At 51.8% G+C, this 121,893-nt stretch overlaps 2 protein-coding genes across 4 annotated transcripts; one reads left to right on the forward strand and one right to left on the reverse strand.

Annotated features, from left to right (window-relative positions):
* The first annotated feature begins 12,418 nt into the window (after window positions 1–12,418).
* MAMDC4 (MAM domain containing 4) lies at window positions 12,419–55,076 on the forward strand. Its single transcript, XM_078849130.1, has 29 exons — window positions 12,419–12,431; window positions 12,597–12,710; window positions 13,386–13,559; window positions 16,264–16,389; window positions 19,291–19,436; window positions 20,316–20,445; window positions 21,128–21,256; window positions 22,616–22,762; window positions 25,605–25,705; window positions 26,523–26,681; window positions 29,565–29,655; window positions 31,380–31,535; window positions 32,574–32,702; window positions 33,198–33,329; window positions 33,846–33,976; window positions 34,529–34,640; window positions 35,960–36,076; window positions 36,635–36,769; window positions 37,591–37,721; window positions 38,198–38,417; window positions 44,833–44,970; window positions 45,683–45,804; window positions 46,380–46,470; window positions 48,014–48,148; window positions 50,020–50,154; window positions 50,909–51,036; window positions 53,539–53,653; window positions 54,632–54,810; window positions 55,071–55,076. The coding sequence occupies exons 1-29, from the start codon at window positions 12,419–12,421 to the stop codon at window positions 55,074–55,076; spliced, it is 3,642 nt and encodes a 1,213-aa protein (XP_078705256.1).
* Window positions 55,077–63,855: 8,779 nt separating this feature from the next.
* EDF1 (endothelial differentiation related factor 1) lies at window positions 63,856–85,855 on the reverse strand. 3 transcript variants are annotated; one of them, XM_073314651.2, is made up of 5 exons: window positions 85,702–85,842; window positions 76,701–76,752; window positions 67,450–67,610; window positions 66,732–66,825; window positions 63,856–64,163 (listed from the first exon to the last, which is right to left on the reverse strand). In XM_073314651.2, the coding sequence occupies exons 1-5, from the start codon at window positions 85,777–85,779 to the stop codon at window positions 64,102–64,104; spliced, it is 447 nt and encodes a 148-aa protein (XP_073170752.1). In that variant the 5' UTR covers window positions 85,780–85,842; the 3' UTR covers window positions 63,856–64,101. The 3 variants fall into 3 exon arrangements, with proteins under 3 accessions (XP_073170752.1, XP_073170753.1, XP_073170751.1); XM_073314652.2 differs by lacking the exon at window positions 85,702–85,842 and adding an exon at window positions 80,405–80,621; XM_073314650.1 differs by lacking the exon at window positions 76,701–76,752 and having other exon boundaries at window positions 85,702–85,855.
* Window positions 85,856–121,893: the final 36,038 nt, after the last annotated feature.

Here is a 121,893-nt window from a genome sequence, read left to right on the forward strand (position 1 = left end):
AAGGGGGAGACGTTTATGGCGGGGTGGGAGGTTGAGGCAAATCGCCTGGCTGCTGGTTACGCGCAGCCAGACACCAGGGCGGTTAGAAGAGCACAGGAGGGCGCGGTACGCATCAGAGAAGCTTTAAAAACCAGTTTCATGACTGGCCAGGCTACGGTGTGAAAGTTCTGTTTGTTTCTCCTTGATGAAACCCCCCGCCCCTTGGTTCACTCTACTTCCCTGTAAGCTAACCACCCGCCCCTCCTCCCTTCAATCACCACTTGCAGAGGCAATAAAGTCATTGTTGCTTCACATTCATGCATTCTTTATTCATTCATCACACAAATAGGGGGATGACTACCAAGGTAGCCCAGGAGGGGTGGTGGAGGAGGGAAGGAAAATGCCACACAGCACTTTAAGCACAGCACTTTAAAAGTTTACAACTTTAAAATTTATTGAATGACAGCCTTCTTTTTTTTGGGCAATCCTCTGTGGTGGAGTGGCTGGTTGGCCGGAGGCCCCCCCACCGCGTTCTTGGGCGTCTGGGTGTGGAGGCTATGGAACTTGGGGAGGAGGGCGGTTGGTTACAGAGGGGCTGCAGTGGCAGTCTGTGCTCCAGCTGCCTTTGCTGCAGCGCAACCATACACTGGAGCATACTGGTTTTGTCCTGCAGCAGCCTCAGCATTGAATCCTGCCTCCTCTCATCACGCTGCCGCCACATTTGAGCTTCAGCCGTCTTCAGCCCGCCACTTACTCTCTTCAGCCCGCCACCTCTCCTCCCGGTCATTTTGTGCTTTCCTGCACTCTGACATTATTTGCCTCCACGCATTCGTCTGTGCTCTGTCAGTGTGGGAGGACAGCATGAGCTCGGAGAACATTTCATCGCGAGTGCGTTTTTTTTTCTTTCTAAGCTTCACTAGCCTCTGGGAAGGAGAAGATCCTGTGATCATTGAAACACATGCAGCTGGTGGAGAAAAAAAAGGGACAGCGGTATTTAAAAAGACACATTTTATAAAACAGTGGCTACACTCTTTCAGGGTAAACCTTGCTGTTAACATTACATACATAGCACATGTGCTTTCGTTACAAGGTCGCATTTTGCCTCCTCCCACCGCGTGACTACCCCCTCAACCTTCCCCCCTCCCTGTGGCTAACAGCGGGGAACATTTCTGTTTAGCCACAGGCAAACAGCCCAGCAGGAATGGGCTCCTCTGAGTGTCCCCTGAAGAAAAGCACTCTATTTCAACCAGGTGACCATGAATTAGATCTCACCCTCCTGAGGATAACACAGAGAGATAAAGAACGGATGTTGTTTGAATGCCAGCAAACATACACTGCAATGCTTTGTTCTACAATGATTCCCGAGTACGTGTTACTGGCCTGGAGTGGTAAAGTGTCCTACCATGAAGGACGCAATAAGGCTGCCCTCCCCAGAAACCTTTTGCAAAGGCTTTAGGACTACATCTAGGAGAACCGCAAATGCCAGGGCAAAGTAATCCTTTCACATGCTTGCTTTTAAACCATGTATAGTATTTTAAAAGGTACACTCACCAGAGGTCCCTTCTCCGCCTGCTGGGTCCAGGAGGCAGCCTTGGGTGGGTTCGGGGGGTACTGGCTCCAGGTCTAGGGTGAGAAACAGTTCCTGGCTGTCGGGAAAACCGGTTTCTCCGCTTGCTTGCTGTGAGCTATCTACAACCTCCTCATCATCATCATCTTCTTCGTCCCCAAAACCTGCTTCCATATTGCCTCCATCTCCATTGAAGGAGTCAAACAACACGGCTGGGGTAGTGGTGGCTGAACCCCCTAAAATGGCATGCAGCTCATCATAGAAGCGGCATGTTTGGGGCTCTGACCCAGAGTGGCTGTTTGCCTCTCTGGTTTTCTGGTAGGCTTGCCTCAGCTCCTTCAGTTTCACGCGGCACTGCTTCGGGTCTCTGTTATGGCCTCTGTGCTTCATGCCCTGGGAGATTTTGACAAACGTTTTGGCATTTCGAAAACTGGAACGGAGTTCTAATAGCACGGATTCCTCTCCCCAAACAGCGATCAGATCCCATACCTCCCGTTCGGTCCATGCTGGAGCTCTTTTGCGATTCTGGGACTCCATCATGGTCACCTCTGCTGATGAGCTCTGCATGGTCACCTGCAGCTTGCCACGCTGGCCAAACAGGAAATGAGATTCAAAAGTTCGCGGTTCTTTTCCTGTCTACCTGGCCAGTGCATCTGAGTTGAGAGTGCTGTCCAGAGCGGTCAGAATGGAGCACTCTGGGATAGCTCCCGGAGGCCAATACCATCGAATTGTGTCCACAGTACCCCAAATTCGAGCCGGCAATGTCGATTTAAGCGCTAATCCACTTGTCAGGGGTGGAGTAAGGAAATCGATTTTAAGAGCCCTTTAAGTCGAAATAAAGGGCTTCATCGTGTGGACGGGTGCAGGTTTACATCGATTTAACGCTGCTAAATTCGACCTAAAGTCCTAGTGTAGACCAGGGCATAGACCGTTCGGCTGTGTCTCATTTAAATGCACAGCACTGCACTGAAACAATTCCAGCTGAAGCGCTGGGAGCTTGCCTCTCCGCTGTGTACTCCCCCAGTGCCAGTGTTTACCAGACTCACCGTTCACAGGTAGTGACTGTGGTTCCTTTTCAGCTATTTTCTGTTTGTCAGAAACATTTAGCAAACAAATGGGGATCAGTGCCAGCTTCAGAGCCACAAGAACTTAAACAGCTAAGATTCCCCAGGACCCTGGATCTCAAATCAGGGCCCAACCACTCCCCATCGTTCCTTGCTGGGAAGATACCGCAGCATGTAGCGGTTATCATGATTTCTGCCCCTGGAGGCAGGACAGCTCATTCACTGCAAACCAATTACCTACAAACTTGTCTCACCCGGGCCACATCCGTAAAGGGAATTTGCACAGACAGCATTTGTAAGACACCTTCCCTGACCCTGACTATACAGTCCTTAGCCATCATGAAAGCCAAATTAATTATTAGCTCATCTGCATCTCAGCTACCCTGATGTCTTGCTTGAATTCCAGTCTTCATTCCCAATTTCCCCATTGTGCGGGGATGCCCATTCCCCAGTCATGGCTCCAGCTGAGCCCAAGGGGGCAGCTGGTAAAGGGTCTGGAGGATGACCCCGTGGCTGGGGTGGTCCAAAAGTCCTGCTGTTGATCACATGGGTTGCTGGAGCTGCTCGGTTAGAGGGGAGTAGGCAGGCTCTGACCGTGCCTGAGGCCAGCAGCTACTACCCAGCTGTGGGCACACACACAGCCAGGGCATGCCACAAGCACCGGGTGTGCCTCAGCAGCAGTCCCCTGGCAGCTCAGCATTGAGGGCCTCCAGAGTCCCCTCCCTGGAAAGACAGTGGATAGCATGGAGTCTCACTCTCAAGGGTGGGGTGAGGGGAAAGTGAGGACAAGTGAGGGCTCCTCAGGGGCTGGAGGGGGATACCTAGGAGTCCTCTATCATGGATCTTCTGAGAGACCCCTACTATCCCCCCTGCCCCACACTCCTCCTGGGAGTGAGATGGATCCATGGTCACTACTCCCCAGGATGTGTGATACTGGAGCAGCCAAACTGCTGCCATTCTGCTCCACCCCTGCATGTCCCTGGCTACAGTGTCAGTTCCGTAGGGAAATGCCCTGCTGATAAAACCTGCTCCCCTGGGACTGATTGCACTGGGATCAAGAGCTCTGCAGTGCAGGTAAGAGCTGGGGCTGAAGTCCAGAGCTTGTCAAGTCCTTGGGAGCTGGTTCCAGCCTTCGCTCTGCAGCACAGCCCCTCCAGCAGCTGTGTCAGCTCCCAGCTGCACACCTGCCCCGGGGCAGAGGCTCAGGAGATGCCTGCGCGGCTGCTCCTCTTGGTTCTGGTGCTCTCTGGTAAGTTCCCCTTGCGGACGCAGCACTTCCCAGCTGGACATTGCTGGGAGAGGGCAGGGAACAACCCATCACTTGCTAGTTCAGATTCAACCTCCACGTCTAACTTCTCTGTGTCCCATTTTGGGGGACTGTAAACTCCTGCCGTGCCAGGGCTTTAAGGAGACATTTTGCCCTTAAACAAGAAGCTGAGGCAAGATTGGCTTTGATCATGCCACATGTTAGTTCCCTTGGACTGAGTTGCCAGAGAGCAGAAAGTATGTTGAGCCTTGGATGACTCCACACTAAAGGAAGGAGAGTTCTCTAGTGGTTAGAGCATGAGGGTGGCACACTGCGAACCTAACTTCTATTCCCAGCTTTGCCACTGATTCCCTGGATGACCTTGGGCAAGTCACTGCTTCGCGCTGTGCCTCAGTTTCCCCTTTGTCATGTCTCTTTAGATTGGGCTCTTCAGCACAGGGTCTAGTTTCTCACTCGGTGTTTGTACAGTATCTAGCACAATGGGACCCTGAGCTCAGGTGGCGCCTCCAGGCACTACTGAAATACAAACACTAGAGCTGAGTGAACAGGAACAGACTGATTTAATCAGAATGTTCCTGGGAGATTACTGATCTGGTTTCTTTCAGCTGTATCGTGTGGACATGTTTAATATAATAGATCAGTTCCTGTTGTTCTGTTATTAGTTAGGTGCATTTCCCTAGCACCTAGGAGCCTTCGTCCTGGGCCAGGAACCCTTTGTGCAAGGTGCTGTGCAAACACAGACCCAAAAGATTTTCCCCACTCTAAAGAGCTTCACACCAAATCGAACAGAGAACATGCAGCTGGATGATAAAGTCTAAAGGAAAAAAAATGATCAAATCAAAACAAAACCAGACTCCTGGCAACTCTAGGTGGAGGGTCCAGGGCTCCCCACAGCAGCCTTGGCTCCCTGGGCAGCTCTTACCATGGCCCTGCTGGCTCCAGCTTCTGGCTTGGCCAGGGGGTGGGGCCTTGGGTGGGAAGGGGAGGAGCAGAGGCAGGGTACAATGGTGATGGAGGTGTGAGGGGCTCAAATGTTCTTTGTGCCCAGGGCCCCAATAAATCTTAATGTGCCTCTGTCAAGGGAAGTGGATTTCAAACCTGAGTGTTAGGTCCATCTTTTCCAGGTTTGGATGTGAATGCTGATTGGAAGCCAGTGATGCCATTCAAACATCTGTAATATCAGCATTGCTCAGGCTCTGACTTTTCCTTGGGTGCATGTTCATTTTATGACAAGAGCAAGCCCCCGGGGCATTGATACAGAGGTTATTGGACACCTGAGTGATCACTAACTATTAGAGCTATCCCGAGGCCAGAAATGCCCATTCACAAAGGATTCTAAAATATGGCTTAATTCAGAATTGGAATGAAACTGCACAATATTGAAATTCTCCATGAAGGAAAATTCTAAAAAAAAAATTGTTTCAATTTTAACTTTTTTCAAGTTTGGTATTCTATTATTATGAATTACAGATAGTGTATTGACCTATAGTATATAACTAAATAGAAAATCAAACTGAAACAAAAAGTTATTTCAAAATGAAAAATGGAAATGGTTCATTCTGACAACTTCACCTAAAGTTAATGCCCAGAAAGATACAGGAACAAATGATTAAACAATCGATTTGTAAGGATAACAGGGTTATAAGGAACAGTCAGCATGGATTTGTCAAGAACAAATCATGCCAAACTAACTCAATTTCCTTCTTCGACAGGGTTACTGGATGTGGATGGAGGGGGAGGGGAAGCAGTAGACATGCTATAGCTTGATTTTAGTAAGGCTTTTGATACAGTCCCACATGACATTCTCATAAGCAAATTTGGGAATCATAGAGTCATAGAATCATAGAATACCAGGATTGGAAGGGACCTCAGGAGGTCATCTAGTCCAACCCCCTGCTCAAAGCAGGACCAATCCCCAACTAAATCATCCCAGCCAGGGCTTTGTCAAGCCTGACCTTAAAAACTTCTAAGGAAGGAGCTTCCACCACCTCCCTAGGTAACTCATTCCAGTGTTTCACCACCCTCCTAATGAAAAAGTTTTTCCTAATATCCAACCTAAACCTTCCCCACTGCAACTTGAGACCATTACTCCTCGTTCTGTCATCTGCTACCACTGAGAACAGTTTAGATCCATCTTCTTTGGAACCCCCTTTCAGGTAGTTGAAAGCAGCTATCAAATCCCCCTTCATTCTTCTCTTCCTCACACTACACAATCCCAGTTCCCTCAGCCTTTCCTCATAAGTCATGTGTTCCAGCCCCCTAATCATTTTTGTTGCCCTCCACTGGACTCTTTCCAATTTTTCCACATCCTTCTTGAAGTGTGGGTATCCAAAACTGGATACAGTACTCCAGATGAGGCCTCACCAATGTCGAATAGAGGGGAACGATCACGTCCCTTGATCTGCTGGCAACGCCCCTACTTATACAGCCCAAAATGCCATTAGCCTTCTTGGCAACAGGGGCACACTCATATCCAGCTTCTCGTCCACTGAAACCCCGAGGTCCTTTTCTGCAGAACTGCTGCCAAGCCACTCGGTCCGTAGTCTGTAGCGGTGGATGGGATTCTTTTGACCTAAGTGCAGGACTCTGCACTTGTCCTTGTTGAACCTCATCAGATTTCTTTTGGCCCAATCCTCTATTTTGTCTAGGGCCCTCTGTATCCTATCCCTACCCTCCAGCGTAACTACCTCTTCTCCCAGTTTAGTGTCATCTGCAAACTTACTGAGGGTGCAATCCACGCCATCCTCCAGATCATTAATGAAGATATTGAACAAAACCGGCCCCAGGACCAACCCTTGGGGCACTCCGCTTGATACTGTCTGCCAACTAGACATGGAGCCATTGATCACTACCCGTTGAGCCCGACAGTCTAGCCAGCTTTCTATCCAAATTGAGATGTGGTCCAGATGAAATTACTATAATGTAGATGCAAGACTGGTTGAAAAACCACATTCAAAGAGTAGTTATCAGTAGTTCACTATCAAACTGGAATGAAGTAACTAGTGGAATCAGTCCTGGGTCTGATACTATTCAATATTTTAGTTAATGATTAGGATAATGGATTGGAAAGTGTGCTTATGACATCTGTGGATGACACCAAGCTAGGAGGGGTTGCAAACACTTTGAAGGACAGGGTTAGAATTCAGAACTGGAGAATTGGTCTGAAAACAACCGGAAGAAATTCAGTGAAGACAAGTGCAAAAGTACTTCAGTTAGGAAGGAAAACTCAAATGCAGAACTACAAAATGGGGAAGAGCTGTCAAAGTGGTAGCATTGTTGAAAAGGCTCTGGGGATTATAGTTTATCACAAATGGAATGAGAGTCACCAATGTGATGCCATTGTGAAAAGGACTAACATAATTCTGGGTGTATTAACAGGAGTGTCGTATGTAAGGCACAGGCAATAACTGTGCCACTCTACTTGGGCCTGGCGAGGCCTCAGCTGGATTCTGTGTCTAATTCTGGGCGCTGCACTAAGAATATGTAGACAAATGGAGGGAGTCCAGAGGAGAGCAATAAAAAAGATAAAAGGTTTAGAAAACCTGCTCTGTGAGGAAATGTTACAAAAACTGGGCCTGTTTAGTCTTGAGAAGACTGAGGGCTTGTCTACACTTTCCGGGGGATCGACACGGCGATTGATGCGTTGGCGGTCGATTTAACAGATCTAGTGAAGACCCGCTAAATTGACCGCAGATCGCTCTCCAGTCGACTCCTGTACTCCATCAGATCGAGAAGAGTAAGACGCTCTCCCATCGACATCACGTAGTGTGGACCCTGCAGTAAGTAGATCTAAGCTACATCGCTAGTCATGTCACTCAAATTGCATCGCTTCGATCGACTTTTCCCTTTAGTGTAGACAAGGCCTGAGAGGGGACCTGATAGCAGTCTTCAGGTATGGTAAAGGCTTTTATAAAGAGGCTAGTGATCAATTGTTCTCCATGTGCACCAAGGCAGGTTGTGGAAGCCCCGTCACTGGAGGTTTATAAGAACAGACTGGACAAACATCTGTCAGGGATGGTCCAGGTTTCCTTGCTTCTGTCTCAGTGCAGGGGGCTGGACTAGATGGCCTCTCTAGATCCCTTCCAGCCGGACATGTCTATGATTCTATGACAATGTCAAAATGGGACATTTCAACAGTGTTAGGACTTTTTTTTCTGGTTGTCTTCCAAGGTGAAATTCCAGAGCACTCAATGAGTGGAGTGTTCCACTGTTAACAGACTCCCATTCCGATGGAATATGGTTCTGTCAAAGCTCTTCTGAACAGCTCTATTAGCTACGGCGCTGTAGGAGCCATCCAAGGTGTGGACTATATTGCCCAGCACTGCATGGCCTCTTAGGCCGCATGGTTCTATATGGCTCTGCCAGGGACATTTCTTCACCTGGAGAAACCTATCAGACAGAGATGTGAGCTCTGCCCCCCACAGACGGTGCCAGCTGTCACTGAGACAGGCCTAGTGGAAGGGATTATGGGATAAAGCACATTCTGAATCAGGTTTGAAAGAATTCAGGGAGGGGAAATTGTTACATTCCATTTCTGGCACATTCCCATAAACATGTTGGTTCAATTGCCTAGGATTTGGTTAAAATACAATAATATTGTGATGCTGGCAGACCAGGTGCCAGTTCATGTCAAAGCCCCAGGCCTCACTGCATGCTCACAAATGCATGGCTGGAAGCCAGGCCCATTCACTTGTGTATTAGTATAGATCAAAGTGATTGTTAAAGGTATAAGAGTGCATTTAAACTTCATAGAAAATGAATGGGACATTAAATGCATTGTTTTCACTTATCTGTATCCCGTTATAATGTAATAGCAAACATCTACATTGTGTACACCTCTGTAACTAAGTAACCCCTCAAACGAGAAAGAGGCCTTGTGGAATGCAAATGAAGAACTCTAACAGAAAAGTGCTAATTTCAAATCAGGTTGTCATTCTGTGTGATGATCAGAGATCAAAGACTTAAAATGCATTCCTCACTCTCTGTCCTCAGAGAAAGAGCCCACCAGGGTAGTGACCCTGTCAGCTTGTTTTCTGTCAGAAAAAGCTATAAGAATGGATTCAGGGAAAGATCTTTCATGTCTGGACTGTTTGGACTCTTACAGGGAAGTGTACGGGATGCAAAGCAGAGATTCCCCAGAGACAACCTAGGTACCCTGAAAGACTTTTGGGAAACTGGCAGTTTATTACATCACTGACACCTTTTGGAGTTACAAACTGTGACTCACCTGTGCATATATTTTACCTGCTTTAACCTCAATAACTCTCATTTCCTTTTTTTAGCTAATAAACCTATAGTTAGTTTACTATAGAATTGGGTGCCAGCCTTGTCTTTGGTGTAAGATCTGGAGTACCAGCTGATCTGGAGTGACTGGTCTCTGGAGACTGGGAGCAACCTGATGTTGGTGTGATTTTTGACATGACCATTTATTACAAAGTCCAGTTTGTCTGGGTGACAGGATAGACTGGTAGGGTTACCAACTTTCTGATTGCAGAAAACCGAACACCCTTGCCCTGCCTGCTACCCCATTCCTTCCACGAGGCCCCACCCCTTGCTCACTCGATCTCCCCTCCCTCCATCTCTTGCTGTCCCCCACCCTCACTCACTACTTTCGCCAGGCTGGGGCAGAGGGTTGGGGTGTGGGAGAGGGTGAGGGCTCCGGCTGGGGGTGTGGGCTCTGGGATGGGGCCAGAGATGAGGGGTTTGGGGTGCAGGAGGGGGCTCCAGGCTGGGGCCAAGGGGTTCGGAGTGTGGGAGGGGATGCGGGGTGCAAGCTCTGGGAGGCTGTGGGAGGGGATTCCGACCTGGGGTTGGGGTGTGGGAGGGAGTGCAGGGTGCAGGCTCCGGCTGGGCGGTGCTTACCTCAGGCGGCTCCGGAAGTGGTGACATGTCTCTCTGACTCATAGGTGTAGGGGTGGCTACAGGGGCTCCACGTGCTGCCCCCACTCGCAGGCCCTTTCCCCGCAGCTCCCATTGGCCATGGTTCCTGGCCAATGGGTGCTGCGGAGTTGGCGCTCGGGGTGGGGCAGGAGCTCCCGGCAACCCCTGTGCCTAGGTGCTGGACATGCCGGACACTTCCGGGAGCCACACGGAGCCAGGGCAGGCAGGGACTAGTCTTTTAGCGGCCCAGTTAGCAGTGCTGACTGGAGCCGCCAGGGTCCCTCTTTGACCGGGAGTTCCGGTCAAAAACCGGATGCTTGGCAACCCTATAGAGTGGAGAGTCCAAAGGGACTGTCTGTGACTCCATGGTAAGACTGGTAGAGTGATCGAGGAGTTCACATTTGTTAGAATTATAGGCCACATCACCAGCTTGGGGAGTCTTGCGTTTTCTGACAGTCTGCCCTGAGGTGGGCACTCATGGTCATGAGCCACTCCAGACAGCATGACAAATATTCAATTAAATAACATCACTATTTTGTGATGCTCACAAAGGTTTTGCAGGAGTGTGAGCGCCAACCTCAGGACTGACTCAGGGCACCAACCCCAAAAGTTGGGAGTTCTAAACTTAGATTTCACCAACCAAATGCACCAAGTGAACACTTCTCAGGCACCCAAACCAGGCCTTCCCCCCCGCACCGCCCCTTCCCTCACTGCCTGACCCCTACCCCCGAGGCCTCCTCCCCCACGGCACCCCTTTTCCCTGAGGCCCTGCTCCTTCCTCCAAGGCCCCACCCCTGCGCCTCCTCTTCCCCTCAAAACCCCACCCCCTGCTCTCTCCTCTCCGCCCCGCCAACACTCACCCTTACAGATGGTAAAAAGTGATGGGGCCATGGGCCCCCTGGCCCCCCCCCGTTCTGGCGCCCCTGGTCACAAACAGCCCCTTGGGTTTGCCAATCTGTCTTGCCACACAGGTGATCATAGCTCTGTGGTAGATGGCCCCTTACACCAAGAATCACAGCAACGTTCAGGTTATTTCTGATCCCAAAGAACCAGTCAATTATCCCAGTCAGTTGTGCTTTAGGTCTCACCCCAAAGACAAAGCTTGTAGTCAATCCTGTAGTAAACTATATGGAGATGTATTAAACAGGAAAAGGAAATTAGAGAGTTATTTGCAAGCCAGCAAATATAGACACACAGGTGACACAAATGAATTACAGTCTTAGATTTCAAAAGATAATGTAGGCTTCTGTCATCAGCAAGCTCTGTATGTTCTTTAGGGCTAACCCAGGCTAAGCAGGCAAGGATCTCTTGGTTACGCCTAAAAACAGCTTGTGTCCCCCTGTGCCTGAGTCCAAGCAGCACAGAGACCTTAGTTCCTTTGGTCTGAGGTTTTTATCCCTCTCCTGCCATACGCTCTGAGCTGCAAACTCAGCAGAGGGGCAGCGGCCACTCAGGTGACTCACCCTCACAGGGAGGGAGGGAGCAGCAAACCAGCTATAGGAGTCCTTTTGTTAACAGTTTGTCAGTCCAGATGTGGGGAGTTTCCAGTTGTAAGAACGAACCAGAGCCCACCTGGTATTGCCAGGTCTCCTCTTTGTGGGGGGGAGGGGCATAATTTCTGTAGAAGAGCAGCTCCCACACTAATTAATGTCCCTCTCCTCTCTGGCAATTCAGTCCCAGAGGGTCCCAATACTCCTGCTCCAACATTATCTTCCAGTCTGGAGCACAGATATTATAGGTAAGATGAACACAGGTGACAACTCACAAGTATTCAACAGAGTCTAGACACTAAAAACTTTCTTATAATTCTAATACCTATTTTATCACTATTAACCCACATGTGTCCAGTCAGGGTGACCAGATGTCCTGGTTTTATAGGGACAGTCCCGATTTTTGGGTCTTTTTCTTATATAGGCTCCTATTACCCCCCACCCCCGTCCTGATTTCTCACACTTGCTGTCTGGTGACCCTGCGTCCAGTTGAGACATGGAACCCTGGCATGAGCTGGTGCCTGGTCTGCTGGCGTTACATATTTATCTCCAGATCTCAAGGCCCTTTACAAGGCTGGGTCAGCACCATTATCTTCATTTTACAATGGGGAAACTGAGGCATGGAGCGGGGAAGTGACTTCCCAAGATGTCACAGAGAGCTGGGAATAGATCTCAAGCCCCATTTCCCACTGGAACCTGCTCTCTCCCAGAGCTGGCAATATACCCCCAGCATCCTGAGCACTAATCATGCGACCAGGCTCGTGCCCACCCCCGACATCAGAAGTATTTTATGGTGTATTTGAGACATGCCACTGTAAGGCAGGAGAATCCAGAGCTCAAATGTAGCCTGTGGGTCTTCAAATCCAGATCCCAAGAGGCAAATGAGTTCCCACCCTCCTAGCCCCAAATGCTGACGGGGCAGATGTCTTAGCTCTTTTTCACCACATGGTGACTTTCACTGGGATTTTGCCTCCATTCATGTTTAACTCTCCAGCCCATGAATCATGGTAAATGACCTCCCCAAAAGCCACCATCTTCCTCCTGCAGCCACAGGCTGATGTGAATGAGAACCAAGCCAAACTACAGCCTAGCTGGAAAGGGCAGCTCTGCAATCTCCCCCGGCAGAATCCCCAGCCTAGCTCTGCAGGTGCTGGAGTGTTCAAAGGGGCATATGAACATCGCAGGTACAGAGGCTCCCCGCCTGTCAGGCCCCCAAGCCTCAGGATTCACAACCTAGTGTCATGCTCTGGCTGTAACCCCCTGCAGAGATGGCAGCCAGTGGCCAGGGACAGGCCTCAGTGCTGCCTGGGGCTGGCCCTCCTGATGCTGGCTTTTACCCTCTCTGGTAGCTTGGCCTCACCCTGGCATCCAGTCCATCTTCATCAACAGATGCAGCAGTCCTGCCCCGGGGGTGTGTGACTTTGTGTGCGACTGCAGGGACTGCTCCGATGAGAACCAGTGTGGTGAGTGCTGCCTCTGACTTCTGCTCTTTGGCTTCTGGCTGCTCTTTCCTGCATAGCAGTTTTCCTGGGATTAGCAATCTGCAGCCCAAGAGGCTCGGGTTCCCAGGGGTCCTTGACCCTGAACCTGCTCCAAGAGAAGAGTAGGGAACCAGGTAGGGTTGCCAATCCTCCAGGATTGGCCTGGAGTCTCCTGGAATCAGTATCCATCTCCCGGCGACTATTGAAAGGAATCCAGGAGATTTTAATAAGCTATTTTAAGAAAATTACATTATGTCATGTTGGGGAAAAAAAACCCCCCGGAATAGCTTCAGTCAGAGTTGGGAATCCTAGAACCAGGGCCCCACTGCATCACACAAGGATGGGCCAAAGGCCCTGAATGAGCGAAATGCGCTGCAGAGCTACGCAACTGTCGCTTTCCTGCTAGCTCTGCCTGGCACACAGGCCCCATGAGAGCCACCTCAAGCTATCCACATGCCACTTACCCACCCACCTAAGTACCCACTCTCCTCACCCATTCCACTCATCCCCCACCCCCTACCCACTCCCCCAGGAATCCCTAAATGTCCGATGCTGCTGATTTATCACCAACAGAAACATCCTGGAATTTGCTACTCTCAGGAATGAGTGCTGCCCAGCCCTCATAAGCACTAATCACTCTCCTCTGCTTCCCGGCAGGTTATCACAAAGAATCAGTCACGCTGGGAACTCCCTTCACCTGCGATTTTGAAGAGGGTAACTGTGGATGGAAGGATGTGAGCACCTCTGCCTACAGATGGGTCACAGGCCGAGCCAGCATCGCCATGTTGGGGACAGGACCCAGCGCCGATCACACCCGGGGCACTGATCTGGGTAACCGCACCACATTCCACTGGGTACATAAGAACATAAGAACAGCCAGACTGGGTCAGACCAAAGGTCCATCCAGCCCAGTGTCCTGTCTGCCAACAGTGGCCAATGCCAGGTGCCCCAGAGGGAGTGAACCTAACAGGCAATGATCTAGTGATCTCTCTTCTGCCATCCATCTCCACCCTCTGACAAACAGAGGCTAGGGACACCATTCCTTACCCATCCTGGCTAATAGCCATTAATGGACTTAACCTCCATGAATTTATCCAGTTCTCTTTTAAACCCTGTTATAGTCCTAGCCTTCACAACCTCCTCAGGCAAGGAGTTCCACAGGTTGACTGCGCTGAGTGAACAAGAACTTCCTTTTATTTGTTTTAAACTGGCTGCCCATTAATTTCATTTGGTGGCCCCTAGTTCTTATATTATGGGAACAAGTAAATAGCTTGGGTAGCCAGTGGCTGCTCTCCTTACCGCTGCACTGGGGTATCAGAGCTGAAAAAATCTCCCTCCCTGCAGCAGCTGTACCTGACGAGTGTTTAGGGGTAGGGTGCACTGTGGTCTTCAGAACAGATCCACCTGTGATCAGCACACGGTGGCTCTTTGGGAATCCTTAGCCCTGTTGCTTTAATGCTGGGATTATAAATGCACAAAAGCCAGGGTGTTACCTGCACCATACACTCTAGGGCACCCACCTTTACCATTCTGTGGGCTCAAGGTATAACCTGATTAATTTAGGCACCCCCACCCTTACCCAGTTCCTAATGCTCTGGGCGAAAGGCACCTACCCTTACCCAGTTCCTAGGGCTCAGGATGTAATCTTTTGTGGGTTTGCAGAGTCTTTTACCAGTGAAGGAGCCTTGCACAGTAATATTCTCTATTTATTAACAGTTACCAAAACAGAACACACAGGCTAAGCAGACAATGCTCCTCACTCCCAATAAGGCAGATGAACTTTTCCTGGTGGCCAGGCAGGATCAGGTCATTTGGAGCAACAGCTTCTGCACAGTATGATTGGCAGGTGTTGAGGTCTGGCAGCTCTGATCCTGGGCTGTGTCCTGGAGTTGGGTGCTAAAGAACTTCCTTTTGGATCCCAGTTTATATAGTGAAACTTGAGTCCTGCTTAGCTCTACCGTCACCAACCACTGTAAACTGAAGTGTTACAAGACAGTATTTTTACCCATCTTAGCCCATTGTGAAACCATTCTTTACCCAATCAGACCCCAGCACCTGAGTTGATTTAAATCTTGCAAAATTAGTTATGCCACAGACAGAAACAATCAAAGAACCAGACAGAGACCCTACAGATAAACAATAGAGAAGTGGGGCCCGTAAAGGCAAAACAATAGAAGTAGAGATTTCACAATCACAACTGTTGAGAAAGGAACAGGGGTACTTGTGGCACCTTAGAGACGAACAAATTTATTTGAGCATAAGCTTGCTTGGGCTACAGCTCACTTCATTGGATGCATCCACTGTTGAGAAGTGGTTCCTTGCCAGGCAGAACGCTGTCAAACAAAGTTTTCTTTAAACTTTTTAAGCTCTGTTTCTTGGTTGGTGGTGGTGGGCACTGTTAGGACAGAAGCACATTCTTCACAGCCGGATATGACATTGTTTTGATGTAATTTAGAGGGAATGTGAGGATGTGACTCTCTGCTTCTTAGCTCATGGCTGCGACTGTCCTACTGTGGCTGCTGCACCTTCCTGCAGAAAAAGGCCTCAGACCTCGCAAGGGAATTTGGGAGCCAGTTTCTTTATTAGCCAGTGCAAAGCTGCTGTGAACTACCCAAATGGGGGGCTTTTCCCATTCTCGGCCGGAGTAAAGGGCTACCCAGGATGTAGGGCACTGGGAAGTCTGGCCCTTGGAGTCCTGAAAGGCCCATCCAGTCACATGACTTCATGGCACTTAGACAGAATTTGGTATTTCTGTAGCTGGGCTTTGCCTTTATTCTTTAAGACACATGCTGGCTTTGTGTCTGTCTATGCTGCAATTAAACACCTGGGGCTGGCCCATGTCCACTGACTTGGGGTTGTGGGGCTATAAAATTGCAGCGTAGACATCCAGGCTTGGGCTGAAGCCCTGTCTCTGGGACCCTCCCCATTCACACCCCTGAGCGGCACAGCTTGGTTGATCTACATTTTAAGTGTAGACCAGGCCTGAGAAAAGGACGAGGCATGATGGAGGTAGTCAGAAATAAGGAGGCCTGTGCAAGGAGCTGGCGTAAGTGGAGACGCAGAGAAGAAAGGGTGGGGGAAGGCTGCTCCAGGTGCCATGAGCTGCAGAGGAGACGGCTCTTTGCACAGCTAACAGTGACTCAGTTCTCAGGAGTATATGGAATCATGCAGTCAGATAAAGCGGGGTAAATGCTGCCTCACGCACTGGTAGTGCTGCACAGGAATGAGAACTGTTTTCACAGCTTGCATCCGATGAAGTGGGCTGTAGCTCACGAAAGCTTCTGCTCAAACAAATGGGTTAGTCTCTAAGGTGCCACAATCCTCCTGTTCTTTCTCCTGGGGGGGCATTCCTCCTGGTGGTCTGTGTTAGAGCCTAAGAACTAGAGCCCGGTTTGAGACTCCTGGTGAGAACACGCGTGGTGTGGCAGTCGCGGTGGGTCTGTTTCCCGTGAAGTGGATCAGGGAAGGGAATGTGTCTGCTTCTCTGCCTTGCCCTTGCAATGTGAATACCCCTCCTGATGTATGCTCTCCCCAGGCTGGTACATGGCTGCAGAGATGCGCAGAAACACGTTTGCTGCCATCGCTAGGTTAAGGTCCCCTGTGATGCGACAAGCAGCAGCCACCTGTGAGATCAGAGCATGGTATCGCCTGTGGGAAACAGGTAAAGGTGCACCCACTGCACTGTCTGCTACAGCAGTGCTGCACTGCTGGGGGATGTCACAGCCTCTCCTGCCCCTGACACAAGCACAGGGACAAGAGCTGTGCCTAGTGGTCAAAGGAGCACTGGAGGGGCCAGGGCAGCTGCAGAGGGTGGAGGCTGGGATGGGATCAGCTGGCCAGGACAATTGACGGGGCGGGGTTGCTCCCAGCAGGTTGATGTGCTATTGTCTGGTATAGGGAGGTGTCCAAGACAGCTGGTACGGGACTCTTCTGGAGACAGGATCTGGGCTTGATGGAGCCCTATCTGATCCGATCTGGCAGTGCTTATATTCCTTGTATAAATTGAATTGTCAATGTTTTAGCAGCTACTGAGCACCAGATACCATTGGTATTACTACTAAATAGCCCCTTGCCTTCCACTTGCCCATTTCCTTCTGAGGGTCCATAAGCATTTTACAGACATTTCTGAATCCTCTCAGTCTCCCTGTGATGTGGGGAATAATATAATCCCCATGTTATGGCTGGAGAAACCGAGGCACCGAAGCGGAAGGGATTTGCCCAACTTTACCCAGTGAGTCAATGGCAGAGCCAGGGACAGGGTCAGAATCTATCATACTCTGTCTGGGTCTCTAGAGGGCCACTGGACCGAGAGAGACCCTTCCAGCTTCCAGGCCACCAGAACTTGGTCCTTCTGGTGGAATTAAAGCAGAACCTTACTGAACTCAGGAGTCCTAGTTCCCAGTTGCCTAGAAAGTGTAAAGCACAAGCCAGGCTGGCCTCGCATCCTGAGCAGCAACATTCTGTGCTGCTGTGCAGAAGACTTGAGTGGGGGGCACCATTGTGCCCTAGCTAGGATGAGAGGATGGCACTGGTTGATGCTAGAAGAACATAAGAATGGCCCTACTGGGTCAGACCAAAGGTCCATCTAGCCCAGTATCCTGTCTGCCGACAGTGGTCAATGCCAAGTGCCCCAGAGGGAATGAACAAAACAGGGAGTCATCAAGTGATCCATCCCCTGTCACTCATTCCCAGATTCTGGCAAACAGAGGCTAGGGACACCATCTCTGTCCATCCTGGCTAATAGCCATTGATGGACCTATTCTCCATGAATTTATCTAGTTCTTTTTTGAACCCTGTTATAGTCTTGGCCTTCAGAACATCTTCTGACAAGGAGTTCCACAGGTTGATTGTGTGTTGTGTGAAAAAATACTTCCTTTTGTTTGTTTTAAACCTGGTGCCTATTAATTTCATTTTGTGGCCCCTAGTTCTTGTGTTATGAGAAGGAGTAAATAACATTTCGTTATTTATTTTCTCCACCCCAGTCATGATTTTATAGACCTCAATCATATCTCCCCTTAGTCGTCTCTTTTCCAAGATGAAAAGTCCCAGTCTTATTAATCTCTCCTCATATGGAAGCTGTTCCATACCCCTGATAATTTTTGTTGCCCTTTTCTGAACCTTTTCCAAGTCCAATAGATCTTTTTGAGACGGGGCAACCACATCTGCATGCAGTATTCAGGTTATAGGCATAGCATGGATTTATATAGAGGCAACATGATATTTTCTGTCTTATTATCTGTCCCTTTCTTAATGATTCCCAACATTCTGCCGCAGCACATTGAGTGGATGTTTTCAGAGAACTATCCACAGTGACTCCAAAATCTCTTTGTTGAGTGGTAACAGCTATTTTAGACCCCATCATTTTGTATGTATGGTTAGGATTATGTTTTCCAATGTGAATTACTTTGCATTTACCAACACTGAATTTCACCTGCCATTTTGTTGCCCAGTCACCCCGTTTTGAGAGAATTGGTGACTAGAGACTGGCATGTCATGCTGGGGCCAGTGGTGAGCTGGAGCCGGTTCGCACCGGCACCTGGAGTACCCAAGGGGAAAATTTGGTGGGTGCAGAGCACCCACTGGCAGCTCCCCGCCCCACCCCCAGCCCCAACTCACCTCACCTCTGCTCCGCCTCCTCCCCTGAACGCGCCACCCAGCTCTGCTTCTCCACCCCCCCCCCCCCGCCAGCTTCCCGCGAATCAGCTGTTCGCGCAGAAAGCCGGGGCAGGCTGAGAAGCAGGTGCCGGCTTCCCGCTCAGGCCCAGGGAGGCAGAGCGGAGGTGAGCTCAGGTGGGGGGGGGCACAAGGAGGGCCGCCCACGCCGCAGCAGGTAACCCGGGGGGGGGCCACAGGGAACCACTCCCCGCCCCAGCTCACCTCCACCACCCTCGGCCTGAGCGGGAAGCCGCAGCCTGCTTCTCAGCCCTCCCTGGCTTCCCGCCGAACAGCTGATTTGCGGGAAGCCAGCGCGGGGTGGGGGGGCACGGAGAAGCAGAGCGGGGCGGTGGGTTCAGGGGAGGAGGCGGAGCGGAGGTGAGCTGGGGCCGGGTGCAGGGAGCTGCCGGTGTGTGCTCTGCACCCACCAAAATTTCCCCGTGGGTGCTCCAGCCCCGGAGCACCCAGGGAGTCGGCGCCTAAGGCACCACTTTTGATGTGATCGGTGGGGGGAGCGGCCACTCCCCCTGCTCCCCCCCAGCTACACTCCCCCGCCCCTAGGAGCCAGAGGGACCTGCTGGATGCTTCCTGGGAGCCGCCCCAGGTAAGCACCGCCGGGACTCCCCACCTTGCCCCCTGACAGGTGCCTCTGGCTCTTAGGGGTGGGGTGGGCACCCACTCCGGTGGCCCACAAGATCCTCCTGCCCGGTTCTGGGGACAGTCAGGGGACAGGGGAGGGGGGTGGATGGGGCAGGGGTCCTGGGTGGGGGTGGGCAACGACCCCCTCATGGGGTGAGGAGGGAACCCATTGTTAAGATTTTGGCAGCTCATCACTGGCTGGAGCACTCTTGGGGTGTCCAAGGCTGGAGGAGAGACCATGTGATCATGTATCCTGGCTTGCTTGTAGGGCTTAACAAGACAGTGCAGCCGGCTCTGTGGGTGGAGCTGACGTATGACAGTGAGACCATAACGCTGTGGCAGAGCCCTGAAAGCAGCATTTCTGCCTGGCAGGAGCTGGTTGCATACACAGGCCGGGTGCCAGGGGAGTTCCAGGTGAGAAACCAACCCTCAGCCTGCTCTGCGCCCCCTGGCAACAGCCTGAGCCAAGTTGGCAGAGCCTGAGCACATGCAGGCCTCCCATGCTAGCTAGGCGTGATGTGCTGATACATGGCCCTCCAATGTGTGGGGCGTGGGACACTGGCCTGTGGGGCAGCCCCACTCCTACCTCCCAGGGAAGCGCAGAGTTGCAAAGGCTGGGAAAGGGCTGGGTAGACATTGCAGCTCACATGGGAATCAGCCGGCTCTGGAGATCAGGGCACCGGTTCAATATTGGCCCACAGCATTAGCATAGAACCAGGCCAGTGACCGGACAGGCTCTAGACCGTCCACATGTGACAGGCTTGTGTCTACAGACCCCCTTTGAGAGGGGCTAGTGCTCATGTGTGATGGGCCCTGGACAGGGGGCATGCCCAGCAAATGCAAAACTCTGCAACACCTGCTGCGGGGCTCTTGTCAGCCCTGGCTGGGGGAAAACAACCTCACAGTGGCTACTTGCCCCACCTGCGGGGGAAGAGCAGGCAGAATCATAGAATATCAGGGTTGGAAGGGACCACAGGAGATCATCTAGTCCAACCCCCTGCTCAAAGCAGGACCAATCCCCAATTTTTGCCCCAGATCCCTAAATGGTCCTCTCAAGGATTGAACTCACAACCCTGGGTTTAGCAGGCCAATGCTCCAACCCCTGAGCTATCCCTCCCGCCCAGAAGTCTCTCCCCCTCCCCATTCTCACAGGAGGGGAGGGGGAAGAGGGAGCAGAAGGAACCCAGAGGCTGTGGGTGGTCAGGCTGTGCCAGTCATGCCCACTCCTTGGGCCGTGTCAGTTGTCCTGGTGCCTAGGCTGTGCCCACACCGGGGTTTCTCTTCTCTTGGCAGATAACCCTCTCCTCGCAGCAGAGCTCCTTGCAGCTGGACGACGTGGAGTTCAGGAGCTGTGGCTTGCCACGTAAGGCAGCATGCCCCCCCCGCACCTGCCTCTACCCGGGGTGCTGCGCTTGGCTGTGGAGTCAGGAGGGAGCCAGTGCAAAGCCCCCAGATGCTTCCCTTATTCCTTTAGCTTCCCCCAACTCCCCTCGGCATGCCCAGGGCAGGACAGAGCCCCAATCCAGAGCACATGACCCCCTCTGAGGGGCTGCTGCTGCGTGGGAAAGCGGGCACTCTCGCTGCACTGTGGCCAGCTACTTCCACCCCCCTGGCTGGCTGTTGATGTTGTGGATTCTCTGGGACCCCTGAGCTGGGCAAAGGGGTCAGAGGAAGTGAGCGCGCCACTGGCTGGAGAGGGCCCACTGCGGCTCAGTGGGCCCAAGCCTGTGCCCAGAGCTTACGTGTGGCCAGAGCCAACAGTGTCCCTGGGGCTGCACATTGTGCCCGCTCCGACACCCGTAATGCACTTGAGCCAGAGCCCCAGTCACCTACACTGTGCTGGCTACACAGTCCCACTGCCCCTCTTCTCAGCCAGCTGGGCCCAGCTGCCCCGGCCACGGACCCGCAGCAAGGGTTAAGTCCAGCTAGCAGCGTTCAGCTCTTCCCAACCCTCACAGCCTCATGCCCCCTCAACTCCCCGGGAGGCCCCAAGCACTACCAACCTGCCACGCCCAGGCCATCTCTGGGGAGTGGGCACCAGCCCTGCAAAGCTGGGATTTGCCCTATCTCTCTGAGCGACTTAACCCTTTCCTGCCTGCACTCAGCGCCCCTGAGCCTAGTGTGTGGCTGGGAGGAGAGGAACTGCAGCCGTGGATCATGTGTGCAGCTGGAGCAGCTCTGTGATGGCACCGACAACTGCGGGGATCTGTCAGACGAATCCACCGCAGAGTGCAGTGAGTGTTCCCGGGCAGGAGAGAGCTCAGCACCAGCTGTCGGGGCAGGACAGCGGGCAGCATTCCTGGGCTGGAGAGCACTGGCCACCAGAGTTTGTAGAGTTGGCAGCATTCCCAGGCTGGAGACCAGCAGCCATCAGGGGCCCTAGAGCAGGCAGCGTTCCCAGGCCAGAGAGCGCTGAGCACCAGCTGCCAGGGCTGGAGAGTGGGCAGCGTTGGTGGGCCGGGGAGCACTGGCCTCCAGGGGCCCGAGAGCCGTGATGCTGTTAAATCCAGACAGGAACCACAGAGTGTATGTGTGTTGGAGTCAGAGGTGGATGGGACCCAGTGGGTCTTTCCCAGTCCACCCTGGGGAGCAGGCTAGGATTGCTGGGGGGCTCCATGCCTGAATGGCTCCCAAGAGCTCAGAGTTTGGCCAAATGTTGCCATGTGCCACCCTGCTGCATGAGCTGGGCTTGGGGGAGGTTTAGGTTGGATATTAGGAAAAACTTTTTCACTAGGAGGGTGGTGAAGCACTGGAATGCGTTACCTAAGGAGGTGGTGGAATCTCCTTCCTTTGAGGTTTTTAAGGTCAGGCTTGAGAAAGCCCCGGCTGGGATGATTTAGGTGGACTGGTCCTGCTTTGAGCAGGGGGTTGGACTAGATACCTCCTGAGGTCCCTTCCAACCCTGATCTTCTATGATTCTGTGACTTGGGAACTTTGGCATTGCCTGGTTCCGGCTGGATGGGGAGGCGTTGAAGCAGCCTAACCCCACCTTCCAAGCCTGTATTTGCCAGGAACCTCCCCCCAGGCCCAGAGCCCTGCTCCTAGGACCTAGGACCCCCAGCCACGCAGTTCTGGCTCCTCCTAGAAAGGGCGGTGCCACGTGTGCACACATACCCAGGCACCCCCAGCCAGCTTACTGGGTATCTCTGGCCTGGATGTGAGCCAGCCTAGCCTGAGTGGTTCTTGTATTGCCAGGCTCGGATCCCTGATCCTGAGCCTCTGCTCCCTTTGCAGGCTGCTCTAGACAACTCCCCACTGTCTGCTGGGCATCCTGGTGAAAGCCCCAGGGGTGCTCATATGGGCAGCGGAGTGGGTCTTCCCCCAGCTCTCCTGCCCGCCAGGGCTGGGGAACTGAGCCTGGTGCCACCTTCCACATTGCCCCCCATGCCACTGAGTACCGGCTGTTCTCACACACCCCCTCAGCGGGAAGAGGGCAGCACCCTGTGTGCGCATGCAAGAGAGAGCAATCACCATGAAGGGGATAATGAAGGGAGACTCCAGCCCTGGGGATGCCCTGCAGAGCCCTCCTGCCGGGTGGTGAGGGGAACCCCCATGTGGTGTCACCCCTATTGCCAACTCCTTTCTCCTTCCAGGATCTTTCACCCCCTGTTCCTTTGAGACGGGCTGGTGTGACTGGGTCTCTGCGCCCGATTACCCGACCTGGGTCAGGAACACAAGCCTCCACCTCGCGCCTGCAGCCCGCACCCCCACACGGGACCACAGCAGCAACAGCAGGACAGGTACCTCTGCAACCCACTTAGGGCTGCTGGGTCGCCCGCCCCCGCGCTGGGCCCCTCCTGTCAGGAGAGGGAAGCAGAGTCCAGGATGCACCAGGGGCCTGGGCTGCTAAGGGGCTGGGTGGTTTTCTGTGTGTGTCTAGGGCTGAATAGATGCCAGAGTCTGACCCTGTTCCCTGCCCCCCGGAATGCTGCTGCCTGGAGTGGTGTGTGGGGCCAGGTAACGCTCTTTGGAGAGGCCAGGGAGAAGCAGCTGGCAGATCCCGCCCATTCCTGTCCCATCCTGGTCATCAGGTCACTGTGACTTTAGGATTGGCTCAGCTCTGCTCCTACTGCTGTGAGGACTCCATGCAGAGGGCGGGTTTGGATTTCCCTGGAATATTTCCTGCCCTGAGCCCTGGCCTGGCACAAGGCAAGCCCGTCCGAGCCCAAGACAAGCTGATGCTTTGCTTGCTCAGTTATTCAGTCACGGAACAGGGCCCAGGCTGGTTCTTAGGGCTCATGGAATCACACCCATGCTAGGGGCAGGTTCCACACTGGCTGCCTTTACTACCTTGATTATGTGGGTTCCCACAACGTACCGCGGGCCCTCTGGGATGGCTGGATGGAGCAGGCTCCAAAGCCGTGTCTTAGACCCCTCTGCTGGTGGTTCTGGGTAAGGGGACAGCCATAATGTTCTCCTGGAAAGCAAGCTCTGTGGTTACTAGAAGGCACTGCCAAGAAAATAGAGCATAACAAATGTTAAACATTAACCCCCTGCCAACACACCTGGGACAGGCTGGGACCTCTGAGCCCTTGGGGAGGAGATAAAAGCAACCTCACCTTACTGTTCCCATCGAGGATGAACTGTTCCCTCTGACACAGCACATCAGAGTGACCTTTGAGTCTGACAGTCTCTCCCCAAACACCCGTCCCCGAGTTCCGGCTCAAAGCTGCTCTCCTGCGTCAGTACGTTCTGACATGGTGCTCGGTGTGCCCATGCACAGCAAGAGGTGTCTCTGCCCCCGCCAGCGCAGAAGGGGGGCGTTGGGAGAGAAGTCCTAAGTCACTGTCCTAGCCACCTTGCCACTCTGCTCCGTCCTTAGCTCGCTAGTTTCTTTGACTGTTGGGTTTTTCAGTTGTCACAGGTACATTCTGATGTGCTCATGTCTGTTTCAAACAGGGTCTTTGTTCCAGGGGTGGGTGATGGCATCAGAAGTCCCCAAGTTAAAGTAGCTCTCTTTGGCCTTCAGACCTTTATGCAAGCAAAATCTTACCAGATCTTTGTCTTCCTTCCTGCAGTCAACGCCCTTTGCGTATTGTTTGCCTTGCTGGAGAGTGCCTTCCATGCCCACTGGGGAGCATGCTAGTGAAACACCAGTGAGCAGTTCACCATGGGAACTGGCTTGTGCAGGGAAGGTCACAAAATTAAAAACCAAATGTGCAAGTGCATGGAGGGGGCCCTAGTCTGCAAAGGTGTCTGCTGTTTGAGGCGGGGGCACTGGCAAAGCTGGGGGCCTCGCCCCAGGTGGCAGATTTCTCTCTATAGTATTTGCCTCTCTTCATCCTTCTTGCTGGGGACTCTTTCTGGGAGGCGGAGTTACTGGACAGGTCTAACAACAATCCCTAGCTCACATGGAGCGCTAGTCAGCAGGACATCTCTGCTCCAGGGGGCGCTGTCATTATCCCCATTCTACAGCTGGGGAAGCTGAGCCACAGAGCAGGGAAGTGACTTTCCCATGGTCCCCCTAGAGCACACATCCCATTCCAGTACTTTGCCCACTAGGCCACACTGCCCCCTCTACCCCCGGCAGGTACAGCATGGTGCATGCCCAGTAACACATGGGGCCTGGGTATAAAGCCAGCCTGGGGGGCTGTACTGAATATGTTCTTAGGGTTGCCAACCCTCCTGGTCTGCCCTGGCCCCCCGCTGCTCTCGGAAGCGGCCAGCACGTCCCTGAGGCCCCTGGAGGGTGGGCAAGGGGGGTCTCTGCATGCTGCCCCCGCCCCTAGTGCCGACTCTGCAGCTCCCATTGTCCAGAAACTGCGGCCAATGGGAACTGTGGGGGGGTGCCAACAGGCAGGGTCAGTGCACAGAGCCCCCTGCCCCCCCCACCCCCCCGGGGACGCAGGGATGTTGTGGCTGCTTCTGGGAGCAGTTCACGGACGGGACAGCGCGTGGAGCTCCCTGGCCCCACTTACCTCTTTGGCAGCGCAGCGGGGCTAAGGCAGTTCCCGGCCAATGGGAGCTGCGGAGTCGGTGCTCGGGATGCAGGCAGCACACAGAGATCCCTGCCCTCCCACTGCCAGGGGCCGCAGAGTTGTGCTGGCCGCTTCCGGGAATGGTGCGGGGCCAGGGCAAGCAGGACCCTGTCTTAGTCCCACTGCACCACTGACCGGGAGCTGCCTGAGGTAAGTGCCACCTGGCCGGAGCCTGCACCCCTCACCCCATCCCACACCCCAACCCCCTGCCCTAGCCTGGAGCCTCCTCCTGCACCCAAACTCCCACCCAGAGCCCACAACCCTCATTCACTCCCACACCCCAACCCCCTGCCCCAGTCCGGAGCCCCCTCCTGCACCCCAAACTCCTGCCCCAGGCATAGCCAGGAGCCCCCTCCCACACTCTGAACCCCTCGGTCCCAGCCCAGAGCCCACACCCCTGCCCACACCCCAGCCCACACCCCCGCCTGCACCTCAACTCCCTGCCCCAGCCTACTGAAAGTGAGTGAGGGTGGGGCAGAGCGAGCGACGGAGGGAGCGGTGATGGAATGAGCAGGGCGGGGCCTCGGAGAAGGGGCAGGGCACGGGGCAGGGCAAGGGTGGTTAGACAGTTGGCATCCCAACGTGTGCTGCTGATCTCCCGTAGGCTTTTTCCTCTACATCAGTACCGGCCCACAGGACCTGAGCAGCGGTGCGGCCAGACTGATTAGTCCAGTTTTCCAAGCAACCAAGACCAGCAGCTGCTCTGTAAGTCACCCCTGGGCTACCCGGCTGTCAGTCTCCTCTTGGCTTTGCCTGGCCAGGGAAGGATGGCTGACATCTTGAGAGTGGCTCCTACGCAGTGTCTAGGGACTGCAGGCAGGGCCCCTCTTTACCCACACGCACCTCACCCTCTGGGGGCTGCTGCTGGGGAGAACCAGCCCTTCAAGGCTTGCTGGAAACCACTGAACTTTAAAGGTGCCACTGGGCTTTGTGTTTGCCCAAGGCAGCTAGGGTGTTTCCATCCAGCTGGTGCTCAGCTCCTGGCAGCTCCCAGCTAAGCAGCAAAGGGAAGGGCTGGGGATGAGCTGCATGAGGTGGGTATTTTATGGGAGCCTCAGCAGATCATTAGGCTTAAAATTCCTAAACTCTGGATTTCATTGAGTCAAAGAGAGCCCTGGGCACCACCCCATTGGGCAGGAGGGACATTGACCTGCTCACCAGCCAGTCAGGATTCTCCAGCGCTAGGCACGTTCAGGAAGTTTGGGTGCTGATTGGCTGGTGAGGGTCGTGCTGTAGGCTGAACAGCATCTCCTGGGATCTTTCGGTGAGGAGAGCATGGTCCGGAGCCAGGCAGAGCTGCGGGGCACACTCCAGCCAGCACCCAGATAAACCAGGGGCTCTTCTGCAGCTGCCCTGCACTCCTCATGCCACCTCTGCTTTGGGCTTAGTGGCTGAGCCAAAACCATGCTGGAGCCGAGGGCCTCCTTCCTGGCTGGTTGCTCCTGGGCATGCAGGGATTGAGCCTGGCACTGAGTGGCAGGGCTTGACAGAGTTATTATCTGTGTGCTTGTTCCGGGTCCAGCTCGTTTTCTACTCCCACCTCTACGACTCGGCCACCGGCAGCCTCAACATCTACTACCAAACCAACTCCGTCACGCAGCTCATGCACGCGAGGGCTGGGGACCTGGGCGATTACTGGTTCAGGGGGAAAGTGGACTTCAATGTGACCGAGAACTTCCAGGTGGGCAGCAAACCCTTCTGGTGCCACCGTGGGGGCTGGGCCAGCACAGGGCGCCAGGCCCATCTCTTGCCATGGAGCAGCAAGGCAATGTGGGTTTTAAGCCAGGACCCAGTAGGCTCGTGACATGGCACAAAGCCACCCGCTCAGAAGGGGCAAAGGAGAGAATGGGCATGAGCGGCCTCATCCCCTCGGAGCCGCTAGAGGGGTCCCTCCCAGGAAGGGGTGGGGCAGCATGGGGCATGTCCCTGCCCAGGAGATACGTTTCTTGGGGATCACAGGGGCTTTCAGGCTCCAAGGATGCCATTTCAGCCCTGTTCCCAGCCTGACCCTGCATCCCCATAACCTCATTGCTCATCAACTTCTGAAGTCACACTATGACCGTGCCCCAATGAGCCAGGCCTTGGCCAGCCATGCCCCAGTGCAGGGGGCACAGGACATGGGGAGAGTTCCCACCTGCCATGCTCCACAGCCATGGACAGGACATGGGGTCTCCTGCCGTGCCTCACACACCCCAGCCAGGAAGGCGGATTAAAGAGCTGGACCAGCACTAAGAATTGGGTGCTGCAGCCGAGCTGCCCTAGGGGAATGAATTATACCCTGTACATTGACCCACCCCTCACACCCTCTACCCCCCACTAGGGTGACCAGACAGCAAGAGTGAACAATCGGGATGGGGGTGGGGGGTAATAGGAGCCTATATAAGAAAAAGATCCCAAAATCGGGACTGTCCCTATAAAATTGGGGCATCTGGTCACCCTACCCCCTACGCACTGACACCCTCCACATGTACACACTGACCCACCATCGTCACAGCCTAAACACTGACCCACCTCTACCCCCCCTACACACTGACCCACCCTCATCACACAGCCTAAACACTGACCCACCTCCATACCCTACACACTGACCCACCCTCATCACACAGCCTAAACACTGACCCACCTCTACCCCCCCTACACACTGACCCACCCTCATCACACAGCCTAAACACTGACCCACCTCCATACCCTACACACTGACCCCCCCTCATCACACAGCCTAAACACTGACCCACCTCTACCCCCGCTACACACTGACCCACCCTCATCACACAGCCTAAACACTGACCCACCTCTACCCCCCCTACACACTGACCCACCCTCATCACACAGCCTAAACACTGACCCACCTCTACCCCCCCTACACACTGACCCACCTCTACCCCCCCTACACACTGACCCACCCTCATCACACAGCCTAAACACTGACCCACCTCTACCCCCCCTACACACTGACCCACCCTCATCACACAGCCTAAACACTGACCCACCTCCATACCCTACACACTGACCCACCCTCATCACACAGCCTAAACACTGACCCACCTCTATCCCCCCTACACACTGACCCACCATCGTCACACAGCCTAAACACTGACCCACCTCCATACCCTACACACTGACCCACCCTCATCACACAGCCTAAACACTGACCCACCTCTACCCCCGCTACACACTGACCCCCCCTCATCACACAGCCTAAACACTGACCCACCTCTACCCCCGGCTACACACTGACCCACCCTCATCACACAGCCTAAACACTGACCCACCTCTACCCCCCCTACACACTGACCCACCCTCATCACACAGCCTAAACACTGACCCACCTCTACCCCCCCTACACACTGACCCACCCTCATCACACAGCCTAAACACTGACCCACCTCTACCCCCCCTACACACTGACCCACCCTCATCACACAGCCTAAACACTGACCCACCTCCATACCCTACACACTGACCCACCCTCATCACACAGCCTAAACACTGACCCACCTCTACCCCCCCTACACACTGACCCACCCTCATCACACAGCCTAAACACTGACCCACCTCCATACCCTACACACTGACCCACCCTCATCACACAGCCTAAACACTGACCCACCTCCATACCCTACACACTGACCCACCCTCATCACACAGCCTAAACACTGACCCACCTCTACCCCCGCTACACACTGACCCACCCTCATCACACAGCCTAAACACTGACCCACCTCTACCCCCCCTACACACTGACCCACCCTCATCACACAGCCTAAACACTGACCCACCTCTACCCCCGGCTACACACTGACCCACCCTCATCACACAGCCTAAACACTGACCCACCTCTACCCCCCCTACACACTGACCCACCTCTACCCCCCCTACACACTGACCCACCCTCATCACACAGCCTAAACACTGACCCACCTCCATACCCTACACACTGACCCACCCTCATCACACAGCCTAAACACTGACCCACCTCCATACCCTACACACTGACCCACCCTCATCACACAGCCTAAACACTGACCCACCTCTATCCCCCCTACACACTGACCCACCATCGTCACAGCCTAAACACTGACCCACCTCTATCCCCCTACACACTGACCCACCATCGTCACAGCCTAAACACTGACCCACCTCTACCCCCCCTACACACTGACCCACCATCGTCACACAGCCTAAACACTGACCCCCTCCATACCCTACGCACTGACCTACCATCACATACACGTTCAATACACAGACCCACCTCACACCCCCATATGTCCCCCGCATCCACCCACATGCCCTGAAACCATCCCCATCTAAGCCAAGGTTCTCCAGGGAAACGAATCACGCTGGTATCGGTCTTGCATCACAACACACCATTTGCTTTCATTTGCCTATTAGGAGATGGCCCCTCCATCCTCTGTCTCGCAGCCTCTTGCAGTGCCGGCAGATACCCCTGGCTGGGACTCCATGGGGCAGGCCCCATTCCTGTGTGACATCTGGGGTGTCCTGCCTGGGGAGCAGGCGCTAGCCTGCTCCCTCATGTTACCCGCAGTTTGTTCTGTCCCTGCAGATCATTCTTGAGGGCATGATCGGAACAGGACAGAAAGGCACCATGGCCCTGGATGACTTGGTTCTATCCCCAGGCTGCATCCGGGCTGCAGGTGAGCCGCCAGACAGGTCTCTTTGCTCACCCTTTTCCAGCTGCTGGACTGGAGTTTTAACCTCAACTCCCTCTCCACGGGACTAATGGGCAGGGCAAGGTTAGTCCTGTCGCTGATGGCAGCTTCTTCAGGTCAACCTCAGCGCTGTGAGGTCATCCACTCCTGACTCCCTGCTCGCCATGCAGCACAGCATGGCTTAAAACCTATCTGTCTCTCTCTCCAGCTAGCCGTCTGCCTGCCCCATACAGCCCCTCTAGCTATAGCCCCAGACAAAGGCAGAGTAAGATTTTCTGGGGCCTTGGGCCAGAGCAAGTGGGTAGTCCCTCCAGACTCCAGCCACCTGCAGCCCCGCCTCTGTTCCGCCCCTTCTGCCTGTGGCCCCGCCCATAGCCAGACCCCTTTCTGCCTCTTCCCCAGGGTCCTCTCCATTCCACCACCCCATTGCAGTCCCACAACCCCTTTTGCACCTTTCTGTTCCCTGCTCCCCCCCCCCGCCCGCTGCGCGGCCCCAAGACTGAGGAAGCTCTGTCTTTGCACCATGGCCTGGGGCGCAGCAGGGAGTGAGAGCTCCTCCAGTCCCAGGGTCACAACGGGGATCCGCGTGCTGGGGCTTCCCCCGCTACGCCACGCGCTTCTGTGGGGGACTAGGGTCGGGGCTCGGGGTCTTCTCCTGCTCGGGGGCTTCTGCCAGGGACAGGGTTGTGGGCCTCTGGGGGGAACTTCCCCCCACCCGGGGCTTCTGCTTGGGATGGGGTCAGACTGGGGCTGGGAGGGCCTTCCCCCATCCCGCAGCTTCTGCCAGGGATGGAGTTGTGGGCACTGCTTTTGGGGAGCGGGTGCGGGGCGCAGGGGTGCTGCTGTGGCAGAGCGGGGTCGAGGTGCGGGAGCTTTGCCCCCTCAGCAGCCAGAGCTCCAGGCTTCTGCTGCCCAGTGGTGGATTTTTTCTGGGAGCTCCCCAGGTGGCTGGGGCCCCTGGGCACAGGCCCCATCGGCCCAGTGGCTAATCCACCTGGCCTCAGGTCCCCCTCCCGGGCTCTGCCATGTTTATTCCCTCAGCCAACTTTGTTACAAACCAGGCAAGTGTCCCATCGACACACCCGGAAGCCAGGAAATCCTCCCCCGGCCCTTGTGACCTACCCCTCCTGCTCCCCCTCCCCCAGCCCCCTCCTCCTCCTACTGCCACATGTGGGAAGCCTTTACAGGTTCAGTGACTCCCCAGCTACCCATGGTGTACCAGGCGAGGCAGGCTGGGGCGAGCTGGGATGGGGGTGGGACTGTGGGGTGCGGTTCAGGGGGAAAAGCCCAGGGGAGGCCGGGGGGCTGGCAGACACACGACTCAAGCCGTGTCCATGAGCCACCTGTGGTCTGGGCCACACTGGCTGGTCACATGGGGCAGGCTCTTCCACGGCTAGCAGTGCATGGCACAGGTGCCTAGTGGGACTTTTCCAGCAGTGTGTCATGAGGGGAGGTGGGGCTGGGCTGGGGAACAGGGGGGAAAGAGACTAGGCCTCTCCTGGAGTGACCCCCACTCTGAAGAGCAGAGACCTTCCCCTCCGGTCTCCGCTCTCGGTAACGTTCCAGTGTGGCTTGTGCTAAGGAGACATCGGAGGGGCCTGCAGTGCCCCGGCTGGGTCTGTGTTTGCAGGCAGTTAGCTGAGCACTAGGGCCCAGTATAGCCCCTGCCGTAGTGCCCCCTGACCTGCTGTTGCTCTCACCCTCTCCAGGCAATCCGGTCATCGCCCCCACGCCTTCCTCCACTGACCCCACCACGCCCTGCACCCCAGAGGAGTTCACCTGCGACAATAAGAAGTGCATCAGCGCAGAGCTGGCCTGCGACTTTACAGAGACGTGTGAAGACGGCTCCGATGAGAAGTATTGTGGTAAAGGATCACGCAGCAGCTGGCCTGGGTGGGAGAAAGCTCCATGGTGCTGTGATATTAACATGAGGTGCGGGACTGAGAGCACCAGCTAGAGCAGGCAGATTGTGGGCAGGGGCTGGGCACACACATTACCAATGCCGCTGAGTCCTCACCTGTGCCCTGCTGCCATCCCAGCCCTGGGATCCCTGCACACACCACTCTGCCAACGCCCCTGAGTCCTCACCTCCTGCCCTGCTGCCATCCAAGCCTGTTCTACCCTCCCAGCCTCGGATTTCCTCCCTACTCACATCTCTGGATCGTGCAGTGCTTTTGTGCTTCTGAATCTGGTCAGTAAGGACAGTGCTCAGCCCACTCGGCAGACTGGCACTCTGCAGTGACAGCTGGGGCTTTGACACCAGCACTTTGACACTCTGCATTTCCAAACCCTGGCTCCTCGCCTGGCTGGCCAAACCCTAGTGCTGCTGTTTTACACTTAGCAGATGGAAATGCCCAGAAGCCTGCTCAGAATCAGGGCCCCATTGTGCTAGATTCTCTGCAGACACAGAGATAAATTCGATCCAGCCCAGAGAACTGTCAGGCCAGGAACCCTCCCTTTGGAAAGTCACCTGGGCATCACAGGTAGCCACATGAATGCCTATTGGACACGCCTGGGGGCCTAGCTCTGGTCACGTGAGTGAAGCCCAGGTACAAGGAGCGGGCATGCTGCGGCACAGTGGGGGGAGGAGAGGAAACCTCAGCCCAGGGGAGTCAGGCAGGCCCAGGGCACCTACCCAGCAAGGCCATCCAGAGCTCCCCAGGCTCCCTGGGTCCACGGGGCTCAGGGTAATGCGCTGGCTTGTCTAGCCAAGGCCGTAGTGCATGTGATCATGTCTCCAGCTGCCCCGCCGGTGCTGATGGTTGTGGGCACAGACGGCTGCAGCAGCGCGCGCCTTCAGGCCAGGAGCAGGCAGGGCTCTTGGCACCGCCTGGTGAGAGGCTTCGCTCTCCCGGGGGCTGCAGGGGCCCAGGCGAGGCTTGTGAAAACTTGGTGTGTTGCAGGGACATCGACCTTCGAGGCTGGGGCTAGGGGCTGGAAGGACATCAGTGTGGGCCAGCTGCAGTGGGTGAGGGAGAAAGCCAGCAAGGGCTTACTGCCTGGGGCAGACCACACCACCAACACCTCCACAGGTGAGACCACCCGCAGGGAGACCCCTGCCCCCTACCCTTCCACCGGTGAGACCCCCACTCCCATCACCCCACAGGGGAGACCTACCTACCCCCTAACCCGCCCTATAGGGGGCAGTGGGGGAGGGGAGGGGTGGCAGGCGGCGCCTGGGGGCAGTGGGGGAGGGGAGGGGTGGCAGGCGGCGCCTGGGGGCAGTGGGGGAGGGGAGGGATGGCAGGCGGTGCCTGGGGGCAGTGGGGGAGGGGAGGGCGGGCAGGCGGGGTCTGAGGGCAGTGGGGGAGGGGAGGGTGGCAGGCGGCGCCTGGGGGCAGTGGGGGAGGGGAAGGTGGCAGGCGGCGCCTGGGGGCAGTGGGGGAGGGGAAGGTGGCAGGCGGTGCTTGGGGGCAGTGGGGGAGGGGAGGGCGGGCAGGCGGGGTCTGGGGGCAGTGGGGGAGGGGCCTGGGGGCAGTGGGGGAGGGGTGACCATTCCCCTGCTGTGGCCTGTGTTTCCTGCCTAGGGAGTTACCTGGGCGTGGAGTTGGCTCCAGGCCAGATGGTGTCCGTGGCAAGGGCTCGCACCCCCCTTCTGGGCCCCTCGGGCCTGGCCTGCTCCGTGGAGATGCACTACTGGCTGCACAGCGACCCCCAAGGTACCGCACTCGCTGCCCCCCAGCCGGGCTGCACTCAGCTCTCCAGCGCAGAGGGGGGTCCTATGCCCTGTCCCCCACAATATGCCCCGGTGGTAGAACTCCTGGCGGGGCCTTAGGTGCTGACTACGGGCCAACAGGCTCCTCCCGGTGCTGCAGGGGGAGGAGGCAGCCATGTTCTGCCGATTTGCCCCAGGGAAGAGGTTTCTCTGAGCCCCACCTGGAGCCTGGCCCCATCTTCCCATCCCCATCCCCAGGCAGTGCAGACCCAGCCTCCCTGCTGGACGTGACCCCTCCCCGCATCAGAGCGGCAAGGAGTCACCGGAGGGGTCACTGCAGTCCTCCAGCCCTGCCAGGCAATGAGCTTGGCTGCTGACTCGGATCCCGCTGCCTGACACAGCTGCTGGTACTGGGCCCTGCCATGCTGGGTGGGCTCCCAAGGAGGCTGCCGGGCCGGCGGCTAGGGCCAGTGTCTCAGAGCCAGCGGCTGCCCTGCCATCCCCCCTCTCCCTTTGCTAGGGTTCATTGCGCTCGGCATCGTGGATCATGCCCTGGGGACACACAGGCTGGCCTGGCACATGCAGGACAACGGCAGCGCGGAGTGGAAACACGTCACCGTTCCTCTTGGGGAGAGAGCCAGACCCTTCCAGGTGGGCAAAACAGCCTGAAAACACCCATCTTGGGCCTTGTGGGTGCTCCGAGGGCGTCCCCAGCACATGCAGGCAGCTTGGGCACCGTCTTGGGTCAGTGCTGCAGCCCCAAGAACAAAGTACAGAGCCAGGAGCAAACCCCGGAGGTTGCCTGGGGTGAGGGGACCGGCTGGTCGGGGGCCAGGGGTGGAACAGGAGCCCTTCATGGCAGGGAGCCCAGGGAGGCAGTGCCCAGACTCAGCCCCAGCCAATCTCCATCCTGGGGAGACATAGGCAGGGGTCTCAGCAATGATTGGCTTCTTGCTGTCAGCAGCCAAGGGCTGAATGGGCCCCACAGAGGGAGCTCCTCTCTTGCTCCCAGGGGAGGCCCCTGCAGGTTGGTATGTGAGGGGGCCACTGCCCATCCACCACCAGGCTACCACACGGCACCTCTCACCTTTGTGCTGAATTTTCAGAGAGACTTCTGGGCCCCTAGTGTCTGGAGGGGACTGTGGGGCCAGGATGGGGTGTGTGTGCAGCCATGGCTCTTACCAGGGCTGCTGTCCCCCTCAGCTGGAGCTGATCGCCCTGGTGAATCTGCGTGGCCCCGTAGTGCAGAGTGCTGCTGTGGACGATGTTGCATTTGTGAACTGCGACCCCCGCTTTACCCCTCCAGATGCCTCAGGTACGTCTCTCCCTGGGGCACCGCAGGGAAACGGGAATCGGACACTTACCAACTTCTGCCACTGGGGTCCTGCTCTGCTGCTGGCCCAGGATGGGTAGACTCACCAGCCCTGACCCATTCATGCTCCAGGGCTTGGTTCCAGACGGTGCCAAGTGGAGGATTTGCTCTTTTTCATGGGTTAGTTACTACCACTGCGTGAAGAGCAGGTTAACAACAGGCTGTGGCTGGAGGTGCCCTACACTGGCATGGTATTGAATTTCGTGCACAGGGACTCCACCATCCTGTATGCTGCCCGTGTTGGGCGCCGAGTTGAGGTGGGTGATGAAGGTGCAGGGTGTCTACGTGCTCATCCAAGAGCCAGTGATCTCTGCCCCCTGCAGCCTCCCTTGCCCTTCTTCCAGGTTTGCTCCTCATCCCCTGGGGACTGTGGGGACAGCCCATGCCAGCAGGCAGTAGGGAAGCAGCTGCCATCTGGCTGGCCAGCAGAGCTGTCCTTGCAGAAGGTTGGGGACCAGTGGTATCAATGGGAGTTAGGCACCTAAATAATTTTGAAGATCTAGGCCCAGGAGTATAGTCCCAGCACCAGAACCTCACCCTGTCAGATTCACATTCCTAGTGCCCATGCAGGGGATGATGCTGAGAGTGTCTCCAGAACCACGGGAGCAGAAGAACTGGGAACCCTGGATACCCTTTCTTCTAATCACTGCCCAAGTGGCCTTCCTTCCTGCAGCCACCATGTGCCCTCTGGGCTACTCCCCGCCCTCCAGGGGGTGATCCAGATTCCCCATGCCTGCCAAGTGCTCAAGGCTCCCATCAAAGGGGCAGGGAAGGGCATCAGGAGCCAGCAGGGACTGGAGCTTGCTCTTCTTCTTCCCGGGCAGAGAGAAGGGCATGAGGGATCCACCTCCTTCCATCTGGAGAGCTCAGAGCAAGGAGCTCACCCCAACTCCAGATTGAGAAACTGAGGCACGGGCACATTTAAGTGACTTACCCAGGGTCACACAGTGAAGCAATAGCAGAACTGGGATAGAGCCCAGGAGTCCTGACTCCCAGTTTGCTTGCTCTGACCACTCAACATCACACCCTTTCAGAGTACAGTAGAGAACCTAGGAACAGAATTTCCTGCTCCTTTGCTCTGGCCACTAGACCTAAGAATGCTTTGAAATTAGTGGGGTTGGGGATGGACTATAGCAGCTGTAACGTGCTCTGATGTGGGGCTGAGCCAGGAGTGAGGAGTTTGGTTGCAGGATGGCGGTCCCCTGGCCCCTGCGCCAGTGTCTGACTTCATTCACAACTTGGCCTTTCCTCTCTCTGCACAGAGCTGTCTTGCAACTTTGAGATGGGGCTCTGCGGCTGGTACCAGGATCAGAGCGATGATTTTGAGTGGGTGCGAGGCACAGGGCTGGGGCTGGGCTCTGACCACACCACCGGCACAGGTGGGTCCTGCTGGGGAGCCGGAGGGCTTGCCTCAGAAACTCCTTGGCTATGGGGTGCACAGGGCAGGTTAAGCAGCAGGGTTGGGGCCCTCCTCCAGGGCCTACCCTGTAGAGCTGGTCTCAGAGCTGCACTCAGCTGGGGCTCTGGGATCCATTCCAAACTCAGCCCAAAGAAGGCGAGCTGAGGGCCAGGAACTTTAGAAGGCAAAGCTGGGCCCCTAGTTGTGGAGTGCAGGGGGGCATGCCTGGGCTCGGCCCCCAGACTGGGCTGTGGGGCAAGGCAAGGGATCTGGTAGGGAGCAAGCAGAGTTCCTCTGGGAGAGGCTGGGTTTGCTTCTGTCTGCTGCCTTTCCAGCTCTCAGGGGTTGCTGATACACCTGGGCTGGGGTAAGGGCCTGGCCAAGATCTTGGTGAGGCTGGTGTGATGGGGCTTGGCCTGTAGCTGTAGCAAGCTGGGGCTGTGTTTGCAGGGAGGGCTGGGCTCGTGTCTGTAGATACCTGCCTGCCCTTGTTCCTGCTGCTCCAGCTCTCACCGTGGGCTGTGTTTGCTTCTGAAAGGCTATTTCTTGTCCGTGGATCTCTCCGCCCAAAGTACCTGGGCCCTGAGCGCACGTCTCATCACCTACCCCCAGGACCCTCCCACCAGAGAGCAGTGTCTCTCGTTCTGGTACCGCCTGGATGGCCCTCAGAGTGGTAAGTCGCACCCTGCTAGGGCTTCCAGGGCCCATTATCTGTGGGGCAGGAGAAACAGATCCTTCCCCATCTCCTCCAGGAAGGTGCCAGTTGACATGCCTGGCATTGGCATTCAACAGAAGGCACTTCTGGCAAGGACACACCTGGGCACTGCCCAGGAGGCCATGGTGAGGGGCGTGGGTGTGAGCCAAGGCCTGGAGTTGTGTTGCAGAGAGGGACATGTCCCTGCTGTGTGGGTCACCCTGGTGCTCGCCCTTCCGGGGGTGAGGTCCCAACTGTGTGGGTCACGCAGTGCAGGCTGGGAGAGAGAGTTCCCCAGCACGAGGAGCCTCTCTCCCATCCTGGCTCCCTCCCTTTCCTAGTGCCCCCAAAGAAGGACAGACGCCTGCCCTCCCTGCCTCAGCCCTACCAAGACTCCTTCCCACAGGCCCCTTGCTCACTGGCCTGGGGTGGCTGTTTTACAGGGACCCAGTACTTGGGGTGCAAGGCCAGCTTTAGCTCCCAAGAACCACAGGTTCCATTCTCAGCTGCTCAGCCCAGCATCTGCCCCTTCCGGGGCGATGAACTGAGTGCCAGGCATGTTTCTCTTTGGGGACGTAAAACCCAGGCTCCTGTATGCTCTGCCAATGCAGATCCCTGGTCACTTTCCAGCAGAGGCTGCCCCTGTCTGCCGGCGGTCATCTCCCCAGAGCTGGCTGCAGGTCACTGGGGAGGGGGTTCCTGGCTGTGTGACAGGGGCTCAAGGAATGCTCTGTGACTGTCCCCACTTGCTGTTCGCCTGCCCATTCCCATGGGCTCCCTAACCTTCAGTTCCAACCCAGGCACGCTGAACCTAAAGATACAGCACGATGGGGAGCCCGAGACGGTGCTCTGGACCCGAACGGGAGCTCACGGCAGCATGTGGCACCTGGGATTCGCAACGCTCAGTCGTCAGGCTCTACAGAGGTACCGGGTAAGGCCCCCGACATAATGCCTCTTCCCTCAGTGCTCAAGGCTCTTCCGTGGCACGTGGGGAGTCACTGCAGAGCCAGGGGTAGGACTCCGGCCTTGCTGGCCCCAGTGCCATGCTGTGATCACTGAGCTGTGCCTGCCCGCATGTGCCTGCACCAGGGACCTTGCTGGCACTCAGTAAGTAATAACAGCGAGTGCCACACTCCTGAGCCCGAGGCTGGGCTGCACGGCCATGCAAGCTCCGTACGGCTTTGTGCTGCTCACCCAGCCACAGGGCACCTGGGCTGCAGCCCTGGCAGCAGCTGCTTCCAGGGGTCACTTGGGCCCAGACCCTCGAGGGTACTTAGGTGTCTACGTGGCTCTGAAGACCCTTTATCCTGTCCCAGGCAGGCGTGGCGCTGACATGGTGCCCTCCAGCAGTGAGCATAGGTGACAAAGGGGGCGGTGCTCAGTGCTGTGTGCCTCCCTCCTTGACAGCTGGTCTTCGAGGCTCTCCGGGACGGGTACCTGGGGGACATAGCCCTGGACGATGTCACCGTGCGAGCTGGAGCCTGTGGTCCCCAGGATTCCTGTTCGTTCGAGGCCAATGCCTGTGGCTTCTCCTCCAGCTGGCAGTACACGTGGGCACGGCAGAGCAACGTCACTGGCACTGCTATGGCTGGCCCTCCCACTGACCACACCGTGGGGACAGCCCGAGGTAATGCAGCCCCTGTGCTCCCGCAGGGCTGCGGGGGCCCGTCTGCCTTCCTTGGGCCTGGCACGCAGCCCCTGCACACTGCCTGCAGCACAGGGCCCTGGCCAGCCACGAGGGTGCCGTGCGGTGCTGGGGACTGTCCTTGTGTGGTTCTGACTGCAGAAGGCAGCTCTTCCACATGCCCATGGGCTGATTGTCAGGCCCAGGGCTGCACCTGGCACGCTGAGCGCTGCGGAAAAGATGGTCCCCCAGAGAGAGACCACGTGCGGGCAGCTGGAATGCTGCAGCATGGGCGCTGCAGGGCAGGGCTGAGGTGGGGACCAGGACACGGGAGGGGGATGGGTGAGCAGGGAGCCTGCGTGGCACTGCCAGGTGGGGCTGAGCCAGTCCATTTCCAGGGCACTCCAAGGTGGCCATGCCAATCTCCTGGGTTCCCGGTTCCACTTAGCCAGTGGAAACAGCCAGGGTGCTGTGCTGTGGCTGGCAGGGACCAGCCATACCTCCCCAGCCTGAGGGGTGGGCTAAGGCAGGTGAGGCACCAGATTAAGGGTCTTCTAGGCTTTTGAAAAGGAGATGTGGGGGTTGCTCGGTAGTTGGCACTGCAAGGAGAAGGCAGGCTGGGACTGGAAGGAAAAGGACACTCCAGGGACCCAGGTGGGACCTGGGGCTCCGGGAGGTGCTGAGCATAGAAAGGGGCTGGGAGCAGGGCTGGGGGAGGGGGAGCAGGTGAAGAAGTCCTGAAGGGCAAAGGAAACTTTCTGTTTGGTGGGAATGTTTGAGTTTGGACTCTTGGTTTTCTCCCCCGTCTCCACCCTGGGGTTATGTTTGTTGTAAAATGGCTGGAGGGCTAAGCCATAGCTCCTCCCCAGACTGATGCATGACAAGCTGAGGGCGCACACCTCGGGAAGAGAAACTGAGGCAGGGAGTGCTGGCAATGCCATGCTGGGCCAACAGGAGGTACAATAGAGTAGCCATGCCCCTGTGACAATCCCACTGTCTTGCACTCTAGGAGGTGCCAGGTCAGGTAACAGGGAGAGCTCTGTCAGCCCGCATGGTCTATGCTGGTTCAGGTGCACTGGAAGATGCAGTTGTTCTCTGGCTTTTCCTTACTGTGGGCCTGCAGCTGGGTCCCTTCTCTGGTTGGTTGGAGGGCTGGCAGGGTCTGCTGTGGGGGGGTCCATGATTGTGCCCTGTGCCCAAAGGTCTGCCCAGGGCTGATGCTGGGGTGTTACCCGCACACTCTAGGGCGCCCACCTTTCCCCAGTTCCTAGGGCTCAAGGCGTAACTCCAGCCTTACCCAGTTCCTAGAGCTCAGGGCCAGTGGCGTATTTACCATGAAACAAACCGTGCAGTGGCTTGGGGCCCCCAACAATGGGGGTCCCCAAAATGCAGGACGAATCTGACAAATGACTGAATTTAATGAGTGTTTCAAGTTGTGAAGCGGTCCAGGCTTTCTGCATTCTGAGAACTTATTCTGTGAACTGTGCTCTAAACATGGTTTTTTGAAGTAGTCTATTTGCTTTGCCATTTTTTCTGTGTCTTGGCAATAGCATAACAGCAATTAAGGGAAATCATCATTTGCCAGGCACAGTCTGTCTGCTTGACCAATTATCCAATTGAATAAAAGCACCCTCCCCCACATTGTTTCAGAGCCTGATAAAAACACGGAATTAATGGCGTTAAAGCTAATTAGGTGGTCCATGGCCCACCCAGGCCCACCCGTGGCTACACTGCTGCTCTTTCAGACATTTTTAATCTGCCTAAAATCAAGGTCAATTTTTTAGCAATAATGGAACAACGCTGAGTCTGGCAGTCAAAAATGCAAAAAAAATCAAGGCGAGGCAAGAAGACAAAGCGAAGCAAAAAGACAGTTTGTCATCTTATTTTTAAAAGCTTGAAGTATTGAATTGTGGACATTCATCAAAAAGTATGGGCGAGGAAACATCTGAATTATCTGATCACTTCCCGAGTTGTGGGGATACCACAACGACTGCAAAAGTTGAAGAAGTGGACTCTGAAGTGACAATGGAACTACAAAATATTGGTAATTTTGTTGAAGTAAGGGAAGAAACCTACCCTGAAGACATTGCATTATGGCCAAAATCTGTTGCATTGGATATGATAGAATATTTCTTAGTAAATGAACCGAAAAATGTAGGTAATATGGAAAATTTGAGAAAAGAGTATGAGATTGCAGGACGAAAGCAATTTAGAGGTCTTCATGAGTCCCATTTTCTGAGGATGAAGAAGAATGGGATGACAGAAATGAGAATTTGGTTGATTGTTTCATAAACCACTAAGGCAGGTTACTGTTATGTTTGCAAATTAATCCCTGACCATAGTAAAGGAAAACAAACATTCGTTGACGGGCACTCTAATTGGAGAAACATTGCAAGACATATCTCTGATCACGAAACTTCCAAAGCTCATATCAACGTTATGTGTAAGTTCGTTCCAAGGTGTAAATTATCTGGAAGAATTGATTCTGTGTTATCAGATCAGGAGTGAAAAGGAAATGCTGAGACGTGTTGTTGCCCCGGTCAAACTGCTGTCTTCTTTGGGACTACCTTGAAGAGGACATGATGAGTCATCATTGCCAAATCAAAAAGGTAATTTTTTAACCCGCCTTGAATATCTTAGTGAATTTGATGATTTTCTCAAAGAACATTTGAAAAATTATCAGTATTGTGGTCAGGGAAGATCAACTTTTTAACACAACTGAACCTACAATGAATTCATCACTATAATGGCAGAGCAGCTCAGAAACCAATTCACTGATGAAGTAAAGGATGCCAAGTATTATTCTATAATAGTCGATTCAACACCAGATGTGAGTCATGTAGACCAATTAACATTAATTTTAAGAAATGTGACTGGCAATGGTGAAGCTGTAGAGTGATTTCTTTGTTTTGTCCCGCTAAAATCCCACACTTGGAAGGTCTGGAGACAACGGTTTGGAAATCATTGCAAATTTAGGTTTGGACATCAAAAACTGTCATTGGCAGAGCTTTGATAACGCCACAAATGTGGCAGGAAAATGTTCAGGTCTACAGGCAAGACTGAATGATGCAAGCCCCTCTGCTGTATTCATACCATGTTCCAGCCATTCCTTAAATTTAATCTGCAACGCTGCAGCCGAATCTTGTGAAGGAGCTACACATTTTTTGACTTTGTTCAAAACGTGTATGCTTTTTTTTTGGTTTCCACGCATCGGCAGAGTATGCTACAATCACGCTTGGAGCAGGCAAATGAAAAACATTTGACAGTGAAAAGAATTGGTGACACCAGGTGGTCTGCTCATGCAGATGCTGTTTTGGCTTTGAAAATGAGCTATGATGACATAAAGAAAACCTTATTTGACACAGCCACATCAAATTCTGTAAAACCATGTGCGAAAAATGAAGCAAAGTCCTGAGCAGAAAAGTTTGAAAAGTACGATATTGCTGTTTTTACTCTTTTTTGGAACTGTTAACTTCAAAGAATTAATGCCATCAGCAAATCACTACAAAAGATTGATACAAATTTATTGAATGCTGCACAATTGTTAACCTCAGTTAAAAGTTTTGTCATAGAAGTTCAAAATGACTATAGCTCAGTGGAAGCAAGAGACAATGAAATCAATTTAAAAGGGAAAGAGCAGATCATCGTTGAGACAGTCAATGTTATTTGTGACACAATAATAGTGCAGTTGCAGAGTAGAGGTGAATCTCTAAAGAAAACTGTTGCTTTATTTTGCTTGTTTTTTGACAGAAGTACGGATGAAAATGCTAAAAGCCACTACAGTAAGAAATTAAGTGAATTCTACTGAGAGGACATAGACACAAATCTTTTTCAAGACGAAGTGAAACATTTCATTCATTTTAACGAAAATGATGAGGTCTGTGCTTCGAGATCACCAATTGATTTGTATAGATTTATATGTGATGGTTTGCAGGCAACCTTTCCAAATGTAGAAACCATTCTGAAAATATTTTTAACAATACTTGTCCCAAACGCTTCTGGTGAACGTTCTATTTCTGTATTGAAACGAGTTAAAAATTATTTTCAAAATACGAGTCAGGAACATTTGATAAGGTCGACAATATTGACAATTGAAAGTGCCTCTTTACAAAATGTTACTTATGATGACTTAATTGACGATTTTCTAAAAAAAAAGTGGAAAAAGAAAGCTATCTGAATAAATTTTTTTTTTCCAAATTGGGTAAGTTTCTTCAGAGGAAGTTAACTTTTATTTTTCCATCATGTGTCATCTGTACTTTTTATTTTTGTGCATTTTTCACATTAGTATAATGCAAATACAAGCTTTCATCTAGACCAGAAGTTCTTAAACTGTGGTCTGAGAACTCCATTCAGGTGGACCGAGGAAAGGTTATTAAGTATTTTTATAAAGCGCTCTTATCCAAAGTACTTCACAATAGTTCAACGTTTGGTAAGATCATTAAGTGGTCTGCTGAGTCCCTCAGCAATTTTCAAGTGGTCTGTGAAAAAAAAGTTAGAATTCAAAAACAATCAAGGTACCTCACTTTATTTTATTTATTTTATTTATTTATTGACAAAGCCCTGGCTGGGATGATTTAATTGGGGATGGGTCCTGCTTTTGAGCAGGGGGTTGGACTAGATGATCTCCTGAGGTCCCTTCCAACCCTGATATTCTATGATTCTATGATTTTATTCTATGATTTTAATTTACTTCCTATTACTTATAATATAGGAGGAGGATGAAGTAAAAAAGATTGGAAAACTTGGGGGGAGATACGAGAGAATGTTCTCTTACTTAGCTGGGTCCCGAGGGTCAGGCCCCAAAAATGAAGCTGCACACAGGGCCCCACTAAACTCTAAATCTGCCACTGCTCAGGGCATAATCTTGTGTGGGTTTGGGGGGTCTTTTACTAGTGAAAGAGCCTTACACAGTAATATCTTTTACCTCTATTCACAGCTACCAAACAGAACACACACGCTAAGGAGACAATGCTTCCCGTTCCCAAGGAGGCAGAGGAACTTTTCCTGGTGGCCAGGCAGGATCAGGACATCCTGGGCTGTGTCCTGGAGCTGGTTCCAATCCAAAGAATTTCCTTTTGGACTCTCCAGTTTACATAGTTAAACTTGAGTCCTGCTTAGTTGTACCTTAACCAACCATTTTACTAAAGTTTTATAAAATAATTCTTTGACCAGTCCTAACCTATTGTGAAACAATTCTTTACCCAATCATACCCCACCATCTTAGTTGATTTATACCTAGCAAAAATTAGTTATATAACAGACAGAAGCAATCAAAGAACCAGACAGAGACCATTTAGATAAACAATAGATAAGTCTGGGTTTATGTCACTGAGGTCATGGAAATAGGGTGACCAGATGGCAAATGTGAAAAATCGGGACGGGGGTGGGGAGTAATGTGTGCCTATATAAGAAAAAGCCCTAAGTATCGGGACTGTCCCTATAAAGTCGGGACATCTGGTCACCCTGCATGGAAGTGACTTGCAGAGACCTCCCTGACATTCCCTGCTTCAGCCCCTGGGGCTGTGGGACTCCGGAGCTGGGGCCTGGGCAGGGTTCCAGTGACAGGCCTCAGCAGCGACAAGGTTCCAGCAACAGGTGACAGACTCCTGAGGGGTCCTCCTCAGACCTCGAGCAGGGGGAGGGGGACGCCTCGGGTGAGCGGCTGGGGGTGTCCCATTTTTTCCTTGGGCAATATGGTCACCCTGCAGCTCCCAGGTGCTGTGGGCAGATAGGGAACCCCCCCAGCCACCGCAGTATGGGGGGAAGGAACCATGGAGCTGCAGCAGCAAAAGTCACAGACAGGTCACAGCTTCCACCCTGAATTTTTGTTTATTGCCTGTGACATGTCCATGACTTTTACTAAAAATAACCATGACACAATCTTAACCTTAGTAATAGAGAAGTAGGGACCATAAAGGCAAAACAATAAAGAAAAGAGATTTCACCACCCACAACTGCTGATAAGCGATTTCTTGCCAGACAGAAGGCCAGCAAACAAAGTTTTCTTTAAATATCTTAAGAGATTCCTTGCTTATGGGTGGTGGTGGTGCTATTGGGACAGAAGCTTTCTTAACAGCCTGATATCTCATTGGTTTGATGTAATGTAGAGGGAATGTGAGGATGTGACTGTCTGCTTTTAGCTCATGGCTGCTGCCCTCCTAATGTGGCTGCAGAAAAAGGCCTTAGCCCTTATGGGGGAGAGGGGTCTGTAGCTGTTCCCCATGCCCAGGGGTCTGACTAGGGATGCTGCTGGGGGGATAAGGGAGTCCATGACTATGCTCCAGTCCGTGCCCAGCGGTCTGATCGGGGCTGATGCTGGAGGGTCCATGGCTGTGCCCCGGGCCCAGGGATCTCAGTTCTGGGCCTGGAATGATTAAGTGACTCTCTCTGCCAGGCTGTTGGTTTTTGTTTTCCACAGGATATTACATGATTGTTGATACCAGCAAGGGCTCCCTGCCCCGTGGGCAAGTAGCCACTCTGAGCTCTGGGCAGTACAGGCCCCTGACTCATCCGCAGTGCCTGGGCTTCTGGTACCAGCTGAGCCCCAGTGACCCAGGTGAGCCCGGAAGCCTTTGATCCCCTCGGGCTGGCGGGCGCGGAGATGCTGGGCAGTGGAGTGAGGGGCAAGAGGCTGTGGAGGAAGGCTGTTCTGTGGTTAAAGCCAGGCCTGGGAGTCAGGACTCCTGGGTTCTCGTCTTGGCTCTGCCACACACTTGCTGGGTGAGCCATGGCCCTTCTTGGTGGTTGGTTCCCTCATGGTAAACTGGGCATCCCGACCCCTGCCCGCGACCTCACAGGGAGTGTGAGTAGGAGTGTGGGGACCTCCAACCCAGGAACAAATCCCACTGCCTCCTACTTGTACCCTGGCCCAGGTGCATTTCTCAGGCCCGTGGGTTCTGCCAGCTCCCCAGGAGGCTAGAGTTAGCCAGGTCAAGCCAGGGCTCGAGGCCGGCCAGCCAAGTGTCCTGGCAGTGCCTGGAAACATCTTCCCCATGGAACTGCTAGTGACAGAGCCTGGGGGGGTCTTTCCGTGCCATGTTGTCAGCCCCATTGCACCAGTATGGAAATGGCTAAGGCCCCGCAGTGAGTCAGGACTAGAACTCAGGGGCCCTGACACCCAGTGCCCTGCATGCTGCCTCCATGGTGCTTTGGAGGAAGGTTGAGAGCAGAGCAAGCTCCCGGGAACACCACCAGTGCCACGGGCTTGGCGGTGCCGCTGCTCCTGTGGGTGGCCCTCAGGAGGTATCACCATCTCTGTCTTTCGCTAGGTTCCCTGACGGTGGGTGTGAAGGAGAAGGGGGTGCAGCGGAGGCTGTTCAGCGTGAGCTCAGTGCAGGGGGACGCTTGGCGCTACGGTAAAGTGACTGTCCAAGTGGCTGAGGACTGGCAGGTGAGACAGCCAGGGGACCTGGTCCTTGACTGGTGCTCTGATGCGCTACCTATACAGAACAGGGCGATCAGTCAGATCCCAGCCTGAGTCAGAGAGGAGCTCCAGAGCCCTGGCCGCCTGATCCGGGAAGCTGCTCTCTGAGCAGCGATGTGCTCTGAGGGACTTCTCTGGGGCTGAACCCCAGCCCCAGCTACTCCGCTACATGGGTGGAGGCTGGACTGGGCCTGCCAGGCCTGGTGAGGGGGAAGGATGGTCAAGTCCTCCACTGGAGCTGGGTAGGTTTTACACCATGCGCCTCCCTGTGGCACATGGGCACCGGCCAGCAGGGGGTTGGAAGGCTGGAGCAGACCTGGGCTAGTCCTGGGGCATCATGCTGTCGCTGCATGGCTGAGACTCGGGGGGTCCATCAGGCTCTGGCCCAGCCTGCACAAAGAGGAGGAGCAGAGCAATGCCCTGGGTGGGCCTGGCCCCCACTTCCAGGCTCCATGAGAGCATGCCGAGTCCCAGTGGTGTCCAGTCGGCTCTGGCGGGACCTCCGGCCTGACCCTGGATCTGCTCCCTGCTCTCTTTGGCAGGTCACCTTCGAGGTGGTGAGTGCTGGCGGTGAGCTCTCCTACGTCGCCCTTGATGATTTGCACCTGAAGGCCAGCAGCTGCCCAGAGCCAGGTACGGGGCTGATAGCGCCCAGGGCCCACTAGGCAGGTGCTTCCAGACACAGCTCTTCAGAGCCGGGCAGTCTGGCTGGGGCAGGGGAGGGTGGCCAGTAGGCTGAGGAGGGGGCAGTGAGGGGAGAGCTAGCTGCAGGGGGTGGGTTCAGCTACACGGGAAAAGGGGGGCAGGGCAGGGGAGGGGAGGAGGGATGCCGAGGTGAGGACTGAGAGGGGACAGCTGGCGCAATGTGCCAGCCAGCACCGAGCAGAGTCTGGAGCAGTCCGAGGTCCCTCTTTGGCGCCTGCCCGCGGGACGTCTCTGGCTGGCTTCTCTCTGCAGCTCCTACAGGACCATGGGTAGGGGGGCTGTACCCTAGGACGGGTCCTGGCCAGTTGTGTGTCGGTGTCCAAGTGGAAAGGCCGGGGCAGGTGTGACACGTACACTGCTGTGTGCAGCAGGGTCAGACAGGAACTGGCCCCTACCAATCTCAACATGGCAGCCAAGGCGGGGTTGGGAACTGGCTGCTCAGCCCAGGGGCAGCAGGTTTGTATAATTTTTGGTGGTGCCCAGAATGGGTCCAAGTCCTGTCCCCCCTCCCCCGCCCCTGTGCCTTGTAAGCCGATATATATTTTTAAAAATACTGTAAAAATGGACTGGAAACAGTAAGCGGTTAACAGTTTCCCTATATTGCACAATTTGGGGGTGTGGTGGGGGATGACGGCTCTGGCTGGGGGTGAGGGCTCTGGGGTGGAGCTGGGAATGAGGGGTTTGGGGTGTGGGAGGGAGCTAGGGTGACCAGATGTCCCGATTTTATAGGGACAGTCCCGATATTTGGGGCTTTGTCTTGTATAGGCACCTATTACCCCCCATCCTCTGTCCCGATTTTTCACACTTGCTATCTGGTCACCTTAGAGGGGGCTCAGGGCTAAGGCAGAGGGTCAGGGTGTGGGGTGAGGGCTGCGGGGTGGGGCCATGGATGAGGGGTTCACAGTGCAGGAGGGGGCAGAGGGTTGGGCAGAGGTGAGGGCTCTGGCAGGGGGTGCGGGCTCTGGGGTGGGGCAGGGCTGGGGATGAGGAGTTTGGGGTGCAGGCAGGCTGTCCCGAGGCTGGGGCCAGAGAGGAGGACTCCACAGTCCCCCCCAGCCCTCTCGGCCGTGGCAGCACGCTCCCCCGGCACCGTTACTGCTCCCTCCGCAGGTCAGCCTCCTGCTGGTGCTGCTCCCTTTTGTAGCCGGCAGTGGCTGTCAAGGGAGCGCAGCGCAGAGCAGCAGGGCAGGCCGGGACGCTCGGGGGAAAGTGTATGGGGGCAGCAGGCAGGGCTCCGGGGGCAAGGTGATGACTGTCCCCGTGGTTAGAGACATGCTGCTGTTATCCCGTAGCATGCCCAGGCTCGTAGTGTAGCAGCCCAGGCTCGTAGGGATGGGGCTGCCCCAGAGAGGTCTTGCCAAGGGCCTGATCCCGCACTTCTCCCAGTGAGTGCAGGGTGGGCCCAGAGGATGCCCCAGAGGCACCATGAGCCCATGCTCCTGTAATGGGGCAGGGGGTCTCTTGCTGGCAGGTTCCTGTGACTTTGAGTCAGACACTTGTGGCTGGACCAGCCCCTCAGACCACACCCTGGGCAGCTACACCTGGGGCTGGAAAAGCGGGGCCAGCCCGGGCCCGGAGGTAGACCACACGCTGGGCACGACAGCAGGTGAGAGGCACTCTTGGCCAGGTGGGAGTGGAGATGGGGCTGCTTGGGGGAGGCGTCCTGGAGGCGGGGTTCTGACTGCCCTGTGGGGGTGTCCAAGGGACCCACACACTGATGGGCAGGGCTGGGGAGCTGAGCAGGTAGCCCTCACCATGCAGCCTTCCTGGGAGGGGGTGAGCGGCAGAGAAAGGGGGCTGGGGGACTCAGTGTTTGAGCAGGGAGGCTTCTCACTTCAGAACAGTGCCCAGCATGGCCAGGAGTGCCGGGCCAGAGCCGCCGGGGGGGCTCATTCCTGAGGGCTGGGGTACAGCAGATGTTGCTGCACCCTGGAGGAGGGAGGCAGATCCTCTCCTCCGTCCTGGCCCGGCTCAGCTGAACTGGGACCAAGACGTCGCGTGGGACTGAAGCCTGGTCCCTGGGGCTGGGTGGAAGAGACGACGAATGGCTCAGGAACTGGTCAGGAGCTGGCTGAGCTCTGCCCGGCGTGACTTGCGGCTCAGCAGGGTGCTCAGCGGCTCTCAGCACCACGCAGGATGCCTGGGTCTTGGCTGGGGGCCCTGGGTTGGTGCTGGCACTGCCGTGTCCCCAGACTGTCTCACTGGCTGTGGGGCGACCCACCCTTTCTCTGCGGCTGGCCGTGGCTGGTGTTGCTGGGAGCGATGGTGCAATGCGTGACCCCAAAGGACCAGAACTGACCCTGTGACAGCCCAGCTCAGAGCTTGGCTTTTGGGCGGTGCCCAGCCACCAGCACTGACCCAGGGCCCCCATCAGGATCACAGGCGCGTGGGGCTTGACCACATTGGGAAATGGTGGGGAAACTGAGCCCCATGAGTTGGCGGGAGCAGAGAGACGCTTCTGAAACTCAGAGGGCCAGAGAGGCTAAGGGGAGGAGATGCCGAGCCCATGGTGCTCTGAGCCGGGCTGGGGGTGGGCAGGCATTGAGCCCATGGTGCTCTGAGCCGGGCTGGGGGGGAACCGAGCCCATGGTGCTCTGAGCCGGGCTGGGGGTGGGCAGGCATTGAGCCCATGGTGCTCTGACCCGGGCTGGGGGGGAACCGAGCCCATGGTGCTCTGAGCCGGGCTGGGGGTGGGCAGGCATTGAGCCCATGGTGCTCTGACCCGGGCTGGGGGGGAACCGAGCCCATGGTGCTCTGAGCCGGGCTGGGGGTGGGCAGGCATTGAGCCCATGGTGCTCTGACCCGGGCTGGGGGGGAACCGAGCCCATGGTGCTCTGGCCCAGGCGGGGGAGCACTGAGCCCATGGCACTCTGACTCAGGCTGTGGGGGGGCACCGAGCTCATGGGGCTCTGGCCCAGGCTGGGGGGCACCGAGCCCTTCTGTGGATTCTGGTGTCAGGTTCCTAGCTGGGGGGAACCGGGGCCCACTGCGGGGAACATGGAGTGCAACGCCCCCCGCCCATGGGTACCTGGGCAGATCCGCCCCATGTGGGTCTGGCCAGGCTCCCAGCCGGCCAGTTCCCTTTGCATGCTGTGTGGAGCTGTGCAGCTGACAGGCCTGGCGGCCCTGGACTCTGAGACTCTGTTTCTGCCCAGCCCCAGCACGGCTCAGGAAGCAGCAGGGCACAGCCCTGCCCTTCTGCACCAACGTGCCTCCGCCTGGCCCTGCCTGTGGACCCCTTGGGGGCGAGGGGCCTGTGGCTGCCCACTGAGGCAGGGAGTGTCCTGGGAGTGTCCCTCAAAAGGCCGGTGAAGCAGAGTGCTGCCTAGGAGTCAACCCGAGGGGTTTGGGCAAGGTCGGACGAGGAGCCCTGGGCCACAGTAGGCAGAAGGGCACAGGGAGATGAGGGGTGGGCAGACCCGACCTGGCCTGCAAAAGGAGGCTGGCCCCTGTACTCCTGCTGCATCTCCCCCACAGGTCACTACGTTTACTTCGATGCCAGTGTGCTGGGGCCTGGGGGGAACGCGGCCCGGCTGCTGAGCGAGCACCTGCCAGCCACCACAGGCGCCTGTCTTCGGTTTTGGTACCACATGGACTTCCCAGAGCACTTCTGTGAGTGACGCCTACTGCCACAAGCCTGGGGCCTTCGCTCCCAGTGCTGGCATGGGGGGCTGGTGTGTGAGAGGCAAAGGGCTGGGGCCAGCTGTGGGCAGGGGATCCACAGTCATTGTGCTACTCCAGCTGGGGAGAGGCAGAGCAGGGAGTTGGGAAGGTCCCAAATGGGGCTAAATCCTGGGTGAGGGAATTATCCCAACAGACTGATGAAGCCATGAGCTGATGTCAGTGAAGCTGGGGGCTGGCCAGGCTGTTCTAGGCGCCCTGGGGCACTAATTGCGGAGAGGCCCCACCCTGTCAGTAAGAGCAGCTGCACAAGGGCTTAGGGGACTTGTGGGCAACATGGCCTGCCTAAGCTGGTCTACCTGGGCAGCGGGACTCGTCCCTGCCTGCTATCCTGGCCCAGGGGCTTCACCTGGGCCAGCCAGCTGAGCTGATGCAGTTGGGAATGGCAGCAGAGAGGGTGATGCTGCACAAGTCAGGTGCAGGGGTTGGAGCAGGAAGCCAGAACTCCTGGGTTCTAGTCCCAGCCCTGACACTCAATGGCTGTGGGACCCTGGCAAGTCACTGCCCTCCTTATGCTTCAGTTTCCCTCTCTGGTTCTGGAGAGGGTGCTCAGGTTTACCCTCCAATGTCTGAGCTGCACTGGGCCGTGTGAGTGGTGGGGTTAGTCCAGGCAAAGGCTGAGCTCTGGACTGCTGTCCCTGGCTGTCTGCATTGACCTCGGCCCCCGCTTCCATCTCTGGCCCAGACAGTGGCGAGCTGAGGGTGAAGCTGTACAGCATGGCGGGGGAACTAACAGTCTGGTGCGCCCAAGGGCACCAGGGCCAAGGCTGGCGGAACACGACCATCTCAGTGCAGAACACCGTGGAGTTCCAGGTAATGGTGGGGGACATGCCCAGAGGGAGGCAGGGAGCTGTCTGGAGCGAGTTGGCATGGCTCTGCCAGCAGATCTCGCGCCAATGCCCATGCAGTGCTCCCACTGCTGAGAGCCGGAGGGATGCAGAGACGCAGCCGGCAGGGAGGTGGAGCACTAGTGATGGAGGAGTCCACCTGTTAGCTCACCATGGGCAAGTCAGGCAGGTTGAGTGCTGGGGGCTTCCCTGGCCTGCAAGCGGGTGCTAAGCAGGGCAGGTGCAGGGCATCCTTGTTCTGCGAGCAGGCACCCGGCGCTAGGGCGAGCTGAGCGGGGCAGGCGCTGAGTGTCCCTGTTCTGCGAGTGGGCACCCGGGGCGAGCTGAGCGGGGCAGGCGTTGGGCGTCCCTGTTCTGTGAGTGGGCACCCCACCACTGGCCTTTCCCCTTTGAAATGTGGGTAGTGCACTCTGAGCCCAGGCCCAGCCAATCCACGGTGGGGAGTAAGAGCAAATACCACGTTGTGACAGACTTCCCTGGGGTGCAACCTGGAACTGGGACACCGCTGAGCCCTCTGGGCCCCCTCTCACACTGTGAGGCTGTGACAAGCCGCAGTCCTCTCCAGGACTTGCATTCACACAGCCATACACAAACAGGGACACACCCAGCTGCAGTTACATGGAGGCTTCTCTTAGCCACTCATGAACTAACAATGGAGAGGCTCCAGACAGTCCCCTTCAGCTCCTCAGCCAGGGACCTCAGAACTGTACTGTCCTGCCGTGGTCAAAAGCTTGACCAGTGTCTGTGGCGGTTCAATGATGAGACAGAACACAGCTTTATGCAAGCAAGCAGGCTGGTCAGCTGAGATGGGCTGTTCTGCCCCCCGCCTTCCACCTTCTCCTTTTATTATATTTCTCCCCCCTAAGCATTACACACTGCTACCGCAAAAAGATACACAAAGGAATGTATGACGTTGATTAATATACTTATTTACCATCCTTTATCTACTACAATCCTGGTTCTCAGGCCTTGAGCCCAGGCTAAGAAAGCTTCCCACAGTTGCTGTCCCAACAATCAAGTTCTCATGGTTCATATCTAGCCCTTGTCCTTGGATAGAGCAATGTGTGCATTGCTTCTACAGAACAGTCAGGGTGTGCCCTGCCTGCTTCCAGGTGGAATAGCTAAACATGAACCCTTCAAGTGTCAGTTTATTATCCAGTCCATCCCCTCCCTCAATGTGGAGAGGACATGCACAGGTTTTTATTAACTGAGCTAAGGTTTTTCATGCACTACACTCAAACCACTGTTTTTAGGTAAAATATAAAACAGATTTATTAACTGCAGATAGATAGATTTTAAGTGATTATAGTAATAACGTACAGATCAAAGTTGGTTACCTAAGGAATAAACAAAATCCCCCAATCTTTCCCCAGTCTTCCATACATAGGCTGGGCTTCCTTCTTTCCCTCCTGGGACCCCTCCCCACTTCAGTCCTTTGCTTTCCAGATGTCTTTTCAGGTGTTGAGTTGCGGGAGGAGTGAGGCCAAATGGTGATGTCATTTCCCCCTTTTATAATTTCTTCCGCGTGGAGGGAACGTCTTTGTTCCAAACCAAGTCCCCAGGTATAGTTTGTGGAAAACTACAGGCACAAGATGGAGTCCAGCATCATAGGATCTAGTCACATGTCCCTGCGTGCTTCCAGGAGTCATGGCCGGGGCCATTACCCCTGGTCTGGCTGGAAAGTTCGCAGGAAAGATCCTTAGGTGAGGCTGCCCATTGTTTTCACTGATGGGCCGTTACCTTGAGTAGGTAATTCACAACATGCTGGCTAGGCTGGATGTAAGCTAACTTGTGGGAGTTATCCAGGAGCAAATACATTTGAGACTCAGGTCCATAGTCAATGTTCATAACTCCAGATACAACACTGATACCTGCACACAAATAGGATCATCATATGCAGCAAATGTAACTTTTCCATTGACACCTCCCATGACAGGTTTTGTAGAAGATGCATCATAATTATACCATAAGCATATCCCTGTGGTGAATACGGAGCACAGAGTGTCACACACGTGTCTGTGCGTTTGTGACGTAGGGGCCCTGGGGCTGTTGGATGCTGCCCATGCAGCTGGTTGGCAGCACCAGCTCAGATGCCCCAGTGAAAATAACCCAATGGACCCAACCTGCCCCCCACCCTGAGCAGGTTGGGTTCAGTTCCTTGCCAAGGCTGTTTGTCTTTAGCTCCAGTCACAAGGTGCCATTGGCTTGGGGGGGAGTGGGCTCTCTCCAACCTGCAGTCAGGCCTTTGACTCCCCCCTTCCCTGCTCTTCTGGCTGGGTGCCGCCCCAGCATCCCTTCCTCTGGAGTGCCCGCCAGTGCTGGGGGCTGAGCAGCGAGGGTAGCACCTCCCTGCAAGCATCATTCTGGCTCCTTGCCAGAGCTGGGACACCTGTTCTCCCATCCGCCTTCCCTGGGTATTGAGCTTGGCTGTGCTGGGGCTCAGGCAGGATTCCCGCTCACCCTGCAGATTGTCTTTGAAGTGACCAATGGCGTGTGGCCTGCCGGGGGGACCATCGCCCTGGACGATATCATGTACCATGCTGGAGAGGGCTGTAATGGAGACGGTTTGGGCCAGATGGAAGGTGAGGTCGATTCCAACCAAGCCAGAGGTCAGAGCAGCTGTGCCTTTAGCAAGGCATAACTGCAGAGCACCCCCATTCCCCACTTATCTGTGAGCCCCATGGCACAGCCCCCTTTGCACAGGGCAGGGTGTGGCAGGGAGCTGTGGTACAGAAATGAGTCACCCGACTCTGTACAGGGAATTAGCGGTGGCGCTGGGCATAGGACCCAGGAGTCCTGACTCCCTGCCCCTTTGCCTTCAGCACAAGAACATCCCTTTCCTCTTCTGCTTGTATGCTGGCCCGCCTGGAGCTCTCGCCCTGGGCCCGCAGGGGTGGGCTACTCTCTCCTGCTGCAGCCTGCCCCCTTCCTGACACCTCTGGGGAAGGCCATGTGTGGAGAGAGAGAGAGTGCTGGGGGCTGGAAGAGGAGAGACTGAATGCTCTTCTGGGCCTGCTCTGCCAATGCTGGCAGGGACCCAGTAGGGGAAGTGGGGCTCCCTGGGCAGTCAGGGAGGGGGACACGCACACTGGTGCTGGTCTTCTGGGTGAGCTGGAAAAGCAAGGCCAGCAGCCAGGGGAGAACAGGAAATGCTACCTGCTCCAGAGGTAGGGGAGGAGGGCCCTGGGCTGGAGCTAGTTCCTGCTCCCCATGAGGGCCCCTCAGGAGCAGGCCTGTGGGTGAGGACACTGTTGGGGAACCTGAAGGGTTAATGCATGCAGTGATAGTTACTACTGCCTTAGGCCACTCCTCTACCCTTGTGCTCTCAGGAGAGCTCCTAGTCAGGCAGTGCTGGGGCTTAGTCGTGTGCTAGGCAGATGCATGCCCTGCCAGGTGCTAGGAAGGGTTGGGAGATGAGTAGCATGGACCACATATTGCAGATTGAGCCCCTGAAGCCAGGTGCTGGGGCCTAGCTGAGACCTGACCTAGCTCACATCACTGGTGGCGATGGTGCATAGCAGTCATCTTCCATTGTGCTCAGCACTTGCTTCTGATTGCAGATGGGAAACCTGCCGAGGGCTCTGTGGCAGCAATGGTGATTGGCATTCTCCTGGCCACTGTATTCCTGCTCCTAATAACTTTGAGCATATGCTATTGGCTGAAGAGGAGGGTGTCAGCAGGCAGGAGGCCAGAGGAGAGAGGCACCAGCCAAGGCTTTGACAACATCACTTTTAGAGATGTAAGGAACTGCAGCTCACTCTGCCTGGGCTTGGGGGGTGGGAGTTAGACTAGGGGCTTTGCTTATTTGTCCAGCTGCTGTCTTCAGAGCTTGAGCATCAGAGTCAAAAATGACTGAATAGGAGGGTGACGGGGAAGACAGAAAATATGAATGACTGACCACTGCCAGTCTAAATCCCTCTCCCCCCCTCTCCGACAATGCCAGCTCCCACAGCCCTATACGTACACTCACCCTTTCTTTGGCCTTTTTTATCCCTGCAGGACTAAAAACTGCTTGTGCTGCAAGTTCACCAGCATCACGATTTGTACTCCTGAGGGCATTCCACACCCAAAACATTAAAAATTCTGTGCACAATATTTTAAAATTCTGCAAAATTCTGTAAATTTTATTTGTCAAATAAATGTGGGACAGACTCAGTGGTGAACCTGCACCCAACCCTGACACAGCACAAGGACTGGGCCTGTCCCAGAAACACCCCAGGGCCCTGCCCATCTGTGCCAAGTTCACCAGGTGCGGGCTGGCAGGCTCAGCAATGCAGGATCCAAGTGTGGGGCAATCTGAGGGGGAGCTCGGGGGGAGAGAATCTGGATGCACAGGGGCTTGTTGAGGGGTTCTGGGTGCAATGATAATGGGACTTTGCAGGGGGGTCCAGGTAAAGTTGGTTGGGGTTCAGAGGGGGAGGTCTGGACATGGGGGGGGGGAATAGAGATTGGCAGGGGGTGTCTCAGTGTGGGGGCCTTAGTGTATGTGTGGGGGGGGAAAGTGTATCCATGTGCAGCTGGTTGGGACTCGGTAGGGTGGGGATCCGGGTGCAGGTGGCTTGTCAGGGTGGTCCAGGTACAAGGAGAGTGGGATTCGTCAGGGGTAGTTCTGGGTGCAGGGTGAGGCTCATCAGGAGGGTCTGGGTATGAGGGGAGTCTGGTTGCACCAGGGTTAGGTGGATGGGGGGAGCAGTTCCCTGTACAGTGATTTCTCCCTCCTGCAGCTGAGGAGTGATGGGTGTAGGAAGCAGGGGGGGGGGGCACGGAGGAGAGAGTATTCAAAGCTTTCTACAGCCAGGGAAGAAATCTGGGGGGGGGGGTCTGATCCAACCCCGGATGCCGTGCAGGGAAGAGGAAGTCCCGTCCTCCCCAGCCCAGCTGGGACGAGCACCTGAGCCTGGTGCAGGGTAGAAGCCACAAGTCAGGTCTTCTCCAGGCCCGGCCCCTGCCCCAGAGTGATTTGCCTCTCAGCTAACTGCCCTGGACACCTGAAACATACTGCTGGCAAAGGTTGTACGACCGCTCTTGTGGCTTCCCTCTACTTCCCTATCAGAAAGTCATTTTTCTGTAGGGAAGCTAAGAAATCTGCAGGGGACATAAATTCTGTGCATGCGCATTGGTGCAGAATTCCCCAAGGAGTAACGTTGTGTGGCTTATCAGCTTTGGCCCTGTGCAGCAATACAGCAGCCAACAAACACGGCGGAAGATTGCACAAGACCCCACCCTGACTGCTGGCCACAGGACAGCTGTGAACTCCTCAAACCCTCCTTTTTAGAGTAGAGCAGGAGGTGGTAGTGGACACCGCAACCATCGGTGCTGCTTGATGTTCTTCACCCCCATAGTACAAGGGGTACCGAAGCAGAGGCTGGCTCTTCCCTTTTCCTCCCCTCCATGAGCTGGTTGGGAGGGAATAGTCATACACGTCAATAGACTGGTTGTAATTAGCTTAGGCCCAATTCCTGTTCACCTTTAATTCCAGGACAGGGTCACTATAACTCCACTACCTGCGGATGGGGAAGCAGAACCAGGTATGAGCCTCCCACAGTAGGCAGCTGTTCGTACTGTAGCTGCACATACAGAATGAAAGGTGTGTTCTGCAAGGCTTCATACTCCTCCGGCAACACTGGGCTCAACTTTCAGTTCCAAGGCTACTCTTGAAACGCTTTTGGCCACTGACTAAAATGGAAGCTTTAGCTGAGACAAACAAGGTCAGCTGGAGGGAGGAATACAAGCCCCTTTTTGAACAGATCCTGTATCACTGAACTTCCTGGAACACATTCAAGAGAGTCCATCAGTGCTGTCATATTCTTGCAGTTTCCCCATATAGTATTGCCTTTTCCATATGAAGATCAAGATTACTGCAAGATTATTTGATTTTATCTAAAATAAAATGAATTCTATAAAAGTCGGATTTCTGAAGACTGTGTAACTTAGTCTGTGTTTCAGTCCGTTCCGCATAATTGTCTGTGGTCACAGATTTTAGTTGCAGCACTGCCTCCAAATACAACCCAGCTAAGTGGGTATACTCAGAGGTCCGAATGTGTAGAATCTTGAATGTCTCCATTAACTATTTAAACCCGTAAGTGCTGCAGCATCTTGACCATTGTAGCAATACAGGAGTCCAAGTGCAAAATCCTTTGTGTTTCTCTAGCCAAGCAGCACTGTCAGAAGACAGAAATTCTCCAAGACCAGCAGATCCAGAAGGCTTTCATGATTTCATGAAGGCTCTGCATATAGCTTGAGCAAAGCTGTAGCAATGTCTTCCTTGTAACCATTTGCAACTTCAGTGTTGTGGCCCTCATACAAATAACTCAGGAGGAATCGTTTGCACTTAGTCATCTTCTCCTGATCCTCTTAGGCCAGCTGGTTTAAATCAGCATAATTGTAAAGAGGTGGATGAGCCGTATGAACGAAGAGGAAGTAGGCAAAAGGATGGGGTAGAGAGCGATCAGCTCCTGGACATCAAGTTGGTCGCTTCTGAAGAGTTCTTTTGTTTCTAGGAACTGAAACTGTGCAAAGTATATAAAACCTGCTTGCTGCAAGATTCGTTTGTACATTACCTGAAATTTCTCTTTTGGAATGTTCATAGAAGATTAGGGTTGGAAGAGATCTCGGGAGGTCATCTAGTGCAACCCCCTGCTCAAGGCAGGACCAACACCAACTAAATCATCCCAGCCAGGGCTTTGTCAAGTCAGGCCTTAGAAAAACTTTTAAGGATGGAGATTCCACCACCTCCCTGGGTAACCCATTCCAGTGCTTCACCACCCTCCTCGTGAAAAAGTTTTTCCTAATATCCAACCTAAACCTCCCCCACTGCAACTTGAACATTGCTCCTTGTTCTGTCATTTGCCACCACTGAGAACAGCCGAACTCCATCCTCATTGGAACCCCCCTTCACGTAGTTGAAGGATGCTATCAAATCTCCCCTCACTCTTCTCTTCCGCAAACTAAAGCAGCCCAGTTCCCTCAGCCTCTCCTCATAAGTCACGTGCCCCAGACCCCTAATTATTTTCATTGCCTCTCCAATTTGTCTACATCATTTCCTGTAGCGGGGGTCCCAAAAATGGACGCAATACTCCAGATGTGGCCTCACCAGTGCTGAATACAGCAGAATAATCACTTCCCTCGAGCTGCTGGCAATGCTCCTACTAATGCAGCCCAATATGCCAGTAGCCTTCTTAGCAACAAGGGCACATTGCTGACTCATATCCAGCTTCTCATCCACTGTAATCCCCAGGTCCTTTTCTGCAGAACTGCCGCTTAGCCAGTTGGTCCCCAGCCTGTAGCAGTACATGGGATTCTTCCAACTTAAGTGCAAGACTCTGCACTTGTCCTCATTGAACCTCATCAGATTCTTTCAGCCCAATCCTCCAATTTGTCTAGGTCATGCTGGACCCTATCCCTACCCTCCAGCATATCTACCTCTCCTCCCAGCTTAGTGTCATCTGCAAATTTATGGAGGGTGCAATCCATCCCACCATCCAGATCATTAATGAAGATGTTGAACACCACCAGCCCCAGGACTGACCCCTGGGGCACTCTGCTTGATACCGGCTGCCAACTAAACATTGAGCCGTTGATCACTACCCATTGAGCCCAGTGATCTAGTCAGCTTTCTATCCACCTTACAATCCATTCATCCAATACATACTTTTTTAATTTGCTGGGGGGAGGGATAGCTCAGCGGTTTGAGCATTGGCCTGCTAAACCCAGAGTTGTGAGTTCAATCCTTGAGGGGGCCATTTAGGGATCTGGGGCAAAAATTGGGGATTGGTCCTGCTTTGAGCAGGGGGTTGGACTAGATGACCTCCTGAGGTTCCTTCCAACCCTGATATTCTATGAAAGAATACTGTGGGAGATATATTGACTTTAGCAAAGCTTTTGATACTATCACATCCACCGCTTTCCCCATATCCACAGAGCCAATTATAGAAGGCAATCAGGTTGGTCAGGCATGACTTGCCCTTGGTGAATCCATGTTGACTGTTCCTGATCACCTTCCTATCCTCCAAGTTCTTCAAAATGGATTCCCTGAAGACCTGCTGCATGATTTTTCCAGGGACTCAGGTGATGCTGACTGGTCTGTAGTTCTCTGGATTCTCCTTCTTCCCTTTTTAAAAGATGGGCACTATATTTGCCTTTTTCCAATTGTCTTCAGCTTTTTCCAATTGTCTGGGACCTCCTCCGATCGCCAAGAGTTTTCAGAAATAATGACCAATGGCTCTGCAATCACATCCGCCAACTCCCTCTGCACCCTCATATGCATTGCATCTAGCCCCATGGACTTGTTCACGTCCAGCTTTCCTAAATAGTCCTTAACCTGTTCTTTCACCACTGAGGGCTGCTCACCTCCTCCCCATACTGTGCTACCCAGTGCAGCAGGCTGGGAGCTGACCTGGTCTGTGAAGACTGAGGCAAAAACAAAAGCATGGAGTACTTCAGCTTTTTCCACATCATCTGTCACTAGGATGCCTCCCCCATTCAGTAAGGGTCCCACAATTTCCCTGACCACCTTCTTGTTGCTAACATACTTGTAGAAACCCTTCTTGTTACTCTTAACATCTCTTGCTAGCTGCAACTCCAATTGTGCTGCATGCTTGAGCAATATTTTTATACTCCTCCCTTGTCACCTGTCCAAGTTTCCACTTCTTGTAAGCTTCCTTTTTGTGTTTAAGCTCACTGAAGCTTTCTCTGTTAAGCCAAACTGGTTGCTTGCCATATTTGCTATTCTTTCTGCACATCAGGTTGGTTTGTTCCTGCACCCCCAATAAGGCTTCTTTAAAATACAGCCAGCTCTCCTGGACTCCTTTCCCCCTGATATTAGCTTCCCAGGGGATCCTGCCCATCAGTTCCCTGAGGGAGTCAAAGTCTGCTTTTCTGAAGTCCAGGGTCCGTATTCTGCTGCTTTCCTTTCTTCCTTGTGTCAGGATCCTGAACTCTACTATCTCATGGTAACTACTGCCAGATTTGCCACCCACTTCTACTTCTCCTACCAATTCTTCCCAGTTTGTGAGGAGCAGGTCAAGAGGCGCACGGCCCCTAGTCGGTTCCTCCAGCACTTTCCAAAAACTTCCTGGATTGTCTGTGCATGGCTGTTGCTACGCTGGGCAACACAACATGGGGAGTAGGTGGCCAGCCCTCTGTGGAGAAAGAAGTGGTTTGGGACTATTTAGAAAAGCTGGACGTGCACAAGTCCATGGGGCCGGATGCGTTGCATCCGAGAATGCTAAAGGAATTGGCGGCTGTGATTGCAGAGCCATTGGCCATTATCTTTGAAAACTCGTGGCAAATGGGGGAAGTCCCAGATGACTGGAAAAAGGCTAATGTAGTGCCAATCTTTAAAAAAGGGAAGGAGGAGGATCCTGGGAACTACAGGCCAGTCAGCCTCACCTCAGTCCCTTGAGCAGGTCCTCAAGGAATCAATTCTGAAGCACTTACACGAGAGGAAAGTGATCAGGAACAGTCAGCATAGATTCACCAAGGGAAAGTCATGCCTGACTAATCTAATTGCCTTCTATGATGAGATTACTGGTTCTGTGGATGAAGGGAAAGCAGTGGATGTATTGTTTCTTGACTTTAGCAAAGCTTTTGACATGGTCTCCCACAGTATTCTTGTCAGCAAGTTAAAGAAGCATGGGCTGGATGAATGCACTATAAGGTGGGTAGAAAGTTGGCTAGATTGTTCGGCTCAACGGGTAGTGATCAACAGCTCCATGTCTAGTTGGCAGCCGGTATCAAGTAGAGTGCCCCAAGAGTCGGTCCTGGGGCTGGTTTTGTTCAATATCTTCATAAATGATCTGGACGATGGTGTGGATTGCACTCTCAGCAAATTTGCGGATGATACTAAACTAGGAGGAGTGGTAGATACAGTGGCAGGTAGGGATAGGATACAGAGGGACCTAGACAAATTGGAGGATTGGGCCAAAAGAAATCTGATGAGGTTCAACAAAGATAAGTGCAGGGTCCTGCACTTAGGATGGAAGAATCCAATGCACCGCTACGGACTAGGGACTGAATGGCTAGGCAGCAGTTCTGCGGAAAAGGACCTAGGGGTGACAGTGGACGAGAAGCTGGATATGAGTCAACAGTGTGCCCTTGTTGCCAAGAAGGCCAATGGCATTTTGGGATGTATAAGTAGGGGCATAGCCAGCAGATTGAGGGACGTGATCGTTCCCCTCTATTCGACATTGGTGAGGCCTCATCTGGAGTAGTATGTCCAGTTTTGGGCCCCACACTACAAGAAGGGTCTGGATAAATTGGAGAGAGTCCAGCAAAGGGCAACAAAAATGATTAGGGGTCTGGAACACATGACTTTGAGGAGAGGCTGAGGGAACTGGGATTGTTTAGTCTACAGCAGAGAAGAATTAGGGGGGATTTGATAGCTGCTTTCAACTATCTGAAAGGGCATTCCAAAGAGGATGGTTCTAGACTATTCTCAGTGGTAGAAGATGACAGGACAAGGAGTAATGGTCTCAAGTTGCAGTGGGGGAGGTTTAGTTTGGATATTAGGAAAAACTTTTTCACTAGGAGGGTGTGAAACACTGGAATGCATTACCTAGGGAGGTGGTGGAATCTGCTTCCTTAGAAGTTTTTAAGGTGAGGCTTGACAAAGCCCTGGCTTGGTGATTTAGTTGGGGATTGGTCCTTTGAGCAGGGGGTTGGACTAGAGGATCTCCTGAGGTCCCTTCCAACCCTGATATGCTATTGCTCTCCCAGCAGATATCAGGGTGATTGAAGTCTCCCAAGAGAACCAGGGCCTGTGATCTGAAAACTTGTTAGCATTTTTCTCTCTGTTTCCATGATTGATAGAAATGGTTATTTTGGGAGGGTGAGGTGTAAGTGGCATGTAATGATAATCTAATCCTTCCAAGACTAATCATGGGTAATTGCATTAAAGCAGCTGTGAGCACTTAAGAATTACTTCCCCTCCAAGGAGCAGGGTAGAAATAGCCCTGTTTTGTAGCAATCTGGTACTGTTATTTTACAATAAGTACAGCTACATATCAAACCAATTTCCCCCTTTACAATCTCAGAAGCCATTTGACTAAAATCCTAATCTGACCCTTTATTAATCTTGTAAACACTATACAACCTTCAATATGTCAGGAGTTACTTTCAAATAAAAAGAAGTGCTTGAGTGCTGGTGACCAGAAACTCCTTAAGTCCAAAGACTGGCTTGGGGGGAGGGATAGCTCAGTGGTTTGAGCATTGGCCCGCTAAACCCAGAGTTCCGTGTTCAATCCTTGAGGGGGCCATTTAGGGACCTGGGGCAAAAATTGGGGATTGGTCCTGCTTTGAGCAGGGGGTTGGACTAGATGACCTCCTGAGGTCCCTTCCAACCCTGATATTCTATGATTCTAAAATGGGGAACTTAGATATAGAAGGTCGAATCCAAGGCAGTGGCTGTAGCTATTGAAGTCCAAGCTCCGCCAGAGTTTGTGCATGACCTTGGGCAAACAACTTACTGTATCTCATCATCTGCTTTTCCCTTCAAAGGCATGCGGAGGAGAAATCAAGGTGAAGGGGCCATGTAACTGAAATGGTTGCATTGCATTAGTATTCAGAGCATGAGCTAAATTCCCCATGTGAACTGGGCTCCAGGGAGCAGCAGAGAGAATGAAGTGGGGGTCACTGCAGGTCCTACTGAGGAACATGAAGGGAGTTCCAAGCCCTCCGTTTTTCACACAGCTAAACAAACAGCTTTTGAAGATTAGTTGGCACAAGCCCATTTGTACAGGAATTATTCTTGTTCAGCCTATTTTTCCCCACAATCCACAGCTGTATTTGTGGACCCTGAAGTACAGCATCATTTAAGCTAATCAGAAGCCTGCAGTCTGAACCACAGACTAGAGTCTAGAGCTGCTAGCCAACTGGTTCTGCCTCTGTACAAGTACAAGCATATGTCATGCAAGTCTAGCTTCTTCAGAACCATCATTCTGAAAACTTGGCTGAAGGAAAGGGTTACATTTCAGCACTCATTTCAGGAGAGAAGTGTGCAGATTTCATCAGTAAGTCTCTCTTGCAGTACTATACAGAGGTCATAAGATGCAGTGCTGACCTTACCTAGGCCATTACACTAAGTTACACTGAGCTGTCATCTCTAGCAAGAGCCCTGGCAAGCTCAGAATATTTGCACCCATTTTGGTTAAAAGAAGTTTGTCTAGTTCCACTGGGAACTACTGGCTTGGTACAAAAGAGAATGGTGCTGGGTAGAAGTACTTATTCTTGACTAGCTGGAAGTTTCCTGGTTTAGTCTAAGTCACTTTCTTTGTGACGACCTTGCTCTTTGAACCCACCTCCACTGCACTAGAGTCAACACCATGACTTGTTTCGGATGTCAAGGCTGCTTTCCCAGGCCATGCAGAAGAACATCTCACTTCACTGCTTCTGGCAACATCTGACTCCTCCTGTGCTCTCTCTGACTTTAGAACTTCAGTGATTTCCTCCGTGCTCTATGCATTTTCCATTGTGTGTAGTCCCACACGCTAAACAGGCACTGGGGAGGTGAGCCACCTCCAGACCCAAGAAATGATCACACCAGCCAACTGAAGGGTAACAAACTTTATTATACATCTCTTTAAAACAGGCTGGAAGGAACAAATAAACGTCATTCCAATATAGTGCCCCAAACCCACCCCTTTTCCATATGGATTCTGATCAACCCCCACCTCTCCCAACCCACCCTCCCTTAAAATTGCTCCAATTAAATTATCCTACTTCAGATCACCCCAACTGTCTTATCAATAGCTATTTCTGAACACCAAGACACACTGTTCTGGCAAAATTAGATGCAATATTTATTGGGTTTAGTTTCTTAATCTCCAGAAAGGAGAAAGGAAAAAACAAAATCAGGAAAATCATTTCTTAAGTTTGCCTTTTTACAGAAGGTAGAAATTCTGCAGGTCCCCATCCCCCCAAGCAAGTCTGAAACCCTCTTGTTCTGCTTGGCAACATGAAGAGAGATTCTGGTGGTCAAAGAGCACCAGCCAGATGAGATCAGTCTGAACAAACTGATTTCGAGGCTTTGTTTTCATTTCCCTTTCGGGCCAGCCTCAAGTGGTTTTCCAATATCCCTTCCACGTAGCTTAAGGCCTGGAATGACACACAAAGGAGACAACTTTCAGCAGTTTGCCTTGAGTCCTCCCTACATACTTGTCACCCTGAACCTTCCAACAGCCCAACAAATGAACTAAGGTGGCTGGAGGGAGGGGAGGGAGGGAGAAGTCACCCACTACAAGACAGAGCAAGCACAGAAGAGAGAGGAGGAGAAAGGGAGATTTATTTAAGAAAAAAAAATCAGGCTTTATACATAACTGAAAAGAAACTGAAACAGGTAATTGAAAAAACTGACCCTTGCTCAGGTAACTTACAGGCCATTAGCTGAGTCATTGCCCAAAGAATAATCCTGGGGGTCGGGGGGGGTGTGTCACTAGTCTGAGAAGCACCACTCTACTAAGCATCATTGCAAAAGCCATTTCAGATGGTTTTAGCAGCAGATATCCTAGTTCATTACAAATATGAAATTAAGGCTTTGCATAACTAGAAAGGTGGGCACTCAGCCATTAAGGTCAGAAGGGACCATTATGATTGTCTAGTCTGACCTCCTGCACAATGCAGGCCACAGAATCTCACCCACCCACTCCTGCAATAAACCTCTCACCTATGTCTGAGCTACTGAAGTCCTCAAACCATGGTTTAAAGACTTCAAGGTGCAGAGAATCCTCCAGCAAGTGACCCATGCTGCAGAGGAAGGTGAAAACCCCCCCAGGGCTTCTTCCAATCTGCCCTGGAGGAAAATTCCTTCCTGACCCCAAATATGGTAATCAGCTGAACCCTGAGTATGTGGGCAAGATTCGCCAGCCAGATACCCAGGAAAGAATTCTCTGCCGCAACTCAGATCCCACCCCATCTAACAGCCCATCACAGGCCATTGGGCCTATTTACCATGAATAGTTAAAGATAATTGCCAAAATCATGTTATCCCATCATATCATCTCCTCCATAAACTTATCCCACTTCCAATGGCACTCATCTGGAGTACTGTGTCCAGTTTTGGGCCCCACACTTCAAGAAGGATGTGGATAAATTGGAGAGAGTCCAGCGAAGGGCAACAAAAATGATTAGGGGACTGGAACACATGAGTTATGAGGAGAGGCTGAGGGAGCTGGGATTGTTTAGCCTGCAGAAGAGAAGAATGAGGGGGGATTTGATAGCTGCTTTCAACTACCTGAAAGGGGGTTCCAAAGAGGATGGCTCTAGACTGTTCTCAATGGTAGCAGATGACAGAACAAGGAGTAATGGTCTCAAGTTGCAGTGGGGGAGGTTTAGATTGGATATTAGGAAAAACTTTTTCACTAAGAGGGTGGTGAAACACTGGAATGCGTTACCTAGGGAGGTGGTAGAATCTCCTTCCTTAGAGGTTTTTAAGGTCAGGCTTGACAAAGCCCTGGCTGGGATGATTTAACTGGGAATTGGTCCTGCTTTGAGCAGGGGGTTGGACTAGATGACCTTCTGGGGTCCCTTCCAACCCTGATATTCTATGATTCTATGTATTCACTGCAAAATACATGACTTTGGATTTACATAAGGCCTTCAGGTCTCTGCCATCCAAAAAAATCACTATCAGACATAGAGCAAGTCCCAGACACTGAACCAATGAGAGTTTTCAATCCTTGCAGAGAGCTGAAAGCTTCGGAGTTCCTGCTTCTAAATCAGCAGAAACAATCTTAACATTAGGATGCAAAGTGACACCCCATAGGTCAGTGGTCTCCAACCTTTTTACACCCAAGATCATGTTTTGAATTTAAGGGCAACCCAGGATCTACCCTGCCTCTTCCCCAAAGCCCCACTCCCTCCATCCCACCTCTGTCCATTTCTTGTTCTCCCGCACCCTCACTCACTTTGACTGGGCTAGGGCTGGGGCACAGGGTGGTGGCGGCTCTGAGAGGGAGGGCAGAGCTGAGGCTTGGGGTGCAGGAGGGGGGTTTGGAGTGCTGGCTCTAGGAGGGGGCTCCTAGGGCTGGGGTGCAGCCTCCCACCAGACAGCACTTACCTCCAGCAGCTCCCAGTTGGTGGTGTAGCATGGCTGCCGCTAAGGCAGGCTCCCTGCCTACCCAGGCCTGCCGCCGCCCCTGAGGAGGGGCTGGGGGCATGTGGCTCTGCGCACTGCCCTTCTCCACAAGCACTGCCCCTGCAGCTCCCACTGGCCACAGCTCCCCATTCCTGGCCAGTGGGAGCTGCAGGGGCAGCGCTTGCAGGCAGGAGCAGCGCGCAGAGGGAGACCCCTGGCCCCCCGCCCCTGGGGCAACACTGGCCGCTTCCAGTGCAGCCCTAGGGGCGGGGGGCCAGGGAAGGCAGAGAGTCTGCCTTAGCAGCAGCCCTGCTACACCACTAGAGATCACGATCGATCGAGAGATCCTCTAGGATCGACCAGTTGATCGCGATTGACCGGTTGGTGACCACTGCCATAGGTGAACCTATGAAACAGCACTGACATCAACCCTGCAAGCATCCTACCGGCAGAGCAACACATGCTGTTTCCCTATAGAATTGCTGGGTGCAAACAGAAAGGCGCTAAATGTAGATAATCAAATGACAGCAGCAGCATCCCTCTCCCCCACACTGAAGTGGTTAGACAGCTACTGTGCATCTGACACTCACCGATGGCTCTTTCGATCTTGCCCAGAACCTGGTTGTTGGGGATTGCTCTTCCGCATTCGTAGTCAGCAATAACTTGTGGTTTTTCATTTATTTTCTAAAAAGAAGATGTGCTTTAAACACATCAGTTTAACAAATAGTGAACATTCAGAAACACAAACCCAAGACATCCCATATTACACGAGTGGCTGCATCTTCTCAGAAGTACACCAGGCTTGCAAGAGTGAATTCTGCCTGTCATCACTGGTTTCTTCTATCTGGGTGCTACCATGCAGATAACAGTTGTATTGTAAAAAGGTCTGCCTCGCTCTCAAGAAATCGGATACAAGAACGATAGTGGAGTGTGTCCACAAGCTACAGCAGTCCAGCAGCATGGCAGACACTTCTGTTTGAAAGCTCAGATACAGATAGGTTTTCAACACCTTATGTCAGGAATTACTATGCCAGGGCTAAATCGGTTAAAGAGGAAGCCATTTTACCTCCAGCCCACAACATAGCTCACAGGTTCCAGATAGAGGTCCCTGGTCCACCACCTGAGCTGCTAGTTAGCCAGTAAACTGAAAAGTTTTGAGGTCTTCTATTAACCCTTGATGATACCTCCTCACCATCTACCGGTCAGGAGGCTAATTTGACACCATTTACAACCCAGCTCCCTCACATACACAGAGCCTGGCTAAGGAAAAGCAGGAGTAAAGACCAAACGACACTGATAAGCACTCACCGTGGCCAAATCCTTTTGTGTCAGGCCCTTGCTCTGTCGGCCCTGCTGGATTACTTTGCCCACCTCAAGGGGGACTCTGTCATGGTGCAGCTCCTCTGTCTCCCGATCCAGCTTAGCTGTGTTCTTAGTGATAGAATGCTGCTTGTTTTGGCCTGCTGCCCCTAGCATTTAAAACAAAATCAAGAAGAGGCAGTGTCAAAACTGTACTATGGCAAACAAGCACTTTGATGAAAGTCAATCAACTTCCCCAAGCTTTGTAGAATTTTCAGCATTCATCACTCTACCTATTCACGTCACCATTAACTTTATCATACAATCAGACTTTAAGGTCAGAAGGGACCATTATGATGGTCCAGTCTGGCCCCCTGCACAACGCAGGCCACAGAATCTCACCCACCCACTCCTGTAACAAACCTCTCACCTATGTCTGAGCTACTGAAGTCCTCAAATTGTGATTTAAAGACTTCGAGGTGCAGAGAATCCTCCAGCAGGTGACCCGTGCCCCACTCTGCAGAGGAAGGCGAAAAACTCCCAGGGCCTCTGCCAATCTCCCCTGGAGGAAAATTCCTTCCCGACCCCAAATACGGCGATCAGCTAAACCCTGAGCATGTGGGCAAGACTCACCAGCCAGCCACCCAGGAAAGAATTCTCTGTAATAACTCAGATCCCACCCCATCTAACATCCCATCACAGGCCATTGGGCATATCTACCACGAATAGTCGAAGATCAATTAATTGCCAAAATTAGGCTATCCCATCATATCATCCCCTCCATAAACTTATCAAGCTTAGTCTTGAAGCCATATATGTCTTTTGCCCCCACTGCTTCTCTTGGAAGGTTGTTCCAGAACTTCACTCCTCTGATGGTTAGAAACCTTCATCTAATTTCAAGTCTAAACTTCCTGATGGCCAGTTTATATCCATTTATTCTTGTGTCCACACTGGTACTGAGCTTAAATAATTCTCCTCCCTCTCTGGTATTTATCCCTCTGATATATTTAGAGAGAGCAATCATATCTCCCCTCAGCCTTCTTTTGGTTAGACAAGGAACAAGCCAAGCTCCTTGAGTCTCCTTTCATAAGACAGGTTTTCCATTCCTAGTAGCCCTTCTCTGTGCCTGTTCCAGTTTGAATTCATCTTTCTTAAAAATGGGAGACCAGAACTGCACACAATATTCCAGACGCAGTCTCACCAGTGCCTTGTATAATGGTACTAACACCTCCTTATCTCTACTGGAAATATCCCGCCTGATGCATCCCAAGACCCCATTAGCTTTTTTTTATGGCCATATCACATTGGCAGCTCATGTGATCAACCAATACTCAGAGGTCCTTCTCCTCCGTTACTTCCAAGAGATGCGTCCCCAGTTTATAACAAAAATTCTTGTTATTAATCCCTAAATACATAACCTTGCACTTTTCACTATTAAATTTCATCCTATTACTCCAGTTTACAAGGTCATCCAGATCCTCCTGTAGGATATCCTGGTTCTTCTCTGTATTGGCAATACCTCCCTGCTTTGCATCATCCGCAAACTTTATTAGCACATTCCTGCTTTTTGTGCCAAGGTCAGTAATAAAAAGATTAAACAAGATTGGTCCCAAAACCGATCCCTGATGAACTCCACTAGTAACCTCCTTCCAGCCTGACAGTTCATCTTTCAGTGTGACCTGCTGTATTCTCCCCTTTAACCAGTTCCTTATCCACTTTTCAATATTAATATTTTTCCCCACCTTTTCCAATTTAGCTAACAATTCTCCATGTGGAACCATATCAAGTGCCTTACTGAAATCGAGGTAGATGAGATCAACTGCATTTCCTTTGTCTAAAAAAAAAATCTGTTACCTTCTCAAAGGAGGAGATCAGGTTAGTTTAACACAATCTACCTTTAGTAAAACCATGTTGCATTTTATCCCAGGTACCATTGACCTCAATGTCCTTAACTACTTTCTCCTTCGAATTTTTTTCCAAGACCTTGCATACTACAGATGTTCAACTAACAGGCCTATAGTTACCCAGATCACTTTTTTCCTTTCTTAAAAATAGGAACTATGTTAGCAATTCTCCAGTCATATGGTACAACCCCTGAGTTTACAGATTCATTACAAATTTTTGCTAATGAGCTTGCAATTTCATGTGCCAGTTCCTTTAATCTTCATCCAAGAATATTATCTGGGCCCCTGGATTTAGCCCCATTAAGCTGTTCAAGTTTGGCTTCTACCTCGGATGTGGTAATATCTACCTCCATTTCCCCATTCCCATTTGTCGTCCTACCATTATCCCTAAGCTCCTCATTAGTCTCATTCAATACTTTGCCTCAGTCTTTGTTTAGATATTGGGCCATGCCTTGATTATCCTTAACCTCCACTCCATCTTCAGTGTTTAGCAGTCCCACTTCTTCTCTCTTTGTTTTCTTCTTATTTATATGGCTATAGAACTTTACACTATTGGTTTTAATTCCCTTTGCAAGGTCCAACTCTACATGGCTTTTGGCCTTTCTCACTTTATTCCTACACGTACTGATCTCACTAAGGTAGCTTTCCTTGCTAATCCCTCCCATCTTCCACTCCTTGTAGGCTGCTTTTTCTTAATCACTTCTCTGAGATGCTTGCTCATCCAGCTTGGTCTACAACTCCTGCCTATGAATTTTTTCCCCTTTCTTCAGATGCAGGCTTCTGATAGCTTCTGCAGCTGTGACTTGAAGTAATCCCAGGCCTCCTCTGCCTTTAGATCCACAAGTTCTTCAGTCCAATCCACTTCCCTAACTAATTTCCTTAATTTTTTTAAGTTAGCTCTTTTGAAATAAAAAAGCCTAGTCGCAGATCTATTTTTTGTTTATCCTTCCATTTAGTTTGAACTGAATTAGCTCATGATCGCTTGAACCAAGGCTGTCCCCTACAACCATTTCTTCTAGGAGGTCCTCACTACTCACCAAAACCAAATCTAAAATGGCATCCCCTCTAGTCGGTTCAGCAACTACTTGGTGAAGGAATCCATCAGCTATCGCATCTAGGAAAATCTGAGCCCTATTATTATTAGCACTTGTCCTCCAGTCTATATAGCTTTCTTCCCCAATGTGATTTTTGCCCAGACAGTCTTATCCATTCCATCGCTTCTTATTTCTTTACATTCTACCTCATCATTGATAGACAATGCGACTCCACCACCTTTACCTTTATTTCGGTCTTTCCTAAACAGCACAGACCCTTCCATACCCGCACTCCAGTCCTGACGACTATTCCACCCTGTTTCCGTTCCCCCTAGAATACCTGGTTTCATTTCCTGCACCAGTAGCTCTAGTTCCTCCATTTTGTTACCTCGGCTCCTCGCACTGGGGTACAAACATCTTCATTTTTGCTGTTTGGCCTCACTCACTTTCTTCACCCGATTAGGCCCGGTCATTCTACCGCCAGTATCACCTATTAGACTGGTATGTACACTGCCCTTCCTCCTTATGTCCATTCTCCCACCCACAGCTGTATCTTTTCTTACTTCATTTTCTTCCTTCTCAATGTTAAAATCCGGTGTAGAGGTTACCTGGACATCTCCCAACCATCTTCCCCAGATTCCATCAGTTCCACTGATGCAGAAGTTACCATAGAATCACTCTTCAGAACCTAAGCTTTTAATTAAAAAAATTCAGCCCTGATGATTGCAAAGAAAACCTTCCAAACAAAACTTAAGTGTAACTGAGGCAACGCTGCCTGCAGACTGCCTGAAATAATACTTGAGACAGGTGTTAACTGCTTTATTAATCTTATTTGGCTTGACTCTGAAACCTAATGACAACAATCTAAACTATGCTGCTGGCCATTTTACCAGAAACCCTGTTAATGTTTTAACCCGCAACCCTCTACCCCAGCTGCCAAGCACTCCAAGCTCCCCTGCCACTCCCACCACAACTTGTATGATGGAATTGTACAGTGCAGTCTGTGGCATGTTGAAAACTGAAAATTTAGGGTCAGAATAAAATGTAATGCACTACCAAAACACAGACTACTGGCTTATTGGTTTTCATATTTCAGTTTAAAATATTAATTTGACTTTGAATTGCTATAGAACTTCCAGTCTACCACATAATTTAAGTCTAGTTCACTGTGGAGTATGAAGGGCCTTCAAGCTGTTACTCAATAAAACGTACATGGACCAAGAGAAGTTAAAGTACACTCATTTGAGGGAAGGTAGCTAAGTACCCAAATACTCTCACAATTCACATTGAGTACACATGCATAAAATATTACACTGCATAATCAAGCAACAAAGCTAATTCCATCCAAACCTCAGCCTATACACCTGAAAAGTCTATACTCTCACTAAATTACAAATATTTCCAGTTTTGACTTTCTGTAGAACTAATTTTCATTTGTGGTCAAGGATTTCAGGAATTTCTATTGTCAGATTTTTCAAACATGCAGAATTACCTTCCTCTTGTGCATGCATTTGCCAACCAAATGGTGTTGGAAGTATAAGGGTATTCCAAACATTGTTACCTTTCCCTCAACAGTGCACTTTAATCGTTAAAAAAAGCTCTAACGCATTTCAAACCAACATTCCTTGATATACATTTTAATTTCAAAGTGACCTGCAAATAATATAAATTGGGCTTATATCCTTTTTGCTTATAATGTATATAGACTTTAAGGTCAGAAGGGACCATCATGATCATCTAGTCCAGGGTTTCTCAACCTCTTTTGTTCAGAGCCACGGCTCCCCCACCCCCAACATATTACAAAAAAACACAGCCCACCTGTGCCACAACTGTTTTTCCTGCGTATCCAGTAGATTAAAAACCAGGGCCAGTGTTATGGGGTACCAAGCAGGGCAACCGTTCAGGGCCCCATGAAGTTAAGTTGCTCAGGCTTTGGCTTTAGCCCTGGGCAGTGAGGCTCAGGCTTTGGGTTCAGCCCTGGGCCCAGCCCTGGGCCCCAGAGAATTTAATGCTGGCTCTTTGGTTTATTTTGGCAGACCCCCTGAATCTGCTCATGGCTCCGCAGGGGGCCCTGGACAAGAACCACTGATCTAGTCTGACCTCCTGCACCCACTCCTAGAAATAGACCCCTAAGCTCTGGCTGAGTTGCTGAAGTCCTCAAATCATGGTTTAAAAGACTTCAAGTTACAGAGAATCCACCATTTACACTAGTTTAAACCTGCAGGCAACCAGCGCCACATGCTGCAGAGGAAGGCAAAAACAAAAAAAACACAAACAAAAACCCACAGCATTTCTGCCAATCTGACCCCAGAGGAAAATTCCAACCCCAAATATGGTGATCAGTTAGAGCCTGTGCATGTGGGTAAGACCCACCAGGCAGATACCCAGGAAAAAAATTCTCTGTAGTAACTCAGAGCTCTCCCCATCTAGTGTCTCATTTCCAGACATTGGGTTTTTTTGCTATTGGCAGTCATCAATGGACCATATGCCATTGTAGATAGCCGCATCATACCATCCCCTCCATAAATTTATCAAGCTCAGGTCTTGAAGCCAGTTAGGTTTTTTTGCCCCCACTGCTCCCCTTAGAAGGCTGTTCCAGAACTTCATTCCTCTCCTCTGATGGTTAGAAACCTTCATTTAATTTCAAGGCTAACCTTGTTCATGGCCAGTTTATATCCATTTGTTCTTGTGACTCCACAGGTGCTTAACTTAAATAAGTCTTCCCCCTCCCTGGTATTTATCCCTCTGATGTATTTATACCTTTTGGTGAGGCTAAACAAGACAAGCTCTTTGAGTCTCCTCTCATAAGGTAGATTTTCTATTCCTTGGATCATCCTAGTAGCCGTCCTCTGCACCTGTTCCAGTTTGAATTCATCCTTCTTAAACATGGGAGACCAGAACCGCACACAGTACTCCAGATGAGAGCTCAGCAGTGCCTTGTATAATGGTACTAACACCTCCCTGTCTCTACTGGAAATACCTCCCCCGATGCATTTTAGGACAGCATTAACCTTCTTCACAGCTGCATTACATTGGCAGCTCAGTCATCCTACGATCAGCCAATACACCCAGGTCTTTCTCCTCTTCTGTCACTTCCAACTGATAAGTCCCCAGCAGATAGCAAAAAATCTTCTTGTTAGTCCTTAAGTGCATGACCTTGCACTATTAAATTTCATCCTATTTCTATTACTCCAGTTTACAAGGTCATCCAGATCTTCACATGTGATAGTCTGGTCCTCCTCCATACTGCAATACCTCCCAACTGTGTGTCCTCTGCAAGTGTCATTAGCATACTCCCACTTGTTGTGCTAAGATATAAGAGACTGAAAGGTTTTTTTGTTTTAATTTTTTTAAAGGGATCAGTGTCAACTCCTGCTTCCCCTGGTTTTACTGCAGGACCCACTGAAGGTCTCAGAGGATGTACTGTTAGTTCTCTCTGAATAACCCAAGAGGTGAGGGTGTTGACTCTTGAACAAAGATGTTCCTTCCCCAAAATGTTAACCACTACAGATAATTCAGCATTAGCAACAAAAAAAAAAAAAAAAAAAAAAAATCCACAAAGTTTTAAACAACCTGAATAAAAATCCCTTCCCCTCCAAGTTTTCACTCTTTTGGCTGTTGGCAGTTCATTAGATTTCCAGTTATCACAGACTCTCTCAAGCTGTAAGAGACCTTAATTTCTAACATCACACACACTTTCCCCTTGATGGTGAGTACTATTATATATTAATCGTCCATATTTTATTTTAAATTTGTATTGCCCTGTAACATTTCATTCTCGGTAGGGATATTGAAGTTACAGATATTTCACAGTGATTATTCATGTTAACATGCTTAATACATGTGTGTGGGTGTGTTTTATTAAATGACAGACTTGAATCATAAAGCTAAGATAAAGAGTTCATGTGTACGGACTGTTTTCTTTCAAACTCTGATACGAATATTAAATAAGCCACAGAAGGCTTGAAAGTTTCAAATATGGTTTTATATATGCCTACAATAATTTTATTTTACAAAATCAAAGTTAATACTCTTCATAAACTCAAAACAGATTCAAAACAAAACAGTTTTCTCTAAGTGTTTTAATGCTAATATTTACATCTATTTGACATTTTATTTATGTACTTTTTTCAAAGTCTCAGATGTAATTTATTACATCTTTCTTGGAGGTTATTTTTAGGTTATACAGTGGTTTGATTTCATTTAACAATATAAGCAATATGCCCTGGATATATTATTAATGCACAGCATTGTATGCGTTTGTTGAACAGGTGCACTTGCTTTGTGAAAAATGTTTTTCTGGAGTCCAGATTTTGACTGTACCTTGGCCAAGAAATATAGACCTTGACAAAAAAAATAGGACTATTCTGGATCCCCCTTCTCCTTTATTTCCACTTAAATTTATATTTGTTTTCAAGTCTGATCATTACATATAGCAAACTTTATTAGAAGAGGATACTTTAATGAGCTAGAGATGTGTTTTATCCTTTTCTGGATTACATTATTACAATCAACATCTAGAAAGGAAATGCACAAATTTAAAAAATCAACATTCACCATTCTTAACTTCTCCCCATTGTTTTCTTAAACTTTCCCTATTATCCTTAACTATTGAAGCACATATATTATGTATTGTCAGAGCCTGACCTGAGACCTCTGCAAAACGAAAACGACTGAAGGACTGTTGAGAGTTTAGAGGTCTTAAATATTCATTATTTTCTCTCATTTTTTCTCATTATTTTTAGGGGGAAATCCACATAAAGTACAGACAGAATAGTACCATTACACTGTATTATGTAAATACACGTTTACACTTCTTAAAGACCTTTAAATAGGTTGTCAATATAATAGACTGCAAGAGTTCCAACATCTGTAATGATTTAATTCATAATTAAAAACTAGTGCAATAGCTATTTTATATATCTCACTTCTTGTATTTTGAAAGAGTGAATTTATGGAAATATGTATTATTTTAGCTCTACTGCATAACAGTGTTGCTATGGTTAAAGATGCTGTAACAGTTCTATTTTATATATATCAGCCACTAGGATCTTATCTTTTAGATATTTGCTCCAAGCTGCATTTTTGGATTAAAGAATTTTAGCCAAAATTATATTTTTGGTAGTTTTCCAAAAAAGACTTTATCTGTTTTTAGAGTTTTGTAAATGCAATACACAAACGAATTCATTTATGTAAAAAGCAAGTATTTTTTTAAAAAGATACAGAGCTCAATTCTCAGTTACACCAAGTCCTTTTTACATAATTCAGTAAGCATAAAGGGGCCTTGATTTAGGAGTAAATGATGTTTATACCCACTATAAGGGCCCACTTTACAGTCAGAGCAGTGTAAAAGTTCAGGTGCCAACACCATGGGGGCGGGGATTGTCCCGCTGATCAGCAACTCCTCCTCCCTCCCAGCACCTCCAACCCACCACCAATCAGCTGTTTGGCAGCCAGTGGGATTAAGGTGAATCACTCAGGATGCAAACACCTCCAGAGAGGTATCACCCCTGGGGGAGGTTGGCACGTAATGGTTCAAACTGGGTTTTCCAGAGACCAACAGACAATGAAAAGGTTTTTGGCATAAAAAAAATCCCAGAGATTAAACTGACACATGGGTCTTTTTTTTAATTTAGCAAATGGCCACAACCTTCTGTTTGAGAGAGAGGACGGAAGATTGGATATTAGGAAAACCTTTTTCACTAGGAGGGTGGTGAAGCACTGGAATAGTTACCTAGGGAGGTGGTGGAAACTCCTTCCTTTGAGGTTTTTAAGGTCAGGCTTGACAAAGCCCTGGCTGGGATGATTTAGTTGGGGATTGGTCCTGCTTTGAGCAGGGGGTTGGACTAGATGACCTCCTGAGGTCCCTTCCAACCCTGACATTCTATGAGGGAAACCCTTGCAGAAGGGTTGGAAAGACTTTGGCTTATTAGGACCACCTAGGATGAATGGGTGACCTTTGGTAAGCTTCTGCCATGCATATGGGAACTTTTATTTGTTTAATATGTTCCCTACGATTAAATGCAATTTGCTTTGTAACTAGCACACACTGTTGTAACCCCTGGAGAAAGTTTAAAAAGTGCTGGGGAAAATCACAGAGGTGCTGCAAAAACCCTAAGTCCCCAAGTCTGGAGGAAGAGAGATAAGGTCCCTGTCTGAGAGACGCAAGGGCTGGGACCCTGAAATCTGAAGTGGGTACCCTTGAGGAATGCTGGGGTACATGTGTGCAGTTAACCCTAAAACTGTGACAGGGGTAACTATGAAGTTAAAGGAAAACATGAAACTGGCCTTCCCTACCCACCCCCGAGACAGAAATACCTACATTTCTTGGAGGTCTCTACATCTTCTCCTCTTCTCTGAGCTGCTAAGATTGCCTAGAAATAAGAAATTTAACTTTATCAAGATTAGTTCCATTAACATAAGGCACAGACCACTATTTAAACACTTTAACAAAGAATGATTTATCCTCAAACAGCCAAGCTGCTAGCAAAAAAAAAACCTCCCTGAGCATGTATCCAGGCAACCGAAATGACTTTGCTACAAGAGGAGAGGAAAGGAAGTAGCCTGCTTTGGCAGTTGGATAGGAGATTTATTAGTTCTGAGAAGTACATTGGAAGAACTCTCCATATTAAGAGAGACATTTTGGATGTTCTGGAGAAAAAAATTATGTTATGTGGATTTTAATCTTCCTTCACCCAGTTTGAGAAAGAAACATTGCTTTATAGTCCCTATTATTGAGAAAGCAATGTAAAATGGGCTAGGATAATGTCTAGAGGTGTGTCTAGACTGCAATTTAAGTCCCAGGTTTGAACTCAGGCTCAAGCCTAATCCACCATCTACACATAAATCATGAAAACCCAGGGTAGGGGTGCAATTTCAGACCGGTGGAGTGGGGGAAGACAGCAACTTTACCCATGATTCAAGGGGCTACTTAAGGCACCTGATAACTTAGGCCTGGTCTACACTACAAAGTTAGGTCGACATAAGCCGCGTTAGGTCAATTTAATAACTTATGTGTCTATACTACTGAGTCCCCTTCCGCTGACCTCAAGGGCCTATAAAGTCAACTTTGTACTCCACCTCCATGAGAGGCACAGTGCTTGATTCGACATCCAAGGGTTGACATGGGGATAGTGTAGACACGGTGTTGTGTAATTTGAATGAACTGGCCTCCAGGAGGTGTCCCACAGTGCTCTGCTTTGACCGCTCTGGAGAGCACTTTCAACTCCACTGCACATCAGCCAGGTACACAGGAAACAGTTGCCCCCCTGTTAAAGCCCTGGAAACTTTTGAATTTTCATCTCCTGTTTGATCAGCATGGAGAGCTTGTCAGCATAGCTGACATGGATGCTTAAGGCCGCAAATGTGCTCCAGCATGGAGTACACAGGAGGTGCTGGATCTTATTGCTGTGTGGGGATAAGAGTCTGTGCAGGCAGAGCTCCGATCCAGCAGAAGAAATGCTGACATCTTTGCCAAAATCACACAGGGCATTGGGGAAAAAGGGCTATAACACGGACACACAGAAGTGCGACATGAAAATAAAGGCGCTTCAGCAAGCATACCAGAAGATAAAGGGAGGCAAACAGTCACTCTGGTTCTGATCCACAGACATGCCACTTCTATGAGGAGCTGCATGTGATTCTTGGCGGCAACCCCACCACTACCCCAAAATGCTCCATGGATACCTCCCAGGAGCCCCAGGCGACCTCAAGCAACAACAAGGACATTGTTGATGAGGAAGAGGAGGAGAATGCAAGACAGGCAAGCGAAGGATCCATTCTCCCTCAACAGCCAAGAACCCTTTTTAAACTCTGGAGCACATCCCCACATAGGACCAATTGCCGGCAGAGCATGATGCCCGGGAAGACACCTCTGGTGAGTCCACATTTCCAATCAAACTGTCGGGGTTACATGCTATTATTTTTAATGTTGAATCTGAAGAAAAAAGGAGGTGTCGTGGGTATCGGTGACCACTCCAGCTATGCAGAGGGAGCTCTCCAAAAGACTGTTTATGTGCATGGGGATGGCCCTGGAATCCTTCATGGAGATCTCTAGGAAGCTTTCATGGAGGTACTCTGCAATCCTTTGCAGAAGGTTTCTGGGAAGGGCTGCCTTATTTCGTCCACCACGGTAGGATACTTTCCCCCGCCACTCCAGTATTAACTCTGCTGGCATCATTGCGGGGCACAGCACTGCAGCATAAGGACCAGGTCTGTACCCAGACGCTTGCAGCATTTGCTCCCTTTCCGCCTCCCTTACCCTCAGGAAAGTGATATTGTATGTGGTCACCTAGGGGAAACGGGGGGAGTTTTAAATGCTAGCCCTTAAACCACAAGCAATTTGACAAGTAATCCACCCCATTTGGTGAATTCTCAGTCACAGAACCACACTTTCCCAAGTGTGCTCTGGTTGTGGTTGGAAGGGATCATCACATATTGCAACCAGCACTTAAAAATGGGGAGACGGATGTTTCCTGTTTGTCTCCTTTCCCCCCGCCCCCAACCCAGTGCCACTTTTGTAACAACCAAACTATTTTCAGAGCTTGACACTGGTGCCTGTCCTCAAGCAATATCAAGGTTGCTAGGGGAAAAGGGGCCTTTTCTCAAGTTCCAACCTGTGATCCCAAGAATGTGCTGCAGCTTTTGTGAAGACAAGACCTCTCACCCATGCCTTGTGGACTACACACCATGGCTGGAGCAGCAAACCAACTCCTGCAATAGCCAGTGGTTGTGATTATGTTGTGGCTTGCAGGGAAGTGCATTGAAGGATGTTTCTTTTATAAAAAGAATTAACCTTGCACCAGAAACAATGCATGCACTGTCAATGCTACCCTTGTGCTTTGTATTCTTTACAGCTGAAACCTGTCCATTGGCACATCCTCCACACTGGGACAGAGACTTTCCCAGATTAGAAGGCAGAAAAAGACTACTTGGGAGGACTTGTTCAATGAATTAATGCACGCCTCCAAGAGTGACAAGACGGAGCTCAGAGCATGGAGGATTACACTGCGTGACAGCCTGCATAAGGACAGCATGTAGGGAACAAGAGCATGCCACCGAGGAAGAGATGCTGTGGATTATGAAGGAACAAACAGACATAGGGGGAGGGATAGCTCAGTGGTTTAAGCATTGGCCTGCTAAACCCAGGGTTTTGAGTTCAATCCTTGAGGGGGCCATTTAGGGATCTGGGGCAAAAACTGGTCCTGCTTTGAGCAGGGGGTTGGACTAGATGATCTCCTGAGGTCCCTTCCAACCCAGATATTCTATGATTAGGCGTCCGATTGAGGCTCAAGAAAGGCAGCTGGATGCTTGAATCCCTCTGGAGCCATTGCTGAACCTGCTGCCATCATCACCCAGTTCTACATCCTCCCCGCCCCCACAAACATCTGGGGGAGGGGGGGAGAGGAGCACTCAATACCAGGGGAGGGTACAAGGACCAGAAGGTGCCCGTTCCCGCACCTTTGATGGTTATTGCAGTGCATCTGTAAGCAAGCTTTCCTTGTTCCCGCCCCCGCAGTATCAGCAGCCCTTTTTGCCCCAAGTTATCTTACTCTTCTTTGCTGTCTGTGTGTTTGTGACCATAATAAAACTTTACAGATTGAAGAGCCTTTTCTCCTCATTCATCAGTACACTGTGGTTAGTGGGGGTGGAGTTTACAGGGGAGAAAATGCAATGAAGGGAACAGCTTGGTAAGGAACAACACACGTGTTCCGTCTACAGTCCCACAGCAGTTAGGGAACCGCATAGTGGCAAAACCATCCACTATGCCCTGCATGTTGCCCAGAGTCACTATCCTTCGTACCAGAAGTCTATTGATTGCCCTGGAAACTTGGATCACAGCAGACCCCACGGTAGATTTACCCACTCCAAGTTGATTCCCCACTGATCGGTAGCAGTCTAACATTGCAAGCTTCCAGAGAGCTATCGCCACTCGCTTCTCAACTGTCAGAGCAGCTCTCATTTTACTATTGCTGCGCTTTAGGGCTGGGGAAAGCTCCTCACACAGTTCCATGAAAGTGGCCTTACGCATTCGAAAGTTCTGCAGCCACTGCTCGTCATCCCATAGCTGCATAACTATGCGGTCCCACCAGTCAGTGCTTGTTTCCTGGGCCCAGAAGCGGTGTTCCACCATGTCAAGGTGATGCGTGACTGTTGCCAGCATCTGCTAATTGCTCCGGTCCATGGCTTCCAGCAGGGCTGCTTGCGTGGCATCACATTGTTCCTGCTTCGGCTCAGTATATACTGCAGGATAAGACATGAGGTGTTTGTAATGCTCACAACAACAGTGTACAGCTGATCAGAGTCCACGCTTGCCGTGCTATGGCGTCTGCGCGGGTAACCCAGGTTTAGGAAAAAAGGCGCAAAAAAGGCTTGGTTTCTTTGCTGTGCATTTCAGGGAGAGAGGGAGGTAAGTGCATCATGGGAGGCTAACGCCATGTTATAACCACCCGCGCAAATGTTTTGGTCCCATGAGGCATCGTAAGCCCAACCCAAAATTCCACTCAGCTCCATGCACTCACCCATAGTGCAGCGCTCTGTGCATTGATGCAAGCCCTGCTAGGGAGGATGCACTCCACCGACACTATGAGCATAGTGGGGACACACAAGATCAACTTGCTTAAATCGGCGGATCAATGTCGATTAACATAAAATCAACTTAACTTTGTAGTGTAAATATACCCTTAGATACAGTACTCCTAATTACTATATAAAGAAAAAATATACAAACCCCAATTAAAGCCATTGTTCTAAATTTACACATAAATTTAAAATATCAGAAGACAATACAACAAGATATTTCCAATCCCAAGCCTTGAGGTATCAATTTTGGAGCCTTACAAGGTATCAGAAACACACATCTGATACTTTATACACTACCTTTAGTAGAGATAAATACAAATAAATAAAATAGGCTTCCTTTCTCTAACAGATGTTCTGTGTTACTGCCACTATCTACTCTATTTTAGTCAATTGTTTTCACACTACTAAAAATGTATTTAATTTTAACATGTGATTACTTTTTTTCCTCTTATTAAGAATGGGAAATTTTTCTAATTATTTTGGCATTTATATTTACTGATCACAATCATGTATCTGACTCACTAACATTTGACTCCATCATTGCTATTAGTATCAGACTTGGAACCGCATTTGTTTTCCTATGAATTTTAAGTTATTTTACAGATATAACTAAAAATACTATTTGAAAATAAAGAACCTTCATCTGTAGTGTGTCTGAAGTTGTGTGTTTAGCTAATTTTTTTTAAACTGGCATTGCTAAGGGGAGTACAAGCTAAATTTACATTCAAGAAGGATCACATTATTTGATTGTATCACTTTAAACAATGATTGACAAAGCTCAACATGGTCAGTAATAATGATAATTACTCCAGCCAGGACCAGTTAGGCATTTTAGAACTCACTACTCAAAGAATTAAATTTAAGCATAAGAAAAACAAACTATGAAATAGACAGAACCAGTCAAAAAAATTAAAATAAGCACTGTAGTTCTTAAAGAACTTTTAAAGAAAAAACCCACAGAGACTAGATGTGCATTTCGACGGGAAGTACCAAGTAGTAACAGCACCACCACTAGTGTGTGAGGGAGATTAAGTGTGAGCCTGAGTGAGTGTGTCAGCACACCAAGCACTTTTTCAGTATAGCAGCAGCTGAAGCACCAACTCCTGAGCCAGAGGCAGCAACATAGACAGGCCCTGTCCTCTCACCCAGCTTAGTGAGACCAGACACATGGGGGAGCAGCTTGGCCAGCGGCAGCCGCAGTGGAAGACAGAGTGGGAGAGGAGGGGTGGCATCTCCCACCCTGCTGCAAACTGCACCCGAATGTGGTATGAAGCTTGGGGGGAGGACAGGTGCTCCTCTGACTCACGGCTCTGACCTAGAGTCCCAGGACCCCTCGGGGGTGAAGGGTCTGAGCCTGAATCAAGCAGGGATCCAGGATTCAATCCCTATTGCTTTGAAGTGTAGATGCAGTCCCACTGGACTGGTGTTTGAGGAGTCTGCCGAAAATATTCCACAATCCCACGGGCTGATTTTCTTTGTCCTCTGGATAGTCAGGTTTGGTGGACAGCCAAGTTTTCCCACACTGCATCACAAACAAAGGGCTAGAGTGGCCACATTTTGGGAAGGCACTAGGAAGTCTAGGACATGGGTGGTTGGACTCGGGCCCACATAATTCAGTGTAGACACTCAAGCCCTAAATTAACAAACCCAGGGTCTGCTAACTTGAGTTCTACTAAACTTGGGCTTACATTGCACTGCAGACAGACCCTGAAGCTGCATATATCTGAAGACATGGTTAAGGATACAATTCTCTTATGGAAGTTACAGATTCCATGACTTTCCAGGACCTTCATGACTTCTTCTGGGGCGGGGCAGAGCCGGCACCCTGCCCCGGGGCCCCCAAAACAGCTAGCCAGCAGCCTGCCCAGGGGACCTCTGCTATGGTGCTGGGCCCCAACCCTCTGGAGTAGCAGCCGGAGTGTGGTCAGCCCTCTTTGGGCTGGAGAAGAAGCAGTTAGCCCCTGCCACAGGAGCAACTGCAAGCCCTGGCAGTGCTGTTTGTTCCTCCTTTTGCCCCCCAGGGTATTTTTAGTGAAAGTCAGAGACAGGTCACAGGCTTCCATGAATTTCTGTTTATTGCCTGTGACCTGAATACCCGTGACAGAATCTTAACCTTACATATGGTCTAATCTCATTCACTCAGATGTTTTGCTGAGGTCATCATTTTTGTCTAGTTAAAGAGTAACTGTGTACAAACTTGTCAGGAAAAAAAAACTGTTTCAAGTCATACACAGAAATGCTCTTTTATGACTTCTCACGGTTGGATAAGAGATTGTTTCCATACCTAGCTAACTTATCCACTTGCTCTCCTAAAATAATTAGACTATAGATGAGAAGTCTGGTGGCATCTTAAAGACCAATAGATTTCTTTGGGCATAAGCTTTCATGCATAAAAAACCCACTTTTTCAGATGCATGGAGATGCATAAAACTGTTAGTCTTTAAGGTGCCACCGGACTCCTCATTGTTTTTGTGGACACAGACTAACGCAGCTACCCCCGATACGTAGACTATAGATCAGGGCCGGCTCCAGGCACCAGCTTTCCAAGCAGGTGCTTGGGGTGGCAATTAGAACAGGGCGGCAGTCCATGTCCCGTGGCAGCAATTTGGCAGCTGCTCTGCCACTGTTGTGGCGGTGGCAATTTGGCAGCAGCTGCTTGGGGCAGCAAAATTGCTAGAGCTGCCCCTGCTATAGATGGTTATTTTTTAAGTAGCCAGTAAACAAAATGCAGCACTAACCATTAGTATTATTAAACACAAACACCAACTAAGTACAAGTTAATGGAGAAAAGTACTTATCTCCACTGATACCAAAACCACATACTCCAGTTTCACCTTGGAACTTTTAGAGTTACCTAGGAACAAACAGATGATAGGCAAAGGTCACAGAATTTGGTATTCAGCTGCCGTACCATGAGGGGCAAAAGGATCAAGGTGACAGATGATTACGAAACAGCTAAGAGATGGTTATCATACAGGTTTTTTGTACAACTGTTCACAGATGGACTGTTTTCAGTTAGGAATTCTGTGTTCATTTTTATTGCCACCCAACAGTAGTTGCACCAAACAGCTACATGACTTTGTTTTCAGGCAATGAACCCACATGTGAAATAAGTAATATGAACTTGGGAAGTTTGCAGCAGCTTCTTCCCAAAGCTGTTGTCCAATCACAAAAATCCTTAAAAGTGAAATAGACCATAGGAGAACTGCAGTACTAGATGTGTGTCAAAAGCTCCTTCCTTTGGGGTTGGGGCAGGACATACACTCCAAGTAGTTTATACTTGTTTTGGCTCCACCCCATTATGTTGCATCAGCCAGCTTATCTGATGCACAGCAGTTTTGAAATATTATTTTTAATATACAGTAAATTATCTGTTCTCTATCTTTAATGGGGGTAAGACCTTTGAAAGCCACTGAATGTCCGAACGCACACAAGAACAAGCCAATGCAACACTGGAGGAGCTTAAGAGAGAGATTAATTTTTTAGAATCGGTGCCAAATGCCCCTCTCAGCCTGGTTAGCAGGATCATATATTGAAAGATGAACTACGTTATCTGCAATTCTGTATTTCCAGCTGTATTCCATCTTATTCCTACTAGAAGTAGCAATTCAAGGGGCAACATTATATCTTGCCAAGTCAGTGCTTTTCCTGGATAAGAGTGAAGCCTCAGTGTCAATTCTGTCTTTTCAGCAAAAAACATGGAAAGCACCAAGATGTCACACGAGAGACCAGCAGCCATTTGTCACTGTACAATAATCTAGGTGAATTAATCTTACTGCACAGACACCAAGTTATTAGAAAAAAGCCACCCTACATGTGCCAGCAATGGAACACACCAAGCCAGACAAAACCCCCTTTTCTATGTCACACTCCTTCCAGCCGCGCTGCGGCCGAGCAGTGACCGGATTCTGCGTTCGGACCGTTTACTGGAGCGGGGGTCCCAACCTCTCTCTTTCTGAGCCCCCCAACAGGCTATAAAAACTCCACGGCCCCCCTGCGCCACAGCGCCTGGCTTTCTGCGGATACAAGCCAGGGCTCGCGTTAGGAGGTAGCCAGCAGGGCAACTGCCCAGGGCCCCTGGGCTCAGGGGGCACCATGAAGCTAAGCTGCCCAGGCTTCAGCCCCAGGAGGCGGGGCCCCGGTGGGGCGCGGGGCCCCGGTGGGGCGCGGGGCCCCGGTGGGGCGCGGGGCCCCGGTGGGGCGCATCCCGCCCAGCACGGCTCTGCCCTCAACAAAAGGCCCCCGCCAGCAGCCCATATCCAGCCGGCTCCCAAGAGGGGTGCTGGGCGGCGAGCAGGGCAAGGACCCCAGCGAGCGTTACTCGGCGCGCAGCAGGGCGCCCCACTTCCAGCCATCCGCACAAGCCCGCGCAGGGAGCGGCGGCGCGGGTCCCACAGCCCCGGGCCGCCGCGAGCCCCGCGCCGCGCCCGCCCCGCAGCCAGCCCCCGAGCGCGAGCGGGGCGCGGCGGCCGCCCGGCCCCGGCCGGTGAGCCCCGCCCCGCCCAGCACACGGCAGCGGGGAGCCGGGCCCCGGGCAGCGGGGAGCCGGGCCCGCCCCGCCCCGCCCCGGGCCTCCTCCCCGCCCCGCCCCGGGCCTCCTCCCCCGCGGGCTCAGCCAGCGCCTGAGGGGACCCGGCCCGGCCCGCAGCCAGGGAGGGGGAGGGGCCGCGGCGGGGCGGGGCGGGCCGGGCCGACGGGACCCGCTCGGGCAGCCCCGGCCCGGGCTCCGGGCACCCCCTGACCTGCTTGGACTTGGCCTGGGCCGCGCTCGGCCCCTTCTTGCGCAGCACCGTGACCGTGTCCCAGTCGCTCTCCGCCATGGCACCGACCGACTCCGCCCGCAGCGCAGCCTCCTCTTGCGCCCTCCAGCCCGCCGCTCATAGGGCGACCTGCCTGTCACTCCTCAAGTAGACTTGCACTGATTGGATGAGAGAGGGGTCCCGAACCGGAACGGCTGTGCGGCCCATCGGCGCGCTGATTGGTGCACATACACGCCACTCATTAAATACGTTACCTTACTGGGTGAGATTGACGCCTTCTGGAGGGTGGGACTTCGGGGCGCCTTGTCTCAATAGGCTTCGGCGTCAACACGCTTCTGGGCCCGCGCTGACGCGGCTCGGGGGCGTGGCCGGGCTGAGCGGCGAGGGAGGCGGGGCTGCGGCTGGCTCCGCGCTCGGGGGCGTGGCTGGGGCAGGTGTTTGCTGGGCAGCGCCGGCCCCGGGGTCTCCGCCGCCCCGAGCGACAGGCTGTCCGGCCTCCCCGCCCCCGCGGCTCCACCGCGTCCCCGGCCTGCCCCAGACCCCCCGCTCCGCCTGCCCCCCCCCGGGCGTGCTGCACCCCCCCATTGCCCCCTGCGGGTCCCCCCACCCCCCCGCTCCGCCTGCCCCCCCCCGGGCGTGCTGCACCCCCCCATTACCCCCTGCGGGTCCCCCCACCCCCCCCGCTCCGCCTGCCCCCCCCCCGGGCGTGCTGCACCCCCCCATTGCCCCCTGCGGGTCCCCCCACCCCCCCGCTCCGCCTTCCCCCCCCGGGCGTGCTGCACCCCCCCATTGCCCCCTGCGGGTCCCCCCACCCCCCCGCTCCGCCTGCCCCCCCCGGGCGTGCTGCACCCCCCCATTGCCCCCTGCGGGTCCCCCCACCCCCCCGCTCCGCCTGCCCCCCCCCGGGCGTGCTGCACCCCCCCATTGCCCCCTGCGGGTCCCCCCACCCCCCCGCTCCGCCTGCCCCCCCCGGGCGTGCTGCACCCCCCCCATTGCCCCCTGCGGGTCCCCCCACCCCCCCGCTCCGCCTGCCCCCCCCGGGCGTGCTGCACCCCCCCATTGCCCCCTGCGGGTCCCCCCACCCCCCCGCTCCGCCTGCCCCCCCCCCGGGCGTGCTGCACCCCCCCATTGCCCCCTGCGGGTCCCCCCACCCCCCCGCTCCGCCTGCCCCCCCCCGGGCGTGCTGCACCCCCCCATTGCCCCCTGCGGGTCCCCCCACCCCCCGCTCCGCCTGCCCCCCCCGGGCGTGCTGCACCCCCCCATTGCCCCCTGCGGGTCCCCCCACCCCTCCCCTCCGCCTGCCCCCCCCCGGGCGTGCTGCACCCCCCCATTGCCCCCTGCGGGTCCCCCCACCCCCCCGCTCCGCCTGCCCCCCCCCGGGCGTGCTGCACCCCCCCATTGCCCCCTGCGGGTCCCCCCACCCCCCCGCTCCGCCTGCCCCCCCCCGGGCGTGCTGCACCCCCCCATTGCCCCCTGCGGGTCCCCCCACCCCCCCGCTCCGCCTGCCCCCCCCGGGCGTGCTGCACCCCCCCATTGCCCCCTGCGGGTCCCCCCACCCCTCCCCTCCGCCTGCCCCCCCCCGGGCGTGCTGCACCCCCCCATTGCCCCCTGCGGGTCCCCCCACCCCCCCGCTCCGCCTGCCCCCCCCGGGCGTGCTGCATCCCCCCATTGCCCCCTGCGGGTCCCCCCCCCGCTCCGCCTGCCCCCCCCGGGCGTGCTGCATCCCCCCGTTGCCCCCTGCGGGTCCCCCCACCGCCCCCCGCTCCGTCAGCCCCCCGGGCGTGCTGCATCCCCCCCATTGCCTTTTGTGACACCCCTCACCCCCCGCACTCCGCCTGCCCCCCGGGCGTTCTGCATCCCCCCCATTGCCTCCTGCGGCTCCCACCACCCTCCCCCGCTCTGCCTGCCCCCCGGGCGTGCTGCATCCCCCCATTGCCTCCTGCGACTCCCCTCACCCCCCCGCTCCGTCTGCCCCCTGAGCGTGCTGCATCCCCCCATTGCCTCCTGCGGCTCCCACCACCCTCCCCCGCTCTGCCTGCCCCCCGGGCGTGCTGCATCCCCCCATTGCCTCCTGCGACTCCCCTCACCCCCCCGCTCCGTCTGCCCCCTGAGCGTGCTGCATCCCCCCATTGCCTCCTGCGGCTCCCACCACCCATCCCCGCTCCGCCTGCCCCCCGGGTCTGCTGCATCCCCCCCATTGTCTCCTGCGGCAGGTGAGCTGAGGCCGTGGGGGCACATTTCTAGGGGCGGCATGGCAGGCGCCAGAATGCTGCCCCTAGAAATGGGCCGCCCCAAGCACCTGATTGTTTTGCTGGTGCCTAGAGCCAGCCCTGATGGTTAGGGGCATTTTTACCTCAATAGCTGCACTAGCCTACGCTCCCTTACACTAGTGCAAAGCACTATTATATCAGTGTCCATTTTTAAAAATGGCTCCAGAGGTGATCTCGGTAATTACAGGCATGTAAGCCTGACTTCAACACCGGGCAAACTGGTTGAAACTATAATAAAGAACAATATTGTCAGACCTATAGATGAATGTTGTCGGTAGATTCCGGTGTGGTGCTCTGCTCTTGTTCGATAATGATAACAGTCGGCTGCGGGCGTGTTCCCTCTGTGTACTGCCCCAGCTCTGCGCAGATACCTAACGCAGCAGACCCCGAGAGAACGCCTAAAAACCACAGACTAGTAAGATACGAAGGCACCCGAGCCGGGTTTATTGTTGAACGAAGCACAGTAATAGTTCCCTATAGACTCTACAGGGCATACTACAAATTTGTGCTCCCTGGCAATGGACACAGCTCAGTCAGGGGCGGGACACTCCACTGCCCAGTAGGCTGGACATAGATGTGCGCTCCCGGACCTACTTTTATACAGTTGCAGGACAGATTACTCATCATAGTTCAAACGAATCTGTCCATCATGTTGTCCTTTTGACCTTGTCTTTAAGTTGCACCTGCCTGTTCCTTGTTACGTCTGTGGAGTGTTCTGATGCCATCTTGGCGCAAGTTCCTCTCATTAGCCCTTGTGTGTGTGTGCACGTGCTTCTAACAACCTTTTCTTGCCAACTTCTGTGAGTGGGACCTGCCTCACAGCCCAGCTTTGCTTATCACTGGCTGGAAGTACTTTGGTTCAGGCTTTACTTTGGTTCAGGCTTCAGGCCTCAGACTGGGCCTCTGATACAAGAATTTATGTTTCAGGGCCTCCTCTGACTACAATGAACATAATTTGTTGAGGAAGAGTCAACATGGTTTTAGTAAAGGGAAATCATGCCTCACCAATCTACTAGAACTCTTTGAGGGGTCAACAAGCATGTGGACAAGGGTGATCCAGTGGATATAGTGTACTTAGATTTTCAGAAAGCCTTTGATAAGGTCCCTCACCAAAGGCTCTTATGCAAAGTAAGCTGCCACAGGATAAGAGGGAAGGTGCTCTCATGGATTGGTAACTGGTTAAAAGATAGGAAATAAAGGGTAGGTATGGAATGGAGAGAGGTAAATAGTGTTGTCCCCCAGGGGAATGTTCTGGGACCAGTCTTATTCAACAGATTCATAAATGATCTGGAAAAAGGGGTAAACAGTGAAGTGGAAAAATTTACAGATTATACCAAATTACTAAAGATAGTTAAGACCCAGGCAGATAGTTGTGGATAGTTCTCTGAAAACATCCACTCAGCTGCAGTCAAAAAAGCGAACGGAATGCTGGGAATAATTAAGAAAGGGGTAGATAATAGGACAGAAAATATCACGTTCCCTATATATAAATCCATGGTACGCCCACATCTTGAATACTGTGTGCAGATGTGGTCACCCCATCTAAAAAAAAAAGATATATTGGAATTGGAAAAGGTAACAAAAATTATTAGGGGTATGGAATGGCTTCCATATGAGGAGAGATTAATAAGACTGGGACTTTTCAGCTTGGAAAAGAGACGGCTAAGGGGAGATATGATTGAGGTCTATAAAATCATGACTGGTGTACAGAAAGTAGATAAGGAAGAGTTGTTTAGTACTTCTCATAACACAAGAACTGGGGGCCACAAAATTAAATTAATAGGCAGCAGGTTTAAAACAAATAAAAGGAAGTATTTCTTCACACAACACAGAGTCAACCTGTGGAACTCCTTGTCAGAGGATGTAGTGAAGGCCAAGACCATAACAGGGTTCAAAAAAGAACTAGATAAATTGATGGAGGATAGGTCCATGAATGGCTATTAGCCAGGATGGGCAGGAACGGTGTCCCTAGCCTCTGTTTGCCAGAAGCTGGGAATGCATGACAGGGGATGGATCACTTGATGATTACCTGTTCTGTTCATTCCCTCTGGGGCACCTGGCACTGACCACTGTCGGCAGACAGGATACTGGGCTAGATGGACCTTTGCTCTGACCCAGTAGGACTGTTCTTATGTTATTTTATTGTGTTTTTAAAGTAAAGTTGTACCAGTGCAAAGCACATGGTACCAATGTCAAGCCCCACTGTACCAGTGTTAAACTCTGTTCCGCCAGTGTAAAGCTCCATTATACCAGTGTAACTGAGGCTACACTGGGCAGGGGGTGTCAGACCACTGGACCCATACCGGTGTAGTTAAAAGTCCGGTTTCCTAGTGTAGAGCATCCCAAAGCAGTAGACCCTCAGCTGGTGTAAACTGCCCTACAGCCACTGACTTCGATGGCACTCTGACACTTTACACCAGCTGGGAATCAGCCCTGCGATGTTTGGAAGTAGAGTAAATAAGTCTCAGGAACTGATTTAATCAGTGCTATTAAAACAGCATATATCTCCCCATGCTCTGGTAACGCCCGCCGGGATCACACTTGGTATTAGCCCGAAACAGATTTGAAGGTGTTTACCTTCTGAGGCTGCTCAGAAGATGGGCTAATCAGCAGGCCCTTCCCCCTCCTGTATCTTGATACCAGTCAGCAATGTGTTCTTGGGGAACCAGTACGCAGTATCTAGACTGTCTGACTCATGAAACAACCCCCTCCCCCAGCCAGTCTCTGCTTGAACCAAAACCGATCAGAGAAAAGACTTCCAGAGAGCAGTGAAGGGCATTAGAAGACACACCTAGACCTCTCCTGACAGGGGTGACAAGATTAAGGCACCTCCATTAGCATACAGAATGAAGAACAGAGGCCACTCTCCAAGCCTCATGTGCATGAAAGATGGGACAGGAAGACATCTCCATTAGCATAGAGAATGGAGAACAGAGAACTGCACTGAACTCTGAGATCAGAAAAGCAGGGAAGCACTGCATCATGGGGCATCTCTGCTTCAGATGTTAATGAACCCACGCTTGCACACACCCAGCTCAGCAGTTATCAGACCAATTCTAGTAATGAATCCTTGATTGATATCCAAAATACTGAAGCAGCCTAATTGCATTGTGAGCTCCCTGGAAGAAAACACCACCCATAGCCAAGAGTGATCAGCTCATATTGTCTAGCCTAAAGAAAACCCTTGAGTCATCAGTTTACCCATAAACAAATCTAGTGTTCTTGTGACAGATTTTTGTTACCGATTTGCCTGATGAGTCAGTTGATCAGGCTGGGGCCACAGGATCGTTTAGGGAAGAGATGACGTAACACACCAAGTGTCTCCGACATAAACAGCAATACAGCATGCATAAAATTGTTAGGATCACAACAATTGCATACACTAGCCAATAATGGCTTCTGGCTTCATTAGTAACATAGCATAATACGTCCCCCTGTTGGCACAGATGCCCCACTCAAATGGTGGTGGTAAAGGCAGCTTTCCCTAAATTAAATGTGTGTTGTAACACTGTGAAGGAGGAGGCATCTGTCTGGAATACGGAAAGTTGCTCTCTGGTGTGCGCCAGTGGGAGAAACACATTGGGCGTTAACCATGAAATATTAAACACAGCATAGTTAGAAACATTAACAGTCTTGTAGAACGACGGGCCAATGCACTGAAAAATTTTGTGCCTGAGACGGTAACAGCAAATCAAGGGGTATCCTGGGGTAGGTGGCCCTCCAAACACAAGCAGAGGTATTGGTAAAAACATGGGCCTTAGTGGGGGCATATCTTGATGCCTCCCCTTCCCAGCAGATGTGTTGACTCACCTCGTAAAAGCAGCCTGGGATTGCCTTTTCTCTACACATCCGTTGAGGGGGCTCCAAAGGCCACAGCTGCCAAGTGTTGCCCTCTGCAATCCATATGTGCTGATGGTCAGTGGCCATGGTCAGCACATAACACTGAATTGTGTTATTGGGGGGAGCCACCTTCCATGTCGCAATGGACCACCCAATCCCAGATAATACGTGATGCCACATTCCCAGGATGCTAAGCCACAATTGCCCCGCCCCGCCAATGAATAATTGACCTTTCCCCCCCCCACCATGGTCAGTTCTGAACAGTGGTAAAATTAACAAAGGAGGCCCAAAACATTGGGAACCCGAGGATTCCCAGAGAGAAATACCATCATACATACGTTGGTTTGCCCTGACAAATTTTGCAGGCTTAAAGCAGCAAGAGTGGTCCCACCATTCCTGTTCGGGGTGTCCCTGGGCTCTCGCTATTACTGCCTTGTCCTGTTAACAAAGGAAAAGGGGGAAAAAGCAACAATGTAAATGCACCTATTGGGGAAACAGAGGCACGTACAAAAACTCTTTAAATTATTAGTTGTCCCGTTACAGCCCTCCCTGGCTTTCATCAAGGATGTTGTTTGTCTGGTTTAGGAGGTTACAACAACATTACATCCCGAGATCAGTAATTGCTATTGCTTGCCAAAGGGCTTCCCATTCCACTTCCACTCCAGGCCACCACTGGAGGAACAGGGTTCGTCCCCATGGGATCCAGGGGAGGTTCAGGGCCACCCACCAGGTATTGTGCCGTGGCCCTGCTGTGTCTATCTGGACTATGCACTGTTTCCAAGGCACCTTCCCTCCTGTCTTCCACCACACTGTGGCTCGGGCCCCTTGGGCAGCTCGAACTAGGGAGAGCCTTTGGAGGTATTTTTCCTCCTCATAATTGTAATCATCCAGATAATCCCATGGACAGCTGGACGCTCAGATGGTCCAAGCAGATGGCTGGTCCACAACCAAGGCCCACAACGCCATGACCAGAAACCTAGGGGGAAGCATATGTTTTGAGCTGATTGGCATCCGCCCATTTTACAGTACTTTGGTCTCATTATCCAATTCATCCTACATACAGGATCCTAGTGAAATGTCTTCACTACCAGGCTCTTGAGCAACAGGCAAGGACAAGCACACCCACTTTTGAGAAGTCCACTAGGTACAACCCCTGGTGTCCAATAGCTTCCCTCCCTCCCCAGCCCACTGACTCAAGGTCTGGGGTAGCCAGAAAGATTCCATGTGCAATATGTGGAGTGGGCTAACTTTCCATATCCTTGCTTCCAGAGCTTGTTGGTGTGCATTTTTAACAACAATTTTCCCAATTGAAAGGTCTGGCCTTTCCATGCCAGAAACATATTGCATCCATTCATATTAATAAGTACCAAACAGTGATCTTTTTCTTTGCTTTAGCAAGTGTATCAAAACCTTAGTGTTTCCTGATATTTCCCAAAACATTTTGTGTTCCAAGGTGAACAAAGCAAGTATCTGCATTTCAGTACATCCCATAGCTATAGCAGTATGGGTTATTTTTATTTCCATTTATTTCTGTATTAGGCTGTCCTGTAGCTGGGACAGAGAGTTTAATTTATTCTTAATCATCTCCAGGTCTACAGTATTTATAATCTCTGCTCTAAAACCAATTTCTTCTAATATGGTGTCTGCTACCTGAGGAGGTTTCCCTACAAAATTTAATACACAACAGTGCTAGCAACAAGACAACACAAGACAAAACATAGAACACAAAACACAATTTCTATTGTGACAGCAGATTCATGGTATTTTGGGTTGCTTTTCAGCTGACATCAGCTTTTCCTGTTGTTCTGAAAGACAAGAAAAACATATTTCTACCCCTTTGGGGGTGGCAGATTATTGCTTAAAATATTCCTTTCTTTTACAGACACCCTTGCTGGTTGCAGGCAAAACAGAGGAATTACCCCCATATTTTCCTGTGTTTGTTCTATAGGCAGGTCAGGTTTCAATGGCGTCTACCTTTATCAGTTAGGTAATTTGCATTAACACAGGCGCTTTCTGGCTTGCTTTTGGATTCAAAGCCATTAGCAGCTCAGAGACTCTGTCTTAAAAGGGACACCAGAGCTTTGATTACTGTTCACTTTTAACTCCTGCTTTTAAAACATACAAAAATCTGAAAAAGAAAACACAACCTATTGTGGCTCCCTTTGGAGAAAGAATAGTAAATATGGCAGGCGACCAGTTTGGCTTAACAGTGAAATCCTTGCTGATCTTAAACACACACAAAAAAAAGAAGCTTACAAGAAGTGGAAGATTGGACAAATGACCAGGGAAGAGTATAAAAATATTGCTCGGGCATGCAGGAGTGAAATCAGGAAGGCCAAATCACACCTGGAGTTGCAGCTAGCAAGAGACGTTAAGAGTAACAAGAAGGGTTTCTTCAGGTATGTTAGCAACAGGAAGAAACTCAAGGAAAGTGTGGGCCCCTTACTGACTGAGGGAGGCAACCTAGTGACAGAGGATGTGGAAAAAGCTAATGTACTCAATGCTTTTTTTGCCTCTGTCTTCACGAACAAGGTCAGCTCCCAGACTACTGCACTGGGCAGCACAGCATGGGGAGAGGTGACCAGCCCTCTGTGGAGAAAGAAGTGGTTCGGGACTATTTAGAAAAGCTGGATGAGCACAAGTCCATGGGGCCGGATGCGCTGCATCCAAGAGTGCTAAAGGAGTTGGCGGCTGTGATTGCAGGCCATTATCTTTGAAAACTCATGGTGATCCGGGGAAGTCCCGGATGACTGGAAAAAGGCTAATGTAGTGCCCATCTTTAAAAAAGGGAAGAAGGAGGATCCTGGGAACTACAGGCCAGTCAGCCTCACCTCAGTCCCTGGAAAAATCATGGAGCAGGTCCTCAAGGAATCAATTCTGAAGCACTTAGAGGAGAGGAAAGTGATCAGAAAGAGTCAGCATGGATTCACCAAGGGCAAGTCATGCCTGACTAATCTAATTGCCTTCTATGACGAGATAACTGGCTCTGTGGATGAGGGGAAAGCGGTGGACGTGTTGTTCCTTGACTTTAGCAAAGCTTTTGACACGGTCTCCCACAGTATTCTTGCCAGCAAGTTAAAGAAGTGTGGGCTGGATGAATGGACTATAAGGGGGATAGAAAGTTGGTTAGATTGTCGGGCTCAACGGGTAGTGATCAATGGCTCCATGTCTAGTTGGCAGCCAGTATCAAGTGGAGTGCCCCAAGGGTCAGTCCTAGGGCAGGTTTTGTTCAATATCTTCATAAATGATCTGGAGGAGGGTGTGGATTGCACCCTCAGCAAGTTTGCAGATGACACTAACCTGGGAGAAGAGGTAGATACGCTGGAGGGTAGGGATAGGATACAGAGGGCCCTAGACAAATTAGAGGATTGGAGCAAAAGAAATCTGAGGAGGTTCAACAAGGCAAGTGCAGAGTCCTGCACTTAGGACAGAAGAACCCCATGCACAGCTACAGACTAGGGACTGAATGGCTCGGCAGCAGTTCTTCAGAAAAGGACCTCGGGGTTACAGTGACGAGAAGCTGGATATGAGTCAACAGTGTGCCCTTGTTTCCAAGAAGACCAATGGCATTTTGGGATGTATATGTAGGGGCATTGCCAGCAGATCGAGGGACGTGATTGTTCCCCTCTATTCAACATTGGTGAGGCCTCATCTGGAGTACTGTGTCCAGTTTTGGGCCCCACACTACAAGAAGGATGTGGAAAAATTGGAAAACATCTGGCGGAGGGCAACAAAAATGATTAGGGGACTGGAACACTTGACTTCTGAGGAGAGGCTGAGGGATCTGGGATTGTTTAGTCTGCGGAAGAGAAGAATGAGGGGGGATTTGATAGCTGCTTTCAACTATCTGAAAGGGGGTTCGAAAGAGGATGGATCTAGACTGTTCTCAGTGGTAGCGGATGACAGAACGAGGAGTAATGGTCTCAAGTTGCAGTGGGGGAGGTTTAGGTTGGATATTAGGAAAAACTTTTTCACTAGAAGGGTGGTGAAACGCTGGAATGCGTTACCTAGGGAGGTGGTGGAATCTTCTTCCTTAGATATTTTTAAGGTGAGGCTTGACAAAGCCCTGTCTGGGATGATTTAGTTGGGGATTGGTCCTGCTTTGAGCAGGGGAATGGACTAGATGACCTTCTGAGGCCCCTTCCAACCGTGATAGTCTATGATTCTATGATTCTCCCTTGATCCACTGTATTTTCTCTACAAAAACCCCTACCTATGTTCAAGTAAGTGTTCTGATGCATGGACCCAAACTCTGCATCACTTTCCCTGGGACTCCATCTCCTGACTGATTGTGCTGGGGTCTCTGCCTGTCTCCAGCACTCAAGACCCTGAGCTACCACCATCACCTGGGAACCCCGACCAGTTCAAGCATCATGGAGTGGGTGAGATCTCTTCCTCTCTCTCTCTCTCTGTTTTCTTTTCAACCTCACGTATTATCCTTTAATAATGTAACTGTTACGTTTGTTTAGCCCTCCTTGTGTAGTTATCACTATTTTTCAATAAATAACTTTTATGTTTAAGCTGGTTGCTTCTCTCTCTCTGAACTTTACTCTTTTGTGTTTTCAGCTTCCCCATTTTACTCTGCAGCAACACTTCTCTTACCTAAGCTAAAGATCCCTGTAGTGCCCAAAAATACTGTCGGTTTGCTCATCAGGTGGGTTACTACCAGTATAATTGTGATGTGAAAGTGGGGATAAGGATGTGCTGAACCTGTGACATACGAGGGTGGCAGCTTGAAAGCCCTGCTTGACCCAGACTACTGGGTCTAGGGGAAGGGTAACAGCTTGAAAGCGCTGCTTGACGCAGTCCACTGAGTACAGGGACGTATAAGGGGGTCAGCTTGAGAGTGCTGATTGACCTGGTTCACTCAGATTTGCTCTGTTAGCGTGTGTGTGTGTGGGGGGTCATCTACCCTGGGGAACCTAGGTCCTGCAGGATAGCTCCATTGGGAGGGGACTTGCAGAAGGGAGAAGTAGAGCTCCATATGAACACACAAGTGACAAAAGCAGTACGTTAATAGAATTACAGAACCATCCCCCCACCCCCCGCCAGAAGAGTAACCCTAATAAATGAGCATACGCCAAAGTAACAGACACATCTGGTAACAATCTGTCCCCAGGGTAGTTAAGAATGAAATCAACAGGGTAAGGTGCAAATACAACAAGATTTATTAGACCAACGTGGTCTCAAATAGAACGCTTGTTGCAAAGCTAAATAATATAAGCACAGGTAATAACAAAAGCACAGGTAAAACAAATGGCTCAGTTGTTAATAGGATGGAAATGGACTTGAAGTCCAGAGCCCACAAACCTGAAACACTGGGATAACCAAAAGACAATAAAAGGAAACTATAGTACCATCTCCCTCCTTGTCCTAAGTGTGAACCCCAACTGTCCAAGTGATGGACCCTGACTGTCCCACGGGACAAATCCTGACCATGTGATGAGGATGGTTCTGGAATTCTGGACAGAATCAAGGAAGACTGGAAATGCTGGACCACAGGAACATTGGAACACACTGGAACAGGACTCGATTGTGATGTTCCCCACTAGTGTTATCTGGACCGGTGATCTGCTAGGCCTCTCCATTCCTTGATTCTGGGAGCCAGCCTTACCTTGCTGTGCTGTGAGAACCCCCACTCCTGGGCTGTTCACGCACAGCATCTAGCATGTAAGCTCATCCTTGGACTGTGCAACTGAATAACACTAGCCACTATCTCCAGTCCCAGACACAACCCTAGGAACCTCCGTCTTGCAGTATCCAGTTATGTCCACTGGACACTGCAAGCTTATATAAGTTCATCAATTTAACAAAGAAATTGTTGTGTACCAGGTTTGTTATCCCAAGGGGAGTCTCTGACACGCTTCAAACCAAACGCACTGCTTCAGGTAGAATACACAAACTAATTTATTAACTATAAAAGATAGATTTTAAGTCAAAGCACAACAAGTCAGATTTGGTCAAATGAAACAAAAGCAAAACGCATTCTAAGCTGATCTTAATACTTTCAGTGCCCTTACAAACTTAGATACTTCTCACCACAGGCTGCCTGGTTGCTCTTCAGCCAGACTCTCCCCTTTGATCAGCACTTCAGTTGCTTGGTGTGGTGTCTGTAGATGTAGGTGGAAGAGAGAGAGAGAGAGCATGGCAAATGTCTCTCCCTTTTATCATGTCCTTTCTTCCCTCTTGGCTTTGCCTCCTTGCCCCCTTCAGAGTCAGGTGAGCATTACCTCATCGCCGTCCCAAACTGACCAAAGTACTGTGTGCAGTTTTGGGCCCCACACTACAAGAAGGATGTGAAAAAATTGGAAAGCGTCCAGTGGAGGGCAACAAAAATGATTAGGGGACTGGAACACATGACTTATGAGGAGAGGCTGAGGGAACTGGGATTGTTTAGTCTGCGGAATGAATGAGGGGGGATTTGATAGCTGCTTTCAACTACCTGAAAGCGGGTTTCAAAGAGGATGGATCTAGACTGTTCTCAGTGGTAGCAGATGACAGAACAAGGAGTAATGGTCTCAAGTTGCAGTGCGGGAGGTTTATATTGGATATTAGGAAAAGCTTTGTCACTAGGAGGGTGGTGAAGCACTGGAATGTGTTACCTAGGGAGGTGGTGGAATCTCCTTCCTTTTTAAGTTTTTTAAGGTCAGGCCTGACAAAGCCTTGGCTGGGATGATTTAGTTGGGGATTGGTCCTGCTTTGAGCAGGGGGTTGGACTAGATGACATCCTGAGGTCCCTTCCAACCCTGATATTCTATGATCCTAGGGGGGTGACTCCCTGGAGAGTCTAACAGATCCTTTGTTGCTGCCTAGGCCAGCATCGTTTGTTCCTGTGAGACTGGGCTGGTTTGTCCCATACCTGCCCTGATGAGGTGTGAACTACCTCTCTGTTCTTGAAGAGTTTTTGCCTGGGCTTTCTTTAAGCCATGAGGATACTTTTTCAGCCTCATAACTATATACATGAAATTATAACCTACAACTTTACTATAACATTACTGTAACAATTACTATAACATCACTATAACAGCCTTGCTCAGTGCATCATGAGCCTTCCGAAGACACCCAAGATGACAAACTTTGCATTGGATACCACACAACCTTTTTATAAAGATGAACATGGGGGTGTAGGGTGTTCCCCTCAAGTACAGAGCGTCACAGTGATGATCACCAGGTAAGTGGCTTTCCTCTTCTTTCTTCTGTCTTCCATCCCTAGGTGCCATCCTGAGTGGTAGGATGCGAACTCGCAGGTGGAAATGGAAATGGATGCATGCAGTGTATGACACAGATGGAACCTAGTACCATACACTACAGTCCTGGCCTAGCTAGGACTCCTTCCACAGGCTGAGAGAGAGACACTGACAATGTGGGAGACACTGACTGTCACTAAGATGGACATCCCCGAGCAGCCGTGGGGCTGCCACCCATAGTCTGCTGTTGCTAGGCAGACTACGCAATCACGTGTTTAACCACTCCTTGCCTTTCCTGCTCTAATTTGAAAAAGGCAGGGAGGAGGGGCGGGAAACTCTCCATAAAGGAGGGCATCCAAAATGGAGTCCTAGTTATTGTTTTAGTAAAACAAGATGGAGACTAGAGGAGAAACATACCAAAATAAGATTTTACCCCAACAGTGTCTCTGGACCTTAATGCAGGAGCCTCTACTGCATGAGCTAAAAGATACATCTCTAGTAGCCAAGGCTGCAGCAGGCTCATCAATCTGTAGCTGAGCTAGCTGCCACTAGAGGGGGACAGAGTGTCACACCAGCAGGCATGGCTTACACTATAACTAAGTCACGGAATCCGTGACTTCCAGAGACCTCGGAGACATTCTAGGTTTCAGCCCCTGGGACTGCGGGACTCTGGAGCTAGCAGTCAGCAGGGCCCTGGCAGGATCCCAGCGACAGGCAACAGGCTCCTGAGGGGGCCCTCCTCAGAGTTCCAGTGACAGGCGACCTCACGCAGGAGGAAGGGGATGCCTCGGGATGAGCGCCTGGGGTGTTCCATTTTCTCTTTGGGAAATACGGTCACCTTGAGGCTTCCAGCTGCCACAGGCAGAGGGGGAACCCCACAGCTCCCAGCCACCATGGTGGCAGGGGAAACCATGGAGCCACAGCAGCCAAAGTCACAGACAGATCACGGCTTCCGTGAATTTTTGTTTACTGCCCATGACATGTCCATGACTTTTACTAAAACTAACTATGACACAATCTTAGCCTTAACTATACCACTGTGATAGCAATGCTATTAGGATGAAGGAAACACTGTCATTATATGCCTCTGTTTTCAGACACTTATAAATTTCCAGAACAAGACAACTTTTGGAGATATATATTCTCCTGCTTATTCTCAGGTTAGGATGCTAATATGTGCTTTATTAGTCGCATCCCATGCTGCAGCTGCATGGAGTGGGAGCTCTTTCGTCCTGATTGAGTTTGGAGGAAATACACAATGTTTCCCTCATACCCCAGCCCAACAGTTGCCAACATGTAACCTTTTTCCAGGGCCAGTTGTGTGATTGAGATGGGCTTCTAGGGGCCAGTGTGCACATTCTGGTAAAGTACTGCCGTGGTTTTTAATAGAAGTTGCATAATTAGAAGGTTCACTAAAAGTTTGAAGGTTGGAGTAGCATCCAGTCCCCTCCGGGAGGCATTCAACCATCCTCCCTCCCTGCCCTGCAGATGGCCTCTTGGGTGGTAACCAGTCCTGGGGCCTGCTAGCCCACTCCTCCATGTTTAGGAGAGGATGGCAAGTCTGTTCTCTCATCTTGAGTCTTTGGAGGCAGCTTCCCTTCTCTTTCCTGCCAGTGGATGGGTCTGTGGGGTTTCTACCCTGGGGAGAGGAGGCTTTGGGGTGTTGCCACCTCTCTGTATCCCCCTTATACCAGCCCTCTATCCCTATAAGTCTCCTCTTTTCCTGACCCCATGTCTCCCACCTCCCTTCTCCTCAGCCCTACCCAGGTGAAGAAATGGGCTGTCTGCCCCCTTCCACAGTCATACACTGAAGTACTCAGAGGAATTAGGCTGTCACTGGCAGTCAGGTGGTTGTCAGGAGCTGGTGGAGATCTTGTTCACAAAGAGAAGCTGAATGAAGATTTAGTTAAACAAATGGGACTTTATTAAGCCCCATGCACTGCTCTGTCCACGTGGCTGAGGCCAGGTCTACATTACAAACTTACAGCGGTACAAACTACGTCACTCAGGGGGAAGGATAAGGCCTTTTCCTGTAGCCATTTGTAAGGTCTGAGGCCTTTGTCTGCATCCACATTAGGACAGCAGCAGCCATGAACTAAAAAGCAGAAGGTTTGTGACATTATTAATATGAACTGTGACTGTATAAAGAAAAGGAGTACTTGTGGCACCTTAGAGACTAACATCCGATGAAGTGAGCTGTCGCTCACGAAAGCTTATGCTCAAATAAATTGGTTAGTCTCTAAGGTGCCATAAGTACTCCTTTTCTTTTTGCGAATACAGACTAACACGGCTGTTACTCTGAAACCTGTGATTGTATAGATCATTTTTGCAACCAAGGTCCTATAGTGGCACCAAATCTTGTACAAAAAAGGTCACATAAGTGGTCTATGGAAAGGTTGTAATTTGCTGGTTATGATTATGCTGTATCATTTTTGTATTTGAAGTTATGAATATTAGCTATATACTTGTATCTCAATGTGTTTGTTTCTAAGTAGCATCAGTGAGGCATTTGGTCAGCTTCTTGAGAAAGGACTACTCTGAGAAAATGCCCCATCAAGAAACACTTAACTGACAATGGACCTTGGGAGACTCCAAACCACATCTGAGGAGCCTTCCTGGGATGTTCAGGGTAGCACGTGAGCAATGGCTGCCGCCTGCAAACTGAGTCATGCATGGACATGTCACTTGCTCATGTGACTCCAAACTCCATCTTGCTGCTGTGATTTTCCGCAGTAAAAACAAAGGTCCCCTTCCACATGGCAGAGGATAAAAAAGGCCCTGGAAACCCCTCTGTCTGGTCTTCAGTCCTGCTTCTTATCTCTAGAGAAAGTTTGTTACACTAAAGCTCTGAACAAAGGACTGAATGATACATCCAAGCTGTGGATGTTCTCCAGAGACTTGATTTGAGCCTGCAGTTTATTCCATCACTGCTACAAGCCTGAACCAAGAACTTTGCCATTGCTGTGTGTAATTGATTCCATTTGACCAATTTTAACTCTCATCTATATTTCTTTTTTATGAATAAACCTTTAGATTTTAGATTCTAAAGGATTGGCAAGAGCGTGATTTGTGGGTAAGATCTCACTTGTCTATTGACCTGGATCTGGGGCTTGGTCCTTTGGGATCGAGAGAACCTTTTTTCTTTTACTGGCATATTAGTTTTCATAACCATTTGTCCCCATAATGAGTGGCACTGGTGGTGATATTGGGAAACTGGAGTGTCTGAGGGAATTGCTTGTATGACTTCTGGTTAGCCAGGGGGATGAGACTGAAGTCCTCTCTGTTTGGCTGGTTTGGTGTGCCTTAATAGTAAAGAAAACCCAGCCTTGGGCTGTAACTGCCCTACTCTAAGCAATTTGTCCTGAATGGATACTTTCAGATGTGTTCCTCCAGAGGCAGCATCGTTACAAGGTTACATCTCACAGTCATCTAAATTAAATTAAAAACAACGTAGTACTGAGCTGTTAAGAAGGCCACCCTATCCTAATAGTACCCATCACTACCAGATAAAGAAACAAATCTTAAGATGGTGTGACAGGGTCCGACCAGATGGCTACAGGAAAGTATTGGAAAAAATTTTGAAGGAGAAGGTAGTTAAGGACATTGAAGTCAATGGTAAATGGGACAAAACACAACATGGTTTTACAAAAGGTAGATCGTGCCAAACCAACCTGATCTTCTTTGAGAAAGTAACAGATTTTTTAGACAAAGGAAATGCAGTGGATCTAATTTACCTAGATTTCAGTAAGACGTTTGATACCGTGCCACATGGGGAATTATTAGTTAAATTGGATAAGATGGGGATCAATAGGAAAATTGAAAAGTGGATAAGGAATTGGTTAAAGGGGAGACTACAACGGGTCCTACTGAAAGGTGAACTGTCAGGCTGGAGGGAGGTTGCCAGTGGAGTTCCTCAAGGATTGGTTTTGGGACCAATCTTATTTAATCTTTTTATTACTGACCTCGACACAAAAAGTGGGAGTATGCTAATAAAGTTTGCAGATGATACAAAGCTGGGAGGTATTGCCAATTTAGAGAAGGACAGGGATATCCTACAGAAGGATCTGGATGACCTTGTAAACTGGAGTAATAGTAATAAGATGAAATTTAATAGTGAGAAGTGTAAGGTCATACATTTAGGGATTAATAACAAGAATTTTAGTTATAAGCTGGGGATGCATCAATTAGAAGTAACGGAGGAGGAGAAGGACCTTGCAGTATTGGTTGATCATAGGATGACTATGAGCCGCCAATGTGATATGGCCGTGAAAAAAGCTAATGTGGTCTTGGGATGCATCAGGCGAGGTATTTCCAGTAGGGATAAGGAGGTTTTAGTACCATTATACAGGGCACTGGTGAGACCTCACCTGGAATACTGTGTGCAGTTCTGGTCTCCCATGTTTAAGAAGGATGAATTCAAACTGGAACAGGTACAGAGAAGGGCTACCAGGATGATCCAAGGAATGGAAAACTTGTCTTATGAAAGGAGACTCAAGGAGCTTGGCTTGTTTAGCCTAACTAAAAGAAGGTTGAGGGGAGATATGATTGCTCTCTATACATATATCAGAGGGATAAATACCGGAGAGGGAGAGGAATTATTTAAGCTCAGTACCAATGTGGACACAAGAACAAATGGATATAAACTGTCCACCAGGAAGTTTAGACTTGAAATTAGACAAAGGTTTCTAACCATCAGAGGAGTGAAGTTTTGGAATAGCCTTCCAAGGGAAGCAGTGGGGGCAAAAGATCTATCTGGCTTTAAGATTAAACTCGATAAGTTTATGGAGGAGATGTTATGAAGGGATAACATGGTTTTGGTAATTATATATTCATGGTAAATAGGCCCAATGGCCTGTGATGGGATATTAGATGGGGTGGGATCCGAATTACCCAGCAAAGAATTTTCTGTAGTATCTGGCTAGTGAATCCTGCCCACATGCTCAGGGTTTAGCTGATTGCCATATTTGGGGTCGGGAAGGAATTTTCCTCCAGGGCAGATTGGAAGAGGCCCTGGAGGTTTTTCGCCTTCCTCTGTAGCATGGGGCACGTGTCACTTGCTGGAGGATTCTCTGCTCCTTGAAGTCTTTAAACCACAATTTGAGGACTTCAATAGCTCAGACATAGGTGAGAGGTTTTTCAAAGGAGTGGTGGGTGAAATTCTGTGGTCTGCATTGTGCAGGAGGTCAGACTAGATGATCAAAATGGTCCCTTCTGACCTAAATATCTATGAATCTATGAATCTAAGTGATCGTACTGTGATCCGGGAAATGGGCAGGCAAAGCTGCCCTCTGCTAAAGGATCTCCCCGCAGCCTAAAAGGGGGATCCACGGGACCTGGAAACCAAATGACTATGGGGGACAACTAATGAAATAACAGGGACAGGAGTGCGGTCAAAGGGTCAAATGAAGGGAACCAGATGGGGACACGGAGCAGAGAACCCTGGGCAGCACCCACTGCTCCTCAAAGGCATCAAGGGAGTCAGTGGACGCTGCCCAGAGGAACTCTGCCTGGATACGTGAATGGACCGAGGATCGGAAATAGGCCTCACAGTCACAGGAGACTCCATCAGCCAACCTCCTCACCCTGGTTTTATAGATGGCCACTTTAGCCAGGGCTAGGAGGAGGTTGACCAGGATGTCCCTTGACATTGTGGGGCCATGGATAGGGAGTGAATAAATAAAAAGGTGAGGGGAAAAGTGCAACCAAAAGCATAACAAAATATCTGTGAGGAGCCGGAATAGGGGCTGCAGCCTGGTACACTCCAAGTATATGTGTGCCAGAGTTTCCCTCACACTGCAAAAGAGGCAGGTGTCCGGGATAGGGGTGAACTGCGCCAAGTAAACACCCATGCTCACAGCTCCATGAAGGAGCCACCAACTGATATCTCCAGCAGGCCTCGGGACCAGGGTGGAGTATAGGCTGGCCCACCGGGGCTCCTCGCCCTACAGAGGTGGCAGGAGGTCCCGCCATTTTGTATTGGAGTGGGATGCGAGGATGAGGACATGAAGGATGTGGAGCACGAGCGTGTTTCCTTGGCGCGGTATGGAAACAGACCGGCTGCAGATCGTGCAGCCGGCTCACGGGGCGGGGCGGGAGGGCGGGAGGGTCCACGGGGCAGGAGGCTGATGAAAAGGTCCAGAGGGCCTGGGGTGGAGGGTGGGCAAGGCGTGCCCTCGTGCAGGACCCAGTCAAAGTAAACCCGAGCAGCAGGTGGCAAAGAGGCCCTCACCTCCTGAAGTACGCGCCGGGGAGTATCATAGAATCATAGAATATCAGGGTTGGAAGGCACCTCAGGAGGTAATCTAGTCCCACCCCCCGCTCAAAGCAGGACCAATCCCCAACTAAATCATCCCAGCCAGGGCTTTGTCAAGCCTGACCTTAAAAACTTCTAAGGAAGGAGATTCCACCCTCCCTCCCTGCCAGGTAATGCATTCCAGTGTTTCACCACCCTCTTAGTGAAAAAGTTTTTCCTAATATCCAACCTAAACCTCCCCCACTGCAACTTGAGACCATTACTCCTTGTTCTGTCATTTGCTACCACTGAGAACAGTCTAGATCCATCCTCTTTGGAACCCCCTTTCAGGTAGTTGAAAGCAGCTATCAAATCCCCCCTCATTCTTCTCTTCCGCAGACTAAACAATCCCAGTTCCCTCAGCCTCTCCTCAGAAGTCATGTGTTCCAGTCCCCTAATCATTTTTGTTGCCCTTTGCTGGGCGTTTTCCAATTTTTCCACATCCTTCTTGTAGTGTGGGGCCCAAAACTGCACACAGTACTCCAGATGAGATCTCACCAATGCCAAATAGAGGGGAATGATCACGTCCCTCGATCTGCTGGCAATGCTCCTACTTATACATCCCAAAATGCCATTGGCCTTCTTGGCAACAATGTCACACTGTTGACTCATATCCAGCTTCTCATCCACTATAACCCCTAGGTCCTTTTCTGCAGAACTGCTGCCAAGCCATTTGGTCCCTAGTCTGTAGCTGTGTATGGAATTCTTCTGTCCTAAGTGCAGGACTCTGCACTTGTCCTTGTTGAACCTCCTCAGATTTCTTTTGCTTCAATCCTCTAATTTGTCTAGGGCCCTCTGTAACCTATCCCTACCCTCCAGGGTATCTACCTCTCCTCCCAGTTTAGTGTCATCTGCAAACTTGCTGAGGGTGCAATCCGCACCATCCTCAAGATCATTAAGGAAGATTTTGAACAAAACCGGCCCCAGGACTGACCCTTGGGTCGCTCCACTTGATACCGGCTGCCAACTAGACATGGAGCCATTGATCACTACCCCTTGAGCCCGACAATCTAGCCAGTTTTCTATCCACCTTATAGTCCATTCATCCAGCCCATACTTCTTTAACTTGCTGGCAAGAATACTGTGGGAGACTGTGTCAAAAGCTTTGCTAAAGTCAAGGAACAACATGTCCACTGCTTTCCCCTCATCCACAGAGCCAGTTATCTCTTCATAGAAAGCAATTAAATTAGTCAGGCATGACTTGCTCTTGGTGAATCCATGCTGACTGTTCCTGATCACTTTCCTCTCCTCTAAGTGCTTCAGAATTGATTCTTGAGGACTTGCTCCATGATTTTTCCAGGGACTGAGGTGAGGCTGACTGGCCTGTAGTTCCCAGGATCCTCCTTCTTCCCTTTTTTAAAGATGGGCGCTACAGTAGCCTTTTTCCAGTCGTCCGGGACCTCCCCCGATCGCCATGAGTTTTAAAAGATAATAGCCAATGGCTCTGCAATCACATCCACCAACTCCTTTAGCACTCTCGGATGCAGCACATCCGGCCCCATGGACTTGTGCTCGTCCAGCTTTTCTAAATAGTCCCAAACCACTTCTTTCTCCACAGAGGGCTGCCCACCTCCTCCCCATGCTGTGCTGCCCAGTGCAGTAGTCTGGGAGCTGACCTTGTTTGTGAAGACAGAGGCAAAAAAAGCATTGAGTACATTAGCTTTTTCCACATCCTCTGTCACTAAGTTGCCTCCATCATTCAGTAAGGGGCCCACACTTTCCTTGACTTTCTTCTTGTTGCTAACATACCTGAAGAAACCCTTCTTGTTACTCTTAACATCTCTTGCTAGCTGCAACTCCAGGTGTGATTTGGCCTTCCTGATTTCACTCCTGCATGCCCGAGCAATATTTTTATTCTCTTCCCTGGTCATTTGTCCAATCTTCCACTTCTTGTAAGCTTCTTCTGTGTGTTTAAGATCAGCAAGGATTTCACTGTTAAGCCAAGCTGGTCGCTTGCCATAGTTACTATTCTTTCTACACATCGGGATGGTTTGTCCCTGTAACCTCAATAAGGATTCGTTAAAATACAGCCAGCTCTCCTGGACTCCTTTCCCCTCATGTTATTCTCCCAAGGGATCCTGCCCATCAGATCCCTGAGGTTGTCAAACTCTGCTTTTCTGAAGTCCAGGGTCCATATTCTGCTGCTCTCCTTTCTTCCCTGTGTCAGGATCCTGAACTTGACCATCTCATGGTCACTGCCTCCCAGGTTCCCATCCACTTTTGCTTCCCCTACTAATTCTTCCCGGTTTGTGAGCAGCAGGTCAAGAAGAGCTTGGGGGGAGGGATAGCTCAGTGGTTTGAGCATTGGCCTGCTAAACCCAGGGTTTTGAGTTCAATCCTTGAGGGGGCCATTTAGGGATCTGGGGCAAAAATTGGTCCTGCTTTGAGCAGGGGGTTGGACCAGATGAATTTCTGAGGTCCCTTCCAACCTGATATTCTATGATTCTAAGAGCTCTGCCCCAGTTGGTTCCTCCAGCACTTGCACCAGGAAATTGTCCCCTACACTTTCCAAAAACTTCCTGGACTGTCTGTGCACCGCTATATTGCTCTCCCAGCGGATATCAGGGTGTTTGAAGTCTTCCATGAGTACGAGGCCTGGAGAGCCCGATGTGCTGAGCGAGCGTCAGGGGATCCAGCCAGTCTCCCCGGTCATAGTCCAGAAGGTCTCCAACTCTTGTGACTTCTGCCAGGGCCAACCTCTGGTGCACTGAGGGGGACTCCACCACCTGCACACGGAGCTGGGGCTTGTGTAGCAGGGGCTCCGCGAGGAGATCTGCTCCTCCCCGGTGGCTGCCACAGACCTGGTCACTGAGAACAGTTTCCAGGTCTGGAGGAGGTCCTGGTAGAAGACCAGCAGCCCAGAGAGGTCTCGCAGAAGGAGCTACCGGTCATATCGGAGCCCACAGAAGCGGCGCAGGAAGGTGTGCGCCAGTATGCTCCATTCCGCACTACCTGCACCATAAAGGAGACTCTACATGGCCTGGAGGTGGGAGACATGGACCTGGGTGTGCAGACACTTCAGGCCCTGCCCTCCCTCCTCCAGGGGTAGATGGAGAACCCCCGCAGAGACCCGACCAGAAGAACTCTTTAAACCATGATTTGAGGACTTCAATAGCTCAGACATAGGTGAGAGGTTTATCGCAGAAGTGGGTGGGTGAGATTCTGTGGCCTGCATTGTGCAGGAGGTCAGACTAGATGATCATAATGGTCCCTTCTGACCTTAATATCTACGAATGTAACTCCAGAATCGATGTCCGGAGGTTGGCCAGGAAACCTGGGGCCGGGACCAGCGCGTTGAGCCGGTGCCAGAGCATGGACAGGACTAGTTGATTAAGCACCAGCGCTCTCCCTCAAAGGGAGAGGCACCGGAGTAGTCCTGTCCATTTCCGGAGCCGCTCTGTCACCCTGCCCTCTAAATTGTGCCAGTTTTCTGGCAGAGAGGGATGCGTGGCAGAAAAGTAAATGCTGAGATAGAACAGCGGACCCATGCTCCACTGGATGGCCTGAAGCGTGGGTGGGAGGGAGCTCGCCTGCCAGCCGTTCCCTACCACCAGGCCAGAGCTCTTGACCCAGTTGACCCAGGAGGAGGAGGCTGCCAAATAGATGGCCTGGCAAGCCTCCACCCGCGCCAAGTCACCCAGGTCCTGGACCACGAGGAGCACGTCGTCGGCGTACACTGACAGGACCAGCCACAGCTCCAGCTCCCACAGCACCATCCCCATCAACCTCCTCTGGAGGAGACAGAGGAAGGGCTCAATCACCGGAGCATACAGCTGGCCCGAGATGGGGAACCCTTGCCTTACTCCTCGCCCGAAGCTGACTGGTTCGGTCAGGGTCCGGTTGAGCCTGACCAGACACTCTGCGGAGGCATACAGCACCCGGAGAAAACTCACAAACTGGGGTCCAAAGCCAAACACTCGCAGAGTGCTCAGGAGATACCCATGCTCCACCCTGTCAAACGCCTGCTCCTGATCCAAGGACAGGAGGGTGAACGACAGACCATCCCTACACCCGAGTTCCAAGAGGTCCCGGACCAGATACAGGTTGTCAAAGATGATGCAGCCTGGGACAGTGTAGGTCTGGTCTGGGTGGACCATGTCCACCAGCCCGGACCCTAGCCACAGCAAGATGCCTTTGGCTATAACTTTGTAGTCCGTACTGAAGAGCGAGACGGGACGCCAATTTCGTAAATTGCGGAGGTCCCCCTTCTTCGGCAATAAGGCGAGCACGGCTCGCCTGCATGAAAGAGGGAGGACCCTGCTCTGCAAAGGCTTGGCCCAGACGGTGACTAGGTCTGGGCCAAGGATGTTCCAGAAAATGCAATTGAACTCCACGGTCAGCCTGTCCATGCCCGGAGATTTATTGGTGGGCATGCGACGGAGGGCTTTCGAGAACTCGGCCAGAGTGAGAGGCAGCTCTAGCCAGTCTCGGTCGCCCGCGCTGACAGTAGGGAGTTTGTCCCAGAGCACTCTGCAAGCGTCAGGATCAGCTGGATCCGGGGAGAAAGGCTTGCGTAGAAGGCCCTGGCCCTCCCGCACATCTCCACCGGATCCGTGAGGGAGGTGCCGTCTTCTGCCAGAAGGCAGGAGACATGTTTCTTGGCCCCCCTCCTTTTCTCCATGGCATAGAAAAAGCAGGAGCCGTGATCCATCCCCCGAAGGAGACGGATGCAGGATCGAACAAAGGTGCCCCGGGGCCGACGGCCTTCGAGGGCCTGGAGTTCCTCCCACTTCTCCCGGCATGCCCAACAGAGGGATGGATCCTCGGGGCTGGCAGCCAGATGCCTCTCCAGCTCTAAGACCTCCCGTTCTAACTGCTCTATCACCGCATCCCTCCGTCGGCTGGTGCCCCGGGTGTAGTCACGGCAGAAGAGCCGGGCGTGCACCTTCCCCAGGTTCCACCGCCGCCGCGCCGAGGGAAAGGCACACCTCTGCTCTCGCCAGGCCAGCCAGAACTCCCGGAAGGACGTCACAAAGCCCACATCCTCCAACAGGCTGTTGTTAAAATGCCAACAGGCCGGCCCGGGCCTCTCCGTGCAGAGAGAGGCCGTCACGGTGGCTAAATGATGATCGGAGAACAGGGCTGGCCGGATGCTGGAGGAGTGGGCTCGTGAAAGGTGGAAGCGTGATAAATAAATGTGGTCCAACCGGGAGTGGCGCGACCGATGGGCCTCCACCCGGACAAAGATGAACGTGGAAATGTCATCCGGGTGGTGGTCGCGCCAGACGTCCACCAGGGAGTGGTGTTCGACTATCTCCCAGAGGACGTCCGCGAGTGGTCCTGCTCCTCGAGGGTGCTGTTAAAGTCCCCTCCCAGGACCAGGCACTCGTGAGGATCCAAGGTGCCGAGGAAGGTGGACACCTGCTGATAGAATTGCAGCCGCTCCGGGCCCGATGTCGGGCCACAGACATTAATGAGGTTGACCACAAGCCCCTCCATATGGACCTGGAGGTGCAGCAGGTGGCCTGGCACAGCCTCGGCGACCCCCAGCACCTCGGGCCATAGGTCGGGGGAGAACAGGGCCGCCACTCCAGCCGTACAAACTGTGAGATGGCTAAAGTAGACCCTGTCCCCCCAATCCAGCCGCCAGCTGTCTTCGGCGGTCGGATCCATGTGGGTCTTCTGCAGGAAAACCACAGAGTACTCCCCCTCCCGAAGGAAGAAGAGCACCTGGGACCTGCGGAGACCCATCCTACAGCCCCGGGTGTTCAATGTTGTGATGGTAAGAGGTGCCATGAGGAGAGCTGCGGGGGATCCTCACCGCAGGTATGCTCGCGGCTCCCGACGGGCTGCGCAACAGTCTGTGACCTGCCCCATAGGTGAGTAAGGAGTCACAGAAGAGGCGGACTCGCTGGTAGGCTGCAGCGACCTGCTTTCCGGTCCTTTTACCCTCCCCCATAAGGGCCCTCACGGCTCGGAGGATTTGATGAAAGTCCCCCCATCACTGGAGAGCAAGCTGTACCTTGTTGCGGGAGCCACGGACATCTTCTAAAAACTCCCGCAGCTCCTCTCACAGCGCATGGGGGGGTGGGGTTACGGTCTCCTGGTTATTCCCCGACGGGGCCCTTGGTTCAGCCCCGTGGCCCACCGAGACGGGCAGACAGGGTGCGGACCCCCGACGGGGCGCCCGATGGGCCAGCGCCACAAGGCCCTCCTTGAATCCTGGGACAATAGGGGGCGGTGGAGGGAGGATAGCAGCCCCGAGTGGGTCGGGACAGGGAAACACAAAGGCCGCTCCCTGGTGGTCAACCATTGGAAAAGGGCCCAGGGGCGGCAATCATATCGCGGGAGGTGGACTGGAGGGGGCTCTCAGTGATGCCGGGCGCAGGCTCTATGGTGGGTTTGGCAGCCACGGCATCAGCAGGTGGACTGTCTTCTGTAGGGCCCCTGCCCAGGAAGGAAGTTGATTGCTCCACACCAATGAGGGGTGCCCCTGGTGGCTCGGGTCCCGGCCGCATGGCACTGGCCATTGCCTCAATAGGCTCGGTGGCCGTCAGCGGGGTGCCTTCTGGGGTCGGGTTGATGGAGGAGTCCAGAGGCTCCTCAGAGGTGGGAGAGGAAGCAACAGTTAGGGGGAGGGAGCATGGGAAAAGGGGGGCTGAAGTGAGGTCGCCCAGATCGAGGCCCTCTGGCATAGGGTCGTCCTCCCCCTGGGTGACTGGGGTCAGACCCCGGGCCTTGATCTCCTCATATATGGAGGGGAGATCGCTTTCCGCCACCCTGGTGTTCTCCCCGCCGGCACCCGACACGATGGTCGCCTCGGGCCTCACAGAGGCTTCAGATGGTACCAGGGCAGAAGGGGCTCCCTCTGGGGACTCAGAGGGGAGGAACTCCCGTGGAGGGGAGATACTGCCTTCCGGTGCTGCCATGTCTTCCCCAGCCGGCACCGATGGATGGATCACACCTGTGGGCAAAGCGGAAGGCTCAGCATCGGTGCCCCCCTTCCTAGTCTTCTGGGGGGCTTCCGCATCAAATTGGAGGAGCGGAGCTTGAGCCTTCCACTTGCCCCACGTCCCCTGGAATAGGGCCCAGCCCTCCATGGGATCATCCAGGGGCTGGCAGCCAGGGGCACCGATGATGATGGGGCTGGTGCCCTGCCGGGACTTGGGGGTCCCGGATGCCCCTCCTTGCCGGGCCAAGGGGCAGTCCCTCCGGACGTGCCCCATCGCCCGGCAGAGGTAGCACCGGGCCTCCCCCATGGAGTAATGCACCTGGTAATGGGCTCCCTGGTAGGGGACCAGGAAGGACCCCTCGAGCGCCTCTCTGTCATGCGCCACCAGCGGCAGTTGAAGCTGCACTTGCTGGCGGAATGAGAGGACGTGATGGAGGGTGGGGTCTTTGCAGCCCAACGGGAGAGGGCTGATGACAGAGATGGGTTTCCCCAAGGTGGAAAGGGCGGGTAACAGGGCAGCATTGGGAAGAAAAGGAGGGACGGAGGTCAGGACCAGGCAGACGCCCAGGTCCTCTAGCGGCTCCAGGGGGACGAACACACCCCCCATTGCCAGGCCCCTCTCCACCGCCTCCTGGGCGGCGGCCTCTGATGCCAGGAAGAAGACAACCTTGCCATACATTTTGGAGGCCGCCACAATGGCCGTGGGCCCACCACCCTCGCCAACGCCCGCACGTAGGTCTCCACGTGGGGCGAGGTGGGCACCAGGAGGCAACGGACGCCGTGCTTCCTGGTGATGGTGGGAAAGAGGCCCTGGCTGCTATAGATGGTAGCGGAGGCGCTGGGCGGGAGAGATGATGGAGCAGCAGGCAGGGGGGCTGCAGCCACCTGGGCGTACGCCCTGGGGGCCGGGGGAGGGACACCCGCAGAGCTGGTGGAGGGAGCAGCGGGGAGGGACGCTGTGGCCGGTGGTGGGTCCGTGGCAGTGGGGACAGCCCCTGCCATGGAGGGCCTGGTCTTTTTAGCTGGCCCTTCCCGCCAGCTCGGGGGGCTCCCCCCGAATCTGAGGGGGTGAGGGATGCGGCAGCAGCGGAGGTCACCGCGGGGGCGGGGGCAGGTGGTTCGGCAGCAGAGGTAAAGGCTTGGGGGGGGTGACAGAGGGGCAGGAGGGGGAGGGGCCCCTCCCGTCTCCTCCCAGGCCATCAAGAGCAGGGAGGGAAGGGGAGACACCAGAAGGAGGAGGGGAAAGGGGAAGCAGGTCGACCACACCTCCCTGCGAGGCTGCAGGCAGGGGAGGAGGGCGCCAAAAGGGGTGGGCTGGACCGGGGGACAAAACAGGGTTTGGTGTCAGTCACCGACTCAGGATGGGAATCCGGCTCCTCTAGCTGCACTAGGGGAGGGGGGTCATAACAACGTTGGGAGGGGGGGTGTAGTGAGATAGGGGCAAACTCAAACAGGGGAGTTGCACAAGCACATGGGAGGGGGCATGGGCGCACGGAGCAAGGGGCTGAGCGGGCTGGAGGTAGGGCAGGGAACCAAGGGGCTAGCTTCAGAGGCTGGGGCGGGGCAAACAAACAAAGGCTGCAGAGGGAAACGGGCGGGGCAGGCAAACAAACTGAAGCTAGTAGGGGGGCTGGGGCAAAAGGCTGCAAGTGGCAAATGGGGCAGGTAGCAAGGGGCAAAGCTATGGGGTGGGAAGTCCGGGGGGGGGGGGCACGTGCGCCCACGTGTGCTTACACAAAGAGTCAGTTTGGGCTGGCTGCTGCTTCTGGCCCAAAGGGTGGAATCGGGGTGTGGCAAGCCAAGCAAGCAGCTGAGTCCAGAGGCAGGAGCTGAGGCAGATGGTAAACAGCCAGTGGGGGTGGTGAAGGGGGCAGCGGTGGTGGTGGTGGTGGGGGTTGGGGGACACACAGATGGATCGGAGGGCAGCTCCATGCCACATCCCCTGTGTCCCCACAAACACAGTCAAGACCCCAGCCACAAGAGCACAGTTGAAAGGTTACTTAGTCTTAAGGCCCCCTCCACGGTGGTCTGCAGAGTCTCTAGGTGTTCCCCCACTGGTAGATGGTCCCCTTCTTCTCCTCCTCGGGGCTTCAGCAGCTCCAGGCAGCAAGCTCTGCATCAGCAGCCCCAGCAACTCCAGGTGGTGGTCCAGGCAGGCCGAAAGGACCCCTCTCAGGTGGTGGTGGTGGTGTGTCCACAGCAGCAACAGCTGGGGCTGGGGTCCCTCACTCCCCTCTTCTGGGGAGCGGGCCAACAGGCCTCCCCCCAATGGGCTGCAGTTGGAGCATTAGCAGTACCCGAGGGTGGGGGGTCCAGCAGCCGGCCAGCAACCAGGTAGCAGAGAAGGGGGGCTGGTGTCTGGCCCAGACAGGGGAGCAGCTGGAGCAGCAGCAACAGTAGCAGCAGGGAGAGCCCAGGGCCTAGCAGCAGCAGCAGCCCTTTCCCTCCTGCCTCCCTCCAGGCCAGAGGGCTACAGGAGCGTGATAGAACATAGATATATTAGCCCCAGGTTAAGTAGGTCCCTTTTCCCTGGTAAGGTAACAAGGAAGGTTTTTTTTTTTTTTTTTTTTTTTTTCACCTTAGAAACTAACAAATTTATTAGAGCATAGGCTTTTGTGGGCTACAGCCCGCTTCATCGGATGCATAGAATGGAACATAAAGTAAGATAGATATATACATATATATTGTGACAGGGTCAGGCCAGATGACTACAGGAGAGTAATAGAAGGCAGATATATTAGCCCCAGGTTAAGTAGGTCCCTTTTCCCTGGTAAGGTAACAAGGAAGGTTCCAGAACAATCAGGAACTTTCTGGAAACAATTAAGGCAGACAGGCTGATTAGAACACCTGCAGCCAATCAAGAAGCAGCTAGAATCAATTAAGGCAGGCTAATCAGGGCACCTGGGTTTAAAAAGGAGCTCACTTCAATTTGTGGCGCATGCGAGGAGCTGGGAGCAAGAGGCGCAAGAAGCTGAGAGTGAGAAGGCGTACTACTGGAAGACTGAGAAGTACAAGCATTATCAGACACCAGGAGGAAGGTCCTGTGGTGAGAATAACGAAGGTGTTGGGAGGAGGCCATGGGGAAGTAGCCCAGGGAGTTGTAGCTGTCACGCAGCTGTTCCAGGAGCCACTGTAGACAGCTGCAATCCACAGGGCCCTGGGCCGGAACCCAGAGTAGAAGGGAGGGCCCGGGTTCCCTCCATCCCTCCCAACTCCCTACTTGATACCGGAGGAGTTGACGTGGACTGTGGATTCCACCAGAGGGGAAGGTCTCTGGCCTGTTCCCTGATCCACTAGGTGGATCAGCAGAGACTGCAGGGATCGTTTTTCTTCCTTTCCCCATCACTTTGGCCAGTGATGAAGCTAACTGAGTGAACGGCAGATTTGAGCCACAAAAGTGGCCAAACTGAGGGCTGCTGTGAACCTCTGAGGTGAGAAAATCCGCCACTAAGCGCAGGAACCACCAAGGCAGAGGAGGAACTTTGTCACAATGGTTAAAGAAAACTTTGTTTTTCAGCATTCTGTCTGGCAAGGAATCACTTATCAACAAGTTGTGGTTGTGAAATTCCTACTTCTTTATTGTTTTGTCTTTAGGGTCCCCATTTCTGTAGCTCTCGAAAGCTTATGCTCAAATAAATTGGTTAGTCTCTAAGGTGCCACAAGTACTCCATTTCTCTATTGTTTATCTGTCTGGTCTCTGTCTGGTTCTTTAATTGTTTCTGTCTGTTGCATAACTAATTTTGCTACGTGTAAATCAATTAAGGTGGTGAGATATGATTGGTTAAAGAATTGTTTTACAATATGTTAGGATTGGTTAGAAAATTGTTTAGTAATAATTTAATAAAATGGTTGGTTAAGGTACAACTAAGCAAGACTCAAGTTTCACTGTACAAACTGGGGTCCAAAAGGAAGTTCTTGGGAACCAAGACAGCTCCAAGATCAGAGCTGCCAGATGTCAACACTCTGCTAATGACACCATGCAGAAGCTGGAGTTCCCCAAATGACCTGATCCTGACTGGTTTCAGAGTAACAGCCGTGTTAGTCTGTATTCGCAAAAAGAAAAGGAGTACTTGTGGCACCTTAGAGACTAACCAATTTATTAGAGCATAAGCTTTCGTGAGCTACAGCTCACTTCCTCAGGTGCACTTCCACGATATGCATCTGAGGAAGTGAGCTGTAGCTCACGAAAGCTTATGCTCTAATAAATTGGTTAGTCTCTAAGGTGCCACAAGTACTCCTTTTTTTTTTTTTAAATTAAGAGGGTTATGCCTTGAGACCACAGAACTGAGTAAAGGTGGGTGCCCCTAGAGTATGCGAGTAACAGAGAATTTTGTGCCGGTAAGAATTTGGTGGTGAATGCCCAGGCAACCTAAGGTCTTTTGGACTGAACTGATAGAGCCTAATACAGTAAATAATAGCAGAGTACCTGTGCCTTCTGTCAGAAAGGGTCGCTACCTACCTGGCAGAATGACCACCCTAGAGCAACAAGAGAGAAAGTAAACAAAGAAAAGGGACCAGGAGGGGTAGGAGCTAGTTGAGGAGTCCACCCTCCTTGCCTGTGCCCATGGGAAGGGACTGTTCACTGAGGAAGGCAGGATCGATCCCAGACAAGCAGGCAGGCAATAGATAGTGGCAGGAGTAGCAGGGAGTAAGTGCAGGCACTGGGAATGAGGAACCCTGGGACAGTACCTGGCATGGTGATATCTGGGCTGATGAAGGTGCCATTTTGGGAGGTAAGCAAGTGATTTAAGGAAAGAGAGTGAGAAGTTAACTCTGCAGAGGCTGGAAGGAATTAAGCAGTTGAACGTTGTGAAAATGTTAGAAAGTGATATAGGAAAATAATTCTTTCTTTGCAGCCATTCTGAAGGAAAATGGACCCTTTCTCAAAGGAATGTCTGTAAAGGCAAAGAGACAATCTGATTTAAATCATTTGACTATGGACAACTTAATTAAAATTCAGGGTGTCTACACTACGAAATTAGGTTGAATTTATAGAAGTCAATTTTTAGAAACCAATTTTATACAGTTGATTGTGTGTGTCCCCACTTTAGACCATTAAGTCGGCGAAGTGCGTCCACAGTTCTGAGGCTAGCATCAACTTCTGGAGCGTTGCAGTGTGGGTAGCTATCCCACAGTTCCCGCAGTCTCCGCCGCCCACTGGAATTCTGGGTTGAGATCCCAATGTCTGATGGGGCAAAAACATTGTCGCAGGTGATTCTGGGTACATGTTGTCATCCCCCCCCCCCCCCCCCCATGAAAGTAACGGCAGACAATCGTTTCATGCCTTTTTCCCTGGGTTACTCATGCAAACGCCATACCATGGCAAGCATGGAGCCTGCTTAGCTCACTGTCACCGTAAGTGTCCTGGGTGCTGGCAGACGCGGTACTGCATTGCTACACAGCAGCAGCTCATTGCCCTGTGGCAGCAGACAGTGTGGTATGACTGGTAGCCATCATCGTCGTCTCCTGGGTGCTCTTGGCTCGGTCAGGGGCGCCTGGACATAAATGGGAGTGACTCCAGGTTATTCTCTTCTTAAGTTTCGTCTCATGGAGATTCAGTCTGCCTGGAAACAATGACTGCTACAGTCGTACTGCACCCTCTGCTGGCGAGCACCCAGGAGACGACGACGGCTAGCGGTTGTACTGCACCATCTGGTGCCAGCCTACCCCTTGCTCCCCGCTCCTTCCCTCCATGAAACCAACGGCTGACAATAGTTTTGCGCCTTTTTTCATGCGGTCGCCATATTACTGTCAGCAGCATCATCCACCCACCGCTTCCGCTGTCACTCTGCTCTCCTGCAGACGCCATACCACGGCAGGCATGGAGCCCGCTCAGATCACCGCAGCAGTTATGAGCATTGTAAACACCACGTGCATTATCATGCAGTATATGCAGAACCAGAACCTGCAAAAGCAGGCGAGTAGGCGATGGCAGTGCAGCGAGGAGAGTGATGAGGACATGGACACAGACTTCTCTCAAAGTATGGGCCCCGGCAATTTGGACTTTCTGGTGGTAATGGGGCAGTTTCATGCCATGGAACGCCGATTCTGGGCCCGGGAAACAAACACAGACTGGTGGGACCGCATAGTGTTGCAGGTCTGGGATGATTCCCAGTGGTTGTGAAACTTTTGCATGAGTAAGTGCACTTTCATGGAACTTTGTGACTTGCTTTCTCCTGCCCTGAAGCACAAGAATACCAAGATGAGAGCAGCCCTCACAGTTCACAAGTGAGTGGTGATAGCCCTGTGGAAGCTTGCAACACCAGACAGCTACCGGTCAGTCAGGAATCAATTTGGAGTGGGCAAATCTATTGTGGGGGCTGCTGTGATCCAAGTAGCCAACGCAATCACTAAGCTGCTGCTATCATAGACTATCAGGGTTGGAAGGGACCTCAGGAGGTCATCTAGTCCAACCCCCTGCTCAAAGCAGGACCAATCCCCAACTAAATCATCCCAAGATTAATCAAGAGTAGTGACTCTGGGAAATGTGCAGGTCATAGTGGATGGCTTTGCTGCAATGGGATTCTCTAACTGTGGTGGGGTGACAGATGGAACCCATATCCATATCTTGGCACCAGACCACCAAGGCAGCAAGTACATAAACAGAAAGGGGTACTTTTCAATAGTGCTGCAAGCACTGGTGGATCACAAGGGACATTTCACCAACATCAACGTGGGATGGCCAGGAAAGGTACACGACGCTTGCATCTTCAGAAACTCTGGTCTGTTTCAACAGCTGCAGCAAGGGACTTTCTTCCCAGACCAGAAAATAACCATTGGGGATGTTGAAATGCCTATAGTTATCCTTGGGGACCCAGCCTACCCCTTAATGCCATGGCTCATGAAGCCATATACAGGCAGCCGGGACAGTAGTCAGGAGCTGTACAGCTATAGGCTGAGCAAGTGCAGAATGGTGGTAGAATGTGCATTTGGATGTTTAAAAGCACGCTGGTGCAGTTTACTGACTCGGTTAGACCTCAGTGAAACCAATATTCCCATTGTTATTACTGCTTGCTGTGTGCTCCACAATATCTGTGAGAGTAAGGGGGAGACGTTTATGGCAGTGTGGGAGGTTGAGGCAAATCGCCTGGCCACTGATTACGTGCAGCCGGACACCAGAGCGGTAAGAAGAGTACAGGAGGGCGTGGCGCGCATCAGAGAAGCTTTGAAAACCAGTTTCATGACTGGCCAGGCTACAGTGTGAAAGTTCTGTTTGTTTCTCCTTGATGAAAACCTGCCCCCCTTGGTTCATTCTATTTCCCTGTAAGCCAACCGCCCTCCCCTCCCCCCTTCGATCACTACTTGCAGATGCAATAAAGTCATTGTTGTTTCAAATTCATGCATTCTTTATTAATTCATCACACAAATAGGGGGATAACTGCCAAGGTAGCTCAGGAGGGGTGGGGGAGGAGGGAAGGAAAAGGCCACACTGCACTTTAAAACTTATTGAATGCCAACTTTCTGTTGCTTGGGCAGTCCTCTGGGGTGGAGTTCTTGGGTGCCCGGAGGCCCCACCACCATGTTCTTGGGCATCTGGGTAAGGAGGCTATGGAACTTGGGGAGGAGGGTGGGTGGTTACACAGGGGCTGTAGTGGCAGTCTGTGCTCCAGCCTTTCCTGCAGCTCAACCATACACCGGAGCATATTAGTTTGATCCTCCAGTAGCCTCAGCACTGACTCCTGCCTTCTGTCAGCAAGCTGACGCCACCTATCATCTTCAACCCACCACAAATTATCTTCAACACACCACCTGTCCTCGTGTTCATATTGTGCTTTCCTAGACTCTAACATTGTGTGCCTCCATGCATTCTGCTGGGCTCTTTCAGTGCGGGAGGACTGCATGAGCTCAGAGAACATTTCATTGCGAGTGCATTTTTTTTCGCCTTCTAATCTTTGCTAGCCTCTAGGATGGAGATGATAATGTGAGCGTTGAAACATTTTCAGCTGTGGGAGGGGGAAAAAAGGGAGAGTAGTAGTTAAAGAGACACATTTTAGAGAACAAACGGTAGACTCTTTCACAGTGAACCTTGCTGTTAACATTACATAGCACATGTGCTTTCGGTACAAGGTCGCATTTTGTCTCTTATATTGAGGGTCTGCCACTTTGGTGTGAGAGATCACACGTGCAGGGCCGGGCAACAGAATTCGGCTTGCAGGCAGCCATGGTAAGCCACAGTCTTTTGGCTTCTTCAACCTTCATAACATGTGGGAATGGTTCCAAACAGCAGCGCCCTCCTTTCCCATACCAAGCACCCATTGGGTTGGCTATTTAAACTGAGGGGCCGCGGTTTTTGGGTTAACATGCAGCACAAACCCAACTAACCCCCCCCACACACACACCCAATTCTCTGGGATGATGGCTTCACCCCTCCCCCCCACCATGTGGCTAACAGCAGGGAAGATTTCTGTTCAGCCACAGGTTTCAGAGTAACAGCCGTGTTAGTCTGTATTCGCAAAAAGAAAAGGAGTACTTGTGGCACCTTAGAGACTAACCAATTTATTTGAGCATGAGCTTTCGATGCATCCGATGAAGTGAGCTGTAGCTCACAAAAGCTCATGCTCAAATAAATTGGTTAGTCTCTAAGGTGCCACAAGTCCTCCTTTTCTTTTTGTTCAGCCACAGGCACACAGCCGAGCAGGAATGGGCACCTCTGAATGTCCCCTTAATAAAATTACCCTATTTCAACCAGGTGACCATGAGGAGTGACCATCCAGGAGAGCTTTATGGAGATGTCCCTGGAGGATTTCCGCTCCATCCCCAGACATGTTAACAGACTTTTCCAGCAGCTGTACTGGACGCAAATGCATCCCAAGTCTTCAGGGCAAATTAATTATTAAACACGCTGGCTTCTAACTCATGTATTATATTTACACTCACCAGAGATTCCTTCTCCCCCTGGCGGGTCTGGAAGCCCTCCTTGGGTGGCTTTGGGGGGTACTGGCTCCAGGTCCAGGGTGAGAAAGTTCCTGGCTCTCAGGGAAAACTGTTTATCTGCTTGCTTATTGTGCGCTATCATCTTCCTCGTTCCCAAAATGCGCATCCCTGTTGCATGATAATCCGTTGATGGAATCAAAGCACAGGGATGGGATAGTGGTGGCTGCACCCCCTAGAATGGCATGGAGCTCATCATAGAAGCGGCATGTCTGGGGCTTTGACCCCAAGCGGCCATTTGCCTCTCTGGTTTTTCGGTAGGCTTGCCTGAGCGCCTTAAGTTTCACGTGGCACTGCTGCGGGTCCCTGTTATAGCCTCTGTCCTTCATGCCCTTGGAGATTCTTTCAAATGTTTGGGCATTTCATCTTTTGGAATGGAGTTCTGATAGCACATATTTGTCTCCCATACAGCAATCAGATCCCGTACCTCCTGTTTGGTCCATGCGGGAGCTCCTTTGCGATTCTGGGACTCCATCATGGTCACCTCTGCTGATGAGATCTGCACTCACCTGCAGCTTGCCATGCTGGCCAAACAGGAAGTGAGATTTGTAGGCCTTTTCCTGTCTACCTGGCCAGTGCATCTGAGTTGAGAGCGCTGTCCAGAGCAATCACAATGGAGCACTTTGGGATAGCTTCCGGAGGCCAATACCGTTGAATTGCGACCACACTACTCCAAATTCAATCCGGCAAAGTCGATTTCAGCGCTAATCCCCTCGTCGGGGGAGGAGTACAGAAATCAATTTTAAGAGCCCTTTAAGTTGA

This window comes from Lepidochelys kempii, chromosome 16 (assembly GCF_965140285.1).
Source record: "Lepidochelys kempii isolate rLepKem1 chromosome 16, rLepKem1.hap1, whole genome shotgun sequence".
NCBI classification, from domain to species: Eukaryota; Metazoa; Chordata; order Testudines; family Cheloniidae; genus Lepidochelys; species Lepidochelys kempii.

Bases quoted from the DNA above. Each gene is read 5' to 3' on its own strand.
- MAMDC4 (XM_078849130.1), top strand. The intron at 20,446-21,127 runs GTCAGGAGGGAG...GCCTGCACTCAG, and splicing joins GTGCTGCGCTTGGCTGTGGA to CGCCCCTGAGCCTAGTGTGT. The intron at 38,418-44,832 runs GTAATGCAGCCC...TGTTTTCCACAG, and splicing joins CACCGTGGGGACAGCCCGAG to GATATTACATGATTGTTGAT.
- EDF1 (XM_073314650.1), bottom strand. From the start codon at position 85,840: ATGAGCGGCGGGCTGGAGGGCGCAAGAGGAGGCTGCGCTGCGGGCGGA. The intron at 67,611-85,701 runs GTCAGGGGGTGC...TTTAAATGCTAG, and splicing joins CCCAGGCCAAGTCCAAGCAG to GGGCAGCAGGCCAAAACAAG. The intron at 66,826-67,449 runs GTGAGTGCTTAT...TCTTCTTTTTAG, and splicing joins CACAAAAGGATTTGGCCACG to AAAATAAATGAAAAACCACA.